The sequence below is a fragment of the Erythrolamprus reginae genome, chromosome 10 (genome assembly GCF_031021105.1).
Source record: "Erythrolamprus reginae isolate rEryReg1 chromosome 10, rEryReg1.hap1, whole genome shotgun sequence".
NCBI classification, from domain to species: Eukaryota; Metazoa; Chordata; class Lepidosauria; order Squamata; family Dipsadidae; genus Erythrolamprus; species Erythrolamprus reginae.
Genome location: NC_091959.1, coordinates 36345510 through 36489688, shown reverse-complemented (window position 1 = coordinate 36489688; position 144179 = coordinate 36345510). Strand labels below are relative to the sequence as shown.

General features: G+C 44.0%; 2 protein-coding genes across 6 annotated transcripts in view; one reads left to right on the top strand and one right to left on the bottom strand.

Moving 5' to 3' along the window:
- Nucleotides 1–60914, top strand: part of LOC139173059 (transmembrane protein 132D-like) — a 504596-nt gene extending 443682 nt beyond the window's left edge. For all 5 annotated transcript variants that reach the window (XM_070762526.1, XM_070762529.1, XM_070762530.1 and 2 more), the window contains 5 exons: nucleotides 16249–16392; nucleotides 46145–46350; nucleotides 47539–47812; nucleotides 52367–52558; nucleotides 59419–60914. In XM_070762526.1, coding sequence (XP_070618627.1) covers nucleotides 16249–16392; nucleotides 46145–46350; nucleotides 47539–47812; nucleotides 52367–52558; nucleotides 59419–60603 — 2001 coding nt within the window. In that variant the 3' untranslated portion in view covers nucleotides 60604–60914. The remainder of the gene's footprint in view (nucleotides 1–16248; nucleotides 16393–46144; nucleotides 46351–47538; nucleotides 47813–52366; nucleotides 52559–59418) is intronic.
- An 18823-nt stretch (nucleotides 60915–79737) lies between these two features.
- On the bottom strand, nucleotides 79738–142521 carry GLT1D1 (glycosyltransferase 1 domain containing 1). Its single transcript, XM_070762525.1, is given in 13 exon segments — nucleotides 79738–80797; nucleotides 84663–84761; nucleotides 94650–94770; nucleotides 98970–99013; nucleotides 100589–100638; nucleotides 102388–102483; nucleotides 114202–114258; nucleotides 115161–115197; nucleotides 126384–126422; nucleotides 126424–126436; nucleotides 128419–128524; nucleotides 135644–135792; nucleotides 142403–142521. Coding segments are annotated over 13 exon segments (1101 nt in total). The 3' UTR covers nucleotides 79738–80626.
- Between the last annotated feature and the right edge of the window lie 1658 nt (nucleotides 142522–144179).

Genomic DNA, 144179 nt, shown 5'->3' with positions numbered 1-144179 from the left:
CCACCCCGAGTCTGCGGAGAAGGGCGGCATACAAATCTAATAAATAATAATAATAATAATAATAATAATAATAATAATAATATAAATTAAAAACGAAATTTAAAACCCATAGATATTAAAAACAATTATTACTGCACAATCATACCATTCTCATGTATTACAGTCAGGAAAAAAAGGTGGTAGTGGGGGGAAGAGATCATTATTCCCCCCATGCCTGGCGACATAGATAGATCTTCAACATCTTGCGGAAGGCGGGAAGAGTAGGGGCAATTTGAATCTCCGGGGGGGAGTTGGTTCCAGAGGGCCGGGGCCGCCATACGGGAGGCTCTTCCCCTGGGTCCCGCCAGACGGCATTGTTTAGTGGACAGGACCCAGAGAAGGCCAACTCTGTGGGACCTGATTGATGGAGAATCAACAGCCCCCAGATCTGGAGGTGGCTGATGAAGAGGAAGAGGAACAGCTGGGTCCAGTGCCTGACGCACCGATACACAGAAGGCAGAGGAGAGGAGAGCAGTAGAAATCTATGGGCCAGTCCTTGGGTTGGAAGAGCCGCCACTGTCAAAGTTTAAAATAGCATCCCAGTAAACAGAGTCTGAGGCATGGCCTTCTCAAAGTTACAAGATAAAATCGGATACAAAATACAAAATTTATGAAACCCAAACATAAAACCTAAGTCTGAAGACCCCAGACCATAAAAACCATTCAACCAAATTCATCCAATCACAGTCATACGGTCAGCTGGAACAGAATGTCGGTGCACAATGGCCCTTATGGCGAGAAAGGTAATAAAGTGAGCCAAGTCTCTCTCTCTCTCTCAGTAAATGTCTAACCGAGTCACCGAAAATTTGGGTTCAGTTCTGGTCCTTAAGATGAGGAATACTTGTAGTCCAGCTGGGCCTTATGTCCGTTTCTGTCGTGCCTCTTCTCTCCACCTTTCTTCCTTTGCTGTAAAAGGTTTTGCTTTTATATTTCCAGCTAGTCAGGATTGACCTTCTGGCAATGGGCAGAGGGAAGGGAGGGAGGGAGGGAGAGAGGGAGGGAACATAGAAACATAGAAACATAGAAAACTGACGGCAGAAAAAGACCTCATGATCCATCTAGTCTGCCCTTGTACTATTTCCTGTATTTTATCTTAGGATGGATATATGTTTATCCCAGGCATGTTTAAATTCAATTACTGTGGATTTACCAACCATGTCTGCTGGAAGTTTGTTCCAAGGATCTACTACTCTTTCAGTAAAATAATATTTTCTCATGTTGCTTTTGATCTTTCCCTCAACTAACTTCAGATTGTGTCCCCTTGTTCTTGTGTTCACTTTCCTATTATAAACACTTCCCTCCTGGACCTTATTTAACCCTTTAACATATTTAAATATTTTGATCATGTCCCCCCTTTTCCTTCTGTCCTCCAGACTATACAGATGGAGTTCATGAAGTCTTTCCTGATACGTTTTATGCTTAAGACCTTCCACCATTCTTGTAGCCCGTCTTTGGACCCGTTCAATTTTGTCAATATCTTTTTGTAGGTGAGGTCTCCAGAACTGAACATAGTATTCCAAATGTGGTCTCACCAGCGCTCTATATAAGGGGATCACAATCTCCCTCTTCCTGCTTGTTATACCTCTAGCTATGCAGCGAAGCATCCTACTTGTTTTCCTATGGCCCGACCACACTGCTCACCCATTTTGAGACTGTCAGAAATCACTACCCCTAAATCCTTCTCTTCTGAAGTTTTTGCTAACACAGAAGGAAGGAAGGAAGGTATTAGGTAAATTCAAGTGGTGCATTCTTATCAATATTGATCCATTCTTATCAACATTGCAGCGAGTCATTCATCAAACAGTTGACCGTTGAAAATGGGGTCGTGGAAGGTTCAGGCAGTCAATAAGGAAAAAACTGGGGAGCTGTGGCGGAATGTGGTCTGGATTCCCAAGAGCGAAGGAGGGGCTGCCTTTCAGAGAACCAAGAGACAGCAAAGTTGAGATAGTTTGTGGATGGGAAGAAGAAAGTAAAGATGGCTACTCCCTAGTAATCCTCACTGCGTACTGATAATGTTATCTAGGTGGGTCATGAAATGTGGGCAAGTCATCCGCCAAGCTCAGAGAGCCCCAAGGAGCCCACAGCCCTCATCCCCACTCCTTTTAGATTTATATACTGCTTCACAGTGCTTTCCAGCCAGGGCTGGGCAGCAGGCAGGACAGGGTGGAACGCAGTTCCACCGGCGTAAATGAAGATGTGTGTGCAGCTCCAGCTGATCGGCGGCTGTCACTTCCTGGATTACTAGTCTCAGCTCAGCTCTCTTTTTCCCCCCCTGCTGCTGCTGCTGCTACTACGTCTGTGCTCCTTGCTTTTTTCCTCTTTCCTCCTTCCTGGCCTCGGATGAGCTTCCCTCTCTCCTGCCCGGCTCCCCTCCAGCCTCACGCGGCCACCTCCCACCTGAGGTGCAAGCAGAAGGCCTGGGTGGAAGCGGCGCTGGCAGCATTTATGCTTCTGGCAGCACCCGTTCGCCTAGCTACCCAGCCTGAGGCAGGGGGGCACCCAGGAAGGAGAGTGTGGGAAACGCGAAGCAAATTGTCACCCCAGCAAGCGACACTGGTAAGGTTGTAAGTTGAGGACTTAACAGTTCACTTGAATGATGATGATCATTCAAGCCACTCCCACCTGGTCTCATGACCGGCAAGCCACTCCTACCCAGTCATATGACCATTAAGCCACACCCTCAAAATAAGCCATACCCACAGACAGTGTGGTAGTAAAACCTTTGGCTGCCCATTATTGTTTCCAGCCCATTCTAAGTGGTTTACACTCTTGCCCCCAACAATTTGGGTTCTCATTTTACCCACCTTGGAAGGATGGAAGGCTGAGTCAATCTGGAGCTAGTCAGGATTGACCTCCTGGCAATGGGCAGGGTGAATGAAGGAAGGAAGGAAGGAGGGAGAGAGGGAGGGAGGGAGGGAGGGAGGGAAGGAAGGAAGGAAGGACAATAGTTCTTAGACTTATATACTGCTTCCCAGTGTTTTACAGCCCTCTCTAAGTGGTTTACAGAGTCAGCCTCTTGCCCCCAACAATCTGAGTCCTCATTTTACCCACCTTGGAAGGATGGAAGGCGGTCAGGATGGTGTAGAGATTTATGAAATGATCAGTTATTAATTAATTACTGGTTTCCCAGCACCTGACAGCCTTTTGACGTCAAGAAGCTGACAGGTTCAGTGATTTGGATAAGCAAGTGACAGGCATGGCCAATCATCATTGATGCTGACGTGCAGCTGCTAAAGTATAAGATGACGTCACCTGCTCACCTGAAGAAACAAAGCAACTTAGGATTCCAGTTAGGAAGAATAGGAGTAGTAGGTCAATTCCAATTCCTATGACAAGGCATCATGTAAAACAGATATAGACAATTTGCAAGAGTATTGGGACATCCCTGGTGGAACAAAATGTTCAACTTTTGCTATTATTGGGGAAATGGGCAATTATTTCTCCTTCTCCTCCTCTTTCTCCTCCTTCTCCTCTTTCTCCTTCTCCTTCCTGCTCCTCTTCCTCCTCCTTCATCTCCTCCTTTTTCTCTCTTCCTTCCTTTCCTCCTTCCCCCTCTTCTCCTTCCCCCTTTCCTTCTCTTTCTCCTTCTTCTTCTCCCTCTCCTTCTCCTCTTTCTCCTCCTCTTTCTCCTTCTCCTTCCTGCTCCTCTTCCTCCTCCTTCATCTCCTCCTTTTTCTCTCTTCCTTCCTTTCCTCCTTCCCCCTCTTCTCCTTCCCCCTTTCCTTCTCTTTCTCCTTCTTCTTCTCCCTCTCCTTCTCCTCTTTCTCCTCCTCTTTCTCCTTCTCCTTCCTGCTCCTCTTCCTCCTCCTTCATCTCCTTCTTTTCCTCCTTTTCTTTTTCTCTCCTACTTCCTTTCCTCCTTCCACCTCTCCTTCTCCTCTTTCTCCTCCTTCTCCTCCTTCTCCCTCTCCCTCTCCTTCTCCTCTTTCTCCTTCTCCTTCCTGCTCCTCTTCCTCCTCCTTCATCTCCTTTTTCTCTCTTCCTTCCTTTCCTCCTTCCCCCTCTTCTCCTTCCCCCTTTCCTTCTCTTTCTCCTTCTCCTTCTCCCTCTCCTTCTCCTCTTTCTCCTTCTCCTCCTTCCTGCTCCTCTTCCTCCTCCTTCATCTCCTTCATCTCCTTCTTTTCCTCCTTCCCCCACTCCTTCTCCTCTTTCTCCTTCTCCCTCTCCCTCTCCTTCTCCTCTTTCTCCTTCTCCTTCCTGCTCCTCTTTCTCCTCCATCTCCTTCTCCTCCTTCCTTTCCTCCTTCCCCCACACCTTCTCCTCTTTCTCCTTCTCCCTCTCCTCTTTCTCCTCCTTCTCCTTCCTGCTCCTCTTTCTCCTCCATCTCCTTCTTCTCCTTCTTTTCCTTTTCTCCTCCTTCCTTTCTTCCTTCCCCCACTCCTTCTCCTCTTTCTCCTTCTCCCTCTTCTTCTCCTTCTCCTCTTTCTCCTTCTCCTCCTTCCTGCTCCTCTTTCTCCTCCTTCATCTTCTCCTTCTTTCCTCCTGCTTCCTTCTCCTTCCTCCTCCTTCTCTTCCTCCATCTCCCTTTTCCCTCCTCTTCCCCTAGTTCTCCCCTTTTCTATTCCCCTCCTCCTTCTCTTCTCTACTGTCGCCTCTCTTTAATCATCCTCAATTAACATCTGTGGCAAACCCAGACCTTGGTTCGGGCCAGGGCTCTGCATCTGGAGGACTAGAGAGGGACGCGGGAATGGCGAGGCTCCTTGAGGATGTCAAACATTTTAGAGTGTGTTGGTTTAGAAGCTTACTAAATTTAAACACAAGCATTAACACAGCCTTAGGCTCTCTTGACAGATATAAACTCTTCCTTGGGGGATTGCGGTAATGCTGTCTAATCAGCTTAAGGAGTTAATTAAACAGCTGTCACTTAGTTTCTTAATTCGGGGACTTGATGCTAAATAAGATCTGAAATTAGTTTTGCATGGCTGAGGCGTGATCTTTTGATGCACCGGATGATAGCTGCCAGCTCAAGAGGAAAGGGGCCAGACGGGAGAGGTGTGAATTGAATCAAGAGATTCAACAGCCGTCTCTCTCCAACTGGGAAACTTTTTAGATGAGTGAACTTCCACTCCCAGAATCCCTCCTCCTCTTTGTAAACCCCACACTCTTCTAGCACCGATGCTGTTGCCTAGATGGGCGATGAGATGTCTGTACGGGTCCAAAGATGGGCTGCAAGAATGGTGGAAGGTCTTAAGCATAAAACCTATCAGGAAAGACTTCATGAACTCAATCTGTATAGTCTGGAGGACAGAAGGGAAAGGGGGGACATGATCAAAACCTTTAAATATGTCCAAGGGTTAAATAAGGTCCAGGAGGGAAGTGTTTTTAATAGGAAAGTGAACACAAGAACAAGGGGACACAATCTGAAGTTAGTTGGGGGAAAGATCAAAAGCAACATGAGAAAATATTATTTTACTGAAAGAGTAGTAGATCCTTGGAACAAACCTCCAGCAGACGTGGTAGATAAATCCACAGTAATTGAATTTAAACATGCCTGGGATAAACATATATCCATCCTAAGAGAAAATACAGAAAATAGTACAGACTAGATGGACCATGAGGTCTTTTTCTGCTGTCAGTCTTCTATGTTTCTATGTAAGAAAATATCCAGTTTGGTCATCAGCACTTAATTTTTTTTAAGTGCCAAAAAATGCCCTCCTGTAGCTTTTTTGTGAGCCAAAAATCAGCTGGCCGGCACATACATGCACGTTGGAGCTGAGCTAGGACAGGAGCTGGCTCACGGTCCAGCAGATACGGCTCTACGTGCTACTTGTGGCACCTGCGCCATAGATGCACCATCACTGACCTACAAGGTCCCTTCCAACTCGGTAAATCTAAATCTAACCTCAGAGATCACTAAGGACACCCCACAGTCCTTATTTTATTTATTCAATTTTTATGCCGCCCTTCCCCTTAGACTCAGGGTGGAAAAGATTGAAGGCAAAGTGGATAAAGAAAAGACCTGGTCATGGCTTACAAGTGGAACACTCAGAAAGGAGACAGAAGGACTAATACTGGCGGCACAAGAACAGGCCATTAGAACAAATGCTGTCAAAGCCAGAATTGAAAAATCAACAGACGATCCAAAGTGCAGACTCTGTAAAGAAACAGATGAAACAATCAATCAAATACTCAGCTGCTGCAAAAGGATCGCACAGACTGACTACAAGCATAGACATGATGCTGTGGCACAGATGATCCACTGGAACTTGTGCCGCAACTACCATTTCCCAGTGGCAAAGAACTGGTGGGATCATAAGCCCGAAAAAGTGGTTGAAAATGAGCAAGCAAAACTACTGTGGGACTTCCGACTTCAGACTGACCAAATTCTGAAGCATAACACACCAGACATCCTGATTGTGGAGAAAAAGAAAGTATGGATCATCGACATCGCAATCCCAGGGGACAGCAGAATTGAGGAGAAGCATCTAGAGAAATTAGTGAAATACGAAGATCTAAAAATCGAGCTGCAACGACTCTGACATAAGCCCGTGAAAGTGGTCCCAGTGGTACTTGGCACGCTGGGTGCAGTGCCAAGGATCTCAGCGGACATTTGAAAACCATCGGAATTGACAAAATCTCCACCTGTCAATTACAAAAAGCTGCTTTACTGGGATCGGCAAACATAATTTGCCGCTACATGACGCAGTCCTAGGTGCTTGGGAAGCGCACGACTGGTGATGAAATATGAAATCCAGCATAGTGGTCTCATTTGCTTTGTTGTGTTGACATTAATAATAATAATTATTATTATTATTAATATTATTATTAATATTATTATTAATATTAATATTATTTATTAGATTTGTATGTCGCCCCTCTCCGAGGACTTGGAGTGACTCACAGCAACAATAAAATACAATAGAATACAAATCCAATATAAACTATATTAAAAAAAACACGTTATTATTAAAAACTAGCAATTATAAAACAGTCACACCAATCTCAAATGTTTAAGTCAGAAAAGGTGAGGGGGGGGATTGCTTGGTGGCATAGGTGGATCTTCTCCTGTCTTCTCCCCCATGCTTGGCGGCATAGATTGCTTCTTCTCCTGTCTTCAGAAGGTGTGGAGAATAGCTTGATCCCCTCTTCTTTATGGCAACCCCTGAGATATTGGAAGACTGCCTGGTCCTTCTCTTCTCTAGACTAATCTTGCCCAGTTCCTGCGACCGTCCTTCATATGTTTTAGTCTCCAGGCCTTTGATCATTTAGATAGATTCAGATTAAAAGAGTTGGAAGGGACCTTGGAGGTCATCTACTCCAGTGTTTCCCAACCTTGGCAACTTGAAGGTATTTGAACTTCAACTCCCAGAATTCCCCAGCCAGCAAATGCTGACTGGGGAATTCTGGGAGTTGAAGTCCAGATATCTTCAAGTTGCCAAGGTTGGGAAACACTGATCTAGTCCAACCCACCGCCCATGCAGGAGACCCTACACCATTTCTGCAACTGTTTGTCCTATGTTCTAGCCTCCAGCACCCTTTCTAGAGTCTCAACATATTTTTCATATTGTATCGACCAAAACTGGATGCAATATTCCAAATGTGGGTGAAAGCTGTTGATGAATTTTAATGTGGTTTTCTTTCTTTCTGTGGTACATTGTATGTTTGATGCTCCACGTAGAACCTCCGTGGCACTTGGTGGGAGTTAATTGCCAATCCGGTTCCCCTGCTTCCCCCCCCTCCCGCCAATGCCTTCAAATTATGTATTGAAAATCCCCCATGCCACTAATGTCCTGAAACATTTTGATGGCATTTTAATGGCTCTTTAATTCGGTATTGTATTAAGGAAACAAAGAGCAGCTCTCAATTGTAGTTAAAGCTAATAGGCTTATCTGCAGGCTCTCCAATATATTAATAATTTGGAAAACTTTGCTGCAACTATTACATACTTGGTTGCTAAGGATCCGGATTTTGAATTTTTGATAGTATCAGACCTGCCCCAACCTGATCCCCTAGGACAGGGGTCTGCAACCTGAAGCTCTGGACCCATGTGTGGCTCTTTCAACCCTATGCTGTGGCTCCCTGTCGCTTAGTATATGTGTCATAACCACCAATGTGTGACACTTGGTGGCACGTGATTTATTGAGCTGTTTTGAGCCATCTTTGGGGGGGGGTAGTTCAAATTGTTTTTGTTGCATGCAGAAATTAAACTCTGCAGCAGTTGATTGATTTCATAAACGCAACATACAGTGGTAAGTCTACCTAAGAACGCCTCTACTTAAGAACTTTTCTAGATAAGAACCAGGTATTCAAGATTTTTTTGCCTCTACTTAAGAACCGTTTTCCACTTAAGAACCCAAGCAAGGGAAAAATTTCCCAGGAAATTTGAGAGCGGCACGAAGGCCTGGCCAGTTTTCTGCCATTCCCCCTTTAATCCCGGCGATCTGGGATGCCAGAGGAGCCTTTTGGTGACACTTAAGGAGGCTTTGGCAGTCCAGAGCGAACGAAGAATTTTCCTTTCTCTGGGCGCTTGGAGAATGTTGTGGTTAGCTCTGGCCCAGCTCCTGCCCCAAGGAATGTGCAGGTGGATGTGGGGGAGACATCCACATGCCGCAGGCCTGTTTTGCTCCCGATGGAATCTGCCAATGAAGCCTCCTCTGACCAAGTCAGCATGAGTGACAGGGAAGAGGGGAGTTTGGCAGACAGCCCAGGAGGAGATCAATCAACTGTATCATGTTTGGATTCTGAACAAGAATTAATGACAAATCACACATGCGTAGAGTGATGCATAGGAGACAACAACTAAAGGATTATTACAAGAGAAAATGAGGCCACCTGTGGTTGGGTGGGGCTCCAGTAATTAGGGCTGCTGCTATAAATAGCAGGGTGTGGGTTTGGCCGTTGTGAAAGAGTATCTGATCGTAATTCGTCAGGAATCCTGGGTTGCTGGTTTCTGGATTTTGCTTGTTGATTTTTCTTGCCTTTGAAAACAAAGCAGAGCAACGTGTGTGTGTGTGTGTGTGTGTGTGTATCTCACTTCGTTGGAAGAAGAAGGGGTGTGAAGTTTCTTCACAGCTGCTAGCTAAGTACTTAATGACTGCTTAAGGTTAATTGTAAAGACTACCCGGTTGTTTTGGGACGAGTGCTCTTTGCAATACAAAAAGAGTGCTTAGTTTATTTTGAATTTTGGGATAAAGAACATTGTTTTGAATTTTCAAATGTGTGTGTGTCTGGAATTTGTACCCTTGAATTTTCGGGAGGCTCCTACCAGAGAGCCCGGCAGAACAGAGCGGGAATAAACTTCTGCCAGCACCCCGAGAAAAGAAACGCTCCCTTCGCTCTGGGCAGCCAAGGAGTCACCACAGCGAAGGAAAGGCACCGGCTATCTGGACAGAACATTGTGGCTCCTGGTGTTTTCTTTTGGGTGAGAAACGGGCCAAATGGCGTGGTTAAGGTTGCTGATCCCTGCCTTAGGAAAGTAAAACCATCGACTCCATTTGGTTGAAGTGAAACAGACAGGTAGTCCTTGACTTACAATTATAACAATTATAATTTATTTATAATTCCAAATGATGCTAACTGTAGTCTATAGTGTTTTCTTCTTGTCCCTTCCAAGGTCCCTTTGAATTCTATGAATCTGTATTCTGTGTTCTGTTCTATATAATAGATATAATTCAGCCGGGGGTGGGGGGGTATTGCTAATTCAGCCAATATTTTGTATGCCAAAATTGATTTCCCTGTTTGAATCTCGGGGTCATTTCAATTTTTTTTTAACCAAAAAATCTCCCAAACCCCTGTTTGCAGAATTTTCTACTTACCGGATAATCACACTTAAGGCTAATCATTCTACCAATTGAATCATTTCAATAATCCAGTATTAGTTACGGCTGGAAAAAACCGCAGTCCTCTTTCAAAATGTTTGGTATGGTTTAAATATCTACCCCCCTCTTTTTCCTTCCTTCCTTCCTTCCTTCCTTCCTTCCTTTCATTCTTTTTTCTTTCTTTCTTTCCTTCTTTTCTTTCTTTCTTTCCTTCTTTTCTTTCTTTCTTTCTTTCTTTCTCCTTCATTCCTCCCTTCTGTCTTTCTTTCTCTCTCTCTTCCTTCCTTTCATTCTTTTTTCTTTCCTTCCTTCCTTTTCTTTCTTTCTTTCTTTCTTTCTCTTTCCTTCCTTCCTTCCTTCCTTCTTTCTTTCCTTCCTTCCTCCCTTTCTTCCTTCCTTCCTTCCTTCTTTCTTTCTCTTTGTGAAATTAGCAACATCCTAGATTTTTTACTTCTTTTCTTTCTTTCTTTCTCCTTCATTCCTTCTTTCTTTCTCTCTTCCTTCCTTCCTTTCATTCTTTTTTCTTTCCTTCCTTCGTTTTCTTTCTTTCTCTTTCCTTCCTTCCTTCCTTCTTTCTTTCTTTCCTTCCTTCCTCCCTTTCTTCCTTCCTTCCTTCCTTCTTTCTTTCTCTTTGTGAAATTAGCAACATCCTAGATTTTTTGAAATCATTTACACGCTGGGAAATGACCCATATATCTCTGGGGAAGCTCTCTTAAGTATTCTGCTTTGTGTCTAGCAAATAAAATCATTTCTTAGCGTATTTTCCCTCGGGGGTATCCTGCAATCCTCTCAACCTTAGAAGACCCCGTAGTAGGAGCGCTTTATTTCCAAAGATCCCTCTTGTTGTTTAATCTGGTCAGAGAGCTTGTCATTTCTTTTCTCCAGAGCTGAGAGAGAAGGATTTCAAACGCCCAGGCTCATTAAAGAGAGATTCATGGTTTATGCCAGCGCAAGCAAACATTCCTCTAAAGAATAGAGCTAGTCCTCGCTTTACGACTGCAATTGAACCCCAAATTTCTGGTGTTGAGGGAGACCTTGGTTAAGCGAGCTTTGCCCTGTTTTACAACATTCCTTGCCGCAATAGTGAAAAGTGAATCATTGCGGTTGTTAACTGAGTGATGCCATTGTTAAGCCAATCTGGCTTCCCCATCGACTTTGCTGGTCAAAAGATCACCAAAGGGGAATCAGGTGACCCTGGGGACATGGCAACCATCATAAATCCATGCCAGTTGCCCAGCATTTTGAATTTTTATCACATGACCCTGGAGATAATCTGCAAAGGTCATCACTGTGAAACGGTCACTTTTTCCAGTGCCATTGCAATTTGGAGTGGTCACTAAATGAAAGGTAGGGGTTCGGGAAAACCTCTAGCTAAGATTCTGTGCAGTTTGGAGAACCCCCAAATCCCACTCCTCCTCCTTCAAATTCCACCTCCTTCTAGAACTGATGATGTTACCTTGTTTGGCTAATGAAATACTGTATCTGCAAGAAAACCACCAAACTCAGAGAATACTAGCAACCTCACAGTCTTCCTCGTCTTCACAAAGCCCTCTCCTTCTAATTCTGATTATGTTATGTAGTTGGGTGATGAAATGTTTGCAAGAAAGAAACTGAGTACCAAGGACCTCTTATTTCAACCCCAACATTACAAATATTCTCCTTTATTGGCACCTCACATTCTTCCTATTTCAGCTCACGAAAACAAAAATTGAAAACTTAAACTAAGGGGCATAACGTTTGCTAACAATCCATTTCCAGGTTACACTACCACAGCCTAAACTCTACCATGCATAATTCATCCCCCCCTATTTAATCTCAGGAGAAGTGGGAAGGAATTCCAAAAGGCATCACAAATCTCGGTAACTCTAATCCTGACAATTAAACTGTTCTGTCCCAGCACCGAGCCCCCAAAAATCAGATGCACACCACCGGATTAAGAAATAAAGGATGTTACTTAAGGTCTTATTTAAGAGTCTTTTCTCAAAGAAGTTAAATACTAGCAAAAACTTCACCGCTCTGATTATAAAGTCTTTAGCAGCTGGCCAAAATCCCAGGAGTAGATAAATACAACAACTAATTACTGGATTGCAGTAGGTTTTCTTATCTTGGTGAGCTTATCTTGGTGAGCCTTGGTGGTGCAGTGGTTAGAGTGCAGTAGTGCAAGCTGCTTTTGCTGACCGCTGGCTGTAGTTCAGCATTTCAAATCTCATCAGGCTCAAGGTCGACTCAGCCTTCCATCCTTCCGAGGTGGGTCAAATGAGGACCCAGATGGGGCAATATGCCGACTCTGTAAACCGCTTAGAGAGGGCTAGAAAGCACTGTGAAGTGGTATATAAGTTTAAATGCTAAGGGCTATTGCCATCTTCGACTTACAAAATTTGGCTGAAAGCCCAGATCTCAATTAAGGAAGCCAAGAATAGTAGTCCTTTTAAAACACAGGCCGAAAATATGGGAACTGAAACTAGATGTGTAAGATTGAATGATGTTGTTCTCTGCACTGGAGTGATTCATGACTCTGTCTTAAATATGCTGAGGACGTGGCCCAGTAGTCAGCAGTGTTACTCAGGAGGAAACCTCCTCCTGAGTAATCACTATTGCCTTGCAAATCCTAACATCCAGAAGAAGCTCCTCCTCTTCTCCTGAGTCACTCATCTCAGGATTATTATTATTATTATTATTATTATTATTATTATTATTAATTAGATTTTGTATGCCGTCCCTCTCTGAAGACTCGGGGCGGCTCACAACAATGATAAAAACCATATTATAATGGCAGAAATCTAATATTAAAAAACTAAAAACCCTATCATAATTAAAAACCAAACAGCACATACATACCAAACATAAATTATAATAAGCCTGGGGGAAAGATGTCTCAAATCACCCATGCCTGGCGGTATGGGTGAGTCTTAAGTAGTTTACAGAAGACAAGGAGGGTGGGAGTAGTTCTAATCTCTGGGGGGGAATTGATTCCAGAGGGCTGGGGCTACCACAGAGAAGGCTCTTTCCCTGGGGCCCGCCAGACGACATTGTTTAGTCAATGGGACCCGGAGAAGGCCAACTCTGTGGGACCTTATCGGCTGCTGGGATTCGTGCGGTAGCAGGTGGTTCCGGAGGTACTCTGGTCCAATGCCATGTAGGGCTGTGCAGAAGGCCCTGTTTGCATCCTGGTTAGGATGTGCAGAAGGTCCTGGTTGCTCTCCAGCCTCTGACCCCACATCCTCTTCCCTGTCATTTTTGGGTGCTGTTGTGGTTGGCTCTGGGTCAGCTCCTGCAACGGGGAATTTGGACGTTGCTTCAGGGGAATTCTCAGGTTCACAGAGACTGGTGTTATTGCCAGCAGATTCTGATAGTGAAGATTCACTGCCAAGGACAGACAGTAGGGGAGAGGAATCAGAAGGAGAGATGAGTGCAGCCAGCCCATCAGTTAATGCTCCCATTAGTGAGATGTCAGAATCAGAGGAGGATCCGGTTGTGGGTGCCCGTGTGCGCAGGCTCATGGCAAGAAGGGCCCAGCTGCGTAGGCGGCGTCGAAGATAAGTGAGAACACCTGTTGCAGAGGCAATTAGGTTAATGTGTGTAGTGATAACTTACGGGCATTGGGGAGTGTGCGTGTGGGCATTTATCCGTTGGAGAAAGGCCATTGCTACTGTTTGGATTATTCCAGGACTTCTACTGACTTTTTGGACACTTCACAGTTAAATAACTCTGTGGATTCATTGAAGATTCACAGCTGCCTTAATTGCTCGCTTGTTTTGTCTTTTGCCGCATTCCAGGACTGTTATCTAGGTGAGAGAAATTTGGCTCTTTTTAGAGTATGTGCTCACAAAACTGTTTGGATAAACTTACTTGCATTTATTCTGCGACGGTGTGTGTGTTTGAACTTGCATTCCTAACTCACTGTGGGCTATTCGTGGAAGGGATCCTGGCATAACAGGTGCCCAGAAAAAAAAAGCCTGTACCACGGCTCCACTGTCTCTGCGTCCTCTGGGTCCATTACTAATTGCGTGGGACACGAGTGGGCCACAACAAACATTGTAAAAACAATTTTCTCACGGTAAAAATAACCAAACCATCATGGTACAGCCAGATAATTTCTTCTCATGTCTATAAGCATTGAATTTCCTGGTTTGTTCAGTTTGGGATTGTTTAACACATTTGTTTGCATCCAGTTAATTTTGAGGCCAATCTCGGCAGGTTTACTCCGTGGTAAAGCCTGTCACATTTCTGGGAGGAAAAAAAAAAAGCAAATCCCGAAAGATGGGGAGAAAAGAGGCTTTGCTTTGCATCTCTCTGAAAGCAACAGCTTGCTTTTGAAGTAGCATAAAGGATCCCTGTTCCTTTAAAGTATCACAGCTTTCTCTCTGTCTCATGTTAGATTAGAAAAACTGATATATACCGAATACAAGGTAGGAAAAGTCAACTCTTTCCTTCCCAACCCTTTGTGTCACGTTCCCTTCTACAAGTAAAATCAGGTCAAACTTGACAAACCACGAAGTGAAAACTATTTAGATAACCAATTAAGGACTTTGAGGGGGAGATTTGGGTGATTGCCATTCGCCAGAATCAAATAAAACCAAGATTTTCATTTACTCTTAGTTTTCGAGGGGTTGTTTTTGTTTCCTTCTGTTGGAAGGCCTGTCCATCTGGGTTCAGTCCCAAGCAGGCAGGGGTTCCAACTTACTTTATTATTTATTTTATTTATTTATTTTGTCCAATACACAATGGGGGTTTTAGTGGATATATATATATATATATATATACATGATGAAGGTTATAGAGGAGATACTCATAGTAAAATACATGTATATCTAAGAAAGAATAGAAAAGAAGATATAGTAATAGAACATATCAATGAAAGAATAGAAGAAGAGATATAGGAATGGAAGAAAGGTATAGGAGATATAGGAGAGCAATAGGACAGGGGATGGAAGGCACTCTAGTGCACTTGTACTCGCCCCTTATTGACCTCCTAGGAATCTGGATAGGTCAACCGTAGATAATCTAAGGGTAAAGTGTTGAGGGTTTGGGGATGACACTATGGAGCCCGGTAATGAGTTCCACGCTTCGACAACTCGGTTACTGAAGTCATATTTTTACAGTCAAGTTTGGAGCGGTTAATATTAAGTTTAAATCTGTTGTGTGCTCTTGCGTTGTTGTGGTTGAAGCTGAACTAGTCGCCGACAGGCAGGACGTTGCAGCATATGATTTTGCGGCAATACTTAGATCTTGTTTAAGCCGTCTTAGTTCTAAACTTTCTAGGCCCAGGATTGAAAGTCTACTTAAAGTGACCAGACGTCTCACTTTCAGTGGGACAGTCATGTCTTTTCATCATTTGTCCCGTGTCCCACGCACTTTGAAACATGTCCAGTTTTTTTTCCTCCAAACCAGCCCCCTTGGGAAGAGGCTGGAGGGAGGGGATTCCGTGCTCTCTACTTCTGCCTCGCCCTCCCTAGCTTGGCCAGAGGTCTCTGCCCACTGTGCAGGGTCTTTGCTCACCCGTTTTCCCTGCCCTGCCCCCAGACTGGCCCAGTTGTGTCCCAGCGCTGCAGCCCTGCGACCCAGAAAGAGCTTAAGGGCCAGCCGGGACTCTGCTGGCTGCTTTTCCTTCCCAGCCACCTGCTCCAACCACCTGCTTTTCCTTCCCAGCCACCAGCCAGCTGCGTGTGTTAGTAACAGGGCAGTGGAACTGGGGGGTCATCCTTCCATTCCCCCCCACCCTGCAGCTGGCCTTCTATGTCGGTCTTGAGCCAGGAGGTGTGTGTGAAAGCGCAGCAGAGGAACTTGGAGGGCGGGTCAGGGTGTTGTCCGGGTTCGCTGGGCAGAAACTCCGCAGGAAAAGGGAAGCACCTGCTGAGCCTTCGGACCCGCTTCACCCCTCCGCCTTGGCCTCCACCTGGGCACCATTGGGGCAGGGAAGAGAGAGAAAGAGAGAGAGAAAAGAGAGGAAAAGGGAGAAAGAAAGAGAGTGAGAAAGAGAAATAAAATGGGAAGAAGAGAGAGAGAAAAAGAGAGAAGGACGGAAGGAGGGAGAGAGAAAGACAGATAGAGGGAGAAAGGAAGAGAGAGAGAAAGAGAGAGCAAAAAAGAGAGGAAGGAAGAGAGAAAGAAAGAGGGATGGAGAGAGAGAGAAAGAAAGAGGAAGGAAGGAAGGAAGGAAGAGAGAGAAAGAGGAAGGGAGAAAGAAAGAGAGAGAAATAGAAAGGATGGAAGGAAGAGAGAGCGAGAGAGTGAGAAAAATATATATATTGTAGGGTCTAGAATGGAGTGTGCCTATTGTTATTGCCATCTATTTGCAAATGGACTCAGACAATACACTGCTTATAAATCATTTAAAGTACATATGTTAAACAAAAACGTATAAATAAAGAACAGAAAGATATAAGGACGGAGGGAAGGAAGGAAGGAAGGTTGAAGGTCAACTTTCAACTGATAACGTTTTGTCTTTCAGGAAGCAGAGATCTTAAACACCGCCATCCTCACAGGAAAGACAGTGGCTGTCCCCGTTAAGGTGATCTCGGTGGAAGAAGACGGAACCGTGACAGATCTTGTCGAGTCCGTGGAGTGCAGGTCCTCAGATGAAGATGTGATTAAGGTAGGTGTTTGCACTGGTGAGCTCTTAAAATCAGTCCGTATAAACCCCTGGCCCTCTCACTAAGGGAGGTATGTTTAAGACTCGCCCATGGGACCTCATTATAGTGTCAGCGTTCCAATATCCATTGAAAGCAGAATTCCGAGGCAGGTAGATTCCTCAAAGAACAATTGATTGCAGGGGTGCCCAGCTTAATTTCATTGGGGGCCACATCAGGGTTGTGTTTCACCTTGGGGAGCATGGGGGCATGACCAGGGGGCATGGCGATCTCGGTGTCACTCATATCGGGAGGCGCCTGTGGTGGCCCGAGCACTCTGCCAGTGAAAATGGGTTCCTGAGCTCCGTTTTGGGCTGCATCGCCTCCTGCAAGCCTCTTCCAGTGAAAATGGAGCTCGGGAGGCTGTGGCCGTTCTACCAGCGTGTGCCAACTGCCCGTAATTACAGGGTAATTAGTCCAAGCAGACACACACACACACGATTGGATGCAAAAGAAATGTTCTTTATCAACAGAAGAGAAGAAAAAACTCCCTTTTAAACTTCAAAGGGATTTCTTGTACAAACAATGCACAGTTTAAATGCAAACCAGTTTCTAACCCAGTAACTGGGAAATTGAGTTCACTAATGTTCTCCAAACAGTGATAAGCACTCACAATGAAGTATAATCCAGAGTCCAGGAATTCCACACGCAGTCAGGAAACAACAATCCACGGTCTTGACAAAACTACGATCAGATAATCCTCCACAATGGCCAAACTAGCACGTTGCACTTTTATCCGCAGCTCTAATTACTGGAGCCCCACCCAAACACAGGTGGCCTCTCTTATCTCCTGTAGTATTTCTTAAGTTGTTCTCTCCTATGCATAACTCTACGCATGCGTGGGTCAGTCATACATTCCTCCTCTGAATCCAAAGAAGATAAGGAAGATAAGGAGGATTGATGTCCTCCTGGCCAAGGCCCCCTCTTCCATGTCACCCACACTTCCTTCATCAGAGGATACTTCACTGGCAGACTCTGTCGGGAGCAAAACAGGCCTGTGGCATGTGGATGTTTCCCCCACATTCAACTCCACATTCCTTGGGGCAGGAGCTGGGCCAGAGCAAACCACAACAGTGGGCATTGATTATGTTCCCTAGTTGGATCATGAAACATAGAAACATAGAAGACTGACGGCAGAAAAAGACCTCATGGTCCATCTAGTCTGCCCTTATACTATTTCCTGTATTTTATCTTACAATGGATCTATGTTTATCCCAGGCATGTTTAAATTCAGTTACTGTGGACTGACCAACCACGTCTGCTGGAAGTTTGTTCCAAGGGTCTACTACTCTTTCAGTAAAATAATATTTTCTCATGTTGCTTTTGATCTTTCCCCCAACTAACTTCAGATTGTGCCCCCTTGTTCTTGTGTTCACTTTCCTATTAAAAACAGTTCCCTCCTGAACCTTATTTAACCCTTTAACATATTTAAATGTTTTGATCACGTCCCCCCTGCAAGAAGGAAAAGGCAAAATCCCAACAGTGCCCCAATAAAAGTTCAAAGAACACGTAGATGTTAAACAGGAAGGCCTCATTTCTCTTGATCACCCCAAGAGGATGGAGAACCAAATGCCCAAATCAAAATTGGACCTTGAGTTCCTCATTCCTGGGGGCTGTGGAGTGAGATGACTCCCCGTGAGAGAGCCCAAGCTTTGGCTTCATAAAGAAGATCTCGTAGTTAGTCTCAGGTGTTCTCTCCTCACAGAAATCCGAGCATTGAACTTAAAGTAGCTGAAGGACCCCATTAACTGTCGCTTATTGCTATTTACTCTGGGTTGAAGAGTGTGCTCCACATTTTCCCTCTGGAGCTTTCAATAGTATTGACTGAAGAACGTCTTAAGAGTTTCTTATCTTTTTCTGCTGGGTTGGTTGATTGATAAATAATAAAAGAGCTCCTTCAACCTATATCCAGAGTGCCTTGCTCTTTCTTCCTCCATATGTTCCCAGAAGCCTCTTCTTTGTTGCTTGTCTGGGACATTATAGTCTTTGCTTCTGGTTTAGCAATAACACCAGTGGTAGCACTTAGACTTATATACCGCTTCACAGCCCTCTCTAAGGGATTTATAAAAGCAGCAGATTGCCCCCAACAATCTGGGTCCTCGTTTTGTCAACCTCGCAAGGATGGAATGCCAAGTCAACCTTGAGCTAGTCAGGGAAAAGCAATTGCAATAGCACTTAGATTTATATACCGCTTCACAGTGCTTTACAGCCCTCCCTAAGCAGTTTACAGAGTCAGGAGATTGCCCTCAACAATCTGGTTCCTCATTTTACTGACTTTGGAAGGATGGAAGGCTGAGTCAGTCTTGAGCCTGGTGAGATTCAATCTGCCAAACTGCTGGCAGAAGTAGCCTGCAGTACTGCACTCTAACCACTGCACCACCACTTTATTTTATTTTATTATTATATTATATTATATTATATTACATTACAATACAATACATTACAATACATTATATTATATTATATTATATTAGATTAGATTGTATTATATAATCATAATCATAATCATAAATTTATTGTCATTGTCAAAACAACGAATTGTCATTGGCAACGAAAGTCGTGTGACACCCAGAGACCAGTCCCACCATACATAAAATCAGAATGGTAAATTTAAAAATAGAATAAAAGTAGAATAAAAAATAGAATAAAAGGTCCCACCCACTACAAATTCCCCACCCTGAACCACTCAACCATCTACATGACAAACCGAGTAATATTATATTGTATTATGTTGTGTTGTGTTGTGTTAAGTTATGTTATGTTATGTTATGTTATGTTATATTATAATTTCTTTATTTTATTTTATTTTTTATTTTTATTATATTTATTTTATTTTTCAAATTTAGAGACTGCCCTTCTCATAGCAGACTTCAGGGTGGCTTACAACAATAAGTTTGAGAAGTAGCACCCAATTCCAAGCCTGTCAAGGGCTAATAGCCTGGTAGGTTGGTTCTCTCTGGAGGCACACTCTGTGTCAGCAAAGCCAGTGTCATAGATTGTGTGGAGAAAAGCTAGAAACATTGCAAGCAAGTGGTGATCAAAGACATGGCGATTTCCTTCTTTGTTAGCTGAATATTTCCAGCTTGCACTACTCGGGGTCATTTTGGCACCTCTGGGAACTGAAAGGTGGAGGTGCTCTCTAATGGCCTTTTTGGCAGTATTGCCAGTCGGCCGTCGTCTCTTGACATCTCACCAAATGGGAGGTTTTTTGGTGGCTGCTGGAGTTGTTTGGAGCTTTTGATGAAGCCAAAAGTCTTGCCAGCAAGAGCCAATTAGTGATCCTGAGAAGGGGAGGACGGAATCCACTTAGATCTCAGGAGCCAGCAATGAAAGAGAAGTGGCAGGTGTGTTCTCAACAGAGAAAAGGACCACGCAGCCCACCTCCTGTGAAATAGATAGCTTCAGAACATTTCTGGAAGAATGATTGAAGTCTCAGGGTTCCCACATTTAGGGATCTGGGAAACTAGGTGGGGGAATTGTATGGAGATGGAGAGATGTCATCTTGGCAAATCTGAGAAAATCCAAATCTTCTGGGTTTTCCCCACACCCAAAAGAAAGTCCAAGTCCCTGCCACAGCACCCACATGTCCAACACATGGTCTACTCATGTGCAGTGATGCGGTGCAGTAGCCTGTGCCTCGGTGATGCATTGGTTAGAGTGCAGTACTGCAAGCTACTTCTGCTGATCGCTGGCTGCCAGCAGTTTGGCAGATCGAATCTCACCTGGCTCAAGGTTGACTCAGCCTTCCATCCTTCCAAGTTTGGTAAAATGAGGACCCCGATTGTTGGGGGCAAGAGGCTGACTCTCTAAACTGTTTAGAGAGGGCCGTAAAGCACTGTGAAGCGGTGTATAAGTGTAAATGCTATTGCTATTGCTAATCAAAGCACCGTTCCACCTTGAAATGCCTCCCAGGAACACCGCTCCAAATGCAAGGCAGAGTGACCTTGACTCTCAAAGAAAGGAATGTTATTAGGATTACACATCTCCCCAGCTCCATACAATCCTCCTTCCCACAGCACCAAATGTGGCAGGCCTGAAGATTCAAGGCCCGAGATGGTTTCCAGGCATGACGTGAAGAGTTGGCTTTGGGGAAAGATCAAGAGAAGATTGGTTGCATCGTTTTCCCAAAAGACATTCCTCTGGAGGAGGAGGAGGAGGAGGAGGAGGAGGAGGAGGAGGAGGAGGAGGAGGAGGAGGAGAGCTGTGGGCTCCTTGGTGCTGTCTGAACTGGAGACATTTCATGACCCAACTAGGAAACCTCATCAGTTCTAGAAGGAATCTGTGTTTATGGAGAGCAGGAGGAAGACGTTGAAATGCCAGACAACTGCAGAGTGGAAACACTACACATAGATACACACAAAAACACACAGTGTGTTCCCAGCTGAGACTCTTCGGAAGCTGCTGCCTTGACTTGAAACCGCAATGGGGACCAGAATTTTCATGGCTAATCGAGGTGGTGATTAAGGGAACCTCATCTACAAAGGAAGTTTTGGAGGACACCCTTAGGAACTGTTGTGGTTGGCTCTGGCTCTGGGCCAGCTTCTGCAAGGGGGAATTTGCTTCAGGGGAATTCTCGGGTTCACAGAGATGTGCGTTATTGCCAGCAGATTCTGATAGTGAAGATTCACTGCGAAGGACAGAAAGTGGGGGAAGGGAATCAGACGGAAAGATGGGTACAGCCGGCCCATCAGTTAATGCTCCCATTAATGAGATGTCAGACTCGGAGGAGGATCCGCTGGTAGATGCCCGTATGCGCAGGCTCATGGCAAGAAGGGACCAGCTGCACAGGTATCGTCGAAGATAAGGGAGAACACCTGTTGCTGAGGCAATTAGGTTAATGTGTTTGGTGATAAATTACGGGCATTTGTGAGTGTGCGTGGGGGCGTTTATCCGTTTGGAAAAAGACCATTGCTACTGTTTGGATTATTCCAGGATTTCTACTGACTTTTTGGTCACTTCACAGTTAACTAACTCTTGTGGACTCATAGAAGGAGGTAGCTGTGAGGATTCACAGCTGCCTTAATTGCTCGTTTATTTGGCCGCATTCCAGGACTGTTATCTGGGTGAGAGAAATTTGGCTCTTTTTAAAGTGTGTGCTTTAAAAAATGGTTTGGATAAACTATTTTCATTTCTTCTCTGCCGGCGTGTGTTTGAATTTGCATTACTAACTCACTGGGGGCTATTAGCAAAGAGCCCGGCATAACAGGAACCAGAAATACTGTAGGAGGACGTGTATTTCAGAGAAGAGTAGACTCAGTTTCTCCAAACCTTCTGATTTTAGAAGAGTGAGGACTTTAAGGTTAACCACAATGGACAAAACAACAACGACACAGAGAGAGACAGAGAGAGACACAGAGAGAGACACAGAGAGAGTGAGAGAGACAGAGTACTGAGATAACCCTAGATGTTTCCTCCTGGTCAGCAAATACACTGCTCCAAAAATAAAGGGAACACTCAAAGAACACATCCTAGATCTGAATGAATGAAATATTCTCATTTAATACTTTGTTCTGTCCAAGGCTGAGTGTGCACAATAGCAGGTGAAATTGATTGTCAATCAGTGTTATTTCCTAAGTGGACAGTTGGATTTCACAGAAGTTTGATTTACTTGGAGTTATATTGTGTTTTTTAAGTGTTCCCTTTATTTTTTTGAGCAGTGTATGATCTGCTGACCAGGAAGATATTATTTACTAAAAAGTAAACATAGTGAGATCCAGTCCTAACTTCTGCTTCCTGATTTAGGTTGACCCTTGCAATTCTATTTAAGTGGAGGTTCTGAATATTTTATTTACACTCCCTCCAACCAACTTCTATTTTCTGAATGTCCTCGCAGTCTCATTTCTTGGCTGTGATCATCGAAGGACTGTCTAACACCTGCTCTACAAAGGCTACGTTATTTACAGAGCTTGGTGCTAGTCAACTCCTAAGCTGTCTTGCCAAGGCTACTTATATCTTGGGCTGCCGTCATACAGCTAATCACTAGAGACCAACAAAAAAGTTAAAGAAAACTTCTGAATGCCTGTGGAGGTTTTGGATCATCCAGCTTGTCCAAAAGGTGTTTATTTTTCAACAATCCTCTGGACTTTCTAGTTTGTCTTTGAAAACAATTCGCTTCTAGCATTAACGCTAAAATTAAGAAATAAGGAAGACACCGTACAAATCAATGGTGAGACCACATTTGGAGTGCTGTGTACAGTTCAGGTCATTGTACCTCAAAAAGGATATAATAGAACTGGAAAAGGTGCAAAAAAGGGCAATAAGTATGATCAAGATAATGGAGCCCCTCTCATATGAAACCAGGTTGCAACGCCTTGGTCTCTTCAGCCAAAGTGTATGAAATCATGCATGGGATAGAAAAGATGGATAGAGAAAAAATATTTTACTTATTCACAATACTAGGATGAGTGGGCCCTCACTAAAGCTCATAGGTAAGAAAGTGAGGGCAAATAAAGGGAAATATTTCTTCACCCAGAGGGTCCTTGGTTTATGGAATTCACTTCCAGAAGAGGTTTTGATAGCTGTCAGCCTTGATAGCTTCAAGCCAGGATTAGACAGATTCATGGATGCCAAGTGTATATCATAGGTGGTTATTGAAATGGATGTCCATGTGCCGCCTCTATGTTGGTTGAGGCAGGCATAATTCCATTTGTTGGGGATCAAGGGAAAGGGAGGGTTTTTCCTTCTCTTTCTGCTCAAGATCCCCATGGACAATTGGTGGGCCACTGTGTGATACAGAATGCTGGACTTGATGGGCTTTGGCCTGATTCAGCATGGCTCCTTTTATGTTCTTATGTTCTTGCGTGCATAGTCAGCCTCACTCTCTCTTCCCAGCTCAATAGCCAGACAAGAGTCTCAATCAACCCATAGAACAGAAGTTACGGTCAGAAGTTGTGGGAGCGTCATCGCTTGAAGCTTTGAAGAAGCGGATGGCTGTCATCTGTCATTCTCTACATCAATGACCTCTGCGATCATATCACAAGCAACTGTGTTCTTTTTGCCGATGATGTAAAACTTTTCAACACCACTGACAACACATTTACTCTCCAAAAAGACCTTTACTTTGTCTCAGATTGGTCTAACACCTGGTAACTTCAAATATCAACCAACAAATGCTCCACATCGGCAAAAAGAATCCTAACCTCATATATAAACTGAATAAACAAATTCTCACAGCCAACCCACACTCAGTAAAAGACCTTGGAATATTAATATCAAATGACCTAAGTGCTAAAGCCCACTGCAACAATATCGCCAAAAAGGCTTTTAGAGTTGTTAACCTGATCCTATGTAGCTTCTGCTCCGGCAATCACACTACTCACAAGAGCCTACAAAACTTTTGCCAGACCCATCCTTGAATACAGCTCATCTGTCTGGAACCCATACCACATCTCGGACATCAACACCCTTGAAAACTTCCAAAGATATTTCAACAGAAGAGCCCTTCACTCCTCCACTCGAAACAGAATACCCTACAAAAATAGACTAACAATCCTGGGTCTAGAAAGCTTAGAACTACGGCGCCTAAAACACAATTTAAGTATTGCCCACAAAATCATATGCTGCAACGTCCTACCGGTCAATGACTACTTCAGCTTCAACCGCAACAACACAAGAGCACGCAACAGATTCAAACTTAATATGAACCGCTCCAAACTTGACTGTAAAAAATATGACTTTAACAATCGAGTTGTCGAAGCGTGGAATTCATTACCGGACTCAATAGTGTCAACCCCTAACCCCCAACATTTCTCCCTTAGATTATCCACGATTGACCTCTCCAGGTTTCTAAGAGGTCTGTAAGGGGCGTACATAAGTGCACTAGTGTGCCTTTCGGCCCCTGTCCAATTGTCTTTCCTTTAACTCATATATCATATATACTTTCTTCCTTTCATATATCTTCTCCTCTATTTTTACATGTTATCTTTATATATATATTACTTCATGTCTATTCTCTTCCATATGTATTATGCATTGGACAAACAAATAAATAAATGGTGTAGGGCTTCCTGCTTGGGCAGGGGGTTGGAATAAATGACCTACAAGGTCCCTCCCAACTCTTTTAATCTGAATCAAGTTTTCTGAATGAGTCTTCCTTCACTGTTTCTTTTCCAACCATTGAGTTGTCTTTCAAGATGCTTATTGTTGTTGTTGTTGTAAAACTGATCATATTCCCTCCAGTAAAGGATAACTCTGCCTTGTTGTTCACGAGCCAGATTTGTGCCCAAGCCTGCTAGTACTCTTCAGCTGAGTTGACTATTAGAAGAAACGACCCCGAGCACAAGAGAATGAACCCTTCTCTACTTCTTCCTCTTGCATTATTGTTCATGGGCTTCCATAAACATCCGGTAATAAGGACCCAGCGTGCTTGAGTTCATAAATATGAAGTGGCAGCCCCTGCCTCCGTCTACCCAGATGTTATTACTGGATAAAATATGAATAATAGGGGAAATTGAAGAGAGGAGGAGAGAATGTTGTAATAGGAGGGAGCGTTGACATGAAGATATATCATGAAAGGGAGATGGGATTTAATACCAGATATGAAATTCAGGAGCTGAAGGTGTTAGAAGAAGAAAGGGAGGGGGGGCAGGGAAGGGGAACAGAAAATAATCTCCTCCTCATCTGTTGAGGAATCCCTTGGGCTGAACAAAGCACAGACAGCGCTACTCGGACTAGATAAAGCCTGTTTAAAATTGTATGAATACTAAATACCCTCTTTGGGGGAGCCAGGCTACCTGATTTTACTGTACAATTGAGAGGGGAGAAGTGGGGGGAAAGAACAATAGTAAAGAGGTAGGGCCAGTTGGCTCCCAGTTTTAGTCTAGGTCAGTTGCAAATTGTCCTATGAATATATAATTTAGGGGCAGAGGGGAAGGCCTTGAGGACACAACCAAGGTGGTTAGGGGACCGGAAGCTAAAACATATGAAGAACTGGGTATGTCTAGTTTAATGAAAAGACGACTAGGAGAGACATGATAGCAGTCTTCCAATATCTCAGAGGCTGCCCCAAAGAAGAAGGAGTGAAACTATTCTCCAAAGCACCTGAAGGTAAAACAAAAAGCAATGGGTGAAAATTAAACAAGGAGAGAAGCAATTTCCTGACAGTGAGAACAATTAATTGGTGGGACAGCTTGCCTCCAGAAGTTATAAAGGCTCCAACACCGGAAGATTTTTAAGAAGATGTTGGATAATCATTTGTCTGAAATGGTGTTGGGTTTCCTGCCTAAGCAGGGGGTTGGACTAGAAGACCTCCAAAGTCCCTTCCAACTCTGTTGTTGTTGCTGCTGTGATGATGACAATGATGATAATGATGCCGATGATGATGGGACCACGTAATTAAACGTTGTTGTTTGAAGAGGGAGGGAGGGATACAAATAGTCCTCCACGTACGACCCCAATTGAGCCCCAAAGATTGACCTGATTGGATCTTGCATTCAAGGTGTTGTGGTTGGTTCTGAGCCAGATCCTGCAATGGGGAATTTGGATGTAGAATCCTCAGGTTCCCAGAGACTTGTCTTACTTCCATCAGCTTCTAACAGTGAGGATTCCTTGCCAAGGTCAGATGGTGGGGGAGAAGAAGAATCAGATAGAGAGATGGATGCAGCCAGCCTATTAGTTAATGACCCTATTAGTGGGTCATCGGACTCGGACTCGGATCGGTGGATAGATGCCAGAATGCGCAGGCTCATGGCTAGAAGGGACCAACTGCGCAGGTATCATTGGAGACAAGGGAGAACACCTGTGGCTGAGGCAATTAGGCTAATGGGGTTGCTGATAAATTACCAGCATTGCAGAGAGCGCGTGTGGGAGTTTATCCGTTTGGAGAAGGAGACGTTGTGTTTGCTTTGTTACTGGACTTTCACAGACTTTTTGGGATATTTCACAGCTAAATAGATCTTGTAGACTCACTTGAAGAGGTTTGGCTGTGACGCTCTCACAGCTGCTCTTATTTGCTCTGTTTGATTTTGTCTCTCACAGCTTTCAAAACTGTTATCTGTGTGTGAGCTAATTTGCTCAGTTTAAAATGCATGTGCACAGCTTTATTTTGGATAAACTGCTTTTCTGTTTATTTTTCAACAGCGTGTGTGTTTGAATTTACATTCCTGACTTAATTGGGGCTCGTAACATGAAGCCCTGCATAACACAAGGGAACCTCAAGCGTCTTGCAGTTCGAAAGCATCCATTCTTCAGCGCTCAGTCAGCCTTCCTTGTGTCGAACTCCCACGGCCATAATCTAGTTACTTAGCCAACATTTTATGTCACGGGAGAGCTTTCACACTTCCCACTCAATGCTCTGTCCTCCCCCTTACAGAAAGCAAATTTAGTAACATTCTCGTGCCAGAATATCTTTTTGCTCTGTGAAAAAATAAATAAATACTGCCCACTTCTCTCTTGTTCCTGAATTGCCTTTTTTTATGCAGCCTGGGGAGAAGATCAAAGATCCCTCTTTCTGACCGATAGCCATAATAGTCCAGAATATTTATCTCTTTTTGATCTTCTCTGACCTCATGCAGAGTAGCCAAAGTTTGCTCTAATGCTACAATTCTTTGGGATTTAATAAGGCACCTACTCTTGTGATGGTTCTGCTTAGATGTGTATCTTGCTGTATTAGATCTTTCTTCTATTTTTAACATGCACGTTTAAGTATTTTTAGCTTCCGTCGGTAAAGAAAGAAGAAGCGAAAGGATTCGAAAGAAGGGATGGAAAACCTTCAGGGCAATCCTTGACCGTTGCACCAGGAGCAGGGGTCAATTCCAACTTACCTCACTGACAGTTTGCTCCCTCCCTCCCTTGACATGTGGGCCCAACTCATGAGCGCACACATGCGCAGTGACGAAAAATCCAGGGGGGAAAACCCTAAACAGAAAAAAAGATGGAGACCGCAAGCACAGTACCGAAACTTGGCTTCTGTGCATGCTCAGAAGGAATTTTATTTTAAAAATGAAAAAAAAAAAATATGGCGGCACCCACAGACCGGCACTGACCAGTCCGGTTCTGTGACATCATTGTGATGTCATCAGCAGGTCACTACCAGTATGGGTAAACCGGTCCAAGCAGGGAGGAACCTATGCCTGAACAGGAGGATCAGTTATGGATTGCAGACGGTACGGCTAGGATCGGGGCTCTGGTAGTGGAAATGAAGGTCTGTACACATTCCTGCACCCCAAAGCATGGGTGCTCATGCTTGCATGAAAGTTGGCATCTGCGTATGTGCAGACGCGCAAAATCTTGCACGAGGACAATGTCACGGGTAAGATTTTGCCAACGTTTGGCGCTTTTTTTGCTTCTGTGCATGCGCGGAAGCAAAGAAATAAAATAGGCAAAATCTCACATGTGAGAGCATCCTGCGCATGCGCAGAAGCTGAATCTCATGCCGAGGGTGCGCATGTGTCCACTCTGCGCGTACATGCCTGCAACGGTCCCGGAGAGCATATGGGTAGTGGCCGGTAAGTGTAACTCCCGCCCAGTAATGGGCAGCCAAAGTTTTTACTGCCACACTATGGGTGTAGCTTTATTTATTTATTTATTTTATTACTTAGATTTGTATGCCGCCCCTCTCCGAAGACTTGGGTGGGTGTGGCTTGATGGTCATGTGACTGGGTAGGAGTGGCTTTCCGGCCATGTGACCAGATGGGAGTGGCTTGAACGATCATCATCGTTCAAGTGAACTGTTAAGTCCTTGACTTACAACCTCATCAGTGTCGCTCTCTGGGGTGACAATTTGCTTCGCGTTTCCCGCGCTCTCCTTCCTGGGTCGCCCCCTGTCTCAGGCTGGGTAGCTGGGTGAATGGGTGCTGATCAGCTGTTGAGAAAAGAGGTGGGAGGAAAAGGGCCCCCTGCCGGTGCTGCCACTTTCCGAGAAGGAGGATGGGAGGGTGGGATGGTCATCTGGAGCTGGGCACACAGCTTCATTTCCGCCAGTGGAACTGCGTTCCACCCCATCCTGCCTGCTGCCCACCCTGCTCTCGCCTGAGTAGAATGCAGTTGGCACTAGAGAAAAAAGAAGGCATTTTAAAAAAATCAAATTTGCTTTTCTGAAGCGGGAATAAAACTCAGTGGCTTTTCCTTCGCAACATTTTCAGGAGGGAAACCAAGAACCAATTATCTGAATGTCCTTGCCCAACAGAGATCCTAGATTAACCAATGTAGAAGTCGGAGTGAAATAATAATAATAATAATAATAATAATAATAATAATAATAATAATAATAATAATAATTTATTAGATTTGTATGCCACCCCTCCCCTCTCCGAAATGCTACTAGTTGAGCCTAGTTCAAGTGTACTGGTAGCACCAGCCACCGGCAGTTCAGAGAACCGGTAGTGGTGACAACGCAAGGCTCTGCTCACCTGCCCAAACACCAGCATTTTCTTTTTTTAACCCTGTGTGCATGCGCAAATCCTTCTGCGCATGCACAGAGCAAAGCGCGGTGGTGGTGGTGGTGGTGGTGGTGAAAAAGCGAGCATGCAAAGCTTGGAATTACTGCATTCAGTTTTATTTGCCACGATGCAAAAAGCATGTTGAGACTCTAGAAAGAGTCCAGAGAAGAGCAACAAAGATGATTAGGGGACTGGAGGCTAAAATATACAAAGAACGGTTGCAGGAACTGGGCCTGACTAGTTTAATGAAAAGAAGGACCAGGGGAGGCATGATAGCAGCCTTCCAATATCTCAGGGGTTGCCACAAAGAAAAGGGAGTCAGGCTATTCTTTAAAGCACCAGAGGGTAGGACAAGAAGCAGTGGGTGGAAACTAAACAAGGAGAGAAGCAACTTAGAACTAAGGAGAAATTCCCTGACAGTTACAACAATTGATCAGTGGAACAAGTTGCCTCCAAAAGCTGTGAATGCTCCAACACTGGAAGTTTTTAAGAAGTTAGATAACTGTTTGTCTGAAAAAGTGTAGGGTTTCCTGCCTAAGCAGGGGGTTGAACTAGAAGATCTCCAAGGTCCCTTCCAACTTTATTATTGTTGTTGTTGTTGTTTTGTTGTTGTTTTGTTGTTATTATTCTTATATTATTATTATTATTATTATTATTTATTTTATTTATTATTTAGATTTGTATGCCGCCCCTCTCCGCCTATTATTATTATTATTATTATTATTATTATTATTATTATTATTTTATTATTTCCGAATTGGTAGGAAAGGTAAGTGGATTTCAAATCCGGTTGAAAGGGAGCAGAGGCCATTTACAAATAATATTTTTTACACCTACTCAAAGAGTTTTATTCGTGTGTTGTGGCTTTTTTGCAAAGTCGTTTTGATCTGGCTTCAGCGGAAACGTCATCTCTTGATGATGTAAAGTTCCGTCTGGCACATCGTCCCAAGCCTGTAGGGAAGAAACAAAAAATTATTGCCACCTTGACTTGTTTGTGAAATGTGCCTCGCGCTCTACCCACGCGTCTGTCAAGGAATAAAGAAAACACGAGATACACAATTACATGGGCTTTGTTCTTTGTTCTTCTAATTAGGATGTTTTTGGCCAGGATGGTGAGTGATTGGCGGTGGAGATCGGGGTTCATCCCCGAAAACTTACAAAACTTACAGGGCAGCTTACAACAACAATAAAACAATACAGGACAAATCTAATAAGTAAAAACTGTAACTAAAACCCATTATCTTAAAATCAATGGATACTACACAATCATACCCACTCATAACTTTAATGGTCAGTAAAGGAGATACATTAATGCAATGTTTCCCAACTTTGGCCACTTGAAGATATTTATTTATTTTTATTTATTTATTTATTTATTTATTTTGTCCAATACATAATACACATTGAAGAGAAAGATATGTAATAATATAAATAAAGAAAAGAATAGAAGAAAAGATATAAAAGTGTAGGTGAACATATTTGAAAGGAAGAAAAGATAAATGAGATAAGGAGAGACAATTGGACAGGGGACGGAAGGCACACTGGTGCACTTATGCACGCCCCTTACTGACCTCTAAGGAACCTGGAGAGGTCAATCGTGGATAGTCTAAGGGAAAAATGTTTGCCGTTAGGGGTTGAGACTACTGAGTCAGGTAATGAGTTCCACGCTTCAACAATTCGGTTGCTGAAGTCATATTTTTTACAGTCAAGTTTGGAGCAGTTAATATTAAGTTTGAATCTGTTGCGTGCTCTTGTGTTGTTGCGGTTGAAGCTGAAGTAGTCATCGACAGGTAGAACGTTGCAGCCTATGATCTTGTGAGCAATACTTAGATCGTGTTTTAGGCGACGTAGTTCTAAGCTTTCTAGACCTAGGATTGATAGTCTGCTTTCGTAGGGTATTCTGTTTCGCTGGCTGGGGAATTCTGGGAGTTGAAGTCCAAATATCTTCAAGTGGCCAAGGTTGGGAAACATTTTGTATGGATTGTTGGGGGGAAAAAAAGAGAGAAGGAAAGGTTATTTCAGATGTGTTGGCCTCTCCTGTAGAACTAGCCGAAGGCTGCAACGGAGATCAGAACGTTGGTAACCCAAAGTGGCTTTGATCATGTGCTGCCCAATGGTTCAGGGACATATTTTGCTCACGCTGATGGTCATTATCTGTTGACTGCTTTCCACCGTTGCTCAAAGGCCTGTTCCTCCTCATCAACCGCATTGGCTGCTTTCGCAACAGCCTGTCTCCCACATGCTTCAAAGCCACGAAGGCTAGAAATAGACTCAATCAACATAATTGCCCATAATAAGTTAGCCTGCCTCTCATCTGGAGCTGCAGGGATTGGATGCGGCCTTGATATTCCTGCAAACTGCCAGTGAAGCCTTATTTCTCTTTCTCCCTCCACTTTTAAAGGTTTGGCTTCCAAATAGGTCGGGCATACAATAGCGGGAAGCGTACCGTTAATAAAAATGCAAGCCAAACGAGAAATATTTCTGGTGGAAATATTTTCTGGGGTTTATGCTCAGGAAGCTGGAGAGAGAAAGAGAATTTATTTATTTTTATTTATTCATTTGTCCAATACACAAATACATGGGAAGAAAAATAGACATGTAGTAATATATATAAGGGTAAAGTGAACTTAGAGGAGAGGATATATGAAAGAAAGAAAATATATATGATAAGTGAGAGAAAGGAAAGACAATTGGACAGGGGACAAAAGGCACACCAGTGCACTTATGTATGCCCCTTACTGGCCTCTTAGGAACCTGGAGAGGTCAATCGTGGAGAGTCTAAGGGAGAAATGTTGGGGGTTAGGGGTTGACACTATTGAGTCCGGTAATGAGTTCCATGCTTCGACAACTCGATTGTTAAAGTCATATTTTTTACAGTCAATTTTGGAGCGGTTCGTATTAAGTTTGAATCTGTTGCGTGCTCTTGTGTTGTTGCGGTTGAAGCTGAAGTAGTCATTGACCGGTAGGACGTTGCAGCATATGATCTTGTGGGCAATACTCAAATCGTGTCTTAGGCGCCATAGTTCTAGGCTTTCTAGGCCCAGGATTGTTAGTCTATTTCCGTATGGATTCTCTTAAAGAGAATTAAAACAATAATAATAAAAAAAACCCTAATGGTCTCTCACTAAGTCCCATCTTTACCTGGAGATGATAATGGAGCCTTTGGTCAGGAGCATCCATTCCAGAGGCATTTGAGGATTAACAACTCACCCTGGATGCTCGCCCAGAATTTGGTCCGTTTGCATCCGCTGCTCCATATATCACTCAGGTGGACCATTTGAATGCTGAGGAAGGAAAAACTATTAAGCCTCAAAAATGTAGAGGAAGAGTTGAGTTTTTTCTTTTTTTAAAAAAAAAAAAGCCTTTATTCAATTTTTCAATTGGAAAAACATCACAATAATTTTCCACAGATCAGAACTGACCTCTTATATTAACATCTATTCTGTAACTTACTGTCACTATTTAAATTTACTTTGTTTGCACAAGCTATTCATATTTACATAGTTCTTATATTTGTCAGTACTTTCACATTATATCACAGTTTTTTAAAATTTATTTTCCATCCAATCATACCGTCTTTGCCAGGTATCATAATATTCTGAGTTGTTTTAATCTGCAGCTTCAGCCTATTCATTTCCCCAAATTTATATATTTTGTCTATGACTGAGTTTTCTGGTGGTACTATTCTATTTTTCCAAAACTGTGCGTAACTCATCCGGGCTACTGCTATATCTATTGTTCGTCAGGCTCTCTGGTAGGCTCCTCCCAAAAATTCACAGGTACAAATTTCAGACACACACACATTTGAAAATTCAAAACAATGTTCTTTATAATGAAAACTCACTTAAACCAAGCCCTCTTTTGCTATAGCAAAGAGCACTCGTCTCCAAACAAACTGGTAATTTGTACAAGTCCCTTATCAGTTCTGTGATACTTAGTTTGCAGCTGTGAGGCAATTCACAGTCCTTCTTTCACAAAGTGAAACACACTTTGCTCTGGTTTAGTTTCAAAGTGGGGGAAAATCAGCACACAAAAAGTCAAAGTCAGTAAAGCAGTCACGAAACACAACGATCAGATAATCCTCCACAATGGCCAAACCCCCAGGCTGCTATTTATAGAGGCCTCACTAATTACCCCAGCCCCACCCAACCACAGGTAGCCTCATTTTCTTTGATAATAATCTCTCAGTTGTTGTTGCCTATGCATCGCTCTCCGCATGCGTGGCTGTATCATTAACTCTTGTTCTGAATCCAAGGAGGAGCTAGATAATTGATCTCCTTCTGAGCTATCTGCCACACTCTCCTCCTCCCTGTCACTCATGTCTTCTTGGTCAGAGGAGCCTTCATCAGCAGATTCCACCGGGGGCAAAACAGGCCTGCAGCATGTGGATGTCTCCCCCACATCCACAGTCCTTGGGGCAGGAGCTGGGCCAGAGCTAACCACAACGATCTATTATTAGAAATTAAGGTTTTTTTAATCATATTGTTTCTTACTAATTCCTAATAAAAACTGTTTGGGAGTAAACTCTAGTTTCTTTCACTTCCGCTGTCCAAGAAGGTATCCAAGGTAGTAGTGGATTCTAAAACTTCTTTAATACCAGTTTGTGTGTACTCTTGCACACATACGTGATGCTTCTGCATAAGGGCAGAAGCATCCTAGGTGGGTGGGTGGGCGGAGCCTCCCACCAACAGCGCTACCAGTTCTAAGAACCGATCCAAAGAACCCCCCTCTGATCCAATGAAAATTTGCATTGGAAGAAAAGAGAGTCAACGGATCTCCGCTAAAACGTCTGTCCATATTGATGAATCTCTGAGCCGGTTTATTCAGCTATCTGAGTCGCCACAACAAATTTATGAATTTTTCTCTCTCTTTTTATAAAAAAATATCTTTATTAATTATTAACATATGCCAAATATGCCCATGTTACACCAACACTCCTCAGTCTACATTGGTTGTCGATCAGTTTCCGGTCACAATTCAAAGTGTTGGTTATGACCTATAAAGCCCTTCATGGCACCGGACCAGATTATCTCAGGGACCGCCTTCTGCTGCATGAATCCCAGCGACCAGTTAGGTCCCACAGAGTGGGTCTTCTCCGGGTCCCGTCAACCAAACAATGCCACTTGGCGGGACCCAGGGGAAGAGCCTTCTCTGTGGCAGCCCCAGCCCTCTAGAACCAACTCCCCCAGAAATTAGAATTGCCCCCACCCTCCTTGCCTTTTGTAAGCTACTTAAAACCCACGTCTGCCGCCACGCAGGGGGGAATTGAGATACTCTTTCCCCCTAGGTCCTTACAGTTTTATGCATGGTATGTCTGTATGTATGTTTGGTTTTTATAATAATGGGTTTTTAATTGTTCTTAGTATTGGATTATTATTGTATGCTGTCTTGTTATTGCTGTTAGCCGCCCCGAGTCTTCGGAGAGGGGCGGCATACAAATCAAATCAAATCAAATTAAATTAAATAAATAAATAAATAATCATTAAAAACCTCAAAACAAATACAGAACAACAAAAAGAATTCACAATAAAGACATAAACTAAAAACAAACCTATACAAATGTAAAACTAACTTAAACACAAACGATTTTTATAAGTTTGCCAACCTACTTGTTGGCATTGCTACTACAGCTTTCCAACTATTTATAAAAATCTTGACCGTGTTAATTTCTAATTATATTATATCTAATATTTTAACAAAAGAATAACAAGGAGTAACAAGATTGCTAAACGATAATGTATTTGACTGTGATATGGATATTTAGGATTTTAATGTGAGGGCGATCTGGCTGCGACATCTGTCACCCCATTGATTGCCAGGGTTGGGTTTTTCTGTCTCTTATTTGACACTGGGTTAGGGGTGGGTGGGTGGATGGGAATTCAGGATCAGTGAATTCAGTGAAGTTAAAGGTATGGCATTCACTCTGGTCAGCTGGGGTGATGGCCATTAATTCATTCAGTTTTAAAAGCAGATGGGAAGAGACACAGAGATCTTGACGGCTGGCGGTTAGGAGCCTTGACGGCTACATATTCTCAACCTTCTCTATTATAATAAAGGAGCACCAGCTGCCAGCTGCTGATAAGTACCAGCAGAACAATATCCTGCCATCAAATCAAATCAATTAACTTTGCTACAGCCATAAGACAATACCAAAATATAGAAATTTGATGCGTAGGTTAGGAAAGTTGAATTTCAAGAAGGTATAGAAGCAAGGATACAGTAAGAAAAGGCTAAGAAATATCAAACATGGAATTCTAGTATCATAACTGATAAAGTCCCACAGAGTTGGCCTTCTCCGGGTCCCGTCAACTAAAAAGTGTCAGCTGGCGGGACCCAGGGGAAGAGCCTTCTCTGTGGCGGCCCCGGCCCTCTGGAATCAACTCCCCCCCAGAGATTAGAACCGCCCCCACCCTCCTTGCCTTTCATAAGTTGCTAAAGACCCACCTTTGTCGCCAGGCATGGGGGAACTAGAATATCCCCAGGCTTATATAGTTTATGCATGGTATGATTGTGTTGTATGGTTTTCATGTTGGGTTTTTAGATGTTTTTAATATTAGATTTGTTATACTGTTATTATTTTGTTGTGAGCTGCTCTGGGTCTATGGAGAGGGGCAGCATACAAATCTAATAAACTATTATTAAATTATTATTATTATTATTATTATTATTATTATTATTATTATTATATCATTATTGTACAATAAACAGAGTAGAAGGATATAAAGATTAATCAAAGGGATAAGAGCCGGGGTGGGGCACAGTGGTTAGAGTGTGGTACTGCAGGCTACTTTATCTAACTGCTAGCTGTAGTTCAGCAGTTCAAATCTCACTACCGGCTCAAGATTGACTCAGCCTTCCATCCTTCCGAGGTGGGTCAAATGAGGAACCAGATTGTTGGGGGCAAGAGGCTGATTCTGTAAAGACCAAGTTTGAAAATTGAGGCTACAGAATGGGATGAAGTTCTGGAGAAGGAGACATGATTGATAACTGGAACCATTTGCTATATTATTATTATTATTATTATTATTATTATTATTATTATTATTATTATTATTATTTATTAGATTTGTATGCCGCCCCTCTCCGTAGACTTGTGTGGCTTTTATTTTATTTATTTATTTTTATTTATTTATTTTGTCCAATACACATAGAAGAGAATAGACAAGTAGTAATATATATAAAGAAAAGGATTGAAGAAAAGATATAAAAATAGAGGAGAAGATATATGGAAGGAAGAAAAGATAAAGGAGATAAAGGAGAGACAATTGGACAGGGGATGGAAGGCACACTGGTGCACTTATGCATGCCCCTTACTGGCCTCTTATGAACCTGGAGAGGTCAATCGTGGATAGTCTAAGGGAAAAATGTTGGTGGTTAGGGGTTGACATTACTGAGTCAGGTAATGAGTTCCACGCTTCGACAACTCGATTGCTGAAGTCATATTTTTTACAGTCAATTTTGGAGCGGTTAATATTAAGTTTGAATCTGTTGTGTGCTCTTGTGTTGTTGCGATTGAAGCTGAAGTAGTCATTGACAGGTAGTCATTGTGGGCAATACTTAGATCATGTTTTAGGCGACGTAGTTCTAAGCTTTCTAGACCCAGTATTGTTAGTCTATTTTCGTAGGATATTCTGTTTCGAGTGGAGGAGTGAAGGGCTCTTCTAGTGAAGTATCTTTGGACATTTTCGAGGGTGTTGATGTCCGAGATGTGGTATGGGTTCCAGACAGATGAAGTTTCGCAACCTGGCGTCCACAGACTGACACTGGGCCACAAAATGCCAGAAATCAGTCTACGCAAACAGGTGAAGCCTCGTCCGTGGGATGCAGGCAGCACACGAAACCATGCCACTTCCGGTCCACGGAAAAGCCTCTCTCCGCAGAACCAATCCCTGGTGCCCAAAAGATTGTGGGTGCTGCTATAGATCCTTGAATGATGTCCTTGGACGGTGTCCAGTAATGGTGTCAAAATGCTGGGGGGGGGGTTACCTTCAGCAGAGGTTCTCAACAAAGGGGTCCGGACCCCTTTGGGGGTGGAACGACCATTTCGCAGTGGTCGCCTAAGATCTTGGAAAAAGACAAATTTCCCATGGTGTTAGGAACTAAAGCTTGTATTCTGGCACCTTGGAACATATTTTTACAATCCGACCAATCAGGTGTTTACAGTGGAGGTGTCCCTCTGACCTTCCTGCCCATCAGCTTAAAGCTCTGTTGGGAGAATTGGCGCTAGACTTATGGTTGGGGGGGTCAACACAACACGAAGAACTGTATTAAGGGGTCGCGGCATTAAAAAGTTTGAGAACCATTGATCTTCGAAAAGTTAGCAAAGGAGCTTCAACAGCATTGTCCTTTGGGCCAAACCTTTAAGAAGATTGAATGGGCTCGGATGCCTCTCCCTCCAAGGTCCAGCCCAGCCAGAAACCAAAGCTTGACTAGTCCACCTGAACAAAAAATACAACTGCTTCTACTCATGGATTGTAATTGCCAAGTGTCCCATTAAATCAAGCTCTCTTTTTCTCTTGTAAGCCTGCCAGAGAGAGAGAGAGAGAGAGGCAGGAAGAATTGCTCCCAGAGTCTACATTATGGATGCAGAAGGAGCTTGTGCCGGGAAAGGATGACCTCAAGAGCCAAGCAGGATGATTAAAGTCCCAGCACACTAAACCCTTTCTGAAATCCAGGGTTAACTGATGGAAGCAGCATCTTTCTCCTCGGCAGTTTTCTCTCAGGAGACCCAGAATCAAGAGCGTCCCCCAAACTAATCTCTTAGCAATGACGGTTTGCTGAACGTGTGGAGTCTTTTAGGCATGCAACTGGGTCTCTTCCTACAGGCTGCTTGCCAATGCATGGCAGAGCTGGCATTGTCCCCAAAACGAGGCTGAGGCTTAAGCAGGGACACAGTAAGCAGTCCACGGATCGAGGGTGATGGATGAAGAAGAATCACTTGGCCTCCGTTCCTCCGCGGGGTTTAACATCCCCACTCTCTAAAGTAAGGCTGTCAAACTTGATTTCACGGAAGGCCGCAACAGGGTTGTGCTTGACCTTGAAGTGCTGGAGGATGGGCGTGACATGGGACTCGTGTCAGGGGCACATGTGGTGGCCAAGTACTAATGCTACCTGAGACCTACCCTCACTTTAATCTCTTTCCTTCCTTCCTTCCTTCCTTCCTTCCTTCCTTCCTTCCTTGTCTTCCTTTTCTTCTTTTTCCTTCCTTCTTCATTCTCCCTTCTTTCTTTCCTTCCTTCCCTTCCCTTCCTTCCCTCCCTTCCCTCCCTCCCTTCCTTCCCTTCCTTCCCTTCCTTCCTTCCCTCCCTCCTTTCCTTCCTTCCTTCCTTCTTTCCTCCCTTTTCTTGTTTTCCCTTCCTTCTTCATTCTCCCTTCTTCTTTCCTTCCTTCCTTCCTTCTTTCCTTCCATCCCTTCCCTCCCTCTCTCCCTCCCTCCCTCCCTTCCTTCCTTCCTCCCTTTTCTTCTTTTTCATTTCTTCTTCATTCTCCCTTCTTCTTTCCTTCCTTCCTTCCCTCCCTCCCTCCTTTCCTTCCTTCCTTCTTTCCTCCCTTTTCTTCTTTTTCCTTCCTTCATTCTCCCTTCTTCTTTCCTTCCTTCCTTCTTTCCTTCCTTCCTCCTTCCCTCCCTTTTCTTCTTTTTCCTTCCCTCTTCATTCTCCCTTCTCCTTTCTTTCCCCTTTCCTTATTTTTCCTTCCTAACTCTCTTTTCATCTTTCCTTTTTTTTTCTTTTTGTTTTCCCGTGCCCTGTTTTGGTTGGCAGAAGCACCATGGGTCTGTCCTTTGCTATTTTCAGGCCGGCCCTGTAAGTCAGATTTAAACACCTGGTGGGCTTGATCGAGCCTACAGGCCTTGAGTTTGACACCCCTGATCTAAAGAGAGAGAAAGCTACGTAGAAGGCACAAAGCAAGTTTGGGGAGCTCACCAGGCTTCCAACCAGCTTGTCCCAAAGATGTTTTCTCAAGAGGCAAGTGGATATTCTTTTGGGGGGGGGGGGGGGTTATAAGATTTTTATTTTTTTGCACTTTAAAAACATACATAAATGGAAAAACGTGTATCATCACAATCATTTTTTAAAATACATACATACATCAATGTCTAATGGTGTATATATCTAAAAGTGTCATATGATAAATTCATAGTCCAACAGCTAAATTATATCTAAAATCAAAAGAAAGACTAACTTAATCTAAAATAAAATAAAGAAAAGGGGGAAAAGAACAGTAATTCAAAATATACATTTCTCCAATTTCTAATATTCATATTCCTAAATCTTAATTCCTTTGTTACATAGTTTATCAGATACTGCCACCATTTCTCTTTTTGTCATCCAGGCTTTTACAAACTTATTTCTAATTCTTTTAAATCGCTTTCAAAATACTCATATGTTTATCCATTTTCCTTTTCAGTCCATTCATAAAATTTTCCCCAAATTTTACAAAACTCTATATCTTCTATATCTTTCATTTTCATTGTAAGTCTATTCAATTCAGCACAATCCATAATCTTCCTCAATGCTAGTCTATCTGTTGGTATTCTAATCAATTTCCAATTCTGTGCATAGACCATTCTAGCTGCAGTTAATATATGAACAATTACATTTATTTCTCCTTTATTTAAATTTATTAGGCAAAATACGTAGTAGAAATATTTTTAGTTTTAAGTCAATATTCTGCTTCAAAATCTTCTCAATCAATATCTGAATTACTATCTGTTCTGTCTGGGTCACTCCAGAAGCCAATACCAACCCAAAAAGAGAAGCCAGACACACTGGTAAAAGGCAAAGGAAGTTTTATAAAATTCAAGAAAAACACAGGTAACAGAAAATGTCCTTACAAACAGGAAAAATGCTGTATCTTCAGATATATCCACGAAGGCAAAAGTCCATGCAGCAATACAGAATTCTTGCTGCCAAGCCGAGGCTGTAGATAGCAGAACTACACCTCCCACGGGTCTTCCAAAGCTGCTGGGCCACAAGCCAGGAACAGAGACACCGAGAAACAAGACAGGATAACGCAACTCCACACTGATAACACTCCACATGGTTTCAAGGGCTTGCCTGCCTTTTAAACCCTGCTAAGGAGGACCACACCCAAACCCAGCTGTTCCTAATTCAGTGCTGATAATACTTCTTTAATTGCTCCTTTCTTTGATCTGACCGTCTCTGTCGCATGTCAATGATGGCTTGTGCGTCATCACCTAATGACTCCAAACTACTGACTGGGGAGAGGGCCCCCCCCCTCTCCTTCATCCCATTCCTGATTTTCCTCTCTCCCGTCCGACTGTTCAGCCCCCTCCTCTTCGGTGTCATCCTCCCCTGGGCATAGAGCCAGCAGAGACACAGCCGGGCCCTGAGCAGCCTCAGGCTGAACCACAACACTATCCAATATCTTTTAGCTTCTGTGGGTATTAAAAAAAAATCCAGTTGCCTCTTGAAAAAACACCTTGGGACAGCATCTTTTCTTTTAATAAAATATAATCTTTATTGAAGATAAATGGGGGAGGGGATACAGAAAGCAAAAGGACTATGTAAATATTAGTACAAATGTATATGAATTTAGAGTATGCAGTTATAAAATAAAATACACACTTACATAAGGGAAGAAAATAAAGAAGAAAAGCTAAAGAGAGACAAAGAAAAAGAGAAAAGGGGGAGAAAGAGAAAAGAAGAAAAATTAAAAAGAAGAAAGAAAGAAAGAAGAAATAATTCATCTATGAATTTATCAAATGTCGTAAATAGTGTCAACTTATCTGTTGACCCGATTACAGCTTTTAAGATCTTTACTATCTATATAGATAAAAGTTTTAGTTTTTTAAACTTGGGTTAAGGTTTGAGTTTTGTGGGTTTGGGTTTGTTCATCCTTTTATCAATGATCCATAGTATTATTTTATAGGTTTGTGAGATCATTGTTTGGGCGAAGGGTAAAACCAGCATCTTGACACAGTCACTGGCCGCTGTCCAAGGTCCTGCACAGGACCAGTTTAGGGAAAGGCTAGACAAGACACCAATCTGGCTCGGTGGGTGACAACTTTCAGAGAGGAGCACAAAGTCCCCAAGCAGATGTTGTGGGTTGCTAAGATGTATCATCCAACACATTTTTTTCTCATGTTCAGTTACCTTATGTCTAACTAGACAATGACAGATGCTGCTTCTCTGCAGTATTTTCCCAAACCCTGTGCTGTTGCCTGCCTTGAATGCAGCATCCGTCTCCTTCATCCACATCTGTCCTGCCATCCATAATTCATAGTGATACTTTTGTCGCTCTGATTTTTACAGGCTGGGTGAGTGGCAGTTTCTCACCTCTTCTGCCCTGATGCTTCCCAATTAAATTGACTTCCACAGGCCACTGTGTGTTGTGTGTGTGCGGAGGCATGCAAGAAGGTGGCAGGAGTGGAGAGAAGTTCACCCACACTGACACACACATAAACACAAACACACAACAATGCTCTGGACCTGAATTTTTATGGAGCATGCCGTCGAGCAACGTTGAGCATTTTCAGAAATGAGGCTTAGCTGATAGGCTTGTTTTACTGAGTGGGACCACTGTATTTGTTTCAATGCATTGACTAGGATCGGAATTGTATTCTGTTGTGATTTAGCACCACATCGAGCCAAGGTGGCACAGTGGTTAGAATGTTGTACTGCAGGCTACTTTCCCTGACTGCCAGCTTCCAGTGGTTTGCAGTTTGAATCTCACCAGGTTCAAGGTTGATTCAGCCTTCCATCCTTCCAAGGTCAGTAAAATGAGGACCCAGATTGTTGGGGACAAGAGGCCAACTCTAATAAACTGTTTAGAGAGGGCTGTAAATCACTGTATTATAGGGCTATTGCTGTTTCTCTTTTCTCCTTCCTTCCTTCCTTCTTTTCTTTCTTTCTTCCTTTCTTCCTTCCTTTCTTTCTTTCTTCCTTCCTTTCTTTCTTCCTTCCTTCCTTTCTTTCTTCCTACCTTTCTTCCTTCCTTTCTTTCTTCCTTCCTTCCTTCCTTTCTTCCTACCTTCCTACCTTCTTTCTTCATTCCCTCCCTCACTCATTCACTTACTCACTCACTCCGTCCACTGCCAGCAGTTTGATCCTGACTGGATCAAGGTCGACACTGCCTTCCATCCTTCTGAGGTCAATAAAATGAGGGCCCATATTGTTGGGGGCAAGAAGCCGACTCTAATAAACAACTTAGAAAGGGCTGTAAAGCACTATGAAGTGGTATAAAAGTGCTATTTCTATTGCTTTGCGCTTCCTTTTGCGTTTCCATTCTTCCTTCCTTCTTTTCTTCCTTCCTTCCTCCCTCTGTCCTCTGTCAGCAGTTTGATCCTAACTGGCTCAAGTTTGACTCAGACTTTCATCCTTCCGAGGTCAAGTAGTGAGGATCCAACTTGTTGGGGGCAGTAGGCTGACTTTGTAAACCACTTATAGAGGGCTGTAAGGCCCTATGAAGTGGCATTTATTTATTTATTTATTTATGATTGATTGATTGATTGATCGATCGATCGATCAATTGATTGATCGATCAATTGATCGATCTATTGATTGATTGATTGATTGATTGATTGATTGATTGATTGGATTTGTATGCCGCCCCTCTCCGTAGCCTCGGGGCGGCTAGCAACAGTAATAAAAACAGCATATAAACAATCCAATATTAAAACAGTTAAAAACCCTTATTATAAAACCAAACATACCATGCATAAAATTGTAAAGGCCTAGGGGGAAAGAGCATCTCAGTTCCCCCATGCCTAGCGGCAGAGGTGGGTTTTAAGAAGCTTACGAAAGGCAAGGAGGGTGGGGGAAATTCTAATCTCTGGGGGGAGTTGGTTCCAGAGGGCCGGGGCCGCCACAGAGAAGGCTCTTCCCCTGGGTCCCGCCAGACGACATTGTTTAGTCGACGGGACCCGGAGAAGGCCAACTCTGTGGGACCTAACTGGTCGCTGGGATTCGTGCAGCAGAAGGCGGTCCCTGAGATAATCTGGTCCGGTGCCATGAAGGGCTTTATAGGTCATAACCAACACTTTGAATTGTGACCGGAAACTGATCGGCAACCAATGCAGACTGCAGAGTGTCTAGCAAGTCTAATAAGTGCTTTTGCTGTCATGACCATCATCATAATCCATGTTCTTATTAAAGTGTGCCACTCTTTAGGAGGTGCCAGCAGGTACAAAAACAACTGAATAAAACCTGGAATGCCAACACGGTAAACAAATATTGACACACTGGGATAAACCGCACCCAACAACCGCGCCTGCCGAAAACAACATCCTGCAATACAACCAAGCCTATTTAAAATAAACCAAGTATTAAGTATTAAGCTGAGAACTCTCATGACCCATGAAAGAAAAAAGGGAGAGAAGGAAGAGATAGCCAAAGCTTATGTTAAGCCATTTGTATTATTGCATTACTTCTGTTAAGCCACCAAAAGCCATACAATTAAGCCTTGGTAATAAATTTAAAATAGCTTTTGCGTTTTGCCCTCCAAAGGGGAGGGAAAAAAACCCTGTTCTTGAAATTCCCCAGGGTGGTTGGGTTACATTGATGGGAATTAATGAGCTGGCTTAGTGATGCTAGTCAGTTTGTAATTCGGGCGTTAGCTGCACAATAATCTTTTGCGACTGTCCACACTTCTAAGGAAAACCTAGTGTGGAATTTTCCCTCTCTCCAAAATGAGAAGTAAGCAGCGGTGTGTACTGAGGCTAGGGAGAATCCTCTGGAATGAATAAAAGCTAATATTGTACCACCACCCCCCCAAAAAAGTCCAAGAATTTTATCGAACCAGATTTCTGCAGTTAATAACAAGCCAAGGATCTATGCATAAATTTCCTTTTTCAGCCTGGTAGGCTGGAAGGAAGAGAGAGAAAGAGAGAGAGAGCAGGGGGAAAGCCATAAATTATGCCCGCTGCAGATTGTGATGTTTCAATAAGATTTAGATCTGATCTGCATTTAAACAGAAAAAGGGAAAAAAAGGGGGGTCTTAAATTCATGTAGGGGGAAAATCACGCCTATTCCAAAGTCAGAAATATGAACTGTACGGAGCATAATGGAGCACGCAAGAGGGGGGGGGGATCCAGTTGTTAATGGATGAAGATTTTTTTTAAAAACCCAGAAAGAGTGAAGCGGCTGAGACCTTTAATAGATCGTGCCTTCAAATCATTGCGGCTGTAAAATGGGAGTTAATAAATTATTGGATATGCATATGTGCTCCTGGGGTGTTTAACTGAGGGGTGTGTCATCTTTGCTGGCAGGTGGACAAAAAGGCCCCAGGAAATGATAGATATGAACAACCAAACTTATTAATAGCCAAGTCATAATTGAACTGACATTGGGAAGGAAGGGCAAAGAATGAGGCAACCTTGACAGAGGTTGCCACAAAGGGGCTGTCACAAGGAAATGTGGGGTCTATGCGTTCTCCAAAGCGCCTGAGGGTAGGGCAAGAAGCAATGGATGGACACTAATCAAGGTGGAGACTTTGCCAAGAACAGCAATCAAGATGGATTAAAGAGCTGGAGACAAAAACGTAGGGAGAAATGTTGCAAGAGTTGGGTATGGTCAATCTAGTGAAAAGAAGAACTACATGACAGTAGTGTTCCAGTGTTTGAGGGGTTGCCACAAAGAAGAGAGGGTCAATTTACTTGCCAAAGCACCTGAAGACAGGACAATGAGTGGAAACTAATCAAGAAGAGAAGCAACCTAGAACTAAGGTGACATTTCCTCACAGTGAGAGCAACAGTGGAACGTGTGGCCTCCAGACGTTGTGAATGCGCAAATACTAGGAGCTTTCAAGAAGAGATTGAACAACCATTTGTCTGAAACAGTAATGGGCAGCCAAAAGTTTTACTGCCTCACTGTGGGTGTGGCGTATTTTGTGGGTGTGGATTAATGGTCATGTGACTGGGTAGGAGTGGCTTGCCAGCCATGTGACCAGGTGGGAGTGGCTTGAACGATCATCATCGTTCAAGTGAACTGTTAAGTCCTCGACTTACAACCTTACCGGTGTAGCTCGCTGGGGTGACAATTTGCTTCGTGTTTCCCACGCTCTCCTTCCTGGGTCACACACACACCCCGCCTCAGGCGGGGTAGCTAGGCAAACGGGGGGCTGCCAGAAGTATAAATGCTGCCAGCGCCGCTTCCACCCAGGCCTTCTTCTTGCACCTCAGGCGGGAGGTGGCCACGTGAGGCTGGAGGGGAGCCGGGCAGGAGAGAGGGAAGCTTGTCCAAGTCCAAGAAGGAGGAAAGAGGAAAAAAGCAAGGAGCACAGATGCAGCAGCAGCAGGTGGGGAAAGGAGAGCCGAGCCGTGCCCAGTAATCCAGGAAGTGACAGCCACCAATCAGCTGGAGCTGTGCACGCATCTTCATTTCCACCTTCATTTTGGTTCACATGCCAAAAGTGAGTGTGTGGGTATGTGCTGGATTTCTATGTTAATTATGGTTATAAGTGATGTTCTTCACTTCATGCCGCAGAGACTCTTCATAGCAGAACCGTGATACAGATACAATGACTCCAATATAAATCTTACGCTTTTATTCCTTCTTTTCTCATGGAACTGGTTTCATATTTACACAAATAAACAACTTGACAGTATAACTATATTTCTCTATACATATGCTCCCTATGATGCAGATTCACCAACAGTCAGCACACGAATCCCCAAGAATTCTGTCTTCCAACTGCCAAGACTGACCCCATGCCAGTATACAAATTAGCTCTCTCTCAACAGCCCATCCCCCTTTTCCATGCTATATGCTAACAGTATGCTAACATGCGTGCACATGCCTACAAACCTTCGTGTCCCCCCCACGCATGCGGAACCCCCCCCCCCCCCCCGCACTGCCCCTACACATGCGTACAATCTCCCCCATCCACAGGCTGCACTGAAGCCTGGGATGGTGAAAAAACTGCCAAATCAGAAGTTCGGAAAAACAGGCTTCCGGGTTGCCTGTTGTGTTGTTTTTTGCACTCCAGAGAATTCAGGGAAGCTTCCTGAAGCCCCGGAGTGTGAAAAACAGCACAATGGGTAAACCGGAAGTTGTTTTTTCGAATGGGAGAATTTTTTTTGCAGTCCAGGGTTTCAGGGAAGGTTCCCTGAAGGATCCAGAGGGTGAACCGACCTCCCCCAAGGCTGAAAATCAGCTGGCCAGCGCGCTGGAGCTGACATAGGGCAATACCTCATGTGCCCTACAAAATGGCTATGGGTGCCACCCCCTGTGGCACATGTGCCATAGGTTCACCAACACAGGTATAGGGTCTCCTGCTTGAGCAAGGGGACCTCCAAGGTCCCTTCCAACTCTCTTCTTCTATTACACTATTATTCTTTTTCTTTAAAATTGTTCTCTCTTTTCTCCCTTTCTCCTTTCAGGTGTCGGAAAGATGCGACTACGTATTTGTCAACGGGAAGGAAATGAAAGGCAAAGTGAACGCAGTGGTCCATTTTACATACCAGCATCTGAACAGCCCTCTGGAATTGACCGTGTGGATTCCCCGCCTCCCACTCCAGATTGAAGTCTCTGACACAGAGTTAAATCAGATCAAGGGCTGGAGGATCCCCATTGTTTCTAACAAGAGGTGAGATCCCTCGGGACCTCTCTAGCTGAGGTCTCGTCAAACCATTGCCATGGCCTGGTTTCCTCTTCCATACTTTCCTGAAAACGTCTGATTGGCTTCATTCACACCATGGTCCTCAAGCTACCCAACCATCTTTTTCCATTTCTCTGTTGTGTGAAATCGGCTGCTGCCTACCCAGGTTGCTAATAAGCGTGAACAATAGTGTTGGGCGAACCCAATGAAGTTCAGGTTCGGCGAACTCACCCGAACTTTACCCGAACCCAAACAGCAGCAGCACCGCTGCGGCGTCCTTTTCTGTAAAAATAAACAAGGAGGTGGGGAATCCCCAACCTCCTTTTTGCTTCTTTTTATTTTTACAGAAAAGGACGCCGCAGTGGCGCTGCAAGCAAAAGGAGGTAGGGAATCCCACGAAGGGATTCTGGGGGCGGGGCTTTGACGTCACGGAGACTCCTTCCTCCCTGATTCGACCGCCCAGGAAGTAGTCTCCGTGACATCAAAGTCTCATGTGATGAGCTTCATGTGACATTATGCAGGATGTGTATTGGACATTCAACCTGGGACCCCTGGGGGAGTGTTTTGGGGAAAACATTCGACCTGTAACTTTCACACCTTTTAAATCAGATCTTGCCTTGCTTTCGCTGCTATCATTTCAAACTCAGTAGAAGAACATAGAAACATAGAAGATTGACGGCAGAAAAAGACCCCACGGTCCATCTAGTCTGCCCTTATATCTTGTTTTTTATCTTAGGATGGATATATGTTTATCCCAGGCATGTTTAAATTCAGTTACTGTGGATTGACCCACCACGTCTGCTGGAAGTTTGTTCCAAGCGTCTACTACTCTTTCAGTGAAATAATACTTTCTCACGTCGCTTTTGATCTTTCCCCCAACTAACTTCAGATTGTGCCCCCTTGTTCTTGTGTTCACGTTCCTATTGAAAACACTTCCCTCCTGGACCTTATTTAACCCTTTAACATATTTAAATGTTTCAATCATGTCCCCCCTTTTCCTTCTGTCCTCCAGACTATACAGATTGAGTTCATGAAGTCTTTCCTGATACGTTTTATGCTTAAGTCCTTCCAACCTTTTCTTAATGGAGTTGGGTGGTGGTGGTTTTCTTTCTTGGGTTTCGAATGGAGACAGCCCTGACAGGTTGGCTTGGCCATCTGCCTTGAATCTCTTCACAGGCCAGTTAGAGACAGCAATGATGAAGAGGAAGACGAGAGGAAGGGGAGAGGTTGTACTCTCCAATACCAACATGCAACCGTGCGAGTACTTACCCAGTTTGTAGCTGAGCCCTCGGACTCTGGTGGCCAAACTACTTACCTGCTGGGCTCTGACTGGCAAGTGGACATCACTGACCTGGTAAAGAATTTCATGCAAGTGGAAGAGCCAAGGATTGCCAAGTTGCAAGATGGACAGGTGCTAATGGGGCAGGAGTTAGGAATGACTACCATACAGGTGAGCAAAGACTGGTTCCTTTCTAGATTCATATCCTTCATCCTCTAACTGGAAACTCTAGAGATGTTCACAAATGAGATAGAAAGGCAGCATGTTGCTCAAGGCACTACAGGGCACATGAATTAGGACGTTTCATTAAGCGCAAAATCCATCCAACTGAATAACAGAATAACCGAAGAGTTGGGAGGGACCCTTGGAGGTTTTCTAGTCCAACCCCCCTCTCAAACATTACCATTTCAGACAAATGGCTGTCCAAGCTCTGTCCAAGCTCTGTCCAAGCTCCAGTGTTTGAGCGCCCATCCTCTGGAGCTAGTCATTCCACTCATTAATTGTCCTCACTTGTTAGAAAATTCCTCCTTAGTTGTAGGTTGCTTCTCTCCTTGATTGAGTTTCTACCCATTTCCTCTTTTCCTGCCTTTGGGTGCTTTGGAGCAGAGTTTTTCAACCAGTGTGCCGCAGCACATGGTCAGGTGTGCCGCGATAGGGGAGAGAGAAAGAAAGAGAGAGAGAAAGAAAGCAAGAGAGAGAGAGAAAGAAAGCAAAAGAGAGAGCGAGAAAGAAAGAGAGAGAAAGAGAGAGAGAGAGAAAGAAAGCAAAAGAGAGAGCGAGAAAGAAAGCAAGAAAGAGAGAAAGAAAGCAAGAGAGAGAGGGTGTGTGAGAGAGAGAGTGTGTGTGAGAGAGAGAGAGAAAGAGAAAGAAAGAGAGAGAGAGAAAGAAAGAGAGAGAGAAAGCAAGCAAGAAAGAAAGAGAGAGAAAGAAAGCAAGAGAGAGAGTGTGTGTGAGAGAGAAAGAAAGCAAGAGAGAGAGAAAGAAAGCAAGAGAGAGTGTGTGTGTGAGAGAGAGAGAGAAAGAGAAAGAAAGAGAGAAAGAAAGAAAGCAAGAGAGAGAGTGTGTGTGTGAGAGAAAGAAAGCAAGAGAGAGAGAAAGAAAGCAAGAGAGAGAGTGTGTGTGTGAGAGAGAGAAAGCAAGAGAGAGAAAGAGAGAGAGAAAGAGAAAGCAAGAGAGAGAGAAAGAAAGCAAGAGAGAGAAAGAAAGCAAGAGAGAGAGAAAGACAGTGAGTGAGAAAAAGAAAGCAAGAAAGAGACAGAGAAGGAGAGGAAGGGAGAAAGAGAGAGAAATGAGAGAAAAAGGGGGAGAAAAAAGAAACGAGAAAATGATTGAGGCAGAGAATGAAAGGAAAGAGAGAGAAACAAAAGAGAGAGAGAATTGACTCTTGATTTAAAGCATATGATAAAAAGCACCCAAAGAATAAGAGAGGAAAACCCTCCAGCCCTCACCTGTTTTTGGAAAGAATAAGAGAGCAAAAAACCCCACAGCCCTCATCTGTTTTTGGAAATGGTTGAAGAGTGTGTATACACACACACACACACACACACACACAAGGGGGGGAAATATGTATAATATGTACTGTCTTAGAGCGTCATTTTGTGTCATTTTGGTTGGTGGTGTGCCCCAGGATTTTGTAAATGTAAATAATGTGCCGCGGCTCAAAAAAGGTTGAAAATCACTGCTTTGGAGAATAGCTTGACCCCCATCTTCTTTGTGGCAGCCCCTCAAATATTGGAAGACAGCTATCATGTCTCCCCTGGTCCTTCTTTTCATTAAACTAGACCTGCCCAATTCCTGCTACTGTTCTTCATATGACTTAAACCTTGCCGAATGATCAATCCAAGAGGAAGCCGACAGGGAAAAAATTGGGGTACCTTTCAGAACCAGAAGAGGCTATTAAAGTAGTGAAAATGCTGAACATTGAGCCGCAGTCCTTTAAAAGTTCAAATCCAATCTTGAGAAGGAAGACAAATAGGAAGGAACAGGCTGCAATGCTAGAAAGACACCAAAACGAGAGCACAAAGCAGAAAGAAGCATTTTGTGCTTCAAAAATGTTCTGAAAGGCACTAAAAAGTTCATTTTATGCTGTTGGATTAGCTACAGATAAGGTGGGGGTTTTACTCCTTCTCCTGCATTGCAAAAAAAAAAGCTTTTACAGCCACTCCCGCATTGCATTGAGCAAATTTATCAGTCTATTTTTTTTTTAAGGGGGCCCTTTGTTAGAGTGGCATCGCTCTGCAGCTCTTTCTAAAGGCATTTATCAGTGGCAGAAACTCTTCACTCTGTCTTGTGTCCAAAAATACAAAGAATATATTTGGGCAAGAAATGCAGCAAAGAAGTGAGTGACAAATTGATAGTTGGTCCATTTACTCGGAAGAATACCTGTCAGCTGTGTCTCCTGAGAATTCATCCAAGTCACCTAATATGGACTGCCAAGATCTCGTCCACTAGATTGGTCCATGTTTATAAATTCTCTCTCTCTATCATTCTCAAACCCATTCTCTCTTTCATTCTTTTTTTCTCATTCTCTCTCTCTCTCTCTTATTCTCTCTTTTTCTCTTTTTTGATTTATTGGATTTATATTGATTGATTTATTGGATTTATATTGATTGATTTATTGGATTTATATGCCGCCCCTTTCCGCAAACTCGGGGCGGCTCACAACAAGGTAATAACAATACATAATAACAAATCCAATACCCACCAATCCAATTACAATTTAAGCTAAAAAATTCATAAAAAACAACCCCAGAATATTAAAAAACAAGCACACAATCAATCTAACACCAAAACAACATGGGCAAGGGGGAGATGTTTCAGTTCCCCCATGCCTGACGGCAGAGGTGGGTTTTAAGGAGTTTGCGAAAGGCAAGGAGGGTGGGGGCAATCCTAATCTCAGGGGGGAGCTGGTTCCAGAGGGTCGGAGCCGCCACAGAGAAGGCTCTTCCCCTGGGTCCCGCCAGACAGCATTGTTTAGTCGACGGGACCTCTTTCTCTGTCATTCTCCTTTTCTCACTCTCTCTGTCTTATTCTGCCTCTATCTTTCTCTATTTTTCTTTTTGTCATTTGCTCTCATTCCCTCTCTCATTTTTTCTCATTCTCTCTCTGTGTCTTATTCTCTCTTTTTCTCATTCTCTGTCACTATCTTTCTCTCATTCTCTCTTTCTATCTTATTCTGTCTATCTCTCATTCTGTCTCGTTCTCTCTCATTTTTTTCTCATTCTCTCTCTATTTGTCTTTCTATCATTCTCTTTTTCTCATTCTCTCTCTGCGTTATTCTTTCTTTGTCTCACATTCTCTCTCATTCTTTTTCTCATATTCTCTCATTCTCTTGTCTTATTCTGTCTCTTTGTCTATCATTCCCTTTTATTCTTTTTCTCATTCTCTCTCTTATTCTTTCCCTCTCTCTCTTAATTTTTTTAGCAGAAACAAATAAAAAAGGTAGGAAAATTAAATCAAGCTATTTAAGACTCTGGTCTCATGAGCTTAGAACATAATACGAGGAAAATTCCTGGGATGAGTTGGGAAGACCTAAGACTGAAGGAAAAAGTGCTCACAAAGGGATCACATTTATTATCCCTTTGAGGGATCTCCTTGGGTTTCTTAACCTGCACTTTCCAAGATGCAGATCCCGATGTCTCAGGATTTAAACACAAATTTCTCAGTCGGTCCTGACCCACCTAGAGATGCAGAGAGAAATGATGTTGGAGATAAGGTGTGTTTAGAGATTTGTCTATTGAGAGAAAATACAGGTAGAATTGTACAATTTTTAGAGAAGGTGTATTCATGATGGACATCTTTGGAGAGGTTTCAGTGTGAAAACAAAATAGGGTGAACTCATACTGAACAAATTGTTCCCAATGGTCCTTTTTCTTTCTTTCCTTCTTTCTTTTTTTCCTTCCTTCCTTTTCTCCCTCCCTCTTTCTTTCTTTCTTTCTTTCTTTTTCTTCCCTTCTTTCCTTCCTTACCTCCTCCCTCCCTCCCTCTCAACTGCCTTTCTTCCATCTGTCTCTTTCCTTTCTTCATTTCTTCCCTTCCTCCTTCCCTTTTCTTTCTTTCTTTCCTTCATTCATTCATTCACTCCCTCACTCCCACCTTCCTTTCTTCCATCCCTCCTTCCATCCCTTTCCTTTCTTCATTTCTTCCCTCCATCATTTTTCTTTCTTTCTTTCTCTTTCTTTTTTCCTTCATTCATTCACTCCCTCATTCCCACCTTCCTTTCTTCCATCCCTTTCTTTTCTTTCTTTCTTCCTTTCTTTGCTTTCTCCTTTCCCCTTTCTTCCTTCTTCCCTCCCTCCCTCCCTCTCTTTCTTTCTTTCTTTCTTCATTCCTTTCTCCCTCTCTTCCTCTCTCTCATTTTCCTTCTATTTTCCAACCCATCTCTCCTTCCCTTCCTTTCTCCTTCCTCCCTCCCTCCCACTTTCTTTTCTCTCTCTTTCTCCCTCCTTCCTTCCTTCCTTCCTGCCACCCACCTTTCCTTCCTCCTTTCCCAATCCCTATTTTCGGAAACTTAAACTCCCAGGTCAATCACTCTCTTTGTAATGTATCATTGTTGTTTTTTTTATAGGGCTGCGATCTAATTAACCACATTGTGGTTTCCTGGGTAGGGAGGGGGGGCAGGATAAAAGCTTCTCTCCCTAGAGAAAAGCGAGACATGAGCATGTTTTGAAAAAGTGACTTCCTTGGAATGTAGAGATGAACTGTCCCTTTGATCACCTCCTGCAGATCCTGTCTCCACTGTCCGATGCCATTTTGGCAGAGAAGACGGTGACAGTCCTGGATGAAAAGGTGACCATTACTGACCTGGGCGTCCAACTGGTCTCAGGCCTTTCACTCTCCTTACAGCTGAGCACCGGAAGCAACAAAGCCATCTTCGCTACGGCCATTGCCCACGAAGTACTTCAAGCAGAAAAGCAGGTAGCAGCTCCATACCTGAAGTTCCTTTTGTTAAGGTGTTTGCAGAGTAATCTCTGAATGGTCAAAGATACACTTACACAGTGGAAATATCCAGTTCTAGCAGATATCCAGCTGATAGCCCAGAGTTACGAGTAATAATTCGGTAATACAATCCAGATATATTAAGTGTATAAAACGTTATTTACTTTTGGCAAATACCTTAGTCAAGAACAGTCCTAGTAAAACCAGTCAATACATATACAAAACTATAAGCCTTACTTGCTTAACTTACAAATACATAAAACATCATTTGAACACACAGTTCTACAGCATAGTCACAAAGACAAACTAGCAAAGAATAGCACAGAGAGAGAGAGAGAGAGAAAGAGAAAGAGCTTTTGGCTCCCTCTTGTGGCTAACTGCAACACTAATTCTTAAAGCTATAGCATTATAATTCATTTAAACATACATTGATAGTTTGTTTATATATTCCAAACCCAACCAGTTATGTCCAGTCTACGGAGAGGGGTGGCATACAAATCTAATAAATAATAATAAATAATAATAATAATAATACTGACACTTTTCCTCTGATTGGGCTTCCAAGCATCCTGTCTGAGCACGGTGGGGGTCCTCATTTCCAATATCTTTTTAAAAACATAAGCAACCACTTCTCAATTGATAATTTGAACAAATACAGGATCTGTTTCATTGGCAGTGTTTTAAAGGGTCGTGTGAAACTACAGGCAGCCAAATGGAGAACCGGGCAGTGTTGTTAATGTCTGTTTTGTCCTTGTCCTGTTTGTTTGTTTGTTTGATTGATTGATTGATTGATTGATTGATTGATTGATTGATTGATTGATTGATTTTTATGCCGCCCTTCTCCTTAGACTCAGGGCGGCTCACAACATGTTACCAATAGCACTTTTTAACAGAGCCAGCCTATTGCCCCCACAATCCAGGTCCTCATTTTACCCACCTCGGAAGGATGGAAGGCTGAGTCAACCTTGAGCCGGTGATGACATTTGAACTGCTGACCTACAGATCTACAGTCAGCTCCAGTGGCCTGCAGTACAGCACTCTACCTGCTGCGCCACCCCGGCTCATTCCATTTTTCCTTTCCCTCCCTCCCTTCCTCCTTTTCTTCCTTCTTTCCTTCCTTGATCCTTTCCTTCCTTTTTTCTCTTTTCCCTTTCCTTCCCCATTTACCCCTTCCCTTCCCTAATATCCCTTCTTTTACACATTCTTCCCTTCCCCTCCCCTGGCCCCCCACCCACTTGCTTTCATCTTCTAGTAATATTATTATTCTACTTCAAGTCTCCTTCAATCCTATTCTTCCTCCTCGTTGTCAAATCTCTCATAATCTTAATCTGGCAATACAGCTCCTATTGTAGAGACTCCTCCCCATCCCCCCCCCAAAAAAATATATTTCCAAACAGAGAAAATCACCTTCTGGGAAATTGAATTGGGTAAATGGAACCAAAAGACGCACCCTACAGAGAGAGAATGAGAGAGAGAGAGAGAGAGAGAAGGGGGAGGGAGGGAGAAGGGGGGAGGGAGAGAGAGAAAGTGAGGGGGAGAGACAACCAGAGAGAATCAGAGAGGGGGGAGAGAAAGGGGAAAGGGGAAAAAGAGAAAGAGAGGGAAAGAGGGGAAGAGAGAGAGAAAGAAGGGAAGAGAGAGAAGGAAAGAGAGGGGGGACAGAACCAGAGAGCATCAGAGAGGGGGAGAAAGAAAGAGAAGATAAAGAGAGAGTGGAAAAGAAAGAGAGAGAGAGAATCAGAGCGGAGGGAGAGGGAAAGGGAAAAAGAGAAAGAGAGGGAAAGAGGGGAAGAGAGAGAGAAAGAAGGGAAGAGAGAGAGAAAGAAGGGAAGAGAGAGAAGGAAAGAGAGAGAGGGACAGAACCAGAGAAAATCAGAGAGGGGGAGAAAGAAAGAGAAGAAAAAGAGAGAGAATCAGAGAGGGGGAGAGAGAAAGGGAAAAAGAGAAAGAGGGGAAGAGGGGAAGAGAGAGAGAAAGAAGGGAAGAGAGAGAGAAAGAAGGGAAGAGAGAGAAGGAAAGAGAGAGAGAGGGACAGAACCAGAGAAAATCAGAGAGGGGGAGAAAGAAAGAGAAGAAAAAGAGAGAGAATCAGAGAGGGGGAGAGAGAAAGGGAAAAAGAGAAAGAGAGGGAAAGAGGGGAAGAGAGAGAGAAAGAAGGGAAGAGAGAGAGAAAGAAGGGAAGAGAGAGAAGGAAAGAGAGAGAGAGGGACAGAACCAGAGAAAATCAGAGAGGGGGAGAAAGAAAGAGAAGAAAAAGAGAGAGAATCAGAGAGAGGGAGAGAGAAAGGGAAAAAGAGAAAGAGGGGAAGAGGGGAAGAGAGAGAGAAAGAAGGGAAGAGAGAGAGAAAGAAGGGAAGAGAGAGAAGGAAAGAGAGAGAGAGGGACAGAACCAGAGAGAATCAGAGAGGGGGGAGAAAGAAAGAGAAGATAAAGAGAGAGGGGGGAAAAAGAGAGAGAGAGAGAGAATCAGAGAGAATCGGGGAAAGAGATAGAAAGAGAGGAAGAGAGAAAGAAAGAGAAAGAGAGAAAGGGGAAAGAGGGAGAGAGAACCAGAAAGAGAGAGAGAAAGGGAGAGAGAGAAAAAACCTTCAGCATGCCTTGCCAATGATCTACCATTTTCTAAACCTGCTTCCTGTGCCTATTCTTGCCAGCTGAGCAGTTGAACTGGAGCTGGTGTCCTTGTGCAATTGTTAATATTATTCTAAAAGGACATTTTAAATTTATAGGTGCTCATCCCCGAAGGCCACCAAACTCCTAAATAGAGAAGCATTGTTCCAGTAAATAGGGCGGTAAAACTAGAGCAAACCCAGGGTGAAAACCTTCCTCTCATAAATAATACAACATCGCACTGCTCACCTGCCAAAAATACATGTTTTGGGGAAGAAGATTCTATACACTCAGGTTGTACTGCAAATTTAGCTTTGCCTTAACCTTGGCCGTCCTTCATTTTTTATGTATATTATATATTTATATTTAATTGGATTTGTATGCCACCCCTCTCCGAGGACTCGGGGCGGCTCACAGCATGTACAGAAAAACAAGAAACAATAATAGCCATCCAATTAATACATTTTAAAAAACAGTCTTTAAAATTCTAACCAAAAAACCATCAATATAATTTACTCAACAATCAAACTAAAGCATTCATTGGTCAGGAGGGAAGATCTAAGGAACCCCAGGCCTGGCTGCAAAGATGAGTTTTTAAACTCTTCCAGAAGGCAAGGAGGGGGGGGGCAGTGCGAATCTCCGGAGGGAGCTGATTCCAGAGGGCCGGGGCCCCCACAGAGAAGGCTCTTCCCCTAGGTCCCGCCAGCCAACATTGTTTGGTCAATGGGACCCTAAGGAGACCAACTCTGTGGGACCTCACCGGTCGCTGGGAATCATGCGGTAGAAGGCGGTCTCGGAGAAATATGTATATAATTTTTATTAAAGGTGTTTTCCGAGAGAAAGATTGAAAATCAATATAAATTAATTATATCGCCAGAAAAAGAAAAGAAAAATAAAGCTGAAAGTACAAGAAAGAGGGAGTGAAAAGGAGAAAAAGAAAGAGAAAAGTTTCAAAGGAATAAAATGCAATACATTCTTTAAGGCAGTTATAAGTCCCATTATCAATTTATCTCTTCCTTGGTGGGTAAAACACCCCTCTCCTTTTTATAATCTATCCTGTCTAATCCTCCCAACCGTAAATCATAAGTTCATTCTTTTCTGGTTTTCACAGCCCAAAAATAAAGTCTAGAAGTTATTTCGGTCAGCAATAAACAGAGATCAATTTAGCCATCTCAGCAAATTCCCTCATTGTAACCGTGTTGGTCCTTCAGTGTGGAAACCATTCAGATGTGATTTTGCCTGCCTGGTGGTTTTGGGGAGATGGATAGAATAGTGGTGAGGATGCAGATGGGGAGAAAGGTGGATAGAGAGAGTAAAGAGAGAGTAAATACCACTCTGCAAAGCCTGAGTGAGACTGCACCTAGAGTACTGCATCCAGTTTTGGTCACCAAACTATAAATGTTGGGTTTAACCACTCTACTACATGCTTGCACTGTCTTGTAAACGCATCTCTATGGTCAGGTCGCAATTAACTGACTAGGGTGTCACCTTTTGATGACCAAAAGGGGCAGGTACTCTACAGCAGTGTTTTTCAACCAGTGTGCCGTGGCACACTAGTGTGCCGCAAGACATGGTCAGGTGTGCCGCGAAGAAGGAAGCTCAGGTTACCATCTCGCAATGTTTGGCAGAGAGAGAGAGAGTGTGTGTGTGTGTGAGAGAGAGAGAGAAAGAAAAGAGAGAGAAAGAAACCAGGAGAGAGAGAGAGAAAAGGAGAGGAAGGGAGAGAGAAATGAGCAAAGAGGGGAGGGGAAAAAAGAGAAATGAGAAAATGATTGAGACAGAGAATGAGAAGGAAGAGAGAGAAACAAGAGAGAGAGAGAGAAGTGACTCTTGATTTAAAGCATATTTAAAGCACCCAAAGAATAAGAGAGAAAAAAACCCCAGCCCTCACCTGTTTTTGGAAATGGTTCAAGAGTGTGTACACACACACACACACACACACACACACACACGGGTGGGGAGGAGACAGGGATGGGAAAAAAGAGAGGAGAGTGTCTTAGGGTGTCATTTTGTGTCATTTTGGTTGGTGGTGTGCCCCAGGATTTTAAAATGTAAAAAAATGTGCCGCAGCTCAAAAACGGTTGAAAATCACTGCTCTACAGACTATATAAACGTCTGCAGAGTAGATGCCCCCCCCCCCTTCTGATCCTCTTTTTGGCCTGCTGAGCCTTTCTTCCACCTCCTTCTCTCTCCCTGTGTCCTCGGCTGAGGACACATGTGTGAGATCAATCCGAAGACATCCTCACACATGGAAGCATCCAGAAGTTATTGATATATACTGAAATATAAGCATATATGCCTGCATTATTTAAATGCACGAATCAGCAGAATTGTAAGTAAAGATTACAGTTTATTTCATCTTTATGAAGCAGGGATCATTCATTACCAAAAAATGGGATTCTAAGCCACACAATTGATTTCTTGCCATGCTGAATCCGCTGCAACTTAAGCCAGCTAAGCTCTACTAATACAGTAGTACCTCTAGATACGAGCTGCTCTACATGCGAGTATTTCAAGATATGAGCTAGGAGGGGGGAGACATTTCTGTTCTACTCCCGAGCTCAAATTCGGGATACGAGCCGAGCGTCCACTAGGTGGCACAAGAATCCTTGCTTTTGGTTATCTCAGAGGGGGGAAACGTTATTTGTTCCAGAATACGAGTTGCCTCGAGATACAAGCTCCCTTATGGAACGAATTATGCTCGTATCTAGGGGTACTACTGTACTAGTAATATTAATATTAACCAGAATACCCAACAAAGCCCAACAATAAAAACCAGGTTGAGATTCTAGAAAGAGTGCAGAGAAGAGCGACCAAGATGATGAAGGGAATGGAGGCTAAAACCTACGATGGATGGTTGCAGGAACTGGGCATGGCTGGTCTAGTGAAATGAGAACAGTCTTCCAATATTTGAGAGGAGGAAAGGGTTAAGGCACCTGAAGGCCAGACGAGGAATAATGGATGGAAACTGGCCAAGGAGAGATTCAACCTGGAAATAAGGAGGAATTTCCTGACAGTGAGAACAGTCAACTGTTGGGTACTTTTTTTTTCAATGCTGTTATAGAAACATAGAAACATAGAAGACTGATGGCAGAAAAAGACCTCCTGGTCCATCTAGTCTGCCCTTATACTATTTCCTGTATTTAATCTTAGAATGGATCTATGTTTATCCCAGGCATGTTTAAATTCAGTCACTGTGGATTTACCAACCATGTCTGCTGGAAGTTTGTTCCAAGCATCTACTACTCTTTCAGTAAAATAATATTTTCTCATGTTGCTTTTGATCTTTCCCCCAACTAACTTCAGTTTGTGTCCCCTTGTTCTTGTGTTCACTTTCCTATTAAAAACACTTCCCTCCTGAACCTAATTTAATCCTTTAGCATATTTAAATGCTTCGATCATGTCCCCACTTTTCCTTCTGTCCTCCAGACTATACAGATTGAGTTCAATAAGTCTTTCCTGATACGTTTTATACTTAAGACCTTCCACCATTCTTGTAGCCCGTCTTTGGACCCGTTCGATTTTGTCAATATCTTTTTGTAGGTGAGGTCTCCAGAACTGAACACAGTATTCCAAATGGGGTCTCACCAGCGCTCTATATAGTGGGATCACAATCTCCCTCTTCCTGCTTGTTATACCTCTAGGCAGCCAAGCATCCTACTTGCTTTTCCTACCGCCCGACCACACTGCTCACCCATTTTGAGACTGTCAGAAATCACTACCCCTAAATCCTTCTCTTCTGAAGTTTTTGCTAACACAGAACTGCCAATACAATACTCAGATTGAGGATTCCTTTTCCCCAAGTACATTATTTTACATTTGGAAACATTAAACTGCAGTTTCCATTGCTTTGACCATTTATCTAGTAAAGCTAAATCATTTGCCATATTACAGATGCCTTCCAAATGTGGTCTCACCAGCATTCTATATAGCAGGATCACAATCTCACTCTTCCTGCTTGTTATACCTCTAGCTATGCAGCCAAGCATCCTACTTGCTTTTCCTACCGCCCGACCACACTGCTCACCCATTTTGAGACTGTCAGAAATCACTACCCCTAAATCCTTCTCTTCTGAAGTTTTTGCTAACACAGAACTGCCAATACAATACTTTTGTATTCCTTTTCCCCAAGTGCATTAGGTTGTAAGTCAATGATGACCTGTATAGGAGGGAGGGAAGCATTTTGATGGGTTGTCCCGGTATCATTTTGTCTCCTTTTCCTCCTTGAATAGGAAGCTGTGATCAGTTGCTGGATCCAGTTCAGTGATGGAGCAGTTATGCCCTTGGATATATACGACGCCAAAGACTTTTCATTGGTGGCCACATCCCTGGATGAGAAGGTCGTGTCCGTCCACCAAAGTCCCAAGTTCAAATGGCCTTTCCTGGTAGCCGAGTCCGAAGGCCAGGGTCTGTTGGTGAAAGTGGAGCTGGTGATCAGTGAATCGTGCCAGAAGTCGAAACGGAAGAGCGTCCTGGCCATGGGTACGGGGAACATCAAGGTCAAGTTCGGCCAGAACGACACCGTTCCCAACCCAAGCGACGGTAAGCACGGACAAGAGGGTGTCCGTCTGGAGAACCGGACCACCGATCGTCACCAGAAGACAAGCCTGCAGGAGAGATCTCGTCCAGAGGAGCCTTATTACAGCTCTTCCATGGGACACGAGGAGACCAGAACAGCTAGCACTCAGAAGTCCATCCTGAGTAAGAAAGAAGACCGCGAGAGTCTACTCGACGATGATGGCCGCATGCAAAATCTCCCAATAGACTTCACCAGCTTTCCAGCTCAGGTAGACCTGCCCAGGAGCAACGGGGATTTGGAAGAGGATGATTCTGACGAGACACCCAGGGGCTTAAGCGACTTGGAAATTGGGATGTACGCCTTGCTAGGAGTCTTCTGCTTGGCCATCTTGGTGTTCCTCATTAACTGCGTGACTTTTGCCTTGAAATACAGGCATAAGCAGGCTCCGTTTGAAGAGCAAGAAGGCTTGAGGCATTCCCACGACTGGGTTGGGCTGAGTAATAGAACTGAACTTCTGGAGAACCACCTCAATTTCTCCACCCAACAAGAGGAATGCATTACAGCCATTGACCGGTGCATGGGTTTAGAAGAAAGCAAGTATCTCCTTAGTGCCAATCCTCAGAAGAACCTCAACGGCCAAGTTTTCCCATCCACAGACTCTGTTACCTCCCCGGAAGTGAAGGAGCAGAAGAACGAACCGGCCGCCTCGCCCACCTCCAAACGGAAACGTGTCCACTTTACCACCTTCACCACCATCTCTTCGGAGGGTGGCTACCCAACGGTCAGTTCCATTTTGAACAGCAGCGAGGACGATATCAAATGGGTTTGTCAGGACATGGACTTGGGGGAATGTAAAGAACTAAGGAACTACATGGAACAGCTACATGAAAAAGTGTGACAATACATCGGAAAAAAAGATTTTGATTTCTTTCTTATCTCTTCTCTTTTTTCCCCCCTACTCACCTTTCTGCCTTTACATTGAGATACTAGTCAAAAACGAGGAGCGTAGAGAGAAAGAGAGAGGCAGGAAAAATAGACCTTGGTGCACAACCCAACTGTGGGTGGTTGGGTTTTTGTGGACAACATCTAAAGTATGATAAAAATCCCAAATAACAATATATATATTGAATGGGACTTGCAGAGAGGTGTTTGAAGCCAAGAAGGGAAAATGAAATAAAATTTTAAAAAATTAAATAAGGAGAAGTCAAATTAAGATCTCATTCTTTGAGTTGATCCTTCCGAAATCAAGACCCCAAAGTAAATCCTGATGTATGGTTTAGATGCTTTCAAAGGTGGTTAGTTCTCAGTTATTTCAGATTTGTCACCTGGATCTTATGTTTTGGGAAGGGGGGAGATGGGTGGGAGGGAAAAATGGAAACGTTGAAGGGCCATATCTCAATCCACGTGGGACGGAGGAGAACATCTAAGCCACAAGGACCAGCAGAAAGAAAATCGTAAGGTGGACTTACTTTGGCACTTCTAATTTCTCTCATTCTCGCCAGAAATAGTGCCAAAGAATGTGGAATGTATTTATCTATTTTCTTTCTTTCTTTCTATTTTCTTTTGCAAAAAAGGTTTACTAAACGATTTAATAGGAAAGATCGCAACGTGAGCCTTCACCAAGGGGAATATAAAAGCTCCCCTCCTTTTTAAATTAAATAAAATTCCGTGGCCATTAGTCACATTCACACTGTCTTTAGGAATCCTTTTTTTATTTTTATTTTTTATGGCTTTTATTTGGAAGCAGAATTGTTAACTCTGGAGTTTGATAAGTCCTTGCATTCAAGGTAGAAACGGTCAGAATTAGCTTCCAGCATTTTGGACATTCCCGGATGATTTGATTGATTGGATTGGATTGGATTGGATTGGATTTGTATGCCGCCCCTCTCCGTAGACTCGGGGCAGCTAACAACAGTAGTAAACAGCATATGACAATCCAATATAAACAGTTAAAAACCCCTATTGTAAAACCAACATACATACAGACATACCATGCATAAATTGTAAAGGCCTAGGGGGAAAGAGTATCTCAGTTCCCCCATGCCTGGCGGCAGAGGTGGGTTTTAAGAAGCTTACAAAAGGCGAGGAGGGTGGGGGCAATTCTAATCTCTGGGGGGAGTTGGTTCCAGAGGGTCGGGGCCACCACAGAGAAGGCTCTTCCCCTGGGTCCCGCCAAGCGACATTGTTTAGTTGACAGGACCCGGAGAAGACCCACTCTGTGGGACCTACGGTAACTGGTCGTTGGGATTTGTGCAGCAGAAGGCGGTCCCTGAGATAGTCTGGTACGGTGCCATGAAGGGCTTTATAGGTCATAATCAACACTTTGAATTGTGACCGGAAATTGATCGGCAACCAATGCAGACTGCGGAGTGTTGGTGTAACTTGGGCATATTTAGGAAAGCCCATGATTGATCTCGCAGCTGCATTCTGCATGACCTGAAGTTTCCGAACACTTTTCAAAGGTAGCCCCATGTAGAGAGCGTTACAGTAGTCGAGCCTCGAGGTGATGAGGGCATGAGTGACTGTGAGCAGTGACTCCTGGCCCAAATAGGGCCGTAACTGGTGCACCAGACGAACCTGGGCAAACACCCCCCTTGCCACAGCTGAAAGATGGTTTTCTAATGTGAGCTGTGGAGGACGCCCAAGTTGCGAACCCTCTCTGAGGGGGTCAGTAGTTCCCCCCCTGGGTGATGGATGGGCAGATGGAATTGTCCTTGGGAGGCAAAACCCACAGCCACTCCGTCTTATCAGGGTTGAGTTTGAGTCTGTTGACACCCATCCAGACCCCAACAGCCTCCAGACACCGGCACATCACTTCCACTGCTTCGTTGAATGGACATGGGGTGGAGATGTAAAGCTGGGTATCATCAGCGTACTGATGATACCTCACCCCATGCCCTTGGATGATCTCACCCAGCGGTTTCATGTAGATATTAAATAGCAGGGGGGAGAGGACCGACCCCTGGGGCACCCCACAAGGGAGAAACCTCGGGGTCGACCTTTGACCCCCCACTAACACCGACTGCGACCGACCGGAGAGGTAGGAGGAGAACCACTGGAGAACAGTGCCTCACACTCCCAACCCCTCCAGCCGGCGCAGAAGGATACCATGGTCGATGGTATCGAAAACCGCTGAGAGGTCAAGGAGCACCAGGACAGAGGATAAACCCCTGTCCCGGGCCCGCCAGAGATCATCCATCAACGCGAGAAAGTTGTCCATCGCTTCATAAAAATGCCGACTTCCCAGATATTGTAGGTGATTGGTTTCATATCTCACATCTATCAAGTGATTTTTAACCACCAATCAAGGATTTGCACATATGAACTGAATCAGAGGTGGTATTCACTTATCTCCCCTACTGTTTCGCAAATGTGAGTCCACCTATGTACGGGCACACTTTGGTTGCACGAGTCCCTTGCATGCATAGAAACATAGAAACATAGAAGATTGACGGCAGAGAAAGACTTCATAGTCCATCTCGTCTGCCCTTATACTATTTCCTGTATTTTATCTTAGGATGGATCTATGTTTATCCCAGGCATTTTTCAATTCAGTTCCTGTGGATTGACCAACCACGTCTGCCGGATGTTTGTTCCAAGCATGCGCACATCCTTCCGTGCATGGGTTTTGTTCCTGCGCAGGTGGCTTTCACACATGAACGCAGCTTCAAAATGTGTCTAAATAGGATGGCACAGAGCAGGCCCAGCCACTACCAGTTCGGGCAAACTGGTCTGAAATGGTTGAATACAACTTAGAAACATAGAAATTAAATTAAATTCAATTTATTAGATTTATATGCCGCCCCTTTCCGAAGACTCGGGGCGGCTCAAAACAACAATAAAAACAGTATAACAATGGAACAAATCTGATAATAAAATTACATTAAAAAACCCCAACAATTTAAAAACCATACAACACATACATACCAAACATAAAATATAAGAAAGCCTGGGGGAGATGTCTTAATTCCCCCATGCCTGGCGATATAGGTGGGTCTTGAGTAACTTGCAAAAGACAAGGAGGGTGGGGGCTGTTCTAATCTCCAGGGGGAGTTGATTCCAGAGGGCCGGGGCCGCCACAGAGAAGGCTCTTCCCCTGGGGCCCGCCAAACGACATTGTTTGGTCGATGGGACCCGGAGAAAGCCAACTCTGTGGGACCTTATCGGCCGCTGGGATTCGTGCGGTAGAAGGCGGTTCCGGAGGTATTCTGGTCCAATGCCATGAAGGGCTTTAAAGGTCATTACCAACATAGAAGACTGATGGCAGAAAAAGACCTCATGATCCATCTAGACTGCCCTTATACTATTTTTTGTATTTTATCTTAGGATGGATATATGTTTAGCCCAGGCATGTTTAAATTCAGTTAATGTGGATTTACCAACCATGTCTGCTGGAAGTTTGTTCCAGGCATCTACTACTCTTTCAGTAAAATAATATTTTCTCATGTTTCTTTTGATCTTTCCCCCAACTAACCTCAGATTGTGTCCCCTTGTTCTTGGGTTCACTTTCCTATTAAAAACACTTCCCTCCTGAACCTTATTTAACCCTTTGACATATTTAAAGGTTTCGATCACATCCCCCCTTTCCCTTCTGTCCTCCAGACTATACAGATGGAGTTCATGACGTCTTTCCTGATACGTTTTATGCTTAAGACCTTCCACCATTCTTGTAGCCCCTTTTTGGACCCGTTCAATTTTGTCAATATCTTGGTGCAATAGTTTCTACTTTATTGTATTTATTTATTTATTTGTCAAATCATGTACAAGATAATAGGTATGGTATAAACATACACAAAAGTAAGTAGGTATAGGTAAATTTGCACAATTCTTGTAGCACGTCTTTGCACCCTTTCAATTTTATCAATATCTTTTTGTAGGTGAGATCTCCAGAACTGAACACAGGATCTTCTAAACAGGATCTAAGGCAGGATGTAGATCGGGATGCAAATGTTTCAGGAGTCCTAAGGCAGTGATGGTGAACCTCTTTTCCCTCGAGTGCCAAAAGAGCATTTTTATTGCGCATGCGCGAGTGCCCACACCCATAACTCAATGCCTAGGGAGGGCGAAAACACCTCCTCCCACCCCCCAGAAGCCCTCTAGAAGCTAGAAATAGACTATTTTCCAATTTCTTGTGGGCCCAGTGGACTCATGTTTCACCCTCCCTAGGCTCCAAAGGCTTCCCTGGAACAAGGGGAGGGTAAAAACGCTGTCCGTCATCCTCCTGGAGGCTCTCTGGAAGCCAAAAACTGCCCCCCCCCCGAGCCTCTGTGGAAGCCAAAAATCAGAGGGCTAGCACACACATGCACCTTGGAGTTGAGCTAGAGTAACAGCTCGCGTGTCGGCAGATATGGCTCCGTGTGCCACCTGTGGCACATGTACCATAGGTTCGCCATCACTGTCCTATGGCATCTCAACAGAAAGAAAGAGCAAGGGAGGGAGGAGGGAGAGGAGGAGGAGAAGAAGAAAAAGAAGAAGAGGAAGAAGAAGAAGAAGAAGAAGAAGAAGAAGAAGAAGAAGAAGAAGAAAAAGAAAAAGAAGAAGAAGAAACTTTTGCTTCTTATCCAAGAAGCCTCATTAGTGCTGGTGGTCATGGGGATGGATATGCTCTGACAGAATGGAGGTGGTGATGAGGAAATGGAAGGATTCTCCTTCTTCTCCTTCTTCTTCTCTCTCCTCCTCTTCCTTCTTCTGCCTCCACCTAATTTAGTCCTCCTTCTCCACCTCCTTTCCTTCTTCTTCTTTTGCCTCCACCTTTGCCTAATCTAGTTCTCCTCATCTTCCTCATCATCATCATCATCCCTCCTCCACCACCTTCTCTTCTTCCTCCTCCACATTCTTCTTCTTCTTCTGCCTAGTCTAGTCCTCCTCATCATCATCTTCCTCCTCCTCCTCCTCATCCCTCCTCCTCCTCCAGAAACCAATAGTCCCGTTGCCTTTTGAAAAAGCCCCTTTGAGAGAACAAGGACCCGGATGGCTGAGTATCTCCAGGGACTCTCCTGGGGAACAATGCTTTCAGAAAGGGTCTCTTCAAACAACAGCCTTTTCTTTTGGGGATTACTCACCCAAACCACTAGTTAATCATCATCTACATTGATCTGGACAACGAACTCGAGGCAATGCAACAGATTCATTTGAGGAACAGAGTAATTCTTTGGGTTTTTTTTTTTTCTCCAGCTAGCTAATGATGAAGACAAATGGACTTCACACACTCAGGGTAAGTAAGTGCAGAAAATGTTTTCACACTTCGTTCAGGTAATGGATGAAACAGAAAGGAAGCAATGCGGAGAAAAGAGACAAGCATCCCAGCTGTGTTTTGCAGCTGTAAGTGGAGTTATGTTGTTGTTGTTATTATTATTATTATTATTATTATTATTATTATTATTATTATTATTATTATTTATTGGATTTGTATCCCGCCCCTCTCCGCAGACTCAGGGCGGCTCACAACAGTAATAATAACAGTATACAATGCAACAAATCTAATATTAAAAGAAAATATCTAAAAACCCGTCATTTAAAAATCATACAACACAAGCATACCATACATAAACTATATAAGCCCAGGGGAGATGTCTCCATTCCCCCATGCCTGGCGATAGGTGAGTCTTGAGCAATTTACAAAAGGCAAGGAGAGTGGGGGCAGTTCTGATCTCTGGGGGGAGTTGATTCCAGAGGGATGGGGCCGCCACAGAGAAGGCTCTTCCCCTGGGCCCCGCTAGACGACATTGCTTCAATTCAATTTATTAGATTTGTATGCCGTCCCTCTCCGAAGACTCGGGGCGGCTCACAACAATAATAAAAACAATATAACAGTAAACAGTAAACAAATCTAATATTAGATAAATATAAAAAAGTATATATAAAACCCCAACAGTTAGTCGACGGGCCCCGGAGAAAGCCAACTCTGTGGGATCTTATCGGCCGCTGGGATTTGTGTGGCAGAAGACGATCCCGGAGATATTCTGGTCCGATGCCATGTAGGGCTTTATAGGTCATTACCAACACTTTGAATTGTGACCGGAAACTGATCGGCAGCCAATGCAAGCCACGGAGTGTTGGAGAGACGTGGGTGAACCTAGGTAGCCCCACAATAGCTCTCGTGGCCGCATTCTGCACGATCTGAAGTTTCCGAACACTTTTCAAAGGTAGCCCCATGTAGAGAGCGTTGCAGTAATAGAACCTCGAGGTGATGAGGGCATGTGTGTCTTTGCATGTGTGTGTGTGTGTTGTAAGGGCTAGAACAAACTTCAAATGAGAAGCTACGACAGACGCTTCGAGCTAGGCTTAAGACTCAATCCCAGTTCCCTGAAAATCAGATTTGGATAAGGCGGATCGTAGCTTGGAGAAAGAATGTTATTTGCGGTCAAAACAAGGCATTTTTTTTTAAAAAAAATTAGGCACTGACTTCCCAATTGTTGGATTTATTTATTTATCAGTAGTGAAACAGGGCAGGATCATGAGCCACGGTGGCACAGTGGTTAGAGTGCAGTACTGCAGTCTACTTCTGCCGACAGCCGGCTGACTGCAGTTTGGGAGTTCAAATCCCACCAGGCTCAAGGTTGACTCAGCCTTTCATCCTTCCGAGGTGGGTAAAATGAGAACCCATATTGTTGGAGAAAATGAGATAACTCTGCAAACCACTTAGAGAGGGCTGTGAAGTGGTACATAAGTCTAAGTACTATTGCTGTTGCTATCATGACAAACCACAGTAAAAAATAAAATAAAAAGCATTTCAAACGTTCTGTTCTGCTGACACAACAAACAGTCCTTTGTGTCTTGTCATTGGTGAATTCAAGGCCTGGAAGATAGACAAGTGGCTTGTTTGTTTGTTTTTTCCTCATCCAAGCAAGAACTGAATGTGATATTTTCCTTCCTGGTATTTTTCTTGACCAAATAAAAGGATGTTAAGAGTGTATTTTTTTTGGTAGCTCTCCTAGCCCAAAATGGGACTCTGGATATGGTTCATCAGACAGAAGGAGGTGTCTTAAAATTTCTCTTGGAACCATGGTTTATCCCAATATTGCAAGAATGGGAGAGATAAAAGCTATTCTGGGAGGAGGAGAAGGAGCGGGGAGGAGGTGGAGGAAGAAGAAAAGAAAAAAAGAAGAAGAAGAAGAAGAAGAAGAAGAAGAAGAAGAAGAAGAAGAAGAAGAAGAAGAGAAGAAGAAGAAGGAGAAGAGGAGGACGAGGACGATGAGGAGGAGGAGGAGGACGAGGACGGGAGGAGGAGGAGGACGAGGACGGGAGGAGGAGGAGGGAGGGGGAAGGAGGACGAGAAGAAGGAGGAGGAGGACGAGAAGAAGGAGAAGGAAAAGGAGAAGAGGACGACGTGGACGACGAGGATGACGAGGAGGGGAGGAGGACGAGGAGGGGAGGAGGATGAGGATGGGAGGAGGAGGGAGGGGGAAGGAGGACAAGAAGAAGGAGGAGGAGAAAGAGGAGGCAAAGAAGGAGAAGGAAAAGGAGAAGAGGAGGAGGACGACGAGGATGAGGACGAGGAGGAGGAGAAGGAGAAGGAAAAGGAGAAGAGGACGACGAGGACGACGAGGAGGGGAGGAGGATGAGGATGGGAGGAGGAGGAGGAGGGAGGGGGAAGGAGGACAAGAAGAAGGAGAAGGAGAAGGAGGAGAAGAAGAAGGAGAAGAGGAGGAGGACGAGGAGGAGGAGGAGGAGGGAGGGGGAAGGAGGAGGAGGAGGAGAAGAAGAAGAAAAGGAGGAGGAGGAGGAGGAGGAGGAAGAGGAGAAGAAGAGGAGGAGGGGGAGAAGAAGGAGAAGAGGAGGAGGAGGAGGAGGAGGAGAGGAGGAGGAGGAGGAGAGCCATAGTGGCTCCTTAAGCCTCAGTCCCCAGGTGTGCCTTGTGAAAAGGGACGGGGCGCTCTCCTCCCGAGTAGCCTGCTCAGTTTGCGTCGATCTCATCTTCTCTCCACTCTCCATGCTCGAGGATCAGGTGGGGATGGTCCTTGCTCCTCGCCTGAGCTCCGCCTCTCATGTTCGCTGCTTAGCCTCTCTTGGTCATCCTGCCTCCGTTCCCTCTTGCCAACAAGCTGCCCTAATCCTGAAAGGCCCTGCCTTTCCCCATTTTTCAAACAAAGCCGGCTCTAGTTCCAGCTCATCTTCCCCCACAGATTCAGGGGGACAGGACACTCAGCCTAGCAAAATTGAAAGGGAAGAGATTCACCCTGGCTACTTTCTGCTTTTAATCCTTTAAAAAAGAAAATCCCTTAGTTTGCTAGGTTCTTGCTTGCCCGGTGAGATTGTTTTATCTTTGTCCTCCCTTCCTACGTTTGATCGCCAAAACATTTCTCACTTCACACGCACTTTGAGCTCAAAATAGCTTGCTGGAATATCCGCAGCTCTCGAGGAGTTTAATTTCCCTAATGCTTATTTGAAAAAGCCTTTTTTCAGAAAGACACCGGAGAGGATGGGGCATAAGAGACCGTGCAGTCAAAGTCGAGTGGGGATTAGCTGAAGGCTGAGGAAGCTGTTCTGCCCCAGCTACAAACCACGCAGTTTGTTCAAATTTAATTGATTAACCACTACTAATAAACTGGCTTAGTAATGTTCATACAGAAACACATCCTGAATCCGCTACCAGCTATACGGGCTGCTGGTGGATCACAAACAGGAAGACGCCTGTTCCAATTGAAGAATGTGTCTGTAGTTCAGCGTTGAATTGTGGAGTCCTTGGAACTCTCTAAGCTTGGTGGTGTTGTGGTTAGCTCTGGCCCAGCTCCTGCCCCAAGGACTGTGGATGTGGGGGAGACATCCACATGCTGCAGGCCTGTTTTGCCCCCGGTGGAATCTGCTGATGAAGGCTCCTCTGACCAAGAAGACATGAGTGACAGGGAGGAGGAGAGTGGGGCAGACAGCTCAGAAGGAGATCAATTATCTAGCTCCTCCTTGGATTCAGAACAAGAGTTAATGATACAGCCACGCATGCGGAGAGCGATGCATAGGCAACAACAACTGAGAGATTATTATCAAAGAAAATGAGGCCACCTGTGGTTGGGTGGGGCTGGAGTAATTAGTGAGGCTGCTATAAATAGCAGCCTATGGGTTTGGCCATTTTGGAGGATTATCTGATTGTTGTGTTTCGTGCCTGCTTTGCTGACTTTGACCTTTTGTGTGCTGAGTTTTCCCCGCTTTGAAACTAAACCAGGGCAAAGTGTGTTTCACTTTGTGAAAGAAGAAGGACTGTGAATTACCTCACAGCTGTAAGCTAAGTATCACAGAACTGATAAGGGACTTGTACAAATTGCCAGTTTGTTTGGAGACGAGTGCTCTTTGCTATACCAAAAGAGGGCTTAGTTTAAGTGAATTTTCATTATAAAGAACATTGTTTTAAATTTTCAAACGTGTGTGTGTCTGAAATTTGTACCTGTGAATTTTTGGGAGGAGTCTACCAGAGAGCTTGACAGAACAGGTTGTTTGCTTGCTGATACAGTATTTCTTGACCCTAATAGGCAACATCTTCAGTGCTAGGACGGAGAGGTATTTGTGGAGAAGGAGAAAAGAAGCAGGAAGCCTGAGGGGTCATTAGTGCTTCCTGAACCTGGCAGTTTCCTTGCATGACCCACCTGGGGAACACCATCAGGGCTACAAGGGAATGGACTTTGTGGAGTGGATAAAAAGGAGAAGAAAAAGAGGAGGACTGTGGGGTGCTTGGTGCTCTCTTGAGTTTGTTTCTTCTCTTGCAGAAGGTATATGACCCAGTTAAGGGACATCATCAGTGCTAGAAGGGAGTAATTGGCTTTGTGCTTTGTTGACATGTATATGGTAGTGGGTCCTGCCAATGTTGGTGAAAGTGTGGTTCAGCCATCCACAGACCCATAGAGATAAAGCAACCATCAATCAATCAATCAATCGATTGATTAATTCATTCATTCATTGATAGAAACATAGAAGATTGATGGCAGAAAAAGACCTCCTGGTCCATCTAGTCTGCCCTTATACTATTTCCTGTATTTGGATGGATCTATGTTTATCCAGTAATGGGCAGCCAAACTTTTTACTGCCACCCTGTGGGTGTGGCTTATTTTGTGGGTGTGGCTTAATGGTCATGTGACTGCATGGGAGTGGCTTGCTGGCCATGTGACTAGGTGGGAGTGGCTTGAACTGTGAACTGTTAAGTCCGCGACTTACAACCTTACCAGTGTTGCTCGCTGGGATGACTATTTGCTTTGCATTTGCCGCGCTCTCTTTCCTGGGTCGTCCCCCCCCCACCTCAAGCTGGGTTGCTAGGCGAACGGGTGCTGCCAGAAGCGTAAATGCTACCGGCGCCGCTTCCACCCATGCCTTCTGCTTGCATCTCGGGCAGGAGGTGGCCGCGTGAGGCTGGAGGGGAGCCGGGCAGAAGAGAGGGAAGCTTGTCCGAGACCAGGAAGGAGGAAAGAGGAAAAAAGCAAGGAGCACAGACACAGCAGCAACAGCAGAGAGAAAAAGGAGAGCCGAGCAGAGACCAGTAATCCAAGAAGTGACAGCTGCCAATCAGCTGGAGCTGCACATGCATCTTCATTTCCGCCGGTAGAACTGCGTTCCACCCCGTCCTGCCTGCTGCCCACCCGTGTTTATCCCAGGCATGCTTAAATTCAGTTACTGTGAATTTACCAACCATGTCTGCTGGAAGTTTGTTCCAAGCATCTACTACTCTTTCAGTCAAATAATATTTTCTCACGTGGCTTCTGATCTTTCCCCCAACTAAGCTCAGATTGTGCCCCCTTCTTCTCGTGTTCACTTTCCTATTAAAAACACTTCCCTCCTGAACCTTATTTAACCCTTTGACATATTTAAAGGTTTCGATCATCTTTCCGTCCTCCAGACTATACAGATTGAGTTCATGAAGTCTTTCCTGATAAGTTTTATGCTTAAGGCCTTCTACCATTTTTGTAGCCCGTCTTTGGACCCGTTCAATTTTGTCAATATCTTTTTGTAGGTGAGGTCTCCATAACTGAACACAGTATTCCAAATGGGGTCTCACCAGCGCTCTATCTAAGGGGATCACAATCTCCCTCTTCCTGCTTGTGATACCTCTAGCTAGGCAGCCAAGCATTCTACTGGCTTTCCCTACTGCCTGACCACACTGTTCCCCCATTTGGAGACTGTCAGAAATCACGACCCCTAAATCCTTCATTCATTCAGTGTTGATCCCCTTTCCCCTACAAGGTGACTTTGGACCACAAGGTTACTTTACATGAAACTGCCACACTTTCAGAATCAGCGCCCGAGCCTTCAAAAAACCCTTCCTCGATCTGTCCCCCAGGTTTGGTATCCAGCCAATTGCAAATTCTAGTCTTGCCAGACCTAACAAAAATCCCACTATTAAGGACCATCTTTTTGTCACGTTTCCCTCTCAGTAAGCGAAAACCAGATTGCCCATCGTGAAGGATCAAAGCAGCCGTATTTCACCTTCTTCCCTTCCTAGACTTGAAGAATGACCGAATTCAAATACAGTGGTACCTCTACTTAAGAACGTCTCTACTTAAGAACTTTTCTTGATAAGAACCAGATGTTCAAGATTTTTTTGCCTCTTCTAAGAACCATTTTCTACTTAAGAACCCGAGCCTGGAGAAATTTCCCAGGAAATTCGAGAGCGGCACAAAGGCCCGGCCAGTTTCCTGCCATTCCCCCTTTAATCCCAGCCATCTTGGGCTTTTCTCGGCTGCTAGAGGAGCCTTTCGGTGGTGCTTAAGGAGGCCTTGGCAGTCCAGAGCAAACGAAGCATTTCCTTTTCTCTGGGCATTTGGAGAGAGAATAAACCTCTGCCAGTGCCCAGAGAAAAGAAACGCTCCCTTTGCTCTGGGCAGCGACTGTCCTCCTCCTCTTCTTCCTCCTCTTCCTCCCACTCAAATTCCGAGCTTTTATTTCTTTCCTAATGGGTTTGCACGCATTATTTGCTTTTACATTGATTCCTATGGGAAAAATTGCTTCTACTTACAAACATTTCTACTTAGGAACCTGGTCACGGAACGAATTAAGTTCGTAAGTAGAGGGACCACTCTAATATCTGCATTTTACCACTGGCAAATGTATTCCTGGTCTTGCAATATGCCAGAGTGGCACTTTCTCATTGCTCATCCGTCTCTCTGGCTTCCGAGAGGCCTCCTTATAGTTATTGTCAGAGGACTCCGGAAAATGTGCACTTTCATTATTCAGTCGCTCTATTAATATTTGGAACCACTTCATTACATTTCGGAGCGTCCTGACACTTTGCTTGCTCCTTTTCTCCTCTCTGCCTGGCTGCCACAGATAATGTAATAAGGGTAATAAACAACCGAGCTACCGTTTTCTCTCTCTCTCTCTCTCTCCTTTTTTAAATTGAAAAGGAAGCAAAAACAGGGCCTTTATTTATTGAACGTGACCACCTTCTCGAGGGTGGAGAAAGAAGGTAACCACCATAAAGCTGGTAATTTGCAAAGCCCTTAATTGACAAGATTTAAATATCTCCCACAATTAAAACTTAAACCGGGAGACTGGGTGTTGTAATTTATAGGGATTGTGCGTGCCAGCATAAATGCAGGAAAAAAGGACCAGTCAAGAAAGCTTTGTTTTGAAACAACACCTCTTTGTTGTGTGGTTTTTATAAACCCTATTGAGGTTGCGTTATGGCACTGTACACATGAAGGAGTGTCGGGTAAAACCCAAGAATGACATAGAACAATTCAAGGGTCCAGATCTTTTTTTCCTTACACACAACAGACAGAATCTTGCCAGGATAAACCCTTAAACTCTCAACTTTTCAAATCCTCCCTTGCAGCATCATAAATCCAGACACCGAAAAAGCAGGTTGACGTGTCAGTTGTTCTATGGAGAGGTCCCTGCTCCTTTTTGCAGAAAAGATAAGATGAACAGAAGGGAGAAAAGAGAATGAAAAAAAAAATCACCCTTTCATAAGTGTCAGTAATTATTCATCTATTTAGCTGAGGTTCACGTCTTCAGAGTCGAACGCTTTTTCCTGCGTTTTGAACCAGAGTTAAAAGAATTCCAAAATGCTGCTGGATGATTATTAAAAAAATAATAATATTAATCATCGGAGCGTTACTTAATTTGGACAGCAGCCATTAATTAACCACCTGGTTGAAGCTCTCGCCTCCTGCATCCGTGCTCGTGCAGTACATCGGCTTCTGTAGCTTCCCAAAATAGTACCATCAAACGATGCACACTCTCTCGTCAACGGAGGGAAGAGCGATTAAAAGAAAAAACTGTTGCAAGCAAGAACGCCGCCGCGTATAATACGCCTTAGCCGAACAACGTCTGTAGGACCTACAATGCTAAATTATAAATCGAGAATGAGTGTCTCCTAGCTTCATTTGGATGCAGCTGAAGGAGGAACATATGGTTTGCAAACAGGGTCCCCTGGGGGGCGAGTGAGAATGTCCTTTCCGCAACACCCGGCATACAAGCTACATTTCTCTACTACTCCCTGTTTCTATGGTTCTGGCTAAAGGGGGCCTTGGAGACGCTGAAGATTGGCCAGTTTTAAAATTCCTTTTCCGCAGGCAGGGAGTGGCATTCCGAAGGACTGGGTGAAAATTCAGCCATGGTGTTAAAAAGGGAGCTGGCTTTCATTTTGGCCTCTGGGTGACTCATTGGATGGCAACTCTCCCTGGGCTTGTGACTTGCAGGGTGTGCAGTTGATAAGTTCCAGTTTGCACCCAGTTAAGGACTTGGGGACAAACCCGTGAGTCACCCAGAGATTGTGTGTTACAATGGACATGAAAGCCCACTTTGAGCCAATCACCAGGAGTCTGGGAGTTCTAGTTCCGCCTTAGGCATGAAAGTCAGCTGGGTGATTTTGGGCCAATCACCAGGAATCTGGGAGTTCTAGTCCTGCCTTAGACATGAAAGTCAGCTGGGTGATTTTGGACTAATCACCAGGAGCCTGGGAGCTCTAGTTCTGTTTCAGGCATGAAAGCCAGCTGGATGTGGACTAATCACCAGGAGTCTGGGAGTTCTAGTTCCACCTTAGGCATGAAAGTTGTCTAGGTGATTTTGGGCCAATCACCAGGAATCTGGGAGTTCTAGTCCTGCCTTAGACATGAAAGTCAGCTGTGTGACTTTGGACTAGTCACCAGGAGCCTGGGAGCTCTAGTTCTGTTTCAGGCATGAAAGCCAGCTGGATGTGGACTAATCACCAGGAGTCTGGGAGTTCTAGTTCCACCTTAGGCATGAAAGTTGTCTAGGTGATTTTGTGTCAATCACCTGGAGACTGGGAATTCTAGTTCCTCCTTGGACAACCCCCCCCCCCCCCCCCAGATAGATGACTTTGGACAGATCACCAGTCGATTGTGAGTTTTTAATCCTGTTTTAGGCCTGAAAGCCAGGTGGGTAATTTTGGGCCAATCACCAGGAGATTGTGAGTTCTAGTTCCCCTTTAGGCCTGAAAGCTGTCTGGGTGACTTTGAGCCAGTCCTTCTCTCGTCATAGCCCTAAATTTTTGTACAGAGGAACATTCAGCTTCCCAGAAATAAGGCCCAATGCTCTTTCTCCCACTTCTGGCAAAACCCGCACATTACCTACCCCAAAAAAAGCATTTGGCAATTTATTTTCTTCCTCCCCTCCCCTATAGGGGGGAGAAAAAACCTGGATCTGATTTGTAGAAATGCAACGGAGCAAGATTTCTTCTTCTTCTTTTTCTTCTTCTCCCAGCTTGACGGATTTGATTGGGATAATTATAACACCATGAGAGCTTTTTTGGCCTTGCTAAAAATAGGAGGAGCAAAGGGGAACTTGGTGGACTGGCAAACAAGCTGGAATGATAATTTCTGCAGCAGACAAAACAAGCTTGAGAAATGTATGTGGGTCGGGGGAGGGCAGCTCTAAACTTTCAGCCGTGCCTCAAGGTCGCTCTTTGGGGCAAGGCAGAATTTAAATAGCTAATTTTATTCTATTTATTTGAAACATTTTGCACAGGGAAAACACCGCTGCGTGAACTAAAACATCCAGGATACAAATCGTGTGTGTGTGTGTGTGTGTGTGTATACTGTATATATATATATATACAGCTTGTTTCCACAAAAATAAGACATCCACTGATAAAAAAAACCCTATTGGGCTTTTGAGTGCATGGCAATAGAAACATAGAAGATTGACGGCAGAAAAAGACCTCATGGTCCATCTAGTCTGCCCTTATACTATATCCTGTATTTTATCATTGGATGGATCTATGTTTATCCCAAGCATGTTTACATTCAGTTACTGTGGATTTACCAACCACGTCTGCTGGAAGTTTGTTCCAAGCATCTACTACTTTCAGTAAAATAATATTTTCTCACGTTATTCTATTCTTCCCCCCAACTAACCTCAGATTGTGCCCCCTTGTTCTTGGGTTCACTTTCCTATTAAAAACACTTCCCTCCTGAACCTTATTTAATCCTTTAACGTATTTAAAGGTTTCGATCATGTCCTCCTTTTCCTTCTGTCCTCCAGACTATACAGATTGAGTTCATTGAGTCTTTCCTGATACGTTTTATGCTTAAGATCTTCCACCATTTTTGTAGCCCGTCTTTGGACCCGTTCAATTTTATCCATATCTTTTTGTAGGTGAGGTCTCCAGAACTGAACACAGTATTCCAAATGGGGTCTCACCAGCGCTCTATACAGCGGGATCACAATCTCCCTCTTCCTGCTTGTTATATCTCTAGCTATGCAGCTAAGCATTCTACTTGCTTTCCCTACTGCCTGACTGCACTGTTCACCCATTTTGAGACTGTCAGAAATCACTACCCCTAAGTCCTTCTCTTCTGAACTTTTTGCTAGCACAGAACTGCCAATTCAATACTCAGGTTGGGGATTCCTTTTCCCCAACTGCATTATTTTACATTTGGAAACATTAAACTGCAGTTTCCATTGCTTTGACCATTTATCTAATAAAGCTAAATCATTTGCCATATTACAGATGTCTCCAGGAATATCAACCCTATTGCACACTTTAGAGTCATCAGCTTAGATCAGATCTCATTGCGCTCTGCAGCTATTTGCAACTCCAATTTTTGCTTTCCCCCCTCCCCACTTTGCTGACCCGGCTGAAGGAAACTTCACTCCGTGTGCTCCCCTTATGTCACTCACAGATATTAAAAAGAATAGGACCCAGAACAGAACCTTGTGGCACAGCGCTTGTAACCAGGCTCTGCTCAGAATACTCGCCATTAACAGCAACCCTGTGATATCTATGCTTCAGCCAGCTGCAAATCCACTAAACTATCCAGGGATTAAGTCCAATATTCACTAACTCAGTGTTTTTCAACCAGTGTGCCGTGGCACACTAGTGTGCCGTGAGACATGGTCAGGTGTGCCGCGAAGCTCAGAGAGAAAGAAAGCAAGGGAGAGAGAAAGAAAGAGAGAAAGAAAGAAAGTAAGAGAGAGAGAGAAAGCAAGAGAGAAAGAGAGAGAGAGAGAAAGAGAACAAGAGAGAGAGAAAGAAAGCAAGAGAGAGAGAAAACAAGAGGGAGAAAGAGAGAGAGAGAGAAAGAGAGAGAAAGAAAGCAAGAGAGAGAGAGAAAGAGAGGGAGGGAAGGAGAGAGAGAGAAAGACATAGAGGGAGGGAGGGAGAAAGAGAGCAAAAAAGAGAAGAAGGAAGAGAAAGAAAGAGGGATGGAGAGAGAGAAAGAAAGAAAGAGGAAGGAAGGGAGACAAAGAGGGACGGAGAAAGAAGTAGAGTGAAGGGGAGGAAGAGAGAGAGAGAGAGAATTTTTTTGTCCAAACTTTTTTTAGCCGCCCCCCCCCCCCCTCAATGTGCCCCAGGGTTTCGTAAATGTAAAAAACGTGCCACGGCTCAAAAAAGGTTGAAAATCACTGCACTAACTTATCTATCAGCAATAAGGCCAGGCGCTTATTTCGGGGTTCAAAAAAAAAAGGTACATAGATAGGTAGGGAGGGAGGGAGGGAGGGAGGGAGGGAGGGAGGGAGAGAGAGAGAGAGAGATGATAGATGATAGGTAGGTAGGTAGGGAAGGAGGGAGGGAGGGAGGGAGAGAGATGATAGATAGAGATATGATAGATGATAGATAGAGAGAGAGAGAGAGAGATGATAGATAGAGATATGATAGATGATAGAGAGAGAGAGAGAGAGATGATAGATGATGATAGATAGATAGATGATAGAGAGAGATGATAGATAGATAGAGAGAGATGATAGATAGATAGATAGAGAGAGAGAGAGAGAGAGAGATCATAGATGGATAGATAGAGAGAGAGATGATAGATAGAGAGAGAGAGAGAGAGATGATAGATGATAGATAGATAGATAGATAGATAGATGATAGATAGAGATGATAGATGATAGATAGATAGATAGATAGATAGATAGATAGATAGATAGATAGATAGATAGATAGATAGATGATAGACAGACCGTGTTTCTCCCAAAGTGAAACAACCCATGATAATAAGTCCTATCAGGCTTTTGACTCCATGGCAATAAGGTAAAAGCACTGGCAGGAGTTGCAGGGGGCCCATTTCCTCCCCCCTCTTTTCTCAAAAGCTGATCGGCACCCATTTGCCTAGCTATCCAGCCTGAGGCAGGGGGCGACCCAGGAAGGACAGCGTGGGAAACACAAAGCAAATTGTCACCCCAGAGAGCGACTGGTGAGGTTGTAAGTCAAGGACTTAACACTTCACTTGAACAATGATGATCATTCAAGCCACTCCCACCTGGTCACATGGCCGGCAAGCCACTCCTACCCAGTCACATGACCATCAAGCCACACCCACAAAATAAGCCACACCCACAATGTGGCAGTAAAATTTTTGGCTGCCCATCTCCGGCGCGTACACACACTTTCAGCACCCGAGGAAAAAATTTATTAGATTTGTATGCCGCCCCTCTCCGGAGACTCGGAGCAGCTAAACAAAACAAACAAATATTCTGCCTTTTAAAAATATTTCCTAGGATATTTCATTTTTCTAGGAGAGGGGTGGGTGCTAACTTCCTATAAAAGAAAAGGGAGGGGAGGAGAAACAGAACTCCAGAAAGTTTTGTTTGTAAGCGTAAACCAAAAACCAAACCACCCAAAAAACCCCTCCAGTATTACCGTGAATGAAAAATGAATCACGCTTTCTCTAAGATTTATGGGCCAAAAGGCCTTCCTTTAATTGCTTTTTTGGGAGGGGGGGAGGGAGAGACAAATCTTACCAACGCATATCGAACAACAGTAATGACTAAGGGATTAGAAGTCTAGAAGAATAAACCAAAGAGCCGAAATCGCTCGACGTAACCAATACAAATGAACTTGCAGCAAGCGAATTCTTGCTTAGGATAGGCTGTTTTTTATTTTTTTTTGTGGTATCTACTGTTCCCTGGCAATTTATCAATAGATAAGATCAGTCGGTTTGAAGATGAACTTCGCTCAACAGATGGGTTGAATTGTTTTCGCCTGTCCCACCCCCATGTCCCATGGCCAGAATTCTTGCTGTTACCGGCAGGAGATCACTAAAGAACATTCTCTGATAGGCAGCATTTATCTAGTTTTGCTTTCAAGATGGATTCACATTTTTGGTTGGCTGTTTTTGACCAATAGAATCCAATTCACTTTTTAATTATAATTTTTTTTAAATGCAGTCACTCACTGCTGGGAACGGAGTTTGTGTGTGTGTATGTATGTGTACGTAAAACTACCTCTGCAACTCCGGTTGACAAGAAGAGGAAATTAAATTTTTTCTTTGCGCGGAGAAAAGTGACTCCTTTTAGAAAAAACAAAAAACCCTTTTAAAGTTGTCATTTTTCTTTCTTTCGGCCTGGAAATGGCTGCAGAGTTGAAATTGGCCGACTAGGTTCAGATTTGAGATTGGCTCTTTGGGAGCTGGGTGAAGGGAACGAGCTGTGAATCCATAGCAGCAAAGAGTGAAATAATTTTGTTGGGGTGGGTGCTTATTTCATTCTTTCTAGGTAGGGTCTCATATGTAAATATGAATTATGATATCCCTCATTGAGTATCTGTGTATCTGTGTACAGATGCAGGTGAAATTACCCCAAATAATGCAGATATTCACTATTTGTTACCATAACCTTAACCCCGCACTATCATTCAGACAAATTCTTTAATTTAATTTAATTTAATTCAATATACATGCAATTTTGATGCATACAAATGATTAAGAATTTTTTAAGAGGATAAAATGCAATGGACGCTAATATAGATGACATATAGCTAGATGATAGCTAGCTAGCTAGCTTGCTAGCTTGATTGATAGATAGATGATAGATAGATAGATAGATAGATAGATAAAGATAGAGAAAGAAAGATAGATAGATAGATAGAAGATAGATAGATAGATAGATAGATAGAAGATAGATGGATAGATAGAAGATAGATAGATAGGGATGGATGGATGGATGGACGAGAGAGGGAGGAAGGAAGGAAGGAAGGAAGAAGGAGGGAGGGAGAAGGAAGAAAAGATGAAAGAAAGAATTAAAAGTGGAAAAGTAAAGCAAAGAAGAAAATATATAGAAATAACCTCTGATTCTCTATACTACATCAGTTAAAAGAACAATTCTAAATTTTACCCTTTGCTTTGTGTTCTATGGCTTAACTATTTTTTTCCATAATCTATTCTTTCTAATCACCCCAACCACAAATCATAAGTTCATTTTCTTATGTTACATACAAAAATATCTACAAAGTTTCCACTCAACAGTAAACACTTGATTGATTGTATATTTAGGATTCTTTTTTTTTTCCAACTTGAGGTTCTGTAATGTGTTTGAGTTTAGCTCCCATAGTCCTTTGGTAATGACTATTAGAGGATTATGGGATCAGGAATCCCATGTTCCTGGAGGCTGCCAGGCTGTACAAATCTACTACCGGTATATACATTTTGACTCTGAGGGAGAACAGCCTCTACAAAATCACAACAGTAATAACATTAATGAAGACAACTCAGATGATTACGATGAAGAAAATCTGCTTGACCACGGAGGTTGGTAACTCATGGTTGATCAATACAAAAACATTCATGAAGTCTCAAAGCGAGGTTCTGATAGACCTTCCTTTCTTTCTCCCAAGAGTGGTGCTTCAGGACATATTCATGTGCCTTTCTCACAATCTGACTGTACAAAACTGGGTCCTTCATCAAAGTTTTGGCCATCTGGACAAATTCCTGAAAAGGAAGGGTGTGGAGTAGGGCCATTATTAGTAGTATTCTATGACTAACGGTGGTACTTCTCAAAAGTCCCTAAGAAAGCTCTCTGCCCTGTTTTCAAGGGTCCACCAGATTAGGAAGCAAATGCCAGATTCATGTTCTACCAGAAGATTGCCCAACATAGTTTTCCAAAACCCCAAAATAACAATACAAAGTGTAGGATCTTTGGGCTTCTCTGAGATTAGTGTTTTCCCCCCTGATCCAATGAAGTAACAAGATCATCAGGTAACAACACTGGTAATGTTCCCTAATTGGATTAGGACATATTGGCAAGAAAACAACCAAGCTTAGAGCCGGCTGTCTTTCCTCTGCTTTCTCTTCCTCCTCCTCTAATCCCCACTCCCTTCTAGCACTCATGATGTAACCAAGTTGGATCATGAACATCTGCAAGCAAACAACCAAGCTCAGAAAGCACCAGGGACCCTTCATAAATACAGATATTTGCCTCTATTGGTGATGTTACAAAACAAATACTCAAAGATATTGTCAATTCTCTGTATACCTCAAAGATTTTTGCATTACGATGTATTCATTTGTTTACCTTTTTACACCCTTTTGATCCCTTGGACCCTTCCACCCCATTTCCCCTCCCTTGTAAAGCTCAATAAACTATTTTTTAAAATAATAATGATGATGATGATGATGATGATGATGATGTCAGGCTGAAGCCATCGTTTTGAGTTAGAGACATTGGCCTGCCACAAGTAGAAAAGTACTGTGGGAATTGGGGAGAGGTGGTTGCATGAGAGGGAAAAATACTAGCCACAACAAATTCTTTCCAGAGATTCAAGGTCATTCTTTGATCAGCACAAGCCAGAAGGACAGGGGAGGATCATGGACCTTGAGAGAACCGGAGTGGTCCATGTGATGAACCTGTGGGTGTGGGAACGAGGGATGAACCTTAACCCGGGTGGACAACTGTAGGAAAAGTTAGTATTGGGATGACTACAGTGCATAACCAACATAGCTCTGTTAATAAATTGGAACTGGGAAGAAGGCCAAGGTTTAGACTCTGATTTATTTTTCTGATGTTATTTGGAACACTGACAAATAGTTCTGATTCAAGGGGGGAAAAAAACCTGTTGTAACCTATAAGAACAAAAGAGTCAATCCTAAACCCTGCGGGAAACAACTGACTTTGGGAAGGAACATGTTAAGCGCAACATTTTCCTTGAATTTTTTTTCCCATAAGGGGTTAGCTATATCAAAGACTAATGAAAACGGAACATCTAACTTCCTGACTATACTTAACAGCATTCATCATGCTTACAAAAAAAGAAAAAGAAAAGGCTTAAATAGAAAATGTATTTTCCACTTGGTGGTTTTATTTAATCTGGGTCCGCATTTTTTATTCTTTAAAAGCGTAGCATTATTGCACGTATCTGATTATTGATGGGGAAATGAAATCTAATTTATGGGATCAACAGGATTAATTCCCCCGTAATTCCCCCCTTTCTCTCCCCAGACCCTTCTTTCTGAGTTTTAATAACACACTCTGGTTAATTAGGAGATGGGGTGAAGCTTCACAGCAATGTTGAGAGGACTTAAAATCTCAGTGGTTAGGCACTTTCACAGCTGTGACCCGGGTGCCACAAACGGTTCGAAAGCTTAACACAAATAAGATCAAGGTTTTCATTATGGTAGTGGAGCTATAAATTATCTGGGAGGTGACACATCCTGCGGGCTACCCAGACCGGGGAGGAGAGGAAGAATTAGGTCCCGATTGAAAGCTTAACCCCCAAGTCAGCTTTCAGCACCATGAGCCATGGACAGCTCCAGATATGGAATTATTTCATTCTCCTATCCAGCATCATTCAGGAGACAACTGAGATAGAATAGATAGGAGGGAGGGAGGGAGAAAGAGAGAGAGAGATGGAAAGATGATAGATAGATAGATAGATAGATAGATAGATAGATAGATGGATGGATGGATGGATGGATGGATGGATGGATGGATGGATGGATGGATGGATGGATGGATGGATGGATGGATGGATGGATGGATGGATGGATGGATAGATAGATAGATAGATAGATAGATAGATAGATAGATAGATAGATAGATAGATAGATAGATAGATTAGATAGACAGACAGACAGACAGACACAGACAGACAGACAGACAGATAGGAGAGAGGCAGACAATATATAAATATAGATGGATAGATAGACAGACAGATAAGAGAGACAGACAGACTGAGAAGCAATCTATGGAATATGGATGGATGGATGGATACAGATGATAGATAGATTGATGAGAGAGAGAGATACAGATAAGATAGAGATATACAGATATATGATATAGATATGTAGGTAGGTTAGGTAGGTAGGTAGATGAGAGAGAAAGAGGGAGATAGATAGATAGATAGATAGATAGATAGATAGATAGACAGACAGACAGACAGACAGACAGACAGACAGACAGACAGACAGACAGACAAGGGAGGCAGACAATCTATGGAATATGGATGGATGGATGGATGGATGGATGGATGGATGGATGGATAGATAGATAGATAGATAGATAGATAGATAGATAGATAGATAGATAGATAGATAGATAGATAGATAGATAGATTAGATAGACAGACAGACAGACAGACAGACAGACAAAGACAGACAGACAGACAGACAGATAGGAGAGAGGCAGACAATATATAAATATAGATGGATAGATAGACAGACAGATAAGAGAGACAGACAGACTGAGAAGCAATCTATGGAATATGGATGGATGGATGGATACAGATGATAGATAGATTGATGAGAGAGAGAGATACAGATAAGATAGAGATATACAGATATATGATATAGATATGTAGGTAGGTTAGGTAGGTAGGTAGATGAGAGAGAAAGAGGGAGATAGATAGATAGATAGATAGATAGATAGATAGATAGATAGACAGACAGACAGACAGACAGACAGACAGACAGACAGACAGACAGACAGACAGACAAGGGAGGCAGACAATCTATGGAATATGGATGGATGGATGGATGGATGGATGGATGGATGGATGGATAGATAGATAGATAGATAGATAGATAGATAGATAGATAGATAGATAGATTAGATAGACAGACAGACAGACAGACAGACAGACAAAGACAGACAGACAGACAGACAGATAGGAGAGAGGCAGACAATATATAAATATAGATGGATAGATAGACAGACAGATAAGAGAGACAGACAGACTGAGAAGCAATCTATGGAATATGGATGGATGGATGGATACAGATGATAGATAGATTGATGAGAGAGAGAGATACAGATAAGATAGAGATATACAGATATATGATATAGATATGTAGGTAGGTTAGGTAGGTAGGTAGATGAGAGAGAAAGAGGGAGATAGATAGATAGATAGATAGATAGATAGATAGATAGATAGATAGATAGACAGACAGACAGACAGACAGACAGACAGACAGACAGACAGACAGACAGACAGACAGACAGACAGACAGACAGACAGACAAGGGAGGCAGACAATCTATGGAATATGGATGGATGGATGGATGGATGGATGGATGGATGGATAGATACGGATAATAGAGATAGATGGATAGATGATAGAAGTAGAGAGAGAGAGATACAAATACAGATATGATAGATGATAGAGATATACAGATAGATGATACAGATATGTAGGTAGATTATGTAGGTAGATGATAGATAGATAGATAGATAGATAGATAGATAGATAGATAGATAGATAGATAGATAGATAGATAGAAATAAACAGATAAAATGATGAGAGACAGAAAGATTGACAGTCAGACCAACCCAGGATGCAGCGTGTTTTAACTTAATTATTACCTGGGGGGTCAAATATAATAATCCAGTTGTTTGGTGTACAATTACAGCAGCGTTTCCTGGAATATTCCTTGCCAGCACGGGGACATTTAAATCCATTGCCTGTAACACAGAAAAGGCAGGGCTCACATATGCTAGAACTGAGACCTTGCAGATAAGTCTGATGTGGTTAAATTAGTAGCAGGTTTTTAAGTGAACCTGGTTTCCCCATTGATTTTGCTCCCCATTGATGGGGACATACAAATCTAATAAATAATAAATAAATAATAAAAATAATTCTGGGACCCTGCTACCATCACAAATAAGAGCCAGTTGGCAAAGCATTCTTTTTTGATCATTTGACCATGGGGATTGTTGTGACCTGCACAATTAGTAATGGACCCAGAGGATTCAGAGACAGTGGAGGTGCGGTACAGGCCTCTTGTGTTCCTGGCACCCGAGACTGACAGTGAAGAGGATGTGGTGTCAGAGCGTGAAGAACAACCAGGGCCTTCTGCTCCTCCTGAGATGAATGACTCAGGGGAAGAGGAGTCCCTTCTTGATGCTAGGATTCACAGGGTCCCTAGGAGGCAAGAATGGTTACTCAGGAAGAGGTTTACTTGTGAGTAGCACTGCTAACTACTGGGCCACACCTTCAAGCTATTTAAAATGGAATCATTCGTCACTCCAGTGCAGAGAACAATGTCATTCATCTAGACAACTAGTCCCACAGAGTTGGCCTTCTCCAGGTCCCGTCAACTAAACAATGTCATCTGGCGGTCCCCAGGGGAAGAGTCTTCTCTGTGGCGGCCCCGACCCTCTGGAATCAACTCCCCCCAGAGATCAGAATTGCCCCCACCCTCCTTGTCTTTCGTAAATTGCTTAAGACACACCTATATCGCCAGGCCTGGGGGAATTGAAACACCTCCCCCAGGCTTACAGAGTTTTATGTATGGTATGCTTATGTTGTATGGTTTTAAATGACGGGTTTTTAGATGCTTTCTTTTAATTATTACATTTGCTACATTGTATATTGTTTTTATTATTGTTGTGAGCCACCCCGAGTCTATGGAGAGGGGCGGCATACAAATCTAATAAATTATTATTATTATTATTATTATTATTATTATTATTATTATTATTATTATGTCAATTCAACACAGTAAACGAGATCACTATGCTGGATTTCGTATTTCATCACCAGTCAGGCACTTCCCAAGCACCTAGGACTGCGTGATGTAGCGGCGAATTATGTTTGCCGATCCCAGTAAAGAGGCTTTTGCAATTGACAGATGGAGATTTTGTCAATTCCGATGGTTTTCAAATGTCCGCTGAGATCCTTTGGCACTGCGCCCAGCGTGCCAAGTACGACTGGGATCACTTTCACTGGCTTATGCCAGAGTCGTTGCAGCTCAATTTTTAGATCTTCGTATTTCACTCATTTCTCTAGCTGCTTCTCCTCAATTCTGCTGTCCCCTGGGATTGTGATGTCGATGATCCATATTTTCTTTTTCTCCACAATCAGGATGTCTGGTGTGTTATGCTTCAGAATTCGGTCAGTCTGAAGTCGGAAGTCCCACAGTAGTTTTGCTTGCTCATTTTCGACCACTTTTTCAGGCTTATGATCCCACCAGTTCTTTGCCACTGGTAAATGGTAGTTCCGGCACAAGTTCCAGTCAGTCTGTGCGATCTTTTTGCAGCAGCTGAGTATGTGATCGATTGTTTCATCTGTTTCTTTTTTTTAATTATTATTATTATTATTATTATTATTATTATTATTATTATTATTCTGTTCCCGTATTTCAGGTTGTGCTTTAAAAGGACTACATTCTTGGCCTCCTTAAAGAGATCTGGGCTTCCAGCCAATTCTGTAAGGCAACAGTAGGAAAACCTACTGCAACCTACTATTTAATTGCTGTATTTATCTATTTCTGGGACTCTGTCCAGCTACTAAGACTTTGACAATTCAGTGCATTAAAGCTTTTGCTAGCATTTAATTTCTTTGCGAAAAGACTCAACTGCATAAAACTTTACATAGTAAAACTTCTATTAGTTAATCAGGTGGTGTGCGTCTGATTTCTGGGGGACTCAGCACTGGGAGAGAACAGCGATGCTGTAGGTCGTAAGGGTGGGTGGGGGGAGATCATAAATCTTTTTTTTCCCAGTGCTGTTGTAACTTCAGTCACTAAACTAACTTTTGGAAATCGAAGGCTACCTGTAATAGGGAGGGAAGCTGAAATTCTCAGTTCTTTTTGGGAGAGAGATTGTTTTCAGAGAAAAGAGGTACCTTAATCCATAAAGATTAATCCATTAATTTAATTGGCCTTCAGAAGTTGTGGGAGCTTCATCACTGGAAGCTTTCAAGAAGAGACTGGATTGCCATCTATCAGAAATGGTGTAGGGTCTTTTGCTCTAGATTACCTCCAAGGTCCCTTCCAACTCTGTTAAACTGTATCTGTATCCAACTCATCTGTTGAACTTCTGTTTCAAATATGCACGCCCACATCCTGCTATTACATCAGCAGGAACTATGGTGGCAGATGGCGAAGGCAGGAGGTGAATGCTTGGCTTTGTACCAATCAACCAAACCTACCTGAATGGATTATGCAGTACGCAATTACTGCCCTAAATGCCTGAGCCTTTTAAAGGCAGTTGTCCTTTCCTTCAGCAAGGTGACTGTGTGATTAAAAATACCTGCAATTTGGATGCACTAAAATGTGATAGCTGACAAGGTGTTCAACCTTTCCAGAAGCAAACCCCCATCCAGTTGATGTATTGTTATTTTTCCTCCTCCTTATCCCTTCACCTGTTGAGCAAATATTAAATCCCGGGGCCAAATTATGAGGATAGAACTCTCCAATTCTGCAAAATTTATCACATGTGGTGGAGTGTAGTCTGAATTCCCAGAAGGGGGGTGCTTCCTTATGGAGGACCAAGAGCCAACAAAGTTTAGAGAGGTAGGTTGGGAGGAAGAGAGTTAAGAAGGCTCTTCTCTAGAAGTTCTTAGAGCATACATCCCAATATTTGGAGGGCTGTCCCAGAGAGGAGGGGGTCAAACTATTTTCCAAAGCAACCAAAGGCCAGACAAGAAATAATGGATGAAAACTGATCAAAGAGAGATTGAATCTAGAAATAAGGGAGACATTTTCAGACAGTGAGAGTAGTCAACCAAAGGAACAAAAGTTGCCTTCAGAAGTTGTGGGAACTTCATCACTAGAAGTTTTCAAGAGATTGGACTGCCATCTATCAGAAACAGTGCAGAGTCTCCTGCTTAGGTAGGGGGATTGGACTAGATGACCTACAAAATCCCTTCCAACTGTTAATCTGAATCTAAGATGATCAAAGGCCTGGAGTCTAAAACATGTGAAGAGTGGTTACAGAAACTGGGCATGGCTAGTCTATGTTCTGCCCGCGTGTTTCAACCGCCCGTAATTACAGGGTAATTAGTCCAGGAAGACACACACCACACGATAAAAGGAAAACCCAAAAGTTTTTATAAACAGAAAAACAGAAACAGCTCCCTTTTTAAGTGTCAAAGGGATTTTCTGGTACACACAAGGCACAGGTTAAATGAAATTCAATTGCTCACCCAATAACTGGGAAATTGAGTCCAATTCTAAAGTCCAGAGAGTACACACACAATCTTGAACAGCACAAAAACCACGATCTTGACGAAACAATGAATCAGATAAACTGCCATGAGGCTAAAACAACAGGCTGCACTTTTATCTGTAGCACTAATTACAGCAGCCCCACCCAACCACAGGTGGCCTCATTTTCTCTTGTAATAATCCTTCAGTTGTTGTCTCCTATGCATCACTCTATGCATGCGTGGATGTGTCATTAATTCTTGTTCAGAATCCAGGGATGATACAGATGATTGATCTCCTCCTAGACTGTCTGCCAAACTCCCCACTTCCCTGTCACTCACGCTTCCTTGGTCAGAGGAGGCTTCGTCGGCAGATTCCATCAGGAGAAAAACAGGCCTGAGACATGTGGATGTTTCCCCACATCCACCTGCACATTCCTTGGGGCAGGAGCTGGGCCAGAGCTAACCACAACAGTCTAGTGAAAAGAAAGCCGGCCCGAGTCTGCGGAGAGAGGTGGCATGCAAATCTAATGAATGAATGAATGAATGAATGAATGAATGAATGAATGAATGAATGAATGAATAAATAAATAAACAAACAAAATCAGAGGAGACAGGATAGCAGTTTTCCAGTATTTGAAGGGCTACCACAAAAAGGAGAGGGTCAAGCTATTCTTCAAAACATCTGAAGGCCAGACAAGGAATAATGGATGGAAACTGATCAAGGAGAGATTCAACCTGGAAACAAGGAGGAATTTTCTGACTGTGAAAGCAATCAACCGATAGAACAGAAGTTGTCTTCAGAAGTTGTGGGAGCTTCATCATTTGTGGCTTTTAAGAGGAGACTGGACTGGCATCTGTCAGAGATTGTGCAGGGTCTGCTGCTTGGGTGGGGGGTTGGAGTAGACAACCTACAAGGTCCCTTCCAACTTTGTTAGTCTGTTAATCATATTTTTAATGATGGCAAGAATGGCTTTAGTCTGGCAAGATTCTGTTTGAAGTTGAAGAAACTGCTGAAAAGAAACTCTACGTCTTCCTTGGTTCTTGAGTCCTGACATTTGTCCATCACAATGTGAAATCACAACTGCCAGTTCTTTAGCTGGTGCTGGCCTTCATACACATCATGTTCTTCCCAAGAATCTTGGGTGTTGTTATTATTATCAGAATAGCCTCTTGGCTCATATTCAAACTTTATCTCCAACGGGCTTTAGAGATCTCCAGTTCTCTAAAAGCTGGATAAATATGGCCTGAAATATCCCATATTCTCTCTTCCCTCTTCTTCTTTTTAATGAAACTGGTTCAAAGCAGCACTTATTTATTTTTCTTCATCCAGACACCCCCCCCAACCCTCGGGGCTGCAGTTCCATTTTCATCCTTCCTGGCCAAACTGCAGTCCTGGTTAATGAAATGGGCATTTGACAGATGGCGTTCCCGCCTGTTGGCCATTTCAGGTAGGAGAACCTGGTCTAATTAAAACAGCCCCTGCCTTCTTTGGTTTTTCTGAGGAGCTATGCCTGCTTTATTATCCCAGGCAGCCAGATTGTCTGACTCTTTAAGAGAAACTGGGCAAAATTTAAAACAAAGGCAGACCTATAAAGAAAGCGGCTACTCTGATGTCCCTCCACTCAGGCAGGTGGAAAATAATTAGACACAAGTAGACTTTGAAAAAAGTGCAGAGAAGAGCAACTAAGATGATGAAAGGCCTGGAGACTAAAACCTATGAAGAGCGGCTGCAGGATTTGAGCTGGCTAGTTTAAAGAACAGAAGAATTAGTGGGGATATGAAAGCAGTATTCTAGTACTTGAGGGGCTGCCACAAAGAAGGGGGGGGTCAAATTATTCTCCAAAGCACCAGGAGGCTGGATGAGAAATAATGGATGGAAAGTGATCAAAGAGAGAAGCAACTTTGAATTAAGAAATAACTACATCTCTACAGAAATAGAGCACAAAAATAATGAAAATCATCTTGAATTCATTTGGGTCAATATTAAAGTGGGTGGGGGAAATGACATTACCATAGGTCTATACTATAGGACAGTGTTTCCCAACCTTGGCAACTTGAAGATATCTGGACTTCAACTCCCAGAATTCTCCAGCCAGCATTTGCTGGCTGGGGAATTCTGGGAGTTGAAGTCCAAATATCTTCAAGTTGCCAAGGTTGGGAAACAATGCTATAGGCCACCCAACCAAACAGAGGAAGTAGATGAACTTTTTGCTAGCCAGCTAAGTAAGGTATGTAGGAAGCACACCAGAATAGTAATGGGGGATTTTAACTACCCTGACATCAACTGGGAGACAAACTAAGTGGAAGATCCAACATGTTCCTAACAAACCTAGCAGACAACTTTGTTACCCAAAAAGTAGAGGAGGGAACTGGGGATCAGCCATATTGGACTTAATTCTCACTAACAGAGATGAAATGATAGAAGATGTTGAAGCTACAGGAAGGAACCTTGGGGGCAAGTGCAATATTGGAATTCAACATAATGCAAACACAAGCAGTAGAACAAAGTCAAACTAGACTTTAAGAGAACTGGTTTCATTAAGGAATAGAACAGAATAGAATAGGGAATAGAATAAAGAGTGGAGTGGAGTGGAATAGAATAGAATAGAATAGGGGATGGGATGAGAGGGGAGGGGATGGAATAGAATAGAATATAATAGAATAGAATAGGGGATGGAATGGAATAGAATAGAATAGAATAGGGGATGGAATGGAATAGAATAGAATAGAAGATGGGATGGAATGGAATAGAATAGAATAGAATAGGGGATGGAATAGAATAGAATAGAATAGAATAGGGGATGGGATGGGATGGAATAGAATAGAATAGAATAGAATAGAATAGGGGGTGGGATGGAATAGAATAGAATAGGGGATGGGATGGAATAGAATAGAATAGAATAGGGGATGGGATGGAATGGAATAGAATAGAATAGGGGATGGGATGGGATGGGATGGAATAGAATAGAATAGAATAGGGGATGGGATGGGATGGGATGGGATGGAATAGAATAGAATAGGGAATGGGATGGGATGGGATGGAGTAGAGTAGAGTAAAATAGAATAGAATAGAATAAAATAGAATAGAATAGGTTCTCCCTTACTTGAGAGGTTGGACTAGAAGACCTCCAAGGTCCTTTCCGTTATTCTGTTACGTGCTATTCTTCCTATTCTGCCCAGATCTCCCACAAAAACCCAAACATAAACCATTGATTTCTTTTCTCTCCACCCGTAATTTACACGGGAGAATCTTGGAGCTGTTGATGCGGCCGCAATTATTTTTCTTTCCAAGCTGCACTTCCGATCCTCGGGGTCTCGGTTAAAAGAGGGGAGCTGAGCCCAAAGGGTTTTAACCTTGTCCAAACCTTCCTGAATTTGATTTCCAGCTTCTCCAGGTAGGAAATCCAGAGAGGTTTTCTGACCTTTCTGAAGATCTTGAAAAGGAAGTGGAAACTTATGTTCTCTGCGACTTGCTTTTTTCTTTTTGGCTTTTAAAAACTTTTCTCTTGGTACCCCAACTTTGAGGTGGTCACAGTTCAGTGAGCTATTTAGCTGTTGCAAGATTCAGAGGAAGACGAGACCAATAAATCAGCAATGGAGAATTGGCCTCTCCTGGTTGTAATTGCCAGACTAAATCAAAACTGACTTTTAATAATAGGGTTGATTTAAACCGTACACAGTGGGCTTCATTCAGGAGGTTTTATTAAAGAGCAAAAATTTTCAGCTGTGTTCTCCCCTCTGCAGTCTCTCTCTTTCTTTCTCCCTCTTTCTATTATTCTCTCATTCTCTCTCTCGTCCGTTCTTTCTTTCTGTCTCTGTTTCTTATTCACTCATTCTCTTTCACTCTCTTATTCTCTTTCTTTCTTTCTCTTTCTTTCTTTCTTTCTCTCTCTCCTTTATTCTCTCATTCTCTTTCTCTCTCTTATTCTCTCATTCTCTTTCTTTCTGTTTCTTTGCCTTTCTTTCTTTCTTTCTCTTTCTCTTTCTCTTATTCTCATTCTTTTTCTTTCCCTCTCTTTCTCTCTTTTATTCTCTCATTCTTTCTTTTTCTCTTTCATCCTTTCACTCTTTTTTCTCTCTCTCATTCTCTCTTCCTGTCTCTGTCTCCCTCCCTCTCTCATCATTTTCTCTCATTCTCTTTCTGTCTCTCTCTCCCTCCTTCTCCTCCTCTCCCTGTCCTCTCTCTCTCTCCCTCTGTGTGTGTGTGTGTGTGTGTGATTGTATTCTAGGTCTCCATGAAGATCCAAATCAATGGGCCAAACGGGAGTGCAAACTCAACACTGTGGGCCAATTTGACAAAACAGTTCAAACAGCTTTGCCTGTTTTACAAAAAAAAAAGTTTTCTCTTTTTGAAGGCCAACAAAGACGACAAAAGTTTTGGAGGCTAAACCATGCAATGAATGTTTGAAGGAACAGGGTTATGTCTATTTTAACGAAGAGAAGGTTGAGGGGGTGACATAATAGCAGTCTTCCAATATTTGAAGGGCTGCCTGAAGAAAGAGGGAGTTAATTTATTCTCCAAAGTACCAGAGGGCAGGACAAGGAGCAACGGATGGAAATTAATTAGTTTGGTAGGGAAGGTTTGCCTATTTGCCGATGACTCTAAAGTGTGCAATAGGGTTGATATTCCTGGAGGGGTCTGTAATATGGTAAATGATTTAGCGTTACTAGATAAATGGTCAAAGCAATGGAAACTGCAGTTTAATGTTTCCAAATGTAAAATAATGCACTTGGGGAAAAGGAATCTGTGTTAGCAAAAACTTCAGAAGAGAAGGATTTAGGGGTAGTGATTTCTGACAGTCTCAAAATGGGTGAGCAGTGTGGTCGGGCAGTAGGAAAGGCAAGTAGGATGCTTGGCTGCATAGCTAGAGGTATAACAAGCAGGAAGAGGGAGAGTGTGATCCCCTTATATAGAGCGCTGGTGAGACCACATTTGGAGTACTGTGTTCAGTTCTGGAGACCTCACCTACAAAAAGATATTGACAAAATTGAACGGGTCCAAAGACGGGCTACAAGAATGGTGGAAGGTCTGAAGTATAAAACGTATCAGGAAAGACTTAATGAACTCAATCTGTATAGTCTGGAAGACAGAAGGAAAAGGGGGGACATGATCGAAACATTTAAATATGTTAAAGGGTTAAATAGGGTTCAGGAGGGAAGTGTTTTTAACAGGAAAGTGAACACAAGAACAAGGGGACACAATCTGAAGTTAGTTGGGGGAAAGATCAAAGGCAACATGAGAAAGTATTATTTTACTGAAAGAGTAGTAGATCCTTGGAACAAACTTCCAGCAGACGTGGTTGGTAAATCCACAGTAACCGAATTTAAACATGCCTGGGATAAACATATATCCATTGTAAGATAAAATACAGGAAATAGTAAAAGGGCAGACTAGATGGACCATGGGGTCTTTTTCTGCCGTCAGTCTTCTATGTTTCTATGTTTCTAATGAAGGAGAGAACCAATCTGGAATTAAGGATAAATTTCCTGACAGTGAGAACAATGAACCAGTGGAACAGCTTGCCACCAGAGGTTGTGGGTGCTCCAACACAGCAAGTGTTCTTGCCGAGCCTCCAAGAATCAGATGCACACCACCGGATTAACTAAATAATGTTTTACTATGTACAAAAGTCTTATGCAGTTGAGTCTTTTCGCAAAGAAGTTAAATGCTAGAAAATCTTCATTGCACTGAAATATAAAGTCTTAGCAGCTGGCCAGAGTCCCAGGGATAGATAAATAAAACAACTAATTACTAGATTGCTGTAGGTTCTCTTATCGTCAACTTACAGAATTTGGCTGAAAGCCCGGAGCTCATCAAGAAATCTGAGAATGTCATCCGTTTAAAACACAAGCCAAAATACAGGAACAGAAACTAGATTTCTAAGATGAACAATGTTGTGTACTGCAGCGGAGTGACTCCATCTTAAATACCCTGAAGGTGTGGTCCAATAGCCAGCAGTGCTACTCACAAGTAAACCTCCTCCTAAGTAACCACTCATGCCTCCTAGAGGCCCTGTGAATCCTAGCATCAAGGAGAGGCTCCTCCTCTTCTCCCGAGTCACTCATCTCAGGAGATGCAGAAGGCCCTGGTTGCTCTTCAGCCTCTGACATCCCGTCCTCTTCGCTGTCAGTCTTAGGTGCCAGGAACATAGGATGTCTCCACTGTCTCTGAGTCCTCTGGGTCCATTACTTATTCGCAGAATGCAAACGGGCCAGAACAGGAAGTTTTTAAGAAGAGATTGGACAGCCTTTCGCCTGAAATGGTATAAGGTCTCCTGCTGGAGTAGGGGTTGGACCTCCAAGGTCCCTTCTCAACTCTATTATTCTATGTTCTATGTCTCTTTAAGAGTTTTGAGGAACATCAACAGAAGGAGGACACAGGACACGGTTCTCCCCACCAGGAAATAAGGAAGAATTACCTCTAAAATCGCAGCTGACATCCCTTCGGATAAAGAACTGTTAACAACAGCAAAACAGTTTTTCATAATGGCGTGAAGATCTTCCTGGGGGACTTCTGGCAATAAGTGGACCCCATCTGACCTACAGGAGTAAATCCAGCTTGTTAATCATCTTCCAATAGTTGGCCGGTAGAAGCAGCCTTCCCCTTACTATCAAAACTAGGCACAAGGTCTTTATGTGAGTGGCGCTCAAATGTACAACCGTGCAGTCATTCAGCAAAATCCAGGTTCCCTCGTTCGCTTTCCTTGTGGCGAAAGTTGCCAATGGAGATCGCAGGACTGCAACAGTCGTATATGTACACGCCAGTTGTCAAGACCCGAGTTTTAATACACACGATTGCAGGAAATACTGGTAATCTCATTGCAAAAGCCAGTCATGATTGTTTTCGGAGCTGTCAAGACTTCAAACAGTCATTAATGTTGGTTATTGGTTGGTTAACTATCAATAAGGTGTTGGTTGTCACCTTTAAAGCCCTACATGGCTTAAGACCAGACAACTTACGGGACCGCCTTCTACCTAATACCTCCCAGCGGCCAATAAGGGCTCACAGAGTCGGCCTTTTCAAGGTACCGTCTGCCGAACAATGCCGGTTGGCGGGGCTGTGTGGGAGGACCTTCTCTGTGGTGGCTACGATGCTTTGGAATCAATTACCTTCAGAGATCCGGGTTGCCCCCACCCTACCAGTCTTCTGGAAAGCTGTTAAGACCTGGCTTTTCCGGTGGGCCTGGGACCATGAAAGATTGAGAGTGTCTATGGTTTTAAGGGTTCTTAATGCATTTCTATATCGTTTTTTAAATTATTGTCGTATTGTAACCCATATTTTTTACACTGTTTTTATTATTGTTATTATTGTAAGCCACCCAGAGTCCAATTGGAGTTGGACGCCATATTAATTGCATAGATGAAGATCAGTTCATACTTTCTTTTTTCAACTACTGCATATATAATAATGTAGATTTTAAAGGATTACTTTTTATGTATTAATTGGATTGATGTTACTATTGTCTATATATGTTGTGAGCCGCCCTGAGTCCTCGGAGACGGGCGGCATACAAATCCAATTAAATAAATGAATGAATGAATGAATGAATGAATGAATGAATGAATGAATGAATAAATAAGTTCGTTCGTTCATTCAATTTTTATGCCCCCCTTCTCCTTAGACTCAAGGCAGCTTACAACATGTTAGCAGTAGCACTTTTTAACAGAGCCAGCCTATTGCCCCCACAATCCGGGTCCTCATTTGACCCACCGCAGAAGGATGGAAGGCTGAGTCAACCTTGACCCGGTGGTGAGATTTGAACCGCTGACCTACAGATCTACAGTCAGCTTCAGTGGCCTGCAGTACTGCACTCTACCTGCTGCGCCACCCCTGACCAATTGTGCCATGGTTTTAAGCTTTGTGTTCATGGTTTTTTTTTAATTGTGTATTTCTATGGAATGTCCAACATAAACTTTCCCTAAACTGCTCACTTCCCCCCCCCCTGAGTTCTGCAATTCTTAATTTCTTAGACGTCCGTCCTCACAAGAGGTCAACTGTGAATTCATTCATTTGAATTATTTATCCACCCATACATACATACATATATATATATATATTGTAAGCTGTCTCCTGGAGCAATTCTAGCCGGCGTGTTCTGAAGCATGACATGGAATTTAGACCGTTTCTCCTGAGGCTGGGCCACAAGGCCTCGCCAAATGTCAAGCGCTGAAGCACAGAGCCAACCTATTTCAATGAGAACCGCTTAGTCAGGCTGTTATTGATTTCTTGGGGAAATTAAGAATAGGAGCCTTAAAGAGCAACTGGTCTCGTTGTCAATGCAGCCTCACCTAGCCTGCCATCTCCTGGATACGTCGCAATGCGATTCCCAGTTCCTGGATGCAGGAAGGGGGGGATATTAAATTTTAATCACGCTTCCCTTTTTCTGCACGAATACGCGGGAGCCTAAATGCCGTGCTTTCTGATTCTCGCTTCTTTGTAACCCGCGATGGCTTGCTACCGGAATGCAGGGGTGGGAAACAGGCAGGACGGGGTGGAAGGCAGTTCCACCGGCGGAAATGAAGATGCGTGTGCAGCTCCAACTGATTGGCGGCTGTCACTTCCTGGATTACTGGCCTTGGCTCAGATCTTTTTTTCCCCCCTGCTGCTGCTTTGTCTGCGCTCCTTGGTTTTTTCCTCTTTCCTCCTTCCTGGCCTCGGACGTGCTTCACTCTCTCCTGCCCGGCTCCCCTCCAGCCTCACGCGGCCACCTCCCGCCTGAGGTGCAAGCAGAAGGCGTGGGTGGAAGTGGTGCTGGCAGCATTATCCTTCCTTCCTTCTTTCCTCCCTCCCTCCCCCCTCCCCCTTTCTTTCTCCCTCTCCTCTTCTTCCTTCTTCCCTCCCTCCCTCTCTCCTATCTTTCCCCTCCTTTTTCCCCTGCTGCTGCTGCTGTGTCTGTGTCTGTGCTCGTTGCTTTTTTCCTCTTTCCTCCTTCCTGGCCGTGGACGAACTTCCCTCTCTTCTGCCCGGCTCCCCTCCAGTCTCATGCGGCCACCGCCCGCCTGAGGTGCAAGCAGAAGGCGTGGGTGGAAGTGGCACCGGCAGCACTATCCTTCCTTCCTTCCTCCCTCCCTCCCTCCCCCCTCCCCCTTCTTTCTCCCTCTCCTTCTTCCTTCTTCCCTCCCTCCCTCTCTCCCATCTTTCTCCTCCTTTTTCCCATGCTGCTGCTGCTGCCTCTGTGCTCGTTGCTTTTTTCCTCTTTCCTCCTTCCTGGCCTCGGACAAGCTTCCCTCTCTCCTGTCCGGCTCCCCTCCAGCCTCACATGGCCACATCCCGCCTGAGGTGCAAGCAGAAGGCGTGGGTGGAAGCGGCGCGGACAGCATTTATGCTTCTGGCAGCACACGTTCGCCTAGCTACCCAGCCTGAGGCAGGGAGGTGACCCAGGAAGGAGAGCGCGGGAAATGTGAAGCAAATTGTCACCCCAGCAAGCAACACTGGTAAGGTTGTAAGTCGAGGACTTGACAGTTCACTTGAACAATGATGAGCGCTCAAGCCACTCCCACCTGGTCATATAGTTGGCAAACGGCTCCTACCCAGTCATATGAGCATTAAGCCACACCCAAAAAATAAGCCACACCCATAGTGTGGCAGTAAAAAGTTTGGCTGCCCATTACTGTCGGAATGGTAAGGTTCTACATTCTGGTTGTGCTTTTCAGGATATGCATGCAGCTATGAATCCACTGACACCCACCTTTGCGCGCCCACACAAGATTTGGCTTCTGCGCATGCGCAACAAGCGAAATCTGGCATAAGTGAGATTTTGGCAATTTCTGGTGATTTTTTGCTTCTGTTCATGCGCGGAAGCAAAAATATCAGCGAAAATCACTGAAATTTTGCTTGTGTGAATGTCCTTGTGTGATATCTTGCATGCTGCCAAATCTTGCGTCAACGAGTGTGCGTGCCCCTGCCAGACACACATGTGCCCGCAATAGCCTCGGTGGGCACACCAGTAGGGCTAAAGATGGCAGTCCTTTTCTGTTTGTAACCCCAGATTCTTGACCGAGAGAAATCCGAAACTAAGGATTCCTTCCTGTAAAGCTTTTCGCTCCCCCCTAGCAAGAAAGCAGGTTTCACGGATAGGATGAGCAGAGTGCCAGGCACAGGATGCCACTCAGGCAGGGATTATTGCTCCCTCTGTTCCCGGTGTGCTTTGCGCACAGCTTTGGGTGACAATTTGCTACATGTTTCCCGCGCTCTCCTTCCTGTGCCATCTCATAGGCGAACGGGTGCTGCCAGAAGCATAAATGCTGTCAGCGCCGCTTCCGCCCACGCCTTCTGCTTGCACCTTAGGTGGGAGGTGACTGTGTGATGCTGGAGGGGAGCCGGGCAGGAGAGAGGGAAGCTCGTCTGAGGCCAGGAAGGAGGAAAGAGGAAAAAAGCAACGAGCACAGACGCAGCAACAGAGGCAAAAAATGAGGAGAAAGATGGGAGAGAGGGAGAGAGGGAAGAAGGAAGAAGAGGAGAGGGAGAAAGAAAGGGGGAGGGGGAGGGAGGGAGGGAGGGAGGGAGGGAGGAAGGAAGGAAGGAAGGAAGGAAGGAAGGAAGGAAGGAAGGAAGGAAGGAAGGAAGGAAGGAAGGAAGGAAGGATCATAGCATGGAAATTCCTGAGACCCTCAAGGTTGCACTTCCAAACCTCTGGAGAAGAGTAGATTAGAAAAGGTGGGGTAAAAAATGCAGGAAAATAAGCAGAGGTTTCCTTCGAGGGAAAAAATAATCTCCTTATCATATTAGAGCAACCTACCTGTTTACCTTCTCCTCAACTTCTTTTGCGAAGGTTGGATCAGCCTACAGCAGGAAAATAAAAAATTTTTTAGAAAGACGGCAACGCACAAATGATTTTTACGCCGGGAAAACAAGCTCCAGATTGTGAAAATAAAATCATTGGAGTTGGAAGAAGTCGTTTGCTCAGGGTAGGATGCCAAAATAAAGCATTTAAAAAAACAAACACAAGTATCTGCGGTGCCAACATTCACATCAGAGAAATGAGTCTTAACGCTCTAATTAGAGGACTTAAAACTTTGCTCTTTTATTTGCCTCCCCCACCCTGAAAAAGTAAAAATAAAACTTTCTCCTCCTTCCCACCACCAACCTACCTGCCCCTGATGAGCAAGGCCAAAAAGGGAGAAAAATTGAGGGGGGTTTTCGGGTGTCTAACATCCTGGCAGGTCCCTCTGGCACTTTCAGCAACTCATTGGGGAGGAAATTTGACGCAAATAAAAATGGACAAGCGGACTGCCTGAAGTCTCAACTAAGCGGGAAGGCATCGGAAGCCCGGGAAAGGAAAAAAATAAAAATAAAATAAAAATAAAATACATGTTTAGATGATGTACCTTTCCACAACCTTCTCTTCCACACCAGTTCACTTTCAAATCTCGCAGTGAACCGGAGTGGAAAGGGAAAAAAATTAATAGGGGGAAATATGCACTGCAGACAAACAGGAAGCGGTAAGACAAGGATTTGACGTGGAAACGAAAGCAGAGTTTTATCAAGCCAGAGTGAGATCTAGCGGTTAAGGAGCTGCACTAGAAACCAGGTGACTGGGAATTCTAGACTTGTCTAAGGCATGAAAGCTGGCTGGGTAATTTTGGGGCAATCGCCGGGAGATTGGGAGTTTTAGTCCTACCATGGGCACGAAAGCTGTTTGAGTGACTTTGGCCCAATCGCCAGGAGGCTGGGAGTTCTAGTTTTCCTTAGGCACAAATGTCAGCTGGGTGACTTTGAGCCAACCACCCAGGATATGGTGAGTTCTAGTTCCACCTTTGGCATGAAAGGCGGCTGAGTGTCCTTGGTCCAATCACCAGAGATGGTGAGTTCTAGTCCTACCATGGGGATGGAAGCCGGCTAGGTGATTCTGGGCCAATCACCAGGAGATGGTGAGCTCTAGTCCTACCTTAGGCATAAAAGATGTTTGAGTGACCTTGGGCCAATGAGCAGGAGATGGTGAGTTCTAGCCCTACCATGGGGATGGAAGCTGGTTGGGTGACTGTGGCCCAATCACCAGAAGATGGTGAATTCTAGTCCTACCTTAGGCATGAAAGATGATTGAATGATTCTGGGCCAATCACCAGGAGATGGTGAATTCTAGACCTACCTTAGGCATGAAAGATGTTTGAGTGACGTTGGGCCAATCAGCAGGAGACAGTGAGTTCTAGTCCTACCATGAGGATGGAAGCTGGTCGGATGACCCTAGGCCAATCACCAGGAGATGGTGAATTCTAGTTCTACCTTAGGCATGAAAGATGATTGAGTGACTTTGGGCCAATCAGCAGGAGATGATGAGGGAGGAGATAGGAAGGGACAACCAGGAGAATGGAGGATGGAGTCCATTGTAGTGATGATGGGGGCATGGAGAGAACTTACGGCAGGTCCCACAATGAGTAGGTGCACCCTGGAGTCTTCCCGATGCCACTCTGTCAAGCGAACAGGAGAGAACCCTAGTTAGACTGAAAGTAATGTGAAAGTAAAGCATGGTAACCTGGACTAACAATAACTGGCGGCAGAAGGCGCCTTGATGGTCCCCGGTGAAGCAGGTTCAATTTGTTATTTCAATCCAGCTGAGACGGGAAAATACCGGAGATGCCTACAGAAACATTAGACCCACATGGTTGAGTTAAATAAATAAAGAAGTCTGAATAATTCCTCAACTAAATCTCCCATGACCAACCAATTAAAGAGTTATACGGTACCTACTTTGATTAGTAAACTGTTTGCTACACCAACGTAGCATCAATCTAAGCATGAAGGGCCATGTTTTCTGGCTAAATTGACAACGATGTTGGCATTTTTTCTCTCTCTCGGTTGCCCTATATGTTTTTGTACTATACTGTAACTCTTTTTAATTGTTTCATGAACGTTTAGTACCCAGAGTCACTTGCTTGAGATGGACAGCCTCAGGAACTGAATAAATGAAAGAATGAGCCTGGAGAATTCAGACTTGTCTGGCGAGCAAATGGACCGTTCAACCCATGAAATTAATTTTAATTTAATGTGGTCAATTAAAGAGATAAGCCACAGATAACAGTTGGCGCCCCATCACCTCCTGAGCTGTCCCTCCAACACAATGGTCAGATGTTCACTCTCTCTCTGTCATATAAAATCATTCATTACCCAAGAATGTGTGTTCTCAGTTCTCCAAAAAAAAAAAAAGTGGCTCAAATCATTATTTTTAATCGACCAATTAAATTTATTTTGCTGCTCAGCTCATTGATACAGCACCTCTAAGAGGCTCTTAGTTCCATAGCACCAAGACAGCACATCGGGCTATTTAAGAAAAAGGGAATTCACCAGCCCAAATGTTAGAAACATAGAAACATAGAAGATGGAGGGCAGAAAAAGACCTCATGGTCCATCTAGTCTGCCCTTATACTATTTTATCTTAGGATGGATCTATGTTTATCCCAGGCATGTTTAAATTCAGTTACTGTGGATTTACCAACCATGTCTGCTGGAAGTTTGTTCCAAGCATCTACTACTCTTTCAGTAAAATAATATTTTCTCACGTTGCTTCTGATCTTTCCCCCAACTAACTCCAGATTGTGCCCCCTTGTTCTTGTGTTCACTTCCCTATTAAAAACACTTCCCTCCTGAACCTTATTTAACCCTTTAAGGTATTTAAATGCTTCGATCATGTCCTCACTTTCCCTTCTGTCCTCCAGACTATACAGATTGAGTTCATTGAGTGTTTCCTGATACGTTTTATGCTTAAGACCTTCCACCATTCTTGTAGCCTGTCTTCGGACCCGTTCAATTTTGTCAATATCTTTTTGTAGCTGAGGTCTCCAGAACTGAACACAATATTTCAAATGTGGTTTCACCAGCTCTCTATACAGCGGGATCACAATCTCCCTCTTCCTGCTTGTTATACCTCTAGCTGTGCAGCCAAGCATTCTACTTGCTTTTCCTACCGCCTCATTGCACTGTTCACCCATTTTGAGACTGTCAGAAAAAAAATGTTCTTATGAACTGCACACACAAACACAATTTAGAAGTTAGAAAACACCAAACTCTGGTCAGATGGACGCAACAGCTGTATCCAGCACATTCCAGGGGCCCCCTGCCTCTTAAAATGATGCCTCCAGGTCATCTGAAAAGATGGCCATTTGCGAGGTCATCCAATGCCAAATGTATTGTAAAAGAAGTTGGGATGGGAAAATACTGACCCGAAAAAACATCTAGTAGATACAGGGGATCTTTGACTCTCCTTAGTCCACAGATCAGCAGGAAGACATAAATATTCTGGTTGTCCTGGGCAATCCCTGTAGAGGAAGGATGTTTGAAACTTCTTTAAAATGTCAAAGGATTAGATTTCTCAGTAAAATTAAGGTGGTCAAGGACCCGTCAACACACCAAGTTGTAGATTCCAACCCAATATCTTCCCTCTATTGTGGCTGACCAATAATAATAATAATAATAATAATAATAATAATAATAATAATAATAATAATAATAATAAATCGAGCTGCAACGACTCTGGCATAAGCCAGTGAAAGTGGTCCCAGTGGTACTTGGCACGCTGGGCGCAGTACCAAAGGATCTCAGCGGACATTTGAAAACCATCGGAATTGACAAAATCTCCATCTGTCAATTGCAAAAGGCCGCTTTACTGGGATCGGCACACATAATTTGCCGCTACATCACGCAGTCCTAGGTGCTTGGGAAGCACCCGACTGGTGATGAAATGCGAAATCCAGCATAGTGATCTCGTTTGCTGTGTTGTACTGACATAATAATAATAATAATAATAATAATAATAATAATAATAATAATAATAATAATTTATTAGATTTGTATGCCGCTCCTCTCATCAGCCAGCTGAGACGGTAGCAGATTTGGACAGTGAGGAGGTTGGGGAGGAACAGTAGTGGGCTAATATCCGGAACGCGGCCGGTGTGATTCCGGTAAAAATTACTTGGTTTTTGCTTCTGCGCATGCTGGCGGATGGGAGCCGGCAGCTCCCATCATTCATGGCGGCATCAGGGGGCGGAAGGCAGCGGGACAGGGGCTGGCAGTGCGGCGAGCGGATGGGAGCCGGCAGCCAGGGGCGTCGCGGCAGGGCAGCGGGATTGGCGGCGCAGCTCTTACCTTATTTTGCCGGTCACTCACAACTGGCAGCTCTTGTCTCCAATTTCCGGGGGAGGGGGGTGTTTGCTTCCACGCATGTGCACATGTACGGAAGCAAAAAAACCCAGAAATTACATGCATGCGCAGAAGGTGAATCAGGCACCAGGCACGGGCAAGCGGTAGGGGCGCGCCGGGCATGCGCATAGGGGAGGAATTCACTGTAAAATAAATAAAGAAAAGGGTTTTTTTTATCAGAACGTGGAGTCAGTTTTCTGCTTTGGAGAAGCCAAAGTCAGAAGGCCCTTTTGTTAGGAGCTGTGGTGGTGCAATGATTAGAATGCAGTATTGCAGGCTGACTCTGCCAGCTGCCAGCAGTTCGATTCTGATCAGTTCAAGATTTGACTCAGCCTTCCCTCCTTCCGAAGTATGTAAAATGAGGATCCAGATTGTTGGGGGCAATAGGCTGATTCTGTACAGGAATCCCTCGCTACTTCACGGTTCATCTTTTGCGGATTCGCTACTTCACGGGTTTTCAAAGGGGGCTTAAATCCATTAAATCCATTGAAAATTTTAAATCCATTAAAAATTCATAAAATTCTTCTACAGTACTACTACCTCCAGAACCGCCTGCTACCGCACGAATCCCAGCGACCAATAAGGTCCCACAGAGTTGGCCTTCTCTGGGTCCCGTCAACTAAACAATGTCGTTTGGCGGGCCCCAGGGGAAGAGCCTTCTCTGTGGCGGCCCCGGCCCTCTGGAATCAACTCCCCCCGGAGATTAGAACTTCCCCCACCCTCCTTGTCTTTCGTAAACTACTCAAGACCCACCTATAACGCCAGGCATGGGGGAGCTGAGACACCTTCCCCAGGCTTTTATATTTTATGTTTGGTATGTATGTGTTGTTTGGTTTTAAATATGATAGGGTTTTATATGTTTTTTCTCTTTTAATATTAGATTTGTTTCGCTGTAACATTGCTTTTTATTATTGCTGTGAGCCGCCCCGAGTCTTTGGAGAGGGGCGGCATATAAATCTAATAAATTACTATTAATAATTATTATTATTACTGTACTCTGTTAAAGAAACTGGTAGGATATCACATGTAGTTCCAGCTGAGAAACATTGTAGAATGACTGTTTAATGCAAAGGGTGGGTTTTAAAAGTCCAAATACTCATTAAATGCATAAAAATATATCTTTCCTCTACTTCACGGAAATTTGTTTTTCACGGGTGGTCTTGGAACGCATCCCCCACGAAAAACGAGGTTTCACTGTAAACCACTTAGAGAGGGATGCAAAGCTCTGTGAAGCAGTATATAAGTCTAAGTGCTATTGCTATCGCTATTGCCCTTCCTTTCTTCCTGCTTCCTTCCCTCCCTCCTTCCCTTCCCTTCCTTCCATCCATCCATCCATCCATCCATGCTGGCTCGGTGGTTACAATGCAGTATTGCAGTCTAACTCTGCCCACTGTCAGCAGTTCCAATTCTCACCAGCTCAAGATTGACTCAGCCTGCCACCCTTCCAAGATCACTAAAATGAGGACCCAGATTGTTGGGGGCAAATAGGATGACTGTTTAAGAATGTAAAATCATTGTCTATCGTGCATTATTACTGTTCCAATGTACAACCATAACAGCCAGGCTCAGTACGGTTGTAACTTGAAGACTACAGAACATCTCAAGGTTACAAAAACAAGGCGGGCAGATTCCAGCAGCTTTATTAATAGTAGATGCTACAAGTAATTCAGATATTTTTTTTAAAAAAATTGCAAAAGAACTGAACTGGAAAAGAAACAACCATCTTCTCTATTTTTATGGTCTCTCTCTCACACACTTCCTGCGGTGACCTTTTAAACAAGAAAAAAAATGGTAAAGACTTCGGCCGCTGCTTCCCCTGTCCACCACTTCATTTTTTTAAAGAAACAAAATCCCTGCAATCTCATTTGAGATTGGCATAAAACACGGGGGCTGATCGATAACCTAAAACCAGCTCTGCCAACACCTTTCGTTTATTTCTTCGAAATATCACCGGTGGGGGCCCAGAGTCCAGGCTTGTAATTTTGCTTTTTGGAAATTAAAACCCAATCTGGACAGAGAGAGAAAAAGAGACAGGAGAGACAGAGAGAGAGAGAGAGAAAAGGAGAAAGGGAGACAGAGAGAGAGAGAGAGGAGACAGAGAGAAAGAGAGAAAAGGAGAAAGAGGAGACAGAGAGAGAGAAAAAAAGGAAAGGAGAGAGAAAAAAGGAGAAAGGCAAAGCGAAAGAACGAGAAAGAGAAAAAAGGAGAAAGAGGAGTAGAAGAGAGAGAGAAGGGAAAAGAGGCAGAAAAGGAGAGATGAGAAAGAATGAGGGAGAGAGAGAGACAAGGAGAGAGAAAGAAAAGGAGAGATAATATATGTGTGCGTTTGTGTGTGTGTGTGTGTGTATATCGCTGACCAGAGTCGGTCAAGAATTAGGCAGCCTTTAATCTCAATAATAAATAATTATATACTCCATACCCACCCACCAGTATTTATAGAGGGACAGCAGCTCAAATCACACTTTGTTCACCTGAGCACAAAACTGAAAGCACCAGCTTGAAGATGACGAGTGGGACCTTGTCGAAACATCGCAAGGAATTTCTGAACCTTAAAGAAACCCAAATATGCCAAGACCTACATACATACATACATACATACATACATACATACATGGTTGCTTTTCTGTCGAAATAACCCTGGTATTCCCAAATAAGGGAGGAAGCAACTTTTTTTGCCTCTTGGCCCCATGCAGGAGCCATTGCAAGGCAGATAAATTCTTTTTTATAGTCGACAAACTATAATTTACATGGTTTCATATTTTTGCTGATAAGTGAAAAGGAAGGGAGCCTGTTATAGATCTATTTCGACCTTGTTATGGTCTTATTAGACAGACATACCGTTACTGGGATTTGAACCTGTAGCGTGCTGCTGCATCATCATCATTATTATTATTATTATTATTATTATTATTATTATTATTATTATTATTATTATTATTTAGATTTGTATGCCGCCCCTCTCCGAGGACTCGGAGCGGCTCACAACAAGAAATAGCACAAATCCAATACTTAACACAATTTAAAACCCTTAATATAAAAGCAATCATACTTCTCATACAGACCATAGATAAAGCGGAAACGGCCCAGGGATCAATTTCCCCATGCCTGACGACAGAGGTGGGTTTTGAGAAGTTTACGAAAGGCAAGGAGGGTGGGGGCAGTCCTAATCTCCAGGGGGAGTTGATTCCAGAGGGTTGGGGCCGCCACAGAGAAGGCTCTTCCCCTGGGTCCCGCCAGACAACATTGTTTTGTCGACGGGACCTGGAGAAGGCCAACTCTGGGGGACCTAACCGATCGCTGGGATTTGTGTGGCAGAAGGTGGTCCCGGAGATATTCTGGTTCGATGCCATGAAGGGCTTTATAGGTCATAACCAACACTTTGAATTGCGACTGGAAACTGATCGGCAACCAATGCAGACTGCGGAGTGTTGGTGTAACATGGGCATATCTGAGGAAGCCCATGATTGCTCTTGCAGCTGCATTCTGCACGATCTTAAATTTCCGAACACTCAGAGGTAGCCCCATGTAGAACATTACAGTAGTCGAACCTCGAGGTGATGAGGGCATGAGTGACTGTGAGCAGTGAGTCCCGGTCCAGGTAGGGCCGCAACTGGTGCACTAGGCGGATCACCCTGGTATATTGAAGGAACGTCACAACTCCTTTTTGCCTCTAGGCCCAACCCAGGGCCATTTCATGGCAGTTAATTTATTCATAGCCGACAACTATATTCTGTATGTATCACATGTTTTTTGCTGAAATTTTATATATATATATTCGTAGATTTTCACAGGTATATGTATGTAGACTGTTTATTATTTTTTATTTTATTTTATTATTTAGATTTGTATGCCGCCCCTCTCCGCAGACTCGGACTTCGCAGATTGTTGTGAGTTCGGGTTTTACCCCGTGTAATATTTTGAGTGTCTATGCGACGTTTCGGTGAAATCACATTCACCATCATCAGGCTGAAGTTGTTAGCTTTGTGCTGCTTTGAATATAGTTTATAAACTATATTCAAAGCAGCACGAAGCTAACAACTTCAGCCTGGTGATAGTGAATGTGATTTCACCGAAACGTCGCATAGACACTCAAAATATCTATCTATCTATCTATCTATCTATCTATCTATCTATCTATCTATCTATCTATCTATCTATCTATCTACATGTACAAGTACAAGTACAAGTACATGTACATATGCAAATACATATACATATACAAATACATATACATATATATAAATGCTCTGGTGAGTGAAACGTGAAAAGGGGAAGAAAAGAAAGGGGTGGGGGGAAGAAGCCCAGTCCAAATAGCTCAATTAACCAGCAGGAGCTGAAAAGAAAAGGGTTGGAAGACAACACCCCCCCCCCAAAAACCCCCCAAGATTCATAATCAAAATATCCTTAGTGCTCCATAAAGCACAGAGCCATTCTGCTTGATAGTAAAGAAGCAAAAATTACCAATTTTAATATTCCACGGAGGTCTAAACCATTTCCAATTTTAACCTATGCTGATTTTCTTCTTCCCCTTCTTCCTCTGTAGAGGTAACTTGTTAACTGTATTCACAGCAGCAAAAGGCTCCATTTTTCAAAAAAAAAGAAAAAAAGAGGAATTCTTCACGGCGAGCTGACCTTTTCCTTTTTTTCCTTTTGTCGTCCTTCACAAATGCATAGCAACACAACCTGGGAGTATTTCAAACCTTCTCTCACCCACCCGCCCGTTCTCGTTTCTTGAAAATATTCTCGGCAAATAAAAGTAATCTTTCATTTACGGCCACAATAGAAGCCAACATTTCTGCTGCTAAGGGAGACATTTGTTAAGTGATGCTTGCCTCGTTTTACAACCTGTCTGGCTGCCGTGGTTAAGCGAATCCCTGCAGCAGTCAAGTTACTAACAGAGTCATTAAGTAGAATCTAGCTTCCTCCCCTCCCGTCAGGTTACGAAGCTGTTAACAGTCGTAAATAGGCTCAAGGACATTACCAATCCTACAAACACAAGCTGTGGCTTCTATTCCTATTTTTAAAAGCCTAATAAGGCCTCCTTATTCCCCATTTTTGATTAATGCCTACAACAGGTGAACTTTTGCTTACATCTGGCGGGACCCCGGGGAAGAGCCTTCTCTGTGGCGGCCCCGGCCCTCTGGAATCAGCTCCCCCCGGAGATTCGAATTGCTGCCACCCTCCCTGTCTTCCACAAGATGTTAAACACCCACTTGTTTAAGTGGACTGATTTCCCCCGCCCCCTCTGCTGACTATAGCACTTGAGAATGGTATGATTGCGTAGGATTGATTGTTTTTAATATTAAGGAGTTTTAATTCTAGCTTTTCTTAATATTAGATTTGTACCACTGTTTATTGTATTTTATTATTGCTGTGAGCCGCCCCGGGTCCTCAGAGATGGGCGGTGTACAAATCTAATTAATAATAATAATAATAATAATAATAATAATAATAATAATAATAATAATAATAATTGTTGTATTATTATTATTATTATTATTATTATTATTATTATTCCGGTAGGAAAAATGGGCCTCCATGCGCAGCTCCGCCACCCCGACATGTGCATGTCCGCGTAAGATTTGGCTTCTGTGCATGCACAGAAATCTAAATCTCACATGAGGACACTTGCGCACAAGTGATTTTACCGATTTTCTATGGTTTCTTTGCTTCCCGGAAGCAAAAAACATGCCAAATATGGGTGAAATCTTGTGTGCGAGAGGGTCCTTGCGCAAGATTTGGCTTCCTGTGCATGCGCATAAGCCAAATCTTGCATGGGCACACATGCTCCTGCCTCGGGGACATGCGCAACTGCGCCGGTAGCGGCAGTGATGGGGAACCCCCGCCTGCTTACCTCTACACTAATTTCATCCCTTGAGGCCCCTCCATCACAACTCACGGATGTTCCCACCATGATGTTTTGGGGGATTTAAAACTTTAAAAGGGTTTATTAATTTCATATATATTGTGATACTTTTATTAGTGTTTTTTAATCACTATTAACTTATTCTATGGTAACAGTATGAATGATAGATTTGACCCACCTGACGCTCGGGAGACAGGAGAGGAAGGGGCACCGATCTCTGGGGTGGCAGAGGGTCGGAGTATTCCAGTGTTGCTGGGGAGAGGCAGATATGGCGGGGGCCACGGAGTTAGCCGTTCCAGGGGGACGAGGGATCGTTGCTTAATAATGGTCCCTTGTTCTGGCTCTGTGAGCCCAATCTTGGGTACTGGTGATGAGTGTAACTCTGGCCCTGGGCTCAGGTTGCTGCTGCTCAATGCCAGGTCGGTGGTAAATAAAGCTCTCCTCATCCGGGATTTGATCCTGGATGAGGAGGCCGACCTGGCATGTATCACTGAAACCTGGCTGGGCCCGGAGGGAGGAGTTCCTCTCTCTGAAATCTGCCCAGCCGGGTTTCAAATATGGCATCAACCTCGACCCCAGGGAAGGGGGGGGGGAGTGGCTATTATAGCCAGGGAGAGCCTTTGCCTACGTAGACTCATTGCTCCAGAGATTGCGGGTTGCGAGTCTCTCTTGATGAAGTTGGACTTAGGGGTTCAGGTGGGCTTATTTCTCACGTCCCTGCCTCCCAGCTGCGTGTCAAAAGCCCTGCCTGTGCTACTCGAGGAGGTAGCCGGGTTGGCGGTGGAGTTCCCCAGACTTATTGTCTTGGGGGACTTCAACTTGCCGTCACTCGGCGAAACCTCTGGGTTGGCACAGGAGTTCATGGCCACCATGACAGCCATGGACCTGACTCAAGTAGTTCAGGGTCCGACTCACGAGGGAGGACACACACCTGACATGGTATTCCTCTCCGAGCAACTGAGTAATGGTCTGAGACTAAGGGGCTTAGAAGCACTGCCTTTGTCATGGTCAGACCATTTTCTACTACGGCTTGACTTCCTGGCTCCAATCCTTCCCCGCAGGGAGGCGGAACCAATTAAGATGTTCCGCCCCAGACGCCTGATGGACCCAGAGGGCTTTCAGACGGCGCTTGGAGTTATTCCAGATGCACTCGTCCACAGTTCGGCGGAGTCTCTTGCGGAAGCCTGGAACATGGCTGCAGCGGAGGCTCTTGATCGGATTGCGCCTTTGCGACCTCTCCGTGGCGCTAGACCCCGTAGAGCTCCATGGTTCAATGAGGAGCTCCGGGAGTTGAAACGCCAGAAGAGTCGTCTAGAGAAGCGATGGAGGAAGAGTAAGTCTGAATCTGATGGAACACTTGTAAGAGCTTTTATTAAGACTTACAAAGTGGCGCTCAAGGCGGCAAGGTGCGCGTATCATGCCGCCTTGATTGCATCAGCGGAATCCCACCCGACCGCTCTGTTTAGGGTGACCCGCTCCCTTCTTAATCAGAGGGGAGTTGGGGAGCCCTTACAGAGTAGTGCCGAGGATTTTAACATGTTTTTCACTGATAAAATCGCTCAGATCCGGGCGGACCTTGACTCCAATTGGAAAACAGAGTCGGCTGACAACGAGTCAGTTGAGGTGACTGGGGCCCGTACTTGTCCATCTGTCTGGGAAGAGTTTGATCTGGTGACACCTGATGAAGTGGACAAGGCCATTGGAGCTGTGAGTTCTGCCACCTGTTTACTGGATCCGTGTCCCTCCTGGCTGGTTTCGGACAGCAGGGAGGTGACACGGAGCTGGGTCCAGAAGATTATCAACGCTGCCTTGGGGAGGGGATCCTTTCCATCATCCTATAAAGAGGCACTCTTGCGCCCCCTCCTCAAGAAGCCTTCCTTGGACCCAGCCGTACTTAATAACTACCGGCCAGTCTCCAACCTTCCCTTTATGGGGAAGGTTGTCAAGAAGGTGGTGGCACTCCAGCTCCAGCGATCCTTGGAAGAAGCTGATTATGTAGGTCCCCGGCAGTCGGGTTTCAAGCCCGGTTACAGCACGGAAACTGCTTTGGTCGCGTTGATGGATGATCTCTGGCGGGCCTGGGATAGGGGTTTATCCTCTGTCCTGGTGCTTCTTGACCTCTCAGCGGCTTTCGATACCATCGACCATGGTATCCTTCTGCACCAGCTGGAGGGGTTGGGAGTGTGAGGCACTGTTCTCCAGTGGTTCTCCTCCTACCTCTCCGGTCGGTCGCAGTCGGTGTTAGTGGGGGGTCAGAGGTCGACTCCGAGGTCTCTCCCTTGTGGGGTGCCTCAGGGGTCGGTCCTCTCTCCCCCCTGCTATTTAATATCTACATGAAACCGCTGGGTGAGATCATCCAAGGGCATGGGGTGAGGTATCATCAGTACGCTGATGATACCCAGCTCTACATCTCCACCCCATGTCCAGTCAACGAAGCAGTGGAAGTGATGTGCCGGTGTCTGGAGGCTGTTGGGGCCTGGATGGGTGTCAACAGACTCAAACTCAACCCGGATAAGACGGAGTGGCTGTGGGTTTTGCCTCCCAAAGTCAATTCCATCTGTCCTTCCCTTACCCTGGGGGGGGATTATTGACCCACTCGGAGAGGGTCCGCAACTTGGGCGTCCTCCTCGAACCACAGCTCACATTAGAGAACCATCTTTCAGCTGTGGCGAGGGGGGCGTTTGCCCAGGTTCACCTGGTGCACCAGTTGCGGCCCTATCTGGACCGGGACTCACTGCTCACAGTCACTCATGCCCTCATCACCTTGAGGTTCAACTACTGTAATGCTCTCTACATGGGGCTACCTTTGAAAAGTGTTCGGAAACTTCAGATCGTGCAGAATGCAGCTGCGAGAGCAGTCATGGGCTTACCTAGGTATGCCCATGTTTCACCAACACTCCGCAGTCTGCATTGGTTGCTGATCAACTTCCGGTCACAATTCAAAGTGTTGGTTATGACCTGTAAAGCCCTTTATGGCACTGGACCAGAATATCTCTGAGACCGCCTGCTGCCGCACAAATCCCCGCGACCGATTAGGTCCCGCAGAGTGGGCCTTCTCCAGGTCCCGTCAACTAAACAATGTCGGTTGGCGGGCCCCAGGGGAAGAGCCTTCTCTGTGGCGGCCCCGGCCCTCTGGAACCAACTCCCCCCGGAGATTAGAACTGCCCCTACTCTCCTTGCCTTTCGTAAGCTCCTTAAGACCCACCTGTGTCGTCAGGCATGGGGAAACTGAGACATCTCCCCCGGGGAATATACAATTTATGAATGGTATGTTTATGTGTGTGTGTGTTTAGAAAATGGGGTTTTTAAATGTTTTTAAGCAGTAATTTAGATTTGTTGTAAATTGTTTTCACTTTGTTGTGAGCCGCCCCGAGTCTGCGGAGAGGGGCGGCATACAAATCTAAATAATAAATAATAAATAAATAATAATAAATTTTTGGGGGGGGGTAGGTTCAGAGAAGTGGGGCACACAGAAGCCTCCATAAGTACACCCAGATACCAATCAAGACATTATCCTTTACATAAGAACATAAGAAGAGCCTATGGACACTTGGAACAGGCTCCAGCTATTCCTCTGCCTCACTGATGTCTGATTCCAGAGGCAGCTGATAACTGCCAGACAGCCTTGGCCCCCTATCTGCCTCCAATGCAGGGCCATAGTCCGAGCCTTCCCCAGTGCCCAGGTTCCTCCCCAACCTCCTCACTGTCCGGCTCTGCTGCCGGTTCTGCTGCCCACTTCGGGGCCACTGGCGGGCCACAATGCCCAACTGAGGTGGGTGACTCAAGGATAACAGTGCAGGCGGGATGAACAGTGGAGGAGTGAGGAATGCATGACCACTTTTGCAGGACCTTAAGCCTTTCTTTAGTGCTAAACAATCAGCTCCCCACCCCCTCTCCGGTTGGTGGAGAAAGAGGATTTCTGCACAGAAGGCTCTGGGTTCAATTCCCTAGGTTTGTCTCAGTAAAATTGCAAGGGCATGCATGGTGAGGAGGAATTCTGTTTAAACTGGGATAGACAGTGTTAGGAGGTACAGTAATTGTTTCCCAGGCATTTTTCTTTCTCTTTCCTTTCCTTTTCTTCTCCATCCTCATTTATTTCTTTTCCTTTCCTTTTCCCATCCATTTCCTCACCTCAATCCCATCTTCCTCTTTTCCTTTCCTTTCTTTCCTTTCCTTCTTCCTTTCCTTCCTTCTCTTCCCCTCTTTTCCTTTTCCTTTCCTTTCCTCCCTTCCCTTCCCTTCCTTTCCTTCCCTTCTTTCCTTTCCTTCTTCCTTTCCTTCCTTTCCTTCCCTTCTTTTTCCTTTCCTTCCTTTCCTTCTTTTTCCTTTCCTTTCCTTCTTCCTTTCCTTCCTTCCCTTCCCTTCTTTTCCTTTCTTCCTTTCCTTTCCTTCCTTTCCTTCCCTTCTTTTTCCTTTCCTTTCTTCCTTTCCTTTCCTTCTTCCTTTCCTTCCTTTCCTTCCCTTCTTTTTCCTTTCCTTTCTTCCTTTCCTTTCCTTCCTTCCCTTCTTTTTCCTTTCCTTTCTTCCTTTCCTTTCCTTTCTTCCTTTCCTTTCCTTTCCTTCCTTCCCTTCCCTTCTTTTTCCTTTCGTTTCTTCCTTTCCTTTCCTTCTTCCTTTCCTTCCTTTCCTTCCCTTCTTTTTCCTTTCCTTTCTTCCTTTCCTTCCTTCCCTTCTTTTTCCTTTCCTTTCCATTTCCTTTCCTTTCCTTTCATCCTTTCCTTTCCTTCTTCCTTTCCTTCCCTTCTATTTCCTTTCTTTCCTTTCCTTCCATTTTTTTCTTTCCCTTCTGTTCCCCATTCATCCTTTTCCTTCCATTTCTCTTCCCTTTCCCTTCCTTCTTCCCCCTTCCTTTCCTCCTCTCTCCTCCTTCCTCTCCCTCTCCCTTCTCAGATCTCCAAAAAGAAAGAGATTTGTGTTCAGAAAGACATTTCCTGAAAATTCTGGAACATTTCATGCTTGTATACATTTTTACCTGCCCTCTGAAGAAATTCGGCCCAGTTATGCTGCCTGTTCGGAAGAGTCACAATCCCTAAAAATGAGAGTAAATTCAGGGTCATGCGTTCAACTGCCCATCCAAAAGTATGCCAGGGCAAGCTTTTCAGAAGGCTGTTTTCATTGGATGTATCGTTTTTTTAAAGAAATTGAAACTTTTACACAAGAAGATAAAAAATGAAGACAAAGTAATGGAAAATAAGGAAGAAAAAAAATAACAAAGGGAAATAAATCAAACAACCAAGATAAAAACCAAGATAAAATAATATCAGGAAGAAGAAAGAAAATGAAAGAAATCAAAGAAAAAGCCAAAAAGTGCAAGCAAAAAAAGCAGGACAAAAGAAAGAAAGAAAGAAAGAAAGAAGGAAGGAAAGAAAGAAAGAAAGAAAGAAGAGAGGGAAGGAGGGAGGGAGGGGAAAAAGGAAAGAAAGAAAGAAAGAAAGAAGAGAGGGAAGGAGGGAGGGAGGAAAAGAAAGGAAGGAAAGAAGGGAGGGAGGGAGGGGAGAAGACAGGAAGGAAGGAAGGAAGGAAGGAAGGGGAACCAGAGAAAGAGAGAGAGTGAGAGAGAGAGAGAGTGGCTTCTAATATTCTTCACAGCTGTTAACAGTACAAATATATTTTAACCTCTCCCCAAAGTTACCGTACATCCTATGACTCTTCTTTCTGTGATCTCTTCTACCTAATCCTCAAAACCAGAGATCGCAAGTTCATTTTCTTTTTGTTTTTATGCAATATATATATATATATATATATATATATACACACACACACACATACATACATACATACATACATACATACATACATACATACATATATATATTAAAAACTGAAAGAGGCTTCAAGGGACAGCAGGTGGTTGGTTCACATTTAAAAGAAAGACAGACATAGGAAATAGTTCTCCAGGGGGCTGGAAAGAGGATTTTGAAAAATACTTACCTTGAGCCTGGACACAGATTTTGTCCCTGGCTTGAGGCTTTGCAAATTAATAATAATGAAAAGGAAAAAAAACAGGAAAAGCAGATTAATCACTGTAACCAAAGGGCCAAGGCAATTTTTTTGCAAAACAGTTCACATGATAGCAGGATTCAGTATTTGAGGGCTTGCCACAAAGAAGAGGGGGTCAAATTATTCTCCAAAGCACCAGAAGGCAGGATAAGTAACAATGGATGGAAACTAATTAAGGAGAGAAGCAACCTGGAATTAAGGAGAAACTTCCTGACAGTGAGGATGATGATGATGATGATTATTATTATTATTATTATTATTATTATTATTATTATTATTATTAATTTATTGTCATTGTCAAAACAATGAATTGTCATTGGCAATGAAAGTCATGTGACCCCCAAAGACCAGTCCCACCATACATAAAATCAGAATAGGTAAATTTAAAAATAGAATAAAAATAGAATAAAAAATAGAATAAAATGTCCCAATTATTATTATTATTATTATTATTATTATTATTATTATTATTATTATTATTATTATATTTGTATGCTGCCCTTCTCCGAAAACTCGGGGCGGCTTAATGAACCAGTGGAACAGCCTGCCACCAGAAATCATGGGCACTCCATCACTGGACTTTTTAAAGAAGAGACTAAACAGTCATTTGTCTCAAATGGTTTCAGGGGGCTGGACTAGAGAAACCTCCACGCTCCCTTTTAGCTCATTCTATTCTAAGTAGCAGGGCCATTTTCGGCAATTTTTGATATTGATTGATCGACCAATATGCAAGAGACTAAAACACAACCATTATTTATGGGTTGTTGGGGGGGTTTTGGCCTATCAAACAGGAAAGGCCTCCTGGTGAAATTCCACTAGAGGTGGTTGATGTAACTATAGGGGAGTGGTCCCAGTAAGAGAGTGAGAAAGACATGAGAGTGGAAAACAACTGGATTGACCCTCGCTATAGAAGATTGCTCCGAAGGCGAGAGGAATTACAGAGTAAAAGGTATTAGCTTACAGCCTTAGCCTCTTTGAGGTGTGATATCACTTCCAGGCAGTATAAAGGAAAAGGATTGGGGGAAATGGGATGTGGAGAATGAACGTTGTTCTATGGAAGAGACGTGAAACCGGGGTGTGCTTGAACGAAGCTTTAAAACCATGATTTCTGCTTCAAAAAGACTTTCTTTGTTGGATGCTGTGCTGGGGAAAGCTTTCAGTGAACAGAAGCATATGTTTACATAAATGAATGTACTTTATCTAAGAAATGCAGATAAGATCGAGTTTCTAGCACTCTTCCCGGACATAGATTACAGCTAGCTCTAAAGAGAAAAATAATTGCTTCTGTGCTGTTTTTCTGTGTCGTTTGGTGGGACCCAGGGGAAGAGCCTTCTCTGTGGCGGCCCAGACCCTTTGGAACCAACTCCCCCCAGATATCAGAGTTGCCCCCACCCTCCTAGCCTTTCGTAAGCTCCTTAAAACCCACCTCTGTCGTCAGGCATGGGGGAATTGACACTTTCCCTCCCCCTAGGCTTATAAAATTTATGCATGGTGTGTTAGTATGTATGATTGGTTTCTAAATTGGGTTTTTTTAAATTAACTTAAATATTAGATTTGTTTACATTGTATTATTATTGCTGTGAGCTGCCCCGAGTCTGCGGAGAAGGGCGGCATACAAATCTGATAAATAAATAAATAAATAAATAAATAAATAAATAAATAAATAAATAAATAAATAAATAAACCCTGCGTTTCATTACGTATGCTTGAGTTCGAATAAAGAGTGGGATTTTATCATACAATAAGTGATTTCTGAGTTGGGGTTCGCTCTGGAGACCCATGCACAGAACAATAATCAGCAAAGATATCAAGCCTAAACACATTTTAGCTATAATACATGACTACAATACGGAGAGCTCCCAGAGCAAACCTAGCAGTGAGTAGCTTAGACCAGTGTTTCCCAACCGGTGTGCCGCGGCACGCCGCGAGGCGGCTCCTGCAAGTGGGAGCTCCAGGGCTGAGGCTTCAGCCCTGGAGCTCCCACTTGCAGAAGCTGCACCCCCGACTGCCGGCGAAGGAGGCTCGCTCGAGCCTCAGAAAGGAGGCGGATTCAGGCAAAGAGCCCGGCGCAATGAGCGCAGCGTTGGAAAGCGAGCGGGCGGTGGGGGCGCTTCGCTTCTGCCTTCCTGAGGCGCTTCTGCCTTCCTGAGGCGCCGCGTCCGGCGAGTTTCTGCCTTGCCTAAGTAACGCGGCGGGAGAGATGCTAATTCCCATCTCAATCGGTCCGTCTTTTCCCTCAGGAGTGGGTGGGCATTTTGTCCCTGGCACCACGTCAGCAGCATCAAGAGGACAACAGATGACTAATCCCGCCACTGTGGACTGCCGCCAGAAAGGCAGCTCCCCTGTTTCCTCCTGGTGGCTGCAGCAACGCTGGCGATCCGTCCGCTAGCCGCTCCGAGCGCTGTGGGAACGCCCACCCCTCTCACAGTCCTGTCCCGGGATGTCAGTAAAGGGGCTGCTTCCCATCCCCCTGCCAGCTTGCTCAGAACATTCAAACTAAGGAAAACCTTCGCCGGCCTCCACAGAGAAGAAAGGAAGAGAGAGAACGAGAGAGAGAGAGAACAAGAGAGAGAAAGCATGAGAGAAAAAGAGAGAGAGAATAAGAGAGAGAGAGAGAAAAAAAATAAGAGAGAACGAGAGAGCAACAGAGAGGGAGAGAGAAAGAAAATAAGAGAGAGAACGAGAGAGAGAGAGCAACAGAGAAAGATAGAGAGAGAGAAAGCATGAGAGAGAGAGAAAGAACAAGAGAGAAAGCATGAGAGCGAGAAAGAACAAGAGAGAAAAAGAGAAAGAAAATAAGAGAGAGAATGAGAGAGAGATAGAGAAGGAAAGCAAGAGAGAAAAAGAGAGATAGCAAGAGAGAGAGAAAGCAAGAGAGACAGATAGGGAGAGGAAAGGAGAGAGAGAGAAATGAGAACAAAAAGGGGAGAAAAAAGGAGAAATGATAAAATGATTGAGGCAGAGAATGAGAGGAGAGAGAAACAAAAGAGAGAGAGAGAGGTGATTCTTGAAGCATATTGTAAAAAGCACCCAAATAATAAGAAAAAACCCAGCCCTCACCTGTTTTTGAAAAGAATAAAAGAGAAAAAAAACCCAGCCCTCAATTGGTTTTGGAAATGGTTCGAGTGTGTATACACACACACGCATAAAGCGGGGAGAGAGACAGGGGTGGAAAAAGAGGAGAAGTGAGAGGGAGAAGGAATGAGGGGAAAAGGGAAGAAGAGAGAGAAATGAGAAACATGAGAGAGAAAAGGGGGAAAGACAGGAGAAATACCCAGAAATGAGACACTGGTATAAATTTGAGGAGGGATGATTGATGATTGACTGTATTTATAAGGGGATGTTACATAGGATTGTATATATGAGGGGGTTATGTATGTATGTATGTATGTATGTATGTATGTATTTAGTTATTTAGTTATTTAGTTATTTAGTTATTTAGTTATTTAGTTATTTATTAGATTTGTGTCATTTTGGTTGGTGGTGTGCCCCAGGATTTTGTAAATGTAAAAAATGTGCCGCGGCTCAAAAAAGGTTGAAAATCACTGGCTTAGACAAAGAGAAAACAGAGAGGGTGACTCAGAGAAATAAGCTATAAACTCTAGCTCCCTCTTTTGGCAGTCTGCAACACTGCAGCCAATATATTGCCAACCCAATACAGTAGTTATAGTCCTAACATATTGGATGCTCCATTCGTGCTAAGTGTGGAAAATGCTTCTACATCACATTTTCGAGGACTATCTTAATTTTGTGCAGTCACTAAATGAATGCTTGTAAGTCATGGTTTATCTGTTTTTTCTGTTACTTTTGGGTCATTTTGATCCCATGCAGGCCATTCAAAAATATATTCAAAGGAAAGGAAGGAATAAATAAAGATCTCCATGCGGGCTTTAAAAACTGTACAGTCTAAAGATGCAGCCAAGAAGGCAGTGAAGCTGCCTAGATTTCTGGTTAAAATTACCCCTTTTAAAAAGCAGTTTGTCAGGTGACGTCAGAAGCTAATCAGAGCCGGCAGCCCTCAATGAGCTCCAATCAATATTTATGGTAAGCAGCAATCAATTTCTGTAACTTGATACAATTATCAGGTTTTTAGCAAAACAGCCTTGTTAAGGGAGAGACAAAATGGGAGAAACAGACAGAAGAGAGGCAGAAGAGAGAGAGAAACGGGAAAAAGAGAGAAGGGAGAGAGAGAAAGAGAATGAGAGAGAGATAAAGACAAGAGAGTGGTAGAAGAGAGAGAGAATGAGAGAGAAAGAGAGAAAGAAGAGATGAGAGAGAAGAGACAAAAGGGAGAGAGGGAGAGAGAATGAGAGTGCTGGAAGAGAGAGAGAGAATAAAGAATGAGAGAGATAAAGAAGAAGTGAAAGAGAGACAGACAGAAGAGAGAGAAAGAATGAGAGAGACATAAAGTGCGGAGAGAGTGCCAGGAGAGAGAGAGAGAATAAAGAATTATATATACATATACTGTACATATACATACACATACACAGATAGAGTGGCACCTCTTCTCAAGAACGCCTCTACTTAAGAACTTTTCTAGATAAGAACTGGGTGTTCAAGATTTTTTTTCCTCTAGTTAAGAACCATTTTCTACTTAAGAACCTGAACCCGGAAAAATTTCCCAGAAAATTTGAGAGCGGCACGAAGCCCCTGCCAGTTTCCTGCCATTTCTCTCTTTGGCGCAGTGTATGGGAGGCAGCCTCACGCCGGGTGTATGGGAGGCATGTGCTCCTCCTCGCCACCTCAGAGTCCCTCTTTTTTTAAAAAGCCTTAAAGTTTTGGATTGTTTTGATTCCCCTCCCCTTCTTCCTTCGGCAGCAACTGTCCTCCTCCTCCTCTTCCTCCTCCTCCTCCCACCCAAATTCCGAGCTTTTATTTCTTTCCTAATGGGTTTGCACGCATTATTTGCCTTTACATTGATTCCTATGGGAAAAATTGCTTCTACTTAAGAACTTTTCTACTTAAGAACCTGGTCACGGAAAGAATTAAGCTCTTAAGTAGAGGTATCACTGTACATATACATATATACATATACATATAGAATAGAATAGAATTTTTATTGGCCAAGTGTGATTGGACACACAAGGAATTTGTCTTGGTGCATATGCTCTCAACGTACATAAAATAAAATATACATTTGTCAAGAATCATGTGGTACAACATTTAATGATTGTCATAGTCATATACATGTTTTCGTAGATTTTCACGGGTACAGGTAGGACGGTCTTGGTATATTCGGGTTTTTTCCTGTGTAGGATTTGGAAATTTCTGGTGACGTTTCGACGAGGTCCCACTCATCATCTTCAGGCTGGTGTTTCTGTCCTTGTTCTAAGGGCGAACACAGCGAGACCTGAGCTGCCTTCCTTCTATAAATGTTCGCCCTAGAACAAGGACAGAAACACCAGCCTGAAGATGATGAGTGGGACCTCGTCAAAATGTTGCCAGAAATTTCCAAATCCTACACGGGAAGAAACCCGAATATACCAAGACCGTCATACATATACATATACATATACATATACATATACATATACATATACATATACATATACATATACATATACATATACATATACATACATATATATATATATATGTTTTTTTCTGTTGGCGCATGGAGCCGCAGGTAAAATCTTCCCGAAACACGGACGCACCTGTGACTCCGTGCGCAATTTTGCTACCTTCACAGGTGCAGCAGCAAAATTGCGAGACCCCGCAAGAACTTACAAGCCGCGGTGGCGAGCGCAATTTAGCGTTCCTGCTTGTAGCCCACCGCTGGATGAAAGAGAGACAGACAGAAGGGAAGAAAAGAATGAGAGACACATAAAGAGAGGAGTGAGTGACAGAGAGAGAGAACAGAGAGAGAAGAAAGCTAGAAGGGAGAGCAAATGAGACAGAGAAAGAGGGAGAGAGAGAGAGAGAATGAGAGAGAGAGTGCCAGAAGAGGGACAGAGAATAAAGAATGAGAGAGAGAGATATGAAAGAGAAACAGACGGGAGAGAGAGAGAGATAAAGAGAGGAGAGAGTGACAGAAGAGAGACAGAAAAGACAAAACAAGACAAAGAGAAAGAAAGAGAGAGAGAGAAAGAAAGGAGAGACAGAAGAAAGACAGAAGAGAGAGTGAAAGAGAATGTAAGAAAGAATGAGAGAGAGAGATAAAGAAGAAAGAGAGAGGCAGAAGAGAGCCCAAATGAGAGAAAGACGAAAGAGAGAGAGAGAGAGTGAAGGGGAGGAGAGAGAGTGATAGACATTTTCCCGCACAATTTTTCTACCTTTTATTAGACTTATTTGTCTTCCTGGGCAAATGAGGAAGAGGGACAAACCCCCACTGCCATCATTACAGAGGTTTAGGGGGGGAAAGAATCAAAAGGAAGAAAAAAGAAATAAGAACCGTTAATGAACACCGCCATTCGGAGAGATGGAGGGGGGAGAGAGAAAGAGAGAGAAGGTTGCCCACAAAGGGGACTTAATTTGTTTTCAAGGCAGAGAATCATAGCAGAAGAGGGCACTTATCTGGAGTAGTTCTTTTTGAAGGTATCAAAATAAATTAAAGCCCTGTCTGTGATTGCTATCAAATACTGTATTTACACAAAAAGCAATTCGCCTCCAGTCTTCCAGCATGGCTGAACCAAATCTGTCTTTTTATGTTCAGCCTGCAAAATGCCGCTTTTAAGCCAGACACCGGCCGTTAATTAGCTCCTCCACCCTCAAGCCTTGGGTTTCTAGCTTCATTCAGGTTGCAAAATTCCGTTCCCAGTGGCTCTTAACCTTGGCTTGCCGATGCCCAGGTAAGCCTTCCAAATTTAGCAGGCCTCCTGCGCCCCACCCATTTCTAAACAGCATATTTCAGAATTGTAGAGGTTTCACTAACATTGCATCCGAAGTCTGCAAGGTTGGGACGCTGATTTGTGGGGCGAGGGAAGGAGGACACGGCTGAGAATCCTGTTGGGGGCGTGGGTATCGTTGCAAGCACAAGAATGGAGATAATGAGGTTTGCAGAGATTTGAGTTGGCCCATGGTTTGCCAAGAGGAGAAAGGTGAGAGCCAGAGGGACCAGTGGGAGTGGGGTGGAGGAGGAGGAAAGGAAGGAAGGCTCTTCCTCATTCAGGTTGATAAAGAAGAGGAGGAGAGAAGGAGGAAGAGATACCGAGGAGGAGCAGCAGCAGCAGGAGCAGGAGAAAGAGGAGCAGGAGGGGGAGCAGGAGCAGGAGAAGAAGAGGAGAATGAGGAGGTGATGGTGGTGGTGGAGGAGGAAGAGGAGGAGGAAGAGGAGAGGAAAAAGAGGAGGAGAGGAGGAGCTGGAGGGGGAGGAGGAGGAGGTGGTGGTGGTGGTGGAGGAGGAGAGGAGGAGGAGGAGTGGGAGGAGGAAGAGGAGAGGAGGAGGAAGAGTGGGAGGAGGAGGAGGAGAGGAGGAGGAGGAGAAGAGGAGGAGGAGGAGAAGAGGAGGAGGAGGAGAAGAGGAGGAGGAGGAAGAGTGGGAGGAGGAGGAGGAGGGAGAGGAGGAGGAAGAGTGGGAGGAGGAGGAGGAGAAGAGGAGGAAGAGGAAGAGTGGGAGGAGGAGGAGGAAGAGTGGGAGGAGGAGGAGGAGAAGAGGAGGAGGAGGAGAAGAGGAGGAGGAGGAGAAGAGGAGGAGGAGGAAGAGTGGGAGGAGGAGGAGGAGAAGAGGAGGAGGAGGAGAAGAGGAGGAGGAGGAGAAGAGGAGGAGGAGGAAGAGTGGGAGGAGGAGGAGGAAGAGTGGGAGGAGGAGGAGGAGAAGAGGAGGAGGAGGAGGAATAGTGGGAGGAGGAGGAGGAGGAGAGGAGGAGGAGGAGAAGAGGAGGAGGAGGAAGAGTGGGAGGAGGAGGAGGAGAAGAGGAGAGGAGAGGAGGAGGAAGAGTGGGAGGAGGAGGAAGAGAAGAAGAAAAGAAGAAGGAGGAGGAGGAGGAGGAGGAGGAGGAGAACCTTTGTTACCTTTGAAGGTCCCAATGAGGAGGAAGAGAAAGAGGAGAAGCAGGCAGAAGGAAGGGGGAAGGACGTGGGAGAAGGAGGAGGAGAAGAGGAGGAGGAGGAGGAAGAGAAGAAGAAGAAGAAGAAGAAGAAAAAGCAGCTTTGTTACCTTTGAAGGTCCCAATGAGGAGGAAGAGGAGAAGCAGGAAGGGGGAAGGGTGTTCTCCACTCAAGTTTATGCTGGTGTTAATGGAGAAGAAAAGGAGACAAAGAGATAACTTTTCATTGACAAAGACGATGAAGGTGAAGATCAAGAGGAGGAGATTTCGCTTCAAAGCTGATCAATTTCTGTCATTTCACAAGAAAGTCAAATATGTTTTTACTAATGAAGGTCCCAGAGGAGGAGGGTAGGCATTGTTAAGACTCTGTCCATAACTGTTGGGTTGGAAATATATTGGCTGCAGGATTTGCAGTCTGCCACAAGAGGGAGATAAGAGTTTATAGCTTATTTCTCTGAGTCACCCTCTCTGTTTTCTCTTTGTCTATGCTATTGGGTTATCTCTGCAATCTCTCTATATTGTGATTATGTATTGTAGCCAAAATATGTTTAGGCTTGATATCTTTGTTTACTGATTATGACAGACAACTGGTAAGAAAGACTATGTACTTGGTAATATTTGGATTGTTATTCTGACTTATTATGTGCATGGCTTTAGACTGTTTATTGGAATATCTTAATTCTCAAACTAAACTTTAGTCCATGTTAGTGTATCTGTGCGTTGCTGTGAAGATATTCACTAATAATAATAATAATTATTATTATTATTATTATTATTATTATTATTTATTAGATTTGTATGCCACCCCTCTCCGAAGACTCAGAGCGGTTCACAACAAACAGGGGGATGCGTTCCGAGACCGCCCGCGAAAGTCGAATTTCCGCAAAGTAGAGATGCGGAAGTAAATACAGTGATCCCCGTTTATTGCGTCCCCAACCATTGCGAACAGGGTACTTCGCGATTTTTCAACCCGGAAGTCAAAATACCATCTACGCATGCGTGCCCGTTTTTTCTATGGGCACGCATGCGTAGATGGCAACCGGGAGATCAGCTGCTGGGCGGCTTCCCTGGGTCTTCCCCCTCTTGCTGGCGTCAGCGAGGAGTTTCCCCCACCGCCCACGCAAACTCCTCGCTGCCGCTCGCCACGCCCTTCGCCTGCCCACGCCGTTCGCTCCCCCTCTTGCTGGCGGAAGGGCGAGAAGCCCTCCCCAGCACCTGCTCGCCCGCCCTTCGCCGCTCGCCCCGCCCTTCGCCCTGGCCGCTTCTTCCCAGCGGAGAAATTCCAGCCCCCACCTGGTCCCGCCCCGATCCTCCTCCCTGAGGCAGCTCGCCCTCCCATGGCCGCTTCCTCCACCCTCCCATTGCAAGCCCCTCGCCACCGCAGCCAACGCGCGCTGCGATCTTCAAGCCCGGCTCCTTTCGGCCCAGCATCCCGGGCCAAGCAGCTGCCTTCCGTGACTGAGCCTGGCTCGCCCGGAAGATCGTAGCGCGCGTTGGCTGCAGCGGCGAGCGAAGCCAAGCCGGCAGCAATGTCGCCGCCGCTGCAGCCAACGCGCGCTACGATCTTCCGGGCCAGCCAGGCTCAGCGGATCAAGCCCGGCTCCTCTCGGCCCAGCATCCCGGCCCAAGCGGCTGCCTTCCGTCACTGAGCCTGGCTCGCCCGGAAGATCGTAGCGCGCGTTGGCTGCAGCGGCGGCGACATTGCTGCCGGCTTGGCTTCGCTCGCCGCTGCAGCCAACGCGCGCTACGATCTTCCGGGCCAGCCAGGCTCAGCGGATCAAGCCCGGCTCCTCTCGGCCCAGCATCCCGGCCCAAGCGGCTGCCTTCCGTCACTGAGCCTGGCTCGCCCGGAAGATCGTAGCGCGCGTTGGCTGCAGCGGCGGCGACATTGCTGCCGGCTTGGCTTCGCTCGCCGCTGCAGCCAACGCGCGCTACGATCTTCCGGGCCAGCCAGGCTCAGCGGATCAAACCCGGCTCCTCTCGGCCCAGCATCCCGGGCCAAGCAGCTGCCTTCCGTGACTGAGCCTGGCTGGCCCGGAAGATCGTAGCGCGCGTTGGCTGCAGCGGCGAGCGAAGCCAAGCAGGCGCGCCGTTTTCCCGCTGACTCCTAAAGCGGGGAAGTTCGCCCGGAGTCAGCGGAGAACGGCGCAACTGTTTTAAAACGATCGGAGCTTTCCAATGAGTCCCGAAGACAAACGGCAAACTTCTGCGTTTGTCTTCGGGACTCATTGGAAAGCCGCGCGGGTGTTTTAAAACATCCCCCGCCGACATGGGGGGCTTGCTAGCACCCCCCCAAACCCGGGTTGGGGGTTTGGGGGGTGCTAGCGAGCCCCCCATGTCGGCGGTGACGTTTTAAAACACCCACGCCGCCCCCCAATCTTCGGCTCCTCGCTAGCGCTGCGGAAGTTTTAAAACACCATCTGCACATGCGCAGATGGTGTTTTTACTTCCGCAGCGCTACTTCGCGAAAACCCGCTCGTTGCGGGGGGTCCTGGAACGGAACCCTCGCAACGAGCGGGGGATCACTGTACACTATTTTTGGCTATGAACAGTATCACAAGCCTTCCCTTAACACTTTAAACCCCTAGACTGCAATTTCCCATTCCCTTAGCAACCATTTAGATTATTACTCACCATGTTTATTTATTAAAGTTTATTTAAAAAAATATTTATTAAAGGTGGACGAAAGTTTGGCGATGACAGATGACGTCATCGGGCGGGGAAAATCATGGTATAGAGAAAAAAACCCGCAAAGTATTTTTTAATTAATATTTTTGAAAAACCGTGGTATAGCCGTTTCGCGAAGTTCGAACCCGCGAAAATCGAAGCGACCACTGTACAGTGTACAAATCCAATGTTTAAAAAACCGTTTTAAAAACCCCTTATAATAAAAAGCAATCATACAACCCAAACAAACCATATATAAACCATAATAGCCGAGAGGTATATCAATTTCCCCATGCCTGGCGACATCTCAATCTAAACGTTTTTTTGTGTGCACAACCTTGGTAAACAAGGATTCCTCTGCTCACATATTAACAGGCATGACTTTAAGCCGGGTGGGCAAAACCCTTGCAGAAGACCTTCAAGCTCAAAACCTCAAAAAAGGTTCAAAGGCAAAGAAAAGAGAGAGAGAGAGACAAAGCAAAAAAGGGTTGACTCGCCCTACCCAATAGGTTGTGGCTGCTTCTTTCATGGCTTCGGTGAAGGGACACAGCAAACCTAGAGACACCGAGAAGGAAACACTTGATGAACGTGATGGACTCAAAAGCACAATCCAACTCAAGGTCTTTCTGTTGACGGCAAAAAGGGACCTCTTTTAAGCAATTTGGGCTGTCATCCAGAGAGATTTCCCCCCACCCAAATTTATTTATTTATTTATTAGATTTGTATGCCACCTCTCCCCGTAGACTCGGGGCGGCTAACAACAATAATAAAACAGCGTATGACAAATCTAATATTTTAAAATAGCTAAAAACCCTTATTAAAAACCAAACATACAAACAAACATTACCATGCATAAATTGTATAGGCCTGGGGAGAAAGGAATATCTCAATTCCCCCATGCCTGACAGCAGAGGTAGGTTTTAAGGAGCTTACAAAAGGCGAGGAGGGGTGGGGGCAATTCTGATTTCTGGGGGGGAGTTGGTTCCAGAGGGTCGGGCGGCCGCCACAGAGAAGGCTCTTCCCCTGGGTCTGCCAGATGACATTGTTTAGTCGACGGGACCTGGAGAAGGCCAACTCTGTGGGACCTAATTGGTTGCTGGGATTCGTGCGGCAGAAGGGCAGTCCCAGAGATATTCTGGTCCGATGCCATGAAGGGCTTTATAGGTCATAAACCAACACTTTGAATAGTGACCGGAAACTGATCGGCAACCAATGCAGACTGCCAAATGTCCACAGTTGAGAAAATCCCAAGATTAAGTCTTGAAGAAGCTTGATTTATAGATCCTCTGCTCCAGTTTAAGGAGGGTCTAGACCAGTGATGGTGAACCTTTTTTCCCTCAGGTGCCAAAAGAGCGTGAGCACTCGCTTTTCTGCATGCGCGAGTGCCCACACCCATAATGCAATGCCTGAGGAGTGCGAAAACAGCTTCCTCCACTCTCCAGAGGCCCTCTGGAGGCCGGAAATGGCCTGTTTCCCAACTTCTGGTGGCCCAATAGGCTCGTGTTTCGCCTTCCCAGACTCCAAAGGCTTCCCTGGAACTTGGGGAAAGTATAAACACCCCTCTCCCATCCTCCTGGAGGCTCTCTGGAAGCCAAAAACGCCCTCCCAGAGCCTCTCGTGTGAGCCAAAAATCAGCTGGCCGGCACACACATGCACGTTGGAGCTGAGCTAGGGGCAACGGCTCGCGTGCCATAGGCGTGCCATAGGTTCGCCATCACTGCTCTAGACAGTCTATGGCTGTGATGGCGAACCTATGTCATATGTGCTTCCCAAAGACAAACTGGACTTAACTTGGAAGGAAGGAAGAAAGGAAGGAGGGAGGGAGAGAGAGAGGGAGGGAAGGAAGGAAGGAAGGAGGGAGGGAGGGATAGAGTAAGGGAGGGAGGGAGGAAGGAAGGAAGGAAAGAAAGAGGGAGGGAGGGAAGGAGGGAGAAATAGAGTGAGTGTGTGAGGGAGGGAGGGAGGGAGGGAGGGAGGGAGGGAGGGAGGGAGGGAGGGAGGGAGGGAGGGAGGGAGGAAGGAAGGAAGGAAGGAAGGAAGGAAGGAAGGAAGGAAGGAAGCTCTTCTCCATCAAGTTTCCCCCATTCAAGGTTTCACTTCTCATCCAAGAACTTAAGAAGCTTCTTGGATGAAAAGCAAAATGCTTTCAAAGAAAACACCAAGAAAGTCCATGGCCTTTTGCAAAATTTGCAAAAAGTCCATGGCCTTTTGGAATTGCTGAGTGGAATGGAATACTAGATTACTAAGAATGTGACTGAGAGTATGTACATTGGCAGGGTTTATTAATGCTTTATACTGTTTCTATACTGTTCTTATATTGTTTTTATATATTGTTTTAATGCTGTTTTTATACATTGTTTTTTATTCCTGGAAGCCGCACAGAGTCCTCTGGGATTTCGGTGCATGCAAAAACGATAATAAATAAATAAATAATAAAACAAGAACAACAAAAACACAATTTTGGAATAAAGGTCCAAATAGATGTTGATTGATTCACACTGGACAATAAGGAGGAATCAGAGGAACATTTCTTTTACCTGGCTTCATCCAACACCTTCTGCATAATTTGGGCCTTCTCCTCAATTTTGGCATCTTCATTAACATCTGTGCCTCCAAAGATAATTCCAAAAGGAACAGGACTGCCTAAAAAAAAAATGGAGAATGCCAACAGTTTCTTCTTAACCCAGTGGCACAGATGGTGCCTCTTGGTCAACCAAACTGAACTCTGGGATCAGAGCCTAAAACACATAAAGAGTGTTTGCAGGAAGTGGGTATGGATAGCTTAATGAAAGGAAGGACCAGGGGTGACATGGTAGCATTGTTCCAATATTTGAGGGGCTGCTACAAAGAAGAGGGAATCAGTGTATTCTCCAAAGCACCTGAGGGTAGAACAAGAAAGCAATGGGTGGAAACTAAACAAGGAGAGAATCAACTTAGAACTAAGGAGAAACTTCCTGACAGTGAGAACAATTAATCAGTGGAACATCTTGCCACCAGAAATTGTGGGTGCTCTCTACATGGGGCTACCTTTGAAAAGTGTTCGGAAACTTCAGATCGTGCAGAACGCTGGCCGCTGAGAGCCATCGTGAGGCTTCCCAGATTCACCCACGTTTCTACAACACTCCACGGCCTGCATTGGCTGCCAATCAGTTTCTGGTCACAATTCAAAGTGTTGGTTATGACCTTTAAAACCCTACATGGAATTGGACCAGAATACTTCCTGAACCGCCTGGTACCGCACAAATTCCAGCGACCAATAAGGTCCCACAGAGTTGGCCTTCTCCAGGTCCTGTCGACTAAACAATGTCGTTTGGCGGGCCCCAGGGGAAGAGCCTTCTCTGTGGCGGCCCCGGCCCTCTGGAATCAACTCCCCCTGAGATTAGAACTGCCCCCACCCTCCTTGTCTTTTCGTAAACTACTCAAGACCCACCTATACCGCCAGGCTATGGGGGAGTTGAAACACCTTTCCCCCAGGCTCTTTATATTTATGTTTGGTATGTATGTGCTGTTTGGTTTTTAAATATGATAGGGTTTTATATGCTTCTTTTTTTTAATATTTTACGTTTTTTATTAGATTGGGTTGTTTTAGATTAATTCTGATTTCTGTGTTAAATATGTAATTTATGCCGTAAGCTGCCCTGAGTCGCAGGAGAAGGGCAGCCTAGAAATTGAATAGATAGATAGATAGATAGATAGATAGATAGATAGATAGATAGATAGATTAGATAGATAGATAGATAGATGTTAGATAGATAGATAGATAGATAGATAGATAGATAGATAGATAGATAGATAGATAGATAGATAGATAGATGGTAGATAGGTAGGATAGATAGGTAGATAGGTAGATAGATAGATAGATAGATAGATAGATAGATAGATAGATAGATAGATAGATAGATAGATGATAGATAGATAGATGATAGATAGATAGACAATAGATAGATAGAAGAGAGAGAGAGAGAAAGAGAGAGAGAGAGAGATGAGAGAGAGAGAGAGAGAGAGAGAGAGAGAGAGTTGTACATTTTCTTTATGTACACTAAGAATAGAGGCACCGAGACAAATTCCTTGTGCGTCCAATCACACTTGGCCAATAAATAATTGTATTCTATTCTTAAGCGGTCTTTTCAAACAGAAGTCCAAGACAAGCCCTCTTTCAGACTGCCTTTGGCTAAATGGAAGCCGCCTAGCCTATTCTACCATCCCAGCCCTGCTGTTACAAAGAAGAGCAATTTTCATTGTGTCTTTTCAAATCAAGCACCCTCTGCTGCCAACAGAGATTCTCAAAAGCAGCGATGCTAACAAAACTATAAACCTTCCTCCTCCTTAAAAAAAAAAAAAATCCACACACACACCCCAAAAAAAAACATTAGAAGCTGGGGAAGGGGAGGGAGAGAAACAATTAACTGGGCAGTTTTACACTCCATTAAGCTAACAAACAGCAGTGGTGATGGCAGCTAATTAGGAACAAGGCTGCTTTTAAATTCTAGGTAGAATGAGTTCACTTGTTAAAAAGGAATCAGGTAAACTGTCAAGAACTGGCTGTCAGAGCCATCGGTGGCCTATTTTACCAGCAGTTCTCCAATGTCCGCTTTTCTGGAGAAGTTGGTCAGGTGGTCCAGCATCTCTGGACATCAGCCGTTGGTGAAGTGGGGAGAGAAATGCAGGCAGACAGGAAAGCAACAAGTCACCGATGCTGAAATGTCAATTCAAAGCACAATTTTGGGAAGGGAAACTCAACCGATGGCCTGTGTTAAATCCTGGAGTTATTCTCCTGTTAAAATGGAGATTTCACATCAACAGAAAAGATTTGGGCTATGGTTAGGCCAGGGGTCGGCAAACCGTGGCTCTGGAGCCACATGCGGCTCTTTCCTCCCTCTCAGGTGGCTCCCTGTCACTGGCCAGCCCCACAACTAATCGGATTATTGGTTAGGACAGATAGAGGAAAAAGTATGACGCGCTTGGAGGAGATTCTATGGTGGGGGAACTGGATTTCCGATCAGCAGAGGAAAAAGGTTGCCCTGCTAGTGTTGTGGTTGGCTCTGGCCCAGCTCCTGCCCCAAGGAATGTGGAGGTGGATGCAGGGGAGACATCAACATGTCATAGGCCTGTTTTATTGCCGACAGAGTTAGGTAGTGCAGTTTTCTCGGACGAAGAAGAAAAGTGGGGGAGACTTGGAAGAGGGGGGCTTGGCACACAGCCCAGGAAGCCAATCTCCATTATCTTCGGTCGATTCAGATGAGGAAGTGTTAGACCCACGCATGCACAGAATTATGCATAGAAGAGACCAATTGAAGAAATATTACAGGAGATAAGAGAGGCCACCTGTGTTTGGGTGGGGCTCCAGTAATTAGAGCTGCTGATATAAATAGCAGCCTGCTGGCTTGGGCCGTTGTGGAAGATTATCTGATCGTTGTTTCTTCAGGACTGTGCCTTGCTGTTTCCAGACTTTGTTTGTTGATTTTTCACGACTATGAAACCAAAGCAGAGCAATGTGTGTGTGTCTCACTTCCTGGAAGAAGGAGGGCTGTGACGTTCCTTCACAGCTGCTAGCTAAGTACTTAAGGACTGATTAAGGGGATTGTACAAACTACCAGGTTTGTTTGTTTGTTTGTTTGTTTGTTTGTTTATTTATTTATTTATTTATTTATTTATTTATTTATTTATTTATTTATTTTATTTAATTTATTTAATTTATTTAATTTATTTATTTATTTATTTATTTATTTATTTATTTATTTATTTATTATTTAGATTTGTGTGCCGCCCCTCTCCGCAGACTCGGGGCGGCTCACAGCACGACACAACAATTCATAACAAATCCAAATATAATTTAAAATATTTAAAAAGGACCCCATTTTGCTAACAAACACACACTCAAACATACCATACATAAATTGTACATGCCCGGGGGAGGTGTTTCAGTTCCCCCATGCCCGACGACAAAGGTGGGTTTTAAGGAGTTTACGGAAGGCAGGGAGAGTAGGGGCAGTTCTAATCTCTGGGGAGTTGGTTCCAGAGGGTCAGGGCCGCCACAGAGAAGGCTCTTCCCCTGGGGCCCGCCAACTGACATTGTTTAGTTGACGGGACCCGGAGAAGGCCCACTCTGTGGGACCTAATCGGTCGCTGGGATTCATGCGGCAGAAGGCGGTCTCGGAGATAATCTGGTCCAGTGCCATGAAGGGCTTTAAAGGTCATAACCAACACTTTGAATTGTGACCGGAAACTGATCGGCAGCCAATGCAGACTGCGGAGTGATGGTGAGACATGGGCATACCTAGGTAAGCCCATGACCGCTCTCGCAGCTGCATTCTGCACGATCTGAAGTTTCCAAACACTTTTCAAAGGTAGCCCCATGTAGAGAGCATTACAGTAGTCGAACCTCGAGGTGATGAGGGCATGAGTGACTGTGAGCAATGAGTCCCGGTCCAGATAGGGCCACAACTGGTGCACCAGGCGAACCTGGGCAAACGCCCCCCTCGCCACAGCTGAAAGATGGTTCTCTAATGTGAGCTGTAGATCGAGGAGGATGCCCAAGTTGCGGACCCTCTCCGAGGGGGTCAATGATTCCCCCCCCCAGGGTAATGGACGGACAGATGGGATTGTCCTTGGGAGGCAAAACCCATAGCCACTCCGTCTTATCCGGGTTGAGTTTGAGTCTGTTGACACCCATCCAGGCCCCAACAGCCTCCAGACACCGACACATCACTTCCACTGTTTCGTTGACTGGACATGGGGTGGAGATGTAAAGCTGGGTATCATCAGCGTACTGATGATACCTCACCCCATGCCCTTGGATGATCTCACCCAGCGGTTTCATGTAGATATTAAATAGCAGGGGGGAGAAGACCGACCCCTGAGGCACCCCACAAGGGAGTAACCTAGAGGTCGACCTCTGACCCCCCACTAACACCGACTGCGACCGACCGGAGAGGTAGGAGGAGAACCACTGGAGAACAGTGCCTCCCACCCCCAACCCCTCCAGCCGGTGCAGAAGGATACCATGGTCGATGGTATCGAAAGCCGCTGAGAGGTCAAGAAGCACCAGGACAGAGGATCAACCCCTGTCCCGGGCCCGCCAGAGATCATCCATCAACACGACCAAAGCAGTTTCCGTGCTGTAACCGGGCCTGAATCCTGACTTCTGGGGACCTAGATAATCGGCTTCTTCCAAGGACCGTTGGAGCTGGAGTGCCACCACCTTCTCAACAACCTTCCCCATAAAGGGAAGGTTGGAGACTGGACGATAGTTGTTAAGAATGACTGGGTCCAGGGAAGGCTTCTTGAGGAGGGGGCGCACGACCACCTCTTTATAGAGTGTTGGAAAAACTCCCCTCCCCAAGGAAGCGTTGGTAATCTCCTGGACCCAGCTCCATGTCACCTCCCTGCAGAGGGACACGGATCCAGTAAACAGGTGGCGGAACTCACAGCTCCAATGGCCTTGTCCACTTCATCAGGTGTCACCAGATCAAACTCTTCCAAGACAGGTGGACAAGTACGGGCCCCAGTCACCTCGAATGACTCGTTGTCAGTCAACTCTGTTTTCCAATTGGAGTCGAGGTCGGCCCGGATCTGGGCGATTTTATCAGCGAAAAACGTGTTAAAATCCTCGGCACTGCTCTGCAAGGGCTCCCCAACTCCCCCCTGGTTGAGAAGGGAGCGGGTCACCCTAAACCGAGCGGCCGGGCGGGATTCCGCTGATGCAATCAAGGCGGCATGGTACGCGCATCTTGCCGCCTTGAGCGTCACTTTGTAAGTCTTAATAAAAGCTCTTACAAGTGTTCGATCAGATTCAGACCTACTCTTCCTCCATCGCTTCTCTAGACGTCTCTTCTGGCGTTTCAACTCCCGGAGTTCCTCGTTGAACCATGGAGCTCTACGGGTCTAGCGCCACGGAGAGGTCGCAAAGGCGCAATCCGGTCAAGAGCCTCCGCTGCAGCCTTGTTCCAGGCCTCCGCAAGAGACTCTGCCGAGTCTCCGCCGGTTGTTTTGGGACGAGTGCTCTTTGCAATACAAAAAGGGTGCTTTGTTTACTTTTTTTTGTGATAAAGAACATTGTTTTTGAACTTTCAAGTGTGTGTGTGTCTGAAATTTGTACCCTTGAATTTTCGGGAGACTCATACCATAGAGCCCAGCAGAACAGCTAGGAGGAAACTCTATGGTGTGGGAGCTGGACTTCTGGTCAGCTCCAGAATTGAATGGAAGTCCTCTGGTTAGGACTCTTTGAGTATTTAAGGTTGCTAGACCGAAGAACAGATCCACAATGCAAAATATTTGCATAACCATTGATCAGTGATTTTCAACCTTATTTGAGCCGCGGCACATTTTTTACATTTACAAAATCCTGGGGCACACCACCAACCAAAATGACACTCTTAACACGGTACATATTATACATATAGCATTGTGATGCTTTGTATATCACCCTCTGCTGGGGCCTCTTATAAAAAGAAAAAGGTCAAATATCTACAGCAGGGGTCCCCAAACTAGGCAACTTTAAGACTTGTGAACTTCAACTCCCAGAATTCTCCAGCCAGCATAACTGCCTGGAGAATTCTAGGAGTTGAAGTCCACAAGTCTTAAAGTTGTCCAGTTTGGAGACCTCTGATCTACAGTATAGAGTGATCCCTCATTTTTCGCAGGGGATGTGTTCCAAGGCCACCCGTGAAAAACGAATTTCCGTGAAATAGAGGAAATATATTTTTTAATGTATTTAACAAGTATTTGGACTTTTAAAACCCAACCTTTGCATGAAACAGTCGTTCTATAATATTTCTCAGCTGGAACTACATGGGATATCCTACCAGTTTCTTTAATAGAGTACAGGAGTACTGTAGAAGAATTTTATGAATTTTTAATGGATTTAAATTTTTTAATGGATTTAATGGATTTAAGCCCCCTTTGAAAACCCGTGAAATAGCAAATCCGCGAAAGATGAACCATGAAGTAACGAGGGATTACTGTATACACCAACAGGATAGACATAACCAGCTGTGGCTGAGGCTTCATCTAGTGGTGGCAACATTTACCTCCAGTTCTGACCAGGATTAGAAATCGGGACCATGGGGAGGAGTAGCAGTTTCAACTACTCGCCGCAGCCACACAATGACAAGTGCGCGGCACCCCGGGCAGGGACCTTCCTGGGTGTGGATGAGAGGCGGCCTGCTATTGGTTCATTGCTAGTGGTCAGGACGAATCGTAGAAGGTGATTGGTCAGTGAGCGTTCCCTGTACCTCCACTCTTCCTGTCGCTGATATCTGGAGGGATTGTGAGGGGAATGTTTATGTTCGGATGGAGGCGGGCCGGATAAATGGGCTCCGCGGGCCGTATCCGGCACATGGGCCGTAGTTTGGGGACCCATGTTTAATTTCCCAACGGCACACCTGACCATGTCTCACGGCACACTGGTTGAAAAACACTGGATTAGAGCAGTGTTTCCCAACCTTGGCAACTTGAAGATATTTGGACTTCAACTCCCAGAATACCCCAGCCAGCGAATGCCTAGCAAATGTTGGCTGGGGAATTCTGGGAGTTGAAGTCCAGATATCTTCATGTGGCTAAGGTTGGGAAACCCTTTACATAGAAGAGTGATTCAAGAAAACTAGGTCTCTGCCTCCATCTAGAGGTTATGCATAGTATTGCAGCCCAGTTACAACAGACTTATCAAGGCTATATAGCACACGTTTTAGAAAAGCAACATAGACTTCTTTTGGTCAAAAAACAACACTGATTTCCCTTTTGAAACCAAGAGACTTAACTTACCTTGAAGAAGCTTTCCAGCTTTAAAGAGATGGATGCCCAGAGCTGCCTCCAATTTGTCCGAAGAGATAAGATTTGAAATTGCCGATGGGGACTCATAATCAGAAGTGTCCTTCAAGATACACAAATGCCCAGCAGCTTGTAAATGATCTCTTTGGAAAACAAGAGCAGATGGAATTTTTTTTTAAAAGACAGAATATTAGCATTCATTTCTGTAGGGAAGTTCTATTTCAGGTAGTCTTTCACTTACAATCAAAATTGGGAACGGGATTTCCACTAGAACACAAATCAGAATTTTTTTTTCTTTCCATTGTACCAATAACCATGATTTACATACTTGTGCCGATGAATAGACTTGCAAATTGCCAACGATTTGAAACTAATTGCCTAATGAGACCCAGGAGAGATATTAGCAGCCATATATGTACATATATAAAACCGCTCCATTTTCTAGTGCAAAGAAAGAATGCTATTTTTCTGAGATTTCCAGAAATTGAGACATTTTCCCACCAGCATGGATTGTAATTGACCAATGGAACTAAAACATACGATGAACGGTTGCAGGAACTGGGCATGGTGTGAAGAGAAGGACCAGGGGAGACATGAGAGCAGTTTTCTAATATTTGAGGGGCTGCTACAGAGAAGAGGGGGTCAAGCTATTTTCTGGACAGCCAGACAAGGATTAATGGATGGAAACGGATCAAGGAGAGATTCAACCTGGAAATAAGGAAGGATTTTCTGACAGTGAGAACAATCAGGCCATGGAACAGAAGTTGCCTTCAGAAGTTGTGGGAGCTTCATCCCTGGAGGCTTTCAAGAAGAGACTCTGATTGGCATCTGTCAGAAATGGTGCAGGGTCTCCTGCTTGGGCGGAACGTTGGACTAGATCAAGAGTCACCAACCTTTTGGACCTTAGGGACCACTAAATTAATAATAATAATTATTATTATTATTATTATTATTATTATTATTATTATTATTATTTCTAATTATTATTATTATTTCTATTATTATTATTTCTATTATTATTATTATTATTATTATTATTATTATTATTATTATTATTTACTAGATTTGTATGCTGCCCTTCTCCAAAGACTCGGAGTGGTTCAGCAATACAATATGAATACAAATCTAATATTAAAAAATTTAAAAATCTAATTTAAAATACATTGTTTTAAAAAATCTATCTGCTATACAATCATACACATAAACATAATAAAGGTCAGAGAAAAAAGGAGAGGGGGACACCTGGTGGCAAAGGTGAGTCTTCAACATTTTACAGAAGGCGAGGAGGGTAGGGGCAGTTCGAATCTCTGGGGGGAGTTGATTCCAGAGGGCCGGGGCCACCACAGAGAAGGCTCTTACCCTGGGTCCCGCCAGACAGCATTGTTTTGTCGACAGGACCCGGAGAAGGCCAACTCTGTGGGACCTAATCAGCCGCCAGGATTCTTGCGGCAAAAGGCAGTCTCATGGGTACTCTGGTCCGATGCCATGTTGGGCTTTATAGGTCATTACCAACACTTTGAATTGTGACTGAAAATTGATCAGCAGCCAGTGCAAGCCGTGGAGTGTTGATGAAACATGGGCATATCTGGGAAAGCCCATGATAGCTCTTGCAGCCGCATTCTGCACAATCTGAAGTTTCCAAACACTTTTCAGAAGTAGCCCCATGCAGAGAGCGTTGCAGTAGTCGATCCTCGAGGTAATGAGAGCAAATAGGGCCGCAACTGATGCACCAAGCGAACTTGGGCAAATGCCCTCCTCGCCACAGCTGAAAGATGGTGCTCTTATGTCAGAGTGGGCCTTCTCCGGGTCCCGTCAACTAAACAATGTTGTCTGGCGGGCCCTAGGGGAAGAGTCTTCTCTGTGGCGGCCCCGGCCCTCTGGAATCAACTCCCCCCAGAGATCAGAACTGCCCCCACCCTCGTCTTTTGCAAGCTACTTAAGACCCACCTATATCACCAAGCATGGGGGAATTGAGACATCTCCCCCAGGCTTTTATAGTTTTATGTATGGTATGCGTGTGTTGCATGGTTTTTAAATGATGGGTTTTTAGATGCTTTTTTAATTTTAGATTTGTTTACATTGTCACACTGTTTTATTATTGTTGTGAGCCGCCCCAAGGCTTCGGGGAGGGGCAGCATACAAATCTAATAAATCATTATTATTATTATTATTATTATTATTATTATTATTATTTATTACTTAGATTTGTATGCCGCCCCTCTCCGAAGACTCGGGGCGGCTCACAACACGCGGAAACAAATCATAAATAATCTAAATTTTAAATTTTAAAGATTTAAAAAGACCCCATATACTAACAGACATAGACACAAGCATACCATATATAAATTAAACATGCCCAGGGGAAGATGTTTCAGTTCCCCCATGCCTGACGGCAAAGGTGGGTTTTAAGGAGTTTACGGAAGGCAGGAAGAGTAGGGGCAGTTCTAATCTCCGGGGGGAGTTGGTTACAGAGGGCCGGTGCCGCCACAGAGAAGGCTCTTCCCCTGGGGCCCGCCAACCAACATTGTTTAGTTGACGGGACCCGGAGAAGGCCCACTCTGTGGGACCTAATCGGTCGCTGGGATTAATATTGTTAATAATAATTAATATTAATATTTAATAATAATTATTAAATATTAATATTGTTATTGTTGTTAATATTAATATTGTTATTAATTATTAATATAAAAAAATTCCATGTAATGATGTAAACCATGATATTCCTTGTGATACTCTATGGAAGCAAAACTTGGACTTTCAAGAAGCTGCATGGGAAGAGCATTTGTTTGATAACCCGTTGTTTTCTTGACTGCCTGCAACATGCACAGACATGTTCTTTGACAAAGTTCAAAAGTGTGATTGGACCACAAGGAATTTGTCTTTGGCGCATATGCTCTCAGTGTACATAAGAGAAAAAGATACATTTGTCAAGAATCATGAGGTACAACACTTAATGATTGTCACAGGGTACAAATAAGCAATCAGGAAACAATCCATTTTAATATAAATTGTAAGGATTACAAGCAACAAGTTACAGTCATAAATAGGAGGAGATGGATGATAGGAGTGATAAGAAGACTAGTGAATAGTTTGACAGTGTTGAGGGAATTATTTGTTTAGCAGAGTAATGGCGTTCAGAGAAAAAACTGTCCTTGTGTCTAGTTATTTATTTTATTTTATTTTATTTATTTTTTATTTATTCATTTGTCCAATACACAAATACATAGGAAGAAAAATAAGATATATAGTAATATATATAAGGGTAAAGTGAACTTAGAGGAGAGGATATATGAAAGAAAGAAAATATATATGATAAGTGAGAGAAAGGAAAGACAATTGGACAGGGGACGAAAGGCACACCAGTGCACTTATGTACGCCCCTTAGTTGGCTTGGTGTGCAGTGCTCTGTAGCGATGTTTGGAAGGTAGGAGTTGAAACAGTTTATATCCAGGATGTGTTGGGTCAGTAAATATTTTCACACCCTCTTTTTGACTCACGCAGTATATAGGTCTTCAATGGAAGGCAGGTTGGCAGTAATGGTTTTTTTCTGCAATTCCTTTTCTGCACTTCTGCAGTTCAGAATGCCATGTTTGCACATTGTGCATAGAATCAACACACGGACCAGGCTAAGATCCAAACAACTCTTATATGATGGGTGTATTACTTATGCTCACACAAATACACATTGTTTGATGTCCATGCATATAAATGCATGTAAATACAGAAAATACAATTGGAAGAAAAGCTGTCCCGCTTTTTGTATTATTATTATTATGTCAGTACAACAGAGCAAATGAGATCACTATGCTGGATTTCGTATTTCATCACCAGTCAGGCGCTTCCCAAGCACCTAGGACTGCGTGATGTAGCGGCGAATTATGTTTGCCGATCCCAGTAAAGCGGCCTTTTGCAATTGACAGATGGAGATTTTGTCAATTCCGATGGTTTTCAAATGTCCACTCAGATCCTTTGGCACTGCACCCAGCATGCCAAGTACCACTGGGACCACTTTCACTGACTTATGCCAGAGTCGTTGCAGCTCAATTTTTAGATCTTCGTATTTCACTAATTTCTCTAGCTGCTTCTCCTCAATTCTGCTGTCTCCTGGGATTGCGATGTTGATGATCCATACTTTCTTTTTCTCCACAATCAGGATGTCTGGTGTGTTATGCTTCAGAATTCGGTCAGTCTGAAGTCGGAAGTCCCACAGTAGTTTTGCTTGCTCATTTTCGACCACTTTTTGGGCTTATGATCCCACCAGTTCTTTGCCACTGGTAAATGGTAGTTCCGGCACAAGTTCCAGTGGATCATCTGTGCCACAGCATCATGTCTATGCTTGTAGTCAGTCTGTGCGATCTTTTTGCAGCAGCTGAGTATGTGATCGATTGTTTCATCTGTTTCTTTACAGAGTCTGCACTTTGGATCGTCTGTTGATTTTTCAATTCTGGCTTTGACAGCATTTGTTCTAATGGCCTGTTCTTGTGCCACCAGTATTAATCCTTCTGTCTCCTTTTTGAGTGTTCCACTTGTATTATTATTATTATTATTATTATTATTATTATTATTATTATTTAGATTTGTATGCCACCCGTCTCCGCAGACTATGGTATGTTGAGTTGTGTGATTGTGTTCTTAATAAGGGTTTTTTAATTGTTCTGCTTTTTAACATTGGATTTGTAGATTGTATTGTTTGTTGGGAGCTGCTCCGAGTCCTCGGAGAGGGGCGGCATACAAATCTAATAAATAAATAAAAATAAAATAAATAAGAAATGTCCATCTGGGTTCAGTTCCAACTAGGGAGAAAGACACTGGAAACATGGGGGCTGATTGGAAAGATGGTTTAATGGTGAAGCAGAACCAACAAGCACATGTTAATCTGGGTCAGCCGACTGCCTGGTTTGATGAGCAGATGGATTTTTATACTTCGTTCTATAGCACTTTGTAATTTACATTCTTGTTTTGTGTGTTTCGTTATTTGACTTTAATGAGTGTATCCCGAAGGCAGGGAATCAGTTTAGGGTTTTTAATCTTGCTAAACAAATGGAATTAATTCTGGATGCCGGCTTCCGTGGGGTTTTAATCCTGTCTTGAATGGATCATATCTGCATTTCTAAATCTTAGAAACATAGAAGACTGACGACACAAAAAGATCTCATGGTCCATCTAGTCTGCCCTTATACTATTTCCTGTATTTTATTTTAGGATGGAAATATGTTTATCCCAGGCATGTTTAAATTCAGTTACTGTGGATTTACCAACCATGTCTGCCAGAAGTTTGTTCCAAGGATCTACTACTTTCAGTAAAATAATATTTTCTCATGTTGCTTTTGATCTTTCCCTCAACTAACTTCAGATTGTATCCCCTTGTTCTTGTGTTCACTTTCCTATTAAAAACACTTCCCTCCTGAACCTTATTTTAACCCTTTCACATATTTAAATGTTTTGATCACGTCCCCCCTTTTCCTTCTGTCCTCCAGACTCTACAGATTGAGTTCATTAAGTCTTTCCTGATATGTTTTATGCTTAAGACCTTCCACCATTCTTGTAGCCTGTCTTTGGACCCGTTCAATTTTCTCAATATCTTGGTGCAATAGTTTCTACTTTATTGTATTTATTTATTTATTTGTCAAAACATGTACAAGATAATAGGTATGGTATAAACATACACAAAAGTAAGTAGGCATAGGTAAATTTGGACAGTAGGATAGGGACAGTAGGTACAATGGTGCGCTTATGCACGCCCCTTACTGACCTCTTAGAAACTGTAGACAGTCTACTTGGGGCAAACAGCTGAGGCCCTGAGTTTCTGCCTTTAGAAACATGTTTCTCCTTTTAGGGAAAATATAATATTCTGCCTTTTTAATCTTTCATTCCTTTAAGAGGGGTGGGTGCTAACTTTCTTCAATACAAAGTATCCAGAAGACAAAAATAACCCTAAACCTAAAATATAAAACAACCACCCAGGACACAAAATAAGTAGCCAAGAACACAAAACAAATGCAAAAAGTTACATTTTCACCACCGGATAAACCGGGTAACCATTCAACAGGTTTAGCTCAGCAGCTTAAAGTCAGTGGTCTCCAACCTGGCAACTTTAGAACAAAATAGAATTCTTTATTGGCCAAGTGTGACACACCAGGAATTTGTCTTTGGTGCATATTCTCTCATAAAAGAAAAGATACATTTGTCAAGAATCGTGAAGTACAACACAATGATTATCATAGGGGTCAAATAAGCAATCGGGAATATGATTAAAAACTTTAAGATTACAAGCAACAAATTACAGTCATACAGTCATAAGTGGGAGGAGATGGATGATAGGAACAATGAGAAAAAACTAGTAGTAATAGTAGTAACTTGTGGACTTCAACTCCCAGAGTTCCTCAGCAAAACAAAGCTGGCTGAGGAATTCTGGGAGTTGAAGTCCAGAAGTCTTAAAAGTGACCAGGGTTGGAGATCCCTGGCTTAAGTCTCCTTGATCCGGGTTTGGCGAATCATGTGAACGCAGCCAGCAACACGGCTTTCCATTTCCACTCCAGGGTGGGTGGGTAGGGGTCATGAGCATTCCCTCCGGCCACTGGTTAACCCCTTTCAGCCTTGCCTGGCTGCACCGGACGAACTGCCGCCTGCTTCCACCCCCCACCCCACCCCCACCTACCCCCATCCCTCACCGTCTTAATAGCGCTGCAGACATTTGCAACCGGACTGGGTGCAAAGCCGGCCACGGAGGGCGTGTGTGTGTGTGTCACTTACTGGATCCTACGGGCGGTGGTCCCGTTGCCCGTCTGGGCTCGCCCGGGAGCCAGGAGCAATAGACGCATGGCGAGTTGGCAGCTGTGCCCTACTTCCGGTGAGGTCCTGGGCGGCTTCATTCAATCGTTGCCCGGCACCGGAAGTCAGCGGCCCCTCTTCCCATCTGGCCCCAACTCTATGATCCGCTACCTTCGACTGGAGCAGTCATTAAAAGGAACGCAGCTTCCCCCCCAAAGCAACAAGGTGGACAGCCATGCCGTTCCGATTAAGGGGAAACTATTTTTTACTGTGGCGATTTTATTCTGTGGTCATTTTCAATGTTTTACCGGTTTTTATTGGTTGTAAGCCGCCTCCAGACGAGATGAGCGGCACACAAACCTGATTAGATAGATAGAGACAGACAGGCAGACAGATACCAAAATAGATAAACAGATATGAATAAACAGACAGATAGAAAATACATGGCTGTGTAAATAGATATGGATGGAGAGGATAGATAGATAGAAAGAAAGAAAGAAAGAAAGAAAGAAAGAAAGAAAGAAAGAAAGAAAGAAAAAGAATAGATAGACAGCCAGACAAACAAAAGATACATAGTTGGAAATAGAGATGGATGGAGATAGAGAGGGATAGATAGATAATGAATAGACAGACAACAGAAGACACATGACTGGAAGTAGATATGGATGGAGAGGAGAGAGAGAGAGAAATGTAGGGGGGGTGGACAAAACAATGGAAACACCTTGCAGCTTTTCCGTGGAATCCAGGTTTGTGAAGCTCCCTTCGAACAGTTTTTGTGGAAACTGGGTTCTGTACATGTCTAGGACATGTGGTCTTGCGATCCACTCTAACAATTTGCTTTAGAGTCTGACAGTCTCTCTCAGACAACTTCGACTTTCGACCAGACCTATGCTTGGCTGAGGACGTTTTCCCTTCTCTTTCAAAAGCAGTCATTACTTTTGAGACATAACCTCTTGAAATGCCAAACATTCGGGCCCTTTCTGTTACACTAGTGCCTGCCATTCGAGCACCAACAATTTGGCCTCTTTGAAAGTCTGGGAGGTCTGCCATTTCTAGAAGGTTATAACAAATTTCCTTAAATTTCTATTTTTAAAAAAGGTAGTTTTAAAAAAACATATCAAATAACAGAATTAAAAACAAACAAACATTAAAATATGTCAAGTTTTGATTGATTTGAACATGTTCAAACATTATGCCAAAAAGTCAAGTGTTTCCATTTTTTTGTCCATCCCCTGTAGATAGCTATAGGGTGGAGATGTCAGTGTGTCTTATACACCAAATACAGCCATTTTGGCTGTCCTGAAGCCCTAACCCTATTCTATTTTTGCAAAAATGGGATGCACAAAGGGTTTGGGAAGCCTGCAGAGAACTCCTGGGGACTGGGGGAAGGCAAAAATATCCCCATTTTTTGCACACAAAAAAGGGAGGGGCAAAAACCCAAAGAACTTTGCTTCGGGTCTAAAGAGCTGCCGATTCTTCCACAGCTGTTCCCAAGCTGCTATCAGCATTTCATGCCCACAACGTGGTGGGGGAAATGTAGGCTGCAAAAAAAGAAAAAATGCTCAATTTTAAAAAAACAGCAAGCAATACCATTTTTAGACATGGAATTCCTCATCAAATCATGTTCTATCATCCAATTTTGCTTTTGAGACCAAAAAAATTTCGCTTCTGGCCAACTTTTTTTCTGACCACGGCATCAAGTGTTTTTCTCCCTGGGCACAAAAAATGCTCAATTTTTAAAAACAGCAAGCAATACTAT